Source organism: Polyodon spathula, chromosome 2, assembly GCF_017654505.1.
Source record: "Polyodon spathula isolate WHYD16114869_AA chromosome 2, ASM1765450v1, whole genome shotgun sequence".
NCBI lineage: Eukaryota > Metazoa > Chordata > Actinopteri > Acipenseriformes > Polyodontidae > Polyodon > Polyodon spathula.
The window spans coordinates 78,921,177-79,043,072 of record NC_054535.1 but is presented as its reverse complement, the minus strand read 5'-3'; the positions used below and the strand labels follow the sequence as shown (position 1 = coordinate 79,043,072).

General features: G+C 37.7%; 3 protein-coding genes and 1 long non-coding RNA gene across 7 annotated transcripts; 2 read left to right on the top strand and 2 right to left on the bottom strand.

Annotated features, from left to right (window-relative positions):
- Nucleotides 1–448: 448 nt before the first annotated feature.
- On the top strand, nucleotides 449–35,192 carry LOC121326998 (tyrosine-protein phosphatase non-receptor type 13-like). Its single transcript, XM_041270722.1, has 5 exons — nucleotides 449–814; nucleotides 32,647–32,841; nucleotides 33,747–33,916; nucleotides 34,633–34,698; nucleotides 35,010–35,192. The coding sequence occupies exons 2-5, from the start codon at nucleotides 32,652–32,654 to the stop codon at nucleotides 35,190–35,192; spliced, it is 609 nt and encodes a 202-aa protein (XP_041126656.1). The 5' UTR covers nucleotides 449–814; nucleotides 32,647–32,651.
- A 954-nt stretch (nucleotides 35,193–36,146) lies between these two features.
- Nucleotides 36,147–88,161, top strand: LOC121301543 (tyrosine-protein phosphatase non-receptor type 13-like). 4 transcript variants are annotated; one of them, XM_041231059.1, is made up of 44 exons: nucleotides 36,147–36,285; nucleotides 38,262–38,804; nucleotides 45,041–45,136; nucleotides 49,774–49,870; nucleotides 50,777–50,996; nucleotides 51,594–51,668; nucleotides 52,264–52,438; nucleotides 52,872–53,022; nucleotides 53,409–53,547; nucleotides 53,762–53,914; nucleotides 54,727–54,909; nucleotides 56,035–56,197; nucleotides 56,618–57,053; nucleotides 58,004–58,101; nucleotides 58,604–58,660; nucleotides 60,375–60,464; nucleotides 61,279–61,386; nucleotides 61,793–61,924; nucleotides 62,480–62,652; nucleotides 63,926–64,057; nucleotides 64,968–65,061; nucleotides 65,182–65,267; nucleotides 65,567–65,729; nucleotides 67,008–67,222; nucleotides 67,872–67,970; nucleotides 68,174–68,568; nucleotides 69,046–69,244; nucleotides 69,867–70,025; nucleotides 70,560–70,734; nucleotides 71,208–71,418; nucleotides 71,936–72,027; nucleotides 72,411–72,445; nucleotides 72,806–72,961; nucleotides 75,849–76,005; nucleotides 77,134–77,259; nucleotides 77,385–77,488; nucleotides 78,336–78,391; nucleotides 81,171–81,280; nucleotides 84,584–84,732; nucleotides 85,084–85,174; nucleotides 86,214–86,551; nucleotides 87,015–87,230; nucleotides 87,630–87,692; nucleotides 88,023–88,161. In XM_041231059.1, the coding sequence occupies exons 1-44, from the start codon at nucleotides 36,156–36,158 to the stop codon at nucleotides 88,098–88,100; spliced, it is 6,918 nt and encodes a 2,305-aa protein (XP_041086993.1). In that variant the 5' UTR covers nucleotides 36,147–36,155; the 3' UTR covers nucleotides 88,101–88,161. The 4 variants fall into 4 exon arrangements, with proteins under 4 accessions (XP_041086993.1, XP_041086968.1, XP_041086975.1 ...); XM_041231034.1 differs by having other exon boundaries at nucleotides 62,480–62,928; nucleotides 63,926–64,042; XM_041231049.1 differs by lacking the exon at nucleotides 36,147–36,285 and adding an exon at nucleotides 36,720–36,964 and having other exon boundaries at nucleotides 62,480–62,928.
- Nucleotides 88,162–97,439: 9,278 nt separating this feature from the next.
- LOC121301534 (solute carrier family 10 member 6-like) lies at nucleotides 97,440–103,465 on the bottom strand. Its single transcript, XM_041231024.1, has 6 exons — nucleotides 102,828–103,465; nucleotides 102,199–102,317; nucleotides 101,226–101,314; nucleotides 100,094–100,269; nucleotides 99,319–99,476; nucleotides 97,440–98,269 (listed from the first exon to the last, which is right to left on the bottom strand). The coding sequence occupies exons 1-6, from the start codon at nucleotides 103,199–103,201 to the stop codon at nucleotides 98,058–98,060; spliced, it is 1,128 nt and encodes a 375-aa protein (XP_041086958.1). The 5' UTR covers nucleotides 103,202–103,465; the 3' UTR covers nucleotides 97,440–98,057.
- A 1,358-nt stretch (nucleotides 103,466–104,823) lies between these two features.
- Nucleotides 104,824–107,258, bottom strand: LOC121328370. The gene is made up of 3 exons (XR_005951674.1): nucleotides 107,145–107,258; nucleotides 106,681–106,841; nucleotides 104,824–105,072 (listed from the first exon to the last, which is right to left on the bottom strand). It is a non-coding gene; the product is annotated as an uncharacterized LOC121328370 (long non-coding RNA).
- Between the last annotated feature and the right edge of the window lie 14,638 nt (nucleotides 107,259–121,896).

Below are 121,896 nucleotides of genomic sequence, written 5' to 3'. Positions count from 1 at the left end.
CTATATGTTTTTTTAAGGAAACACGCACTGGTACATGGATCGTATTGTCAACATGGTCAAGTAAAAATTTTTATGTTGAACATTGTTAGGCTTATAATTTAAATGCAATGCAATTAAGCACATAGTGGTACGATACTGGTACAGGTATTAACAATACCCTGTCACTTAAATACATACTTGGGAATTATGTAGGCAAACGTAAAGAACGATTTGACTGTTTTGAACATTAGCCTACTCAGTTGTTCTTTCGTTTTCCACCATAATTCATTTAATTTACAAGCCACGCCAAAGGCGTTACTTGAGTATCATCAAGATAAGAAGCTCATCCCACAAAACTTTTACTCCTATTTTTCTTACAGACGAGGGTTTCTATAGAAACGCCTCTTACGCTGTGTTCCTGCTTACCGCGTTGAGCCAATCAACTGCTGTAGTGCGGTGTCTAGTTACACTCCCAGCCGGGCCCAAGCCAGAGAAGAACAACGCTTCATGTAACAATGGTTACAATCTAACAACCTCGAAGCACATAGACAGTTGTATCTAATAAGAATAAAATAGCAGCACAATTCGTAACCTTTCGGATAAAGGTGGCTTCGGTATATATTTAATTCTTACAAGGACAATTTTTGACTGTTTGTGGGATACGGTTACGGGGGTGAGTTTCGATCTTCTGAAAGAAACCTGTTGCTGATTTCACAACACTGCTCGCCCCCTTTTTTAGAAGTGATGCTGTGTCTCATCGCTCTGCGCTGCCACGGTAGCAGACAGTGCAGCCGTTTTTAGTTTGATTGTGGATGATATAACACTCGAAAATAAGGTAAGTTTGAGTTTAGTATGTTGTGTGTGTGTTTGTTTGTTTGTTTGTTTGTTTGTTTGTTTGTTTGTTTATTTATTTATTTATTTATTTATTTATTTATTTGTGTATGTATGTATGTATTTATTTATTTTTGACGTGAGACAAACAAACTGCTTAAAACAGAATGCTTGAAACTAAGTCCGGTAAGATGTGAATGGTATTTGTTATTGTTTAAAAGAGAAACTTCAAACTTAAATTTTAACAGATACACAGCAGTGACGACATATATCTGTATTTTGTTAATCCGCATTAACTGCAATGGAAGTGTTTTTTTTTTTATTTTGTCTTCCTCGTTTTATTTTATTTTTAAGCTTTGATAAGTGTACTGTGGTATTGAAATTGTGGCTGTGTGTGATATAACGCTTTGAAAACATTGGTCGCTATATAATCATGATTGTCTTAGCCTGGAGCCTGGTTGTTTTGTAAACTTAGTACCTTTAAGCTTATGGCTGAACTGGACCACTGCAGATCGAGACATGTATTTAGTACACAATGTACTTTTACCAAAGTAGTCATTCATAATAGTTATCTTCGGTTTCTGTGACGTCTGTGTTTCTCAAACCAGTGGCTATAAGTGCTTAAATATAAATGTAACCTATAACTGCCCCTGAAAGTGTGTTTTATTTCCCACATGTCTCCATGTGTACAGCAGGTCATGCAATTACACAGTCTGCAGTCTTGTCATGTTATCACCTGTAGAAACACATACCTGGAAAGTGATTAACTTCGATATTTTAGGTGTAGTGGGTTGAGTATTCTTAGTGGTCTCCCTTTGTTACTCCACAAACAAACAAGAAAACAATCGTGAATGTTAATGACCATCTATCTGTGTCCTGTGTTGCAGGTCTGCTAAAAAAAAATGTGACATGTTTATCTAAACTGTTGCTTGTACTCAAAGAAACATCGGATTAACCAGGCAATAGAAACATATGACCCCAGTTTATTCAACAAAGTACTGGTTAGTTTTCATAATAGCGCAATGTTTGATTTAAAAAAAAAAAAAAAAAAAAAAAAAAGAAACATTATTTTAACATTTATTTGCCTGATAACCAAAAAAGTTTGATTTAAATAGAGCATGTTGCTTTAAGGGCCTTAAAAGCTGTTAAGTAACAAAGCCAGCCAGCCAGCAGAATAATACCAAACTTTTGGCAGTAGATTTGTTGTGATTCATTTTAGTGGAAATCTTTAGCGCAGCAGTTCACAAAACAAAGCCATGCCTTTTTTTCTGTTTAACACACATCCAGTGGAATGTTGCACATTAGGGCAACTTCTTTAGAACGATTGAAGTTTAAAATTATACATATGAAAGAAATAAACCATGCAAATGTTTGTTTAGCAGAGGGCTGCACTGTATTTGAAAACTGCCAGACCCTTTTTAGAGCAGAACATTAATAAGAATACACCTATACGGACAGAAGTGTATACTGTTTTTTTTTTCAGTAGCCAGTTCATTTGATTGGTTTTTAATATAAACCCCCGCAAGCATGGTAGTTCATTGTCAGTGTCTATGATTACACAGTGGTTTAATCTCAGTGTGTGGACACCATTCGCATTCAGTACATCTAATTTCTAAACTGTTCTGGACTTTATGTAATCTGCAGTCATGTGTGTTAAATGTACTTTTCCAGACATTTGTGATTGGACCATTAATGTCTGCTTTATTTAAATGGGCATGTGTAATTGTATCCTTCACCAATAAAGGTTTTCACTTTAATCTATCCACGTTTTTATTGTTTGTACACAATGCATGGCCATAGAAGATACTTTGTTTTTATTTAGTTTTAATAAAATTAAAAAAATATTTGATACAACTAGCAATTACTATGTTCATCTTTAAGTGTTGTGTGCACTCTTAACTAGGGATGTAATATGTTAAACGGTTATCTATCAAACTAGTCTCAAGCTGTCGATTTCCGGTGTTCGTAAGTGGAGCACAGCAGCTGGCGTCAAAATAGAAAAGGGAGGAGTGTAAAGATGGAGCGGTCAAAACAAAGTTATGTGTTGAATACCTGCGAAATAAAAACATTTTAGTTTAAGAAGCAGGTATGCTAATTTATTATTGTTATTGCCTCTTTTTAATCAATTGTACTCCCAATGAGTCCCTCGCCTGTGTATGAACTGGTTACCTAGCAACCAACTTGCCATGTTAGCCGGATGCACTTCTGTAGTCTCGGTGATTTTTGTTGTGAAGGGAGTTCAAAAAGTTGCTTTATAAATGTCAACCAATTGATTGGTTTCTGAAGTAAAATGTTGGAAACAGGAGTAATGAAGGGGAATCGAGTGGCACTGCAGCAAAAGAAGTGACGTCAACAATTACCCGATCAGCTGTAAAAATAAATAAATAAATAAATAAATAAATAAATAAATAAATAAAGCATGTTAAATGGATTGCTTTGCATGGTTTCGTGGCAGATACTTTTTTATTGTTTAAATATTCTTAACAGATCACTCCAAGAACGAGATGCATGTTGTCTTTTCTCGCACTGACAAAATCAAAAGCTGGATCAAGAAGATGTCTTTGTGGTACGATCGCGTAAACCGTGGCAGCCTAAGCGTTTATAATTAATTCATTTTTTTTATTTATTTATTTTTTTAAACTTTTTTTTTATTACTGTTGGCTGTAAAAACAAACAAAAAAAAAATATTGCGTAATCATTTTGTTGAACTAGGGAGACACAGTACATCGAAGTTTGAGAACCGCTTCTCTTATAACAGATGACATTTTCGTTCATCTTTTGAGTACAGTGGTTTAAATTATTATTAATTTTAACCAGTATGTATTAGTTCATTAGTTGTGGGCAGTTGGTTAAAGTTGCAGTTTATCTGTGGTCATTTCAACCAAGGAAAAAAATGTATTTTACGTACTTGCTTTTAAAATGGATTCATAGCATTATTATAAGAATCTTGAAAAATGAATTGTCGGTTGCTACGCTACGTTTGTGGGAGGGTAACGTGTTGTTGTTGTTTTTGTTTGTTTGTTTGTTTGTTTGTTTTTAAATGGTGTTTTATTTTATGTGAAACCAGTGTCACCTGCAGTGGATCGAGATTAACTATGAACGAGATACTTGAAACTTAGAAAGGTGTACCGGTACACACATTGTTAATGTGATACAATCGTGGTGCCATTAAGAGGATTTGTGCTCTAAACTGGCTCTTTATGTTTGGTAAACAAATGTCAATACATGACAAAGACTAAATATATGTGGAAAGGGTATTTAGTGTGACGGTGTACCTACAGTTAAATGGTTAACCGATCAAAATCAAATACTGGAAATTGATTTTTTTTTAACGATATTGACATCCCTACTGTTAACCGTTTAACAGTATCTTGCACTCAATATTAAGTTCTACCTATTTGAAATGCTCCAAATTTAACATTAAGCAAGTTATCTGACGTTTGTTGACATTTAGAGTGGAGCTTCAGCTTCCTCGTATGAAGGCGGTTTCACAAGGGGTTAATGGACCTTTGGACACCACCCTTAATTGGCCCAGAACTAGATACATCAATGTATGTCAGCTGTTGCCTAGGTGTTTCTTGTTAGAACACAGCCTCTGAGGGAGTTTTTTCAAAGGTATCCTGAGATGGATCCAACCTGTCTTTTAGTGTTCGCAAACCTACAGATCTCATGGGCAGCTAAGTACGACAGCTGTTTCGCCTACTGTCAGCACCTGGAGTTCCCTGGTTCCTTGGTCTCCCGTCTATATAATCAAAACCCATCAACCACCCATCAAAATGAGTGCTGCATTTGAAATAAACAGTAAACAGGTAGCCTAGTTGGTAATAACAAATTCAATTAAATTAGGAAGTGTGTGACCGAGTGTAAAAGCCTTTAGGTTAGCCATCTTAAACTATCCGGAAGCAAATAATGAACGTGTGTATGTGGCTTGCTTATTTCAAGCCATTCTCCTTGCACACCCAACATAAAAAATGATGATTTACAGCATGACTAATTTACCAACAATCTTTCATATCTCCCTCCAAGGCAGCTTCGGGTGTGTGATTCTGATTGGGAACAGTGAGAGTAATCAGTGAGTGGGTTGTTTAGCAATTCCTAGCAATACATGTCACGGCCCCCTTAGAAACATCCTTATTAGCACAAATGGGTGGCAGAGAGTGAGGACAGTGAAGGTGGATATGTCTTTATATTATTCAGCATAATATAAATATGTTTCAACACACCTAGAGAAATAAGTGTGAAATTGTTTCTTTCTTAAATATTTTCTGTTTTAAATATGTGTTGGATCATTTTTATTTTATTTTAGAATTTACACACACCAGGAAAACCTTATTAGGTTGGCACAGCCAGTTTGTTTCAAGAGGGAGCCAACCGCTAGTATGCTGAATGTTACACACATACACACATGTATATAGCGTTGTAGTCGAAAGTTTACGTACCCCAATGGAAATTTATAATTTCTAGAAATTTCTCAGACAAATAATTATAGGAAAAATCTTTTTAAGCAAGGTTTTGCTTTTGTGGATGAGGAAAAAGTTTCAAGAAATAGATGTCTTTTAGTGTTCGCAAACCTACAGATCTCATGGGCAGCTAAGTACGACAGCTGTTTCGCCTACTGTCAGCACCTGGAGTTCCCTGGTTCCTTGGTCTCCCGTCTAGATATTCAAAACCCATCAACCACCCATCAAAATGAGTGCTGCATTTGAAACAGGTAGCCTAGTTGGTGATAACAAATTCAATTAAATTAGGAAGTGTGTGTAAAAGCCTTTAGGTTAGCCATCTTAAACTATCCGGAAGCAAATAATGAACGTGTGTATGTGGCTTGCTTATTTCAAGCCATTCTCCTTGCACACCCAACATAAAAATGTCTATAATTTATTTCAGCAATTCTTTTGCAAAACTCAAAAAATGCCAATTCAAAAGTATTCATACACTGACAAGGAAAATGAAATTAATAGCTAGTTGAGGCACCTTTAGCAATAATAACTTCTTAAACGATTAGGATATTTGTCAATTCTTCAATGCAAAATTATACAATTTCATTCAAATTCAGAGGATTTCTCTTGTGCACAGCCTTCTTTAAAACGTACAAAAGATTCTCAATCGGATTTAGATTGGGACTTTGACTAGGTCATCACAGAACCTTGATTTTATTCTTCTTTAACCATTCTGAAGTAGATTTTGATGTGTGCTTTGGACCGTTGTCGTGTTGGAACATCCAGTTGCGCTTTAAACCAAATTTTGTAGCGGAGGGTTTTAGGTGATTGGCCAATATCTTTTGGTATGCTATGGAATCAATTTTACCATGTATTGGAACTAAATTTCCTGTGTCATTGGAGGAAAAACAAACCAGTAGAAGGATATTACCACCTCCATGCTTGACAGTAAGTATGGTATTCTTGTTTTTGTATACCTCGCCAGAGTTTCTCCAAATGTAACAACTATCAGCGTGACCAAATAGCTTGATTTTTGTTTCATCACTCCATAAAACCTTAGACCAGAACTCATATCCATTCAAATGCAGTTTTGCAAACTTGCGGCGTTTTCCTAAGAGTGGCTTTTTCCATGGGCTGCGACCATTGAGACCTTGATACAATACTCAACCTGTGGTTGAAATGGAAACCCCAGTCCCACTTGCAGCCAGTTCACTTTGAATATCTTTGGCAGCCAATCCTCAGATTGTTATTAACCTTCCTCACAATACTTCTACTTGTTCTTGGTGAAAGAACCTTCTTTCTGCCAGACTGAGGGACCGTTGTGACAGTACCATCTTGCACTTCTTGATAATAGAAACAACAGTTGAAATTGGGATATTCAAATGCTTGGAACTCTTCTTGTGTCCGTCTTCAGATAGCTCTTCTCTTTTTTCAGTATTGACTTCTTGGTAATGACAGGAATCGTCCAATGCCTAACCCTTTTATACTCTCTAAGAATGTTCACCTACAATCCAGTATTTTCTAGACTTTTCTAGAATGAGGTTTTGCATCATCATACTGAAGCCTCTAGCACCTTGTTGACAATACTATCATAGCATAAAATGGTATGAATAATTTTGAATTAGCATTTTTTGAGTTTTGCAAAAAAATTGCTAAAATAATTGTAGACATCTGTTTCTTGTAACTTTTATTCCTTATCCAGAAAAGCAAAATTTTTGCTAAAAAAGATTTTTCATAAATTTCCTTTGTTTGACACATTTCTACAAATTATAAATTACAATTGAGGTATGTAAACTGATTGAGGTATGCTTCATGCATTTAAATGAGGTTTTTTTTCCCCCACTTATCTAAACACCGTACTCCACACTGTTAAGGGGAATTTTTTTTTTATTGATAACTATGAAAACTACAAAACTGAAAGATCATAATTGGGTAAGTCTCCACCCCCCTGAGTTAATAATTTGTGGAAGCACCTTTGGCAGCAATTACAGCTGGGAGTCTGTTGGGATAGGTCTCTACCAACTTTGCACACCTAGATTTGGCAATATCTGACCATTCTTCTTTCAGACTGTTCAAGCTCTGTCAAGTTCTGTTGATGGACAGCATGCCACAAATTTTCGATTGGATTTAGGGCGGGGCTCTGACTGGGCCACTCAAGGACATTTACCTTTTTGTTCCTTAGCCACTCCAGTGTAGCTGTGGCTGTGTGCTTTGGGTTGTTGTCATGCTGAAAGGTGAACTTCCATCCCAGTTTCAGCTTTCTTGCAGAGGGCAGCAGATTTTCCTTAAGGACTTCTCTATACTTTGCTCCATCCATTTTCCCTTCTATCCTGACAGGTGCCCCAGTCCCTGCCGCTGAGAAACATCCCCATAACATGATGCTGCCACCACCATGCTTCACAGTAGGCATGGTGTTTGAAGTAACTTACAAAAAAAAAAATGATGGTGATTAAGTAGATTCAAGAAAATGCACAGAGTCCTTTTCTTCAATCAGTTGCCAGGTTTATTGAAATATGCAGGGAGTCTGGTCCCAGGTACAGGACAAACACAATACTCAACATTACAATGTTTGCATGACATTAAATACCCTTCTGTATAGATGGTCCACCTCCCCTTTCTCTGACACTTAACCAATGGTCAAGGTAATTTAATTTATTGTGTGAGTGTTAATGTGTGTGTGTCTGTGTGTGTAGTCTAGTGGGACAACCTCTGAACTCAGTGCATTCTTCACACTCCTGGAAAGAAAAGGTCCATACATGTGCCTTTTGTTATCTCCTTGCGACCCCCTTTGATGCCAGTGGGATTATCTCTTTTGATCTCTGTGAAGTCTTTAGAGCCTGTTCCCTTCTAGTCCACAGCATTGTTATCTCGTTAGCTTGCAGTCATTGTTGGGCAAGAGTTTGTAGACGCAACGTCTCTATCAATGGTTAGCAGTACATGCAATTTGAACCAAACAGTCTGCTATCTGCAATATTAGTCTCTTTTCAGAAAAGAACACCAGTATAGCTCTGCCAGTCCACATGCGTAGCAAAACCCCTAATCAATTCTCTATCCATGTTTTCCAACATACCCTACTTTTAAAATATAAGATGGAGGGGGGTGACCCGCTACAACCAAGTTGCTCACGTGATCCCGAGCCCTCTGATGTCCTCTTCGCTGGTTCTGAGTAGTCACATCAAGTAACGTGTTTGTATAATATATTATAGTGAAGCATGTTCCTTCATTCTAAGTCTCTCCATTATGTGTAGGTATCTACCTTGCTTTCTCTGTTTCTATGTGTAAGTGTGCTATAAGCAAAAACAAAACAAAGATACATACAAATAATACAAAAAATGAAAAATAAACATAGAAAAATACATTAAATACAGTTAATATCACTGTACACAGGTGTCATTTCTTATTCATGGTGGCTCCCAGTAAGTTTACAGTTTCCCATCTGTCAATGGTCCTTTCTAACTGTCGCTGTTCTTTTTTCCACCAAAAACACTGAATGCTATTCCACAGGATCAATACTATTACTAATAACAGTATTATTAAAACAATATAATCCCAAAAAGTGTTCCCTAAGGCCTGCCCTAACCATCCGTATTGTTTCAATACAGTGGCTTTTAATTGTGCCAAATCAACTTTGACCTTAGCTTTGAGCAGCTTCTCTTCCGCTCTTTGTAGGGCTATTTTAACCAATTTGTGCATTTGAGAAAAAATGACCGAATATGAATCTAGATATGTGTCATCCCACCAAGCTGTAATTTGGAACTCCTCTGCTTCAGTTTCAGGTATATATAGATCTCCAATCTGAACTGCATGTGTTGGAGTAAAACAAAATCCTGGAGAAGTCTGACAAGTTAAATCTCCATACTTAAAATTGGTATGGTTACTCAACACACACCATTGATATTTCCCAGCCTGCACTGCTTTTTTCCACCCCTCTAGTGGATGTACCTCTAATTCACTGTTTATTTTTATTGATTCCATTGATTGCAGGACACCGGCAAACTACATGACTATTTGTTTCATAACAGCATGCTTTATGCACCACACCACTCCAGTTCCCTCGTTGAACTTTCCACGTAGCCTTTTCCCAAACTATCACTGTCTCATTGTGTAGTACTCCTATCGGTCTAATCTTCAAACTGTCTTTATACTGGTTATTAGGATCCATGTATGGTATTGAGAGATAGAACCCTATGTGACCAGGTGGTTCCTTGCCATTCTCCTTTGGCCACACTAAACTAGCTCCCAGGAGGTCAGTCTGATCAGGATGGAACATTGCCAACCTCAACCTGAGTTCCTCCTGTGCATGTCTAGGTACCACTCCTAGCCTAATGTCCATTATTTCTTCCTTCATTGTTTTTAAAAGGTCACCCGCAAATATTCTACAATCTATTGCTTTGGTCAAATTGCGCAAGGCTCCCTCTGTTCCATCCATTAGCTCATATATGGCTGTACCCTGGAGTCCAATCCCTTGATTTACATACATTTGTCCATTCCCCAATCTTTCCATTCCTTCTCCAACAGTACTTGCTATCCAAGTTTGCCCTCTTGACATTTGATAAATATCCCAGCTGTTTGCAACAGAATTTCCTGCACCAAACCAGCCTGCTATTTCATCAAAAAGCCCCCTCTTCCTACGTTTCTCATTACCTTCATACATTCGTTCGGCTATTCGCTCTTTGTAATCTTTTATTGTACTACCTATTTCCCTTTGAAGCCAAATCTGGATATTGGTATGTTGCTTGCAATGCTGTTCAAACATAACAGTTAGATTCGTGAAATTATACATCACATATGATAATACTATATTCACATTATCCAAAACAGTTTTTCGTTCTGGTCCGAGAATGATACCTTCCTGAGGTAGGGGGTGCAAAGGGGGACATACTTTGGGTTTGTCCTCCTTGCATGATAATGTTATATTTTTGAGTGATTTGTATGAACAGTTATGACTATGAACTGAAATATTACTAATTTGATTTGGATATTGATACTGATATATTGTGTCAACATCCTGTATGTCTGATTTTTTAAAATACCTTTTTGGGTGTCCAGCCATTAATTGTCCGTCTTCCTAACTATCTGGGTTTTCCCGTTCTTGTGGAGGTTCACATATAATAGATTCATACCGTCCCTTGTGGTTCTTAGACCACAGAAACCTTTGGACATCATTATCAGACCAGGTTTTTACTTTATATCTGCAAACCCTATCACGTGGTGCATCACCCGCTACAAAGATAACTTTAAATTCCCAGACACCTCCCTTTGAATCATCATAGTTCGTAATCGAGTAGGTGCATTTCTCTGGGTTTGTCGTGACCTTTGTTAATGTCCATTTCTCATTATTATACTGGCATAATGAAATATCTCCAAATCTGTCCCCTGGACATTGTAGTATTATGTCCCCTCCTTTTTGGACATATCTGGGCTGATTATTACCAGATATTTTCCATACTTTGTCAAGACCAAACATTTTACCGTCCTTTTTCCATGCCTGGAGCCCCAGGCTATCTTGAAATTGTAACTGCACATACTGTCCTTTCTTTATACACTGTGTCTCTGTTACCAATGTCGTTGGTGGGTCCCATCGTGCTTCAGCAAGCAGAGTGAATATGCCAATCAAGGTTGTTAGTTGGTATTTCATAATTCACCTGTGGGGACACAAAAGACCAGGTTTAGTGTATATTCTTATGCAGTTTGTGTAGGCTCAATGACCTTTTTCTGATATGGCTTACACTGGTCACCGTGGAACCAAAAATATTGTATTGGACTGCCACGTTTCTGTATTGCCAATTTCAGGTTGGTTTCACCCAACTTATCCATAACCTGATATGGACCTTCCCAATTAGCTTCCCAGGCCCCGCCTTTTAAAAAGTTTTTTAGCATGACCTGGTCTCCAATTTGAAAGGAGATCCTATATGGGGGTTGAGAGGACTGAACTGTGTATTGATGTGCTGCCCCCATCCGGTTAGCAGCATCCAGAAGTTTGTTTTGGAGAGCTAATTGTACCTGTTGAAGGAATTGGTCATTAGTAACCTTGCTCGTAATAGGGATTGGGACCCCTGTGGGGTGTGCCACCCGCATTGTCCTTCCTGTCATTAGCTCAAATGGGGTATATCCTGTTGTTCGCACTGAAGTTGCTGTAATTACCATTAGCACTCCGGGCAAAGCTGCAACCCAGTCAGGTGTAGATCTACCTAGATCAGTAGTTGCTTTTAATACAGCCTTCTTGAGACCATCTTTCAATGTGCGATTCATCCGTTCAACCATACCACTAGCCTCCGGGTGGTAAGGAATGTGGAAGTGTTGTTCTACACCTAACATTTTACATAGGCAGGCCATTACCTTGGACGTAAATGCGGTTCCACGATCACTTTCCAGTCTCTTAGGGAAGCCCCATCTAGTGAAGACCTGTTCCCATAGAATCCTGGCTGTCGTAAGAGCATCGCATCGACGTGCAGGAAATGCCTCCACCCAGTGTGTAAACATGTCAACTACCACTAGGTTATATCTATATCCTCCTTTGGCTGTAGGTAATGGATCTGTGTGATCAATTTGAATAGATTCCCAGGGCCCATCATTCCAATGTGAGGTACCCACTGGGACCTTGCCACGTGCGGGAGCTGGATTCATTTGTGCGCATATTAAGCACAGCGTAAGGTGATGATCTATATCTGCTTTCATGCCTGGCCACCAGTAGCATCCCTGTAAGAGGTCTAACACTTTTTGTGATGCTGCATGACCACTCACTTGGTGCATGTAGATGACTAGATCCTTGCGTAAACAGTGAGGTGTCACCCAGGCAAGCTGGGGTGTGGTATGATACAATGTTCCTTCGAATACCAACAATGTGTCCTTGTATTTACGGTAAGGCTGCGGAAGTGTCTGCTGTGCGGTAATGGCGTCCATGACCTCAACCAGTTTAGAATCGAGTGCCTGTGCCTTTTTCAAATCTAACATGGTAGGTGTGGCCGTGGTGACAGGTGATACATGAACAGGATCAGTTGAGGAATCCCATGGGATCCCATCAATGGCTGCCTTCTTGGCTAGCATGTCTACAGTATTGTTTGGATCTCCCTGTACCGTTCTGCCTTCTGGTTGATGTGATTTGACTTTACAAATGGCTAGTGTGCCTGGTGTACGCTCATAGGCCAGATCCCAGATCTGCAAGAGCTGTGCGTAATGTGTTAGTGGTTTACCGTCGGCTGTACAAAAACCCTGTTTCTGCCACACCGGCAAGTACTCTGTAAGGGAATTGCAAACAAATGCGCTATCTGAATAGATAGTAAGCCTTCCTGTGAACTCCCTTAGTGCTGCTAGTACAGCTATCACTTCTGCTTTTTGTGCAGAGTCTGTGGGTTTACACTTTATCAGTACCTCCTTTCCAATAGCTGGAGCCCAACATGCTGCACCTGTGTGATACAGGCCATTGTCGTAAAAGCGAGAGCCATCGACATATACAGACAAAGAGTCAGCAAGCGGGACTGTCGCAAAAGGACCAGCCTTTGCCTCCAACTGTCGTGTCGTACATTCATGAGCCTCCCCTTCATAGGTGAGCATGTTAGCAAGTGTGTAGGATGCAGAGTGTTTAACTGTGATGTTTTTAGATGCATGTTCAGTAACCCATCTGCCCCATCGTTGGGCTGACACTCCCTTCACCTGCCCTCTAATGAGCAGAGCGACTGGGGTGTGTGGTGTATGTACTATTATTTTCCCAAACTGACAAATGTATTCAGTGTGCGTCACAATCCAATGTACTGCCAAAATTTGTTTTGTACATTGATCATACGATCTTTCTACCGGTGTAAGCATACGTGAGAAGTACCCCACAGGTATACACTTACCATGCACTTCCTGCATGAGTACTGCTGACAAACGAGTGTCTGATGCGGCTGCCTCAATGATGAAGGGAAGTGTGGTGTCTGGACTACGCAGAGCTGGTGCCTGTGTTAGTGACGTCTTGAGTGTCATGAAAGCGTTCTGTGATGAACTGTTCCAGGTAAGTGTGTCTTCCTTACCTGGGTTTCCCTTTAGATGTTCATATAGAGGTGCAGCTTTCTCACTGTAACCCTCTATAAAGTCCCTACAGAAGCCTATTATACCTAAAAGTGATCGCAAGGCTGTAACTGTGTGTGGGCGGGGCAGATTTTGAATCAACTTAATCTTTTCTGGGTCAGGTATACGTCCTCCAGCTTCCACCTGTACTCCTAAGAAACAAACAGATGATTTCATTAGTGCTGCCTTTTTCGGGTTCAGCTTCATGTCGGCCTCCTCCAACAAAGTGAGAACCTCATCAAGGAGCCCATAATGCTCCTCCCTGGTATCCATTTGTAGAAGTATGTCATCCACATACTGGATGATGTTATCTGTTTGAGAACAACTTTGCAAAATGTTAGCCATGCACTGATGAAACAGCGTTGGACTATTATTATATCCTTGCGGTAACACAGCCCGTAACACATGCGTAGCAAAACCCCTAATCAATTCTCGATCCATGTTTTCCAACAGTGTTCTTTGGGTGATGTGCTGTGTTGGGTTTGCACCAAACATAACGCTCTGCATTTAGGCCAAAAAGTTCAATTTTAGTTTCGTCAGACCACAAAACCTTTTGCTACAGAATCCCCTGAGTGTTTTTTTGCATACGTCAACGGGATTCAAGGTGGGCTTTTTTGAGTAATGGCTTCCTTCTTGTCACCCTACCATGCAAGCCAGATTTGTGGGGTGCTTGGGATATTGTTGTCACATGCACTCTTTGACCAGTTTTGGCCATAAAAGCCTGTAGCTCTTGCAAAGTTGCCATTGGCCTCTTGGTAGCCTCTCTGAACAGGCTCCTTCTTACTCGTTCATCCATTTTGGAGGGATGGCCTGATCTAGGCAGGGTCTTGGTGGTGCATTACACCTTCCACTTCTTAATAATCGTCTTGACCGTGCTCCAAAGGATATTCAAGGCCTTTGATATTTTTTTTTTATACCCATCCCCTGATCTGTTCCTTTCAACAGTTTTGTCCCGGAGTTCTTTTGAAAGCGCCTTGGAGCTCGTGGTTGAGTCTTTGCTTGAAATGCACTACCCAGCAGAGAGAACCTACAGGAACTGCTGTATTTATCCTGAAATCATGTGAATCACTACAATTTAACACAGGTGGAGGCCACTTAACTTGGTGTGAGATTTTGAAGACGATTGGTTACACCTGAGCTAATTTAGGATTGCTATTACAAGGGGGTTGGACACTTATCCAACCAAGCTATTTCAGTTTTTATTTTTAATTAATTTTCTACAAATTTCTAGAATATCTTTTTTCACTTGGAAGTTATGGGGTAGGATGTGTAGATAAATGGAAAAAAAAAAAATAATGCATTTTAATTCCAGGCTATAAGGCAACAAAAGGTGAACATTTTAAAAGGGGGTGTAGACTTTCTATAGGCACGGTATATGGTTGTTGCACCATTAAAAGATGTAACTTACACTTGAGCACACATCTGCTTTCAAGAATAAGTGGAAAACCTGTTTGTCACTCTTGTTCCATAGTTAAGGACTATACAACATAAACGTTTTTTCCACTTCTCTCAAGTAAAACTGGACATGTACTGTGTCCCACATTTTATATTTTAAAACCTGCATACTATATGAAAATCTATATATGGGAAACTGAAGTCATACAAAAGGATTATTGTGAAACACTGGATTTTTTTCTAAAGACCTTGAAATAAAAAAAGATTGAATAGCTCAAAATTGTTTGGAATACACATTACGGTTCTTCGTCTGAACGGTTTATTTATTTAATCTAGTTTGTTGTGCTACGTCACCACAAGTGAAACGTTTTCCCTTGTGGATCAGCTATTTTTCCCGAATCAACATGTGCTGGTAGATGAATCAATACAGACTGTTTAGTTTGATTTAATTTTGCTCAGTGAAAGCTCTTTAGCTTGATCACGTAATATGCATGCCAAAATCATTGTGTTTGGCGGAAGGACAGAGGCTCTAATTAGAAAGTCAGCGAACGGCGCTGCTTGTGAAAAACAAACAACCCCCCCACCCCCCAAAAAAACAAAACAAAAAAAAACCTGTGCATCCAAACAGAAAAAAATGTTATGGTCATGGTTTCAAACATACCCTCTGGTCCCATAAGAACCTTTTCACAGACGGCAGGCCGGAAACACGCGGCTTCAAGATCACAGCTAAGTTGTTTTTGTTGTGTTTTTTTTTGTTACCCCCCCCCCCCCCCCCCCCCACCACACATTGTTTGCTATCTCTATAAAATGTGTTGTGATATATTTGGAAATAGTAATATAGTGGATTCGAAAGAGGAATAATTTAATAAAATAATAAACACATTTATTATTTTTAAAAGGATCTGTCTCACTGGGATTTGCTGAGTTTTAATGTCAGAATCGGTGCAGTATTACTATCAGTAGCCACAGGTGAAAGAACACGGTAAAAAAAAAAAGGTTTTTTTTAAACACAGTAGTAGCTGTACAATCCTACTACTATTAATCACACTAGTACAATCTTGTGTAATTACAGCTACGGTTGGTCAGGGAGGCATTCATATTAGCATACACTAAAAGCACTGTCTACTGGCACAATTTTGCTTTACCATTCGGTAGTGGAAAGAAAACCACGTCAGTCAAAATAATGTAAAGGATTATGCAATACATGAATATCTCTGCAAACCTATTAAGACTTTAATAAATCTGTAATGACGTTTTTTCACGTGGGACTAAGTTTTGTATTTATTTAAATGGGAATCAGAGTTATAGTGCAATATAAATATAATATTTATGTGTATTGTAAATGGTAGGGTCTGACATTTAAATATACATGATTTCAAATAAAATACACCTCTTTTTGCCTCGCTAAAACATTCTTTATAATCTGCTAATAGTATTGTTAAGTGGCTAAAGTTTTTCCAGTGTGACTAAAAAATGTTAAGTTACTTTAGCCACAGTGGCTAACTAAATGAAAGTCTTAGAGGGAACGTAGTTCTGGTATAATAATAAATGGTTGTTAGAGCTGTTTGTCAGGGGTGCACCCATGATCTAGTCTCATCTGTCAATGGAGGAATGTTAATGGTTCAGTGAAGTTCAATCTTGTCTCTGTGTCGCATACATTATACACACCAAACTAAAGAACATGCTGTCACAACCAACCCGTTGAAGAGTTTGAGAGCTGAAACAAGTATTTTAAGCAAACCAATTTCTCACATAAAGGAATAATCAACGATATTTTTGGGCCGTTGCGCAACTGAAAACGCAGCGTAGCAGGCTGATTACAGCGTCATTTCTCCAGGTAACAATGTACCGGCCTGTTACACTCAACAGCACTTGCAAGAACCCTGAGATTGTGTGTGTGTGTGTGTGTGTGTGTGTGTGTGTGTGTGTGTGTGTGTGTGTGTGTGTGTGTGTGTGTGTGTGTGTGTGTGTGTGTGTGTGTGTGTGTGTGTGTGTGTGTGTGTGTGTGTGTGTGTGTGTGTGTGTGTGTGTGTGTGTGTGTGTGTGTGTGTGTGTGTAACCCAAATCAATGCAAGTAACATAATATGTATGCTGATATTTCTTTCCAGCATCAGGTTTTCTTTTTACTACCAAGGTAGCTTTTTTATCACACTTTGAGAAATCATGCTTAACTTTCAGATTCAGAATTTAACATTTAATAGTTTTTACAACATCTTTTTACATATTAAACCTCCCCATATCTATGCAATGTTTCTGAATTGCAGGGGCAGTAAATTGGTTTCTGCATGCTTTCTGTGTCATTGTTTTGAAATGGTTCCTTCAGAAGTAAGCTGCTGTGCTTTTTGTAGTGCGCTCTACACCCGTCTTTCCTTTCCAAGATGAGTTCTGTTGAAATATTAAAATTAGGCTAAGGGGGTCAGGTGGATGTTGTTTTGTAGTGGTACATAGAATGTAATTAATAAATAATTTTATTGTAATCTTATTATAGAATACTTTCACATTTCAAATATTCCAATTAGTTATCAAGAATACCAGTGGCCAATTTAGGTCAATTGGACAGATTCCAAAATGAGGAAAATTTAAAGTTTGATTTTAAAGTAAAATCCCTATGGGCAATGTTAAAGGTACTCTACACTAAAGAAAGTAGATGAGGTAAAGCTTTTTTCAATGTGCCTCAGGGTATTAGTTTACAGTACCAGAGGATTTTTACAAACATACAAAGGCTAAAGTTCTTCAAAGCACCATTTTGGAATTACATACTGTACATGCATAGTGAGGTGTTAAGTTTGTCAGTCTGTTAGAGCTGGACGGACTGATTATTTGGATTGAACTCTGTTCAGAAACCAGGCGCTGATGATCATTGTGTTGATTGGGCTAATTTACACAGCTGCTTAGATTTGTGTGGGTTGCAGTTTTCGTAAATGTTGGGCTGATGTTGACTGCACCCCAGATGCATTGCTGCACTTGTACATTCAGCAGAAAGATGTATATTTGTCTGCTTTAAATTACTGTACTGCTGTAGGAATATGTAACTTATTTAACAACAGAGCTGAATCTGAATTAATTTGTTTCCAAAATAAAAAAAGTCATTTGTAAATGACAATTCCAGTCATGGTCTGCAAGGTACACTATGAAGTGTAAATCTTTATTACCGCACCTCTGTATGATCATTTGATACTTTTATGGGTAAAGAAACTGATACGTTTCTTTTGCAACACATTGGTTTTGTGTATTCTAAGCTCTCTTGTTCTCCCAGGAAAGCCAAAAAGAGTCTGACTCTACATTTTAATTGAAATCAGACACACAGTAGTATTCTGATAGCTATTATTTTGCTTGGTCAACTTTAATCCCCTCTAAATCCTGTGCTTCTTAAACTGGGTTTCCGTGAGCCATCACAGATTTTGTACATTACATGTTTGAGGCAGTGCAGGGCTGCTAATTGCTATTTTGGTATTATCCAGCCAAACACTGGATTAGGTCTTTGAGGAAGATTAAATTAATAGTATCATTATTTTATTTACGTAGAAATCATGTGAATTGGGATAAAGCGGGCAAAAAAACATTCTACAGCCCATCCAGATAATCTAGCCCCATCCTCTTGATGGTCCTCTTGCATTCAGTTGAATAGGAAAAAAAAAGGGACTGCACTGTTAATATACTGTCATGTTGTTTTTCAGGTTCGTTATAACAAGTTCAAGTCAACCGTTGAAAAACCCTGAAAATGTAGGAACAAATGTAAAGATGCTCTTCTAAAAGCATTATAAAACTCCCAAGAGGGTTATAACTACAACCAAACCCCCGTGTGAGCAAACTGACATCCTTATATTTGAATTGGAAGTTAGGTATGTTTGACCCCTTTGGGATCAGCACTTTTAATTTGCATGACAGCGAGTCTTTTATTCACTTAAAAGTTCAGGGCTGCACAATGTTAATACTTGTATTCAGGTTAAACAAAATTAATATATTTCGGGTTATAGTTGTTCTGTGGATTGCAGACCCCAGTGTGAGAACCACAGATGCTCTTTCAAACTGAATGTATTTCCACAATCAGAATTTTAAAGAACATTTTGTGATTTAAACTAATTTCTTTCTTTATAGTTTACTGTAAGCATTGATAATCTCATAAACGCTGTAGAGGGTTTAATCAGTTATCCGCCAAGTATTTAAAATCTGAAGAGTGGATAATCCAGGATTTGGTCTGCATGCTGCCTGCCAAATGACAATTGACAGTGCTGGATTATAAATTAAGTGTTTTCTAGGTATGCTTCTGTGTTGTAATTGTTAAACCACATCTGTGAGTCTGGTGTACAGCCAAGTTCTCAAAAGGACTACAGCAAGGCATACAGATCTATGAGAAGGAAAAACAAGTAGTCATAGATCTATTTTATAAAAAAAAAAAAAAAGCCCTTCCAGGAGTTAAACTTCAAAGTTATTCCAGATGAAATGCAAAAAAAGTGCAAAATTAGTAACCTGTTGGATTTGGTGCAGACCAATGAACTTCTTCAGGATTGAGTTTAGCCAAGGGTAAACTGCTGTGGGAATCATGTAGGCTCACTGGTGTGTGTTGTGTTATGTAGCTTTGATTCACTTTGATTTGCTCTCTGGGATCTTAAAGCTGCAGCATCAATTTCATGAATCCCATTTGTGATAATTACCAAGTTACTATGTTTGTGACCAGTTTTGGGAAATGGTTGTATATGGTATATAAGTTTGCTGTTTACTTGAAACCTATCGCTTCCTTTAAAGTTCATTGGTCTCAGCCTAACTCTGCTGTACCATACGAGTGAGCCTGATACAGGAAACTATCATTATAAGTTATCAGCATAGTGTAGTACTAAATGAATAAAGAAATAAGCATATCCTCAGTTACAATTTAAACAAAGTAAAAAGCCACAGCTGCTTATCACCAGGGATCCTAGGAATGCTGCGGAAAAACACAGATTTTTCTATGCTGTCGGAGAATTTTTAGTTTTACACTTGGGGCGGTGAAAAAAAAAACATGCAAGGCTTTTTTTTGTTTGTTTGATAACCAAATTAGGGCTTCTGATTTTCAGTGCTTTACCCTGACTTTTCTGCTCTCCTTTAAGAATTCAGTTGATACCTGTTAAGCCATTTGTGTATCTCAATCACAACTGAGAAACAGGTTAATAGTAAAATTGATTTACAGAGGTTTGTTTTTTTGTTTTGTTTTTTCATGTGAAACGACTAAATTCACTTTTAAATTGGCTAAGCCTTAATTTTTGATTAATAATCAGAACGTACAAACGAGATCACAACCTGTTAAAGCAACTAATCTTTATTAAAGCTGTAATGAAAAATAAAGTGTTTTATGCTGGACACACTTTATTACAATAATTCTGCATGGAGTCACTGCTGCATTCAATTGAAAAAGTAAGACTTATGATTTAAAAGCCCTGTGGCAGGCTGGCGAGTGGATAGAGGCCCAGAGACAGACTGCAGTTCAAAAAAAAATAACTATTTTATTATAAATAAACACAAAATGAAAGGGCACAAGGGCCAAAACAAAGCAATTTAAACACAAAAAAGATAAAAAGCAAAACTTACAAAAATAACAGTTTCCAGGCTGGGCAATGCCTTCACTGGATTCAAACTTTCTACACAACCAAAAAAAACCAACCTACTTCCTCAGCTCCCTCTCCCCCAAATGAGAAGCAGAGGCCTCCTTTTATATCAGGTGGCTGGGTGCTGATTGATCGTTAATCAACCTAATCAACTAATCAACCCCAGCCACCTGAACATAATAAACCCAGGCAGGTAGGGGAAGTTAACCCCATCCCTGCCAATTTAAAAGGGCAGAGCTTTGCTCTTCCACAAGCCCATTTAGTAGTTTCTTAGAAAAACCCTGTAAATTAAAGCAATTTTACTGTTAACACATTTCTCAGTTGTGATTTATACATGAAAGTCTTAAGAGTAAAGCTGAGGCAATGGATCGATTTATCGATGTATTGTTTGACAGCTATCGATAGTCAAGCCTGTGCATCATTTTTGTGTAAAGGGTTTAAGCAAAGGAAAGCTTTTATTTTTTGTTAAATTTGGTATCTGCCATTATTTTTGCATTAAGCTGCAGAGGTTCTCTGCTCCCCTCAGGTCTGACTCTGCATGAATCTGCATGCTGTGAGTGTTTACTGATGGGATTGGATCTGTGCAAAAGTTAAGAGCGTTGTGCTAGAATTACAAATACTGTATCGGCCGAGCTACAATGCCTTTCGATGTTTGACAATTATTTTCTAAAGTAAGACGGCAAGAAAGAAAAGTAAAGAAAGCAATTTTTGTTAAACTCCGGTAACACAACTAATTATCTTGACCATTTAATGAGATGCAGAAGTTGCGCTAGCCTTTTGCAAAATTGCAAAAATGTGCAATTGTAAAAAGCATACCATCTCAAAATCTACGTTTTCAACCATAAGATCTGCGTTTTTACATATTGCATTAACATAGTTATTATTTTCCAGTGTAACCATTTCAGATTAATGAAGTTAACATGCAAAACAGTGCACAGTATACATAATGGTAGTAGAAATAGAAAATGCTTTTGAACATCCGCCGTTCACAACATAAAAATCTGAGTTGTAGAACATGTACCATGCCTTTGCGGGTAGCTGTCAACATCATCGCTGTTTACATACAGTGTTGCTGTTTAAAGGTTCTTTGCATTGTCCTTCTAGCACCCAAGTCCAAAATGACTCGTGCTCTTTGCAAGTCTCTTTGCCATAAGTTTCTGATGATCCTCAAGTAAATGAGAGCGTTTGCAGGTCTGCACTCTGTTCTGGCACCTAAAACCCTGTTCTGCTGGTTCACAAAATACAGGTTTCGTAATTCCAATTGCTGCAAGTCTTGCATAACCCTGCAGGCCTCATCCATGCTCTAAAACCATGATTTTTGAGCAAGTGTTGAGCAAGTTTTACTTGTTGCGTTGCATAAAACTACTTTGCAATATAAACAAAGTGATCGGATAGGGGATGAAAAGGGGAAATGTTATCTTTTACATCTGCGTTTTAGAAATGCACTGCTGTTATTGTTTTGTGTTTTATTAAAATATCCTGTGTAAAAAAACACAGAATTCTGCATAAAAGCGACATCTGGTGAGGGCGCCTTACAGAACTTCAAACTGTAAATCTGCATTTATTCAATCTTAGCCTTTTATTTTAATTGCGGAATAATGCAGATTTTTATTCGGATAATTTTTTTTATTGCAGAAAACTAGGATCCCTGCTTATCAAACACCTGTAAATTAATTTACTTTTAATCTAATCTGCAAACTATGTAATCTGACCATCTGAAGCAAGTGGATGACAAGATCAGAGCAGTTTACAGTAGGGGGTGTAGCGTTCTGTGGCCTGTGGTCCGGACTACTGAGTGCTGCGACGTCACAGTGGCCTGGATCACTCCATGGGACCACTCGACGCTGCAATGTCACAGTGGTCCCGATCACTCACTGGTCGCTGTTATATTCTGATTTCACAGTTGTATTGTTCATTTTCTGTGCGGCTAATTTATTGTTTAATTTTCTCATACTTACTTTACAGTGATATAATAAATGCCAGTGTTTATATCTAATAATAACGGGCTTCGGACAACTCAAGCTGTTCTCATTCATTGTTTTGTGTTAGGCACAGTGCTTCCCGCTCGGGGCTGTCGTGTTTGGAGAACTGATTTTTGTTTTTCTGTTAGAAATTATTTTTTTGAAACCTAACTTGCTGGTTATAAAAAGGTTGTATTTCTGTTAAGGTTCATGTGTAAAATCAGTAACTCTGTAGATTAACCGTTATATGTGTACATTTACCACCTCAGCAGTCAATTTATAAAGTAACTGGTATACGTGCAGATTTACCAGCTCAGCGGTCAGAATGACTTGGCACATTATCTATGAGTCAGAAATGCAAAACATGCATGCACTTCGATTATGCTTTTTTCTAAATGAATTCAGCTTAATAATACTAAATCATACTCGGTAGAGGCATAAATTTTGCTGAAAAGATGTCATTATTACCATGCCTAATGCTTTCCCTATGGTAAATTTTGATTTAAAAGTAAAATACACAAAGGGATAAAATCGTTAGAAATAAAACCAGAAAAATCTGTCTCTGATCGTGTCTGTATATAGGACAAAACATTAAATACATGGACTCTGCTAAACTTATTATTATTATTATTATTATTGCATGAAGGGATGCAGTGAAGTTTAGAAAGATTAATCCATTAAGCTCTCTGATGTTACTTTATTTCAGAATTTACCACAAATGCTGTATGTATCATTAACTACCATTTCCTTAGTTATTTTATTGATTGACTGCTGAGCTGGTAAATGTACACACATAATGGTTAATCTGTAGATTTACTGATTTTACACATGAACCGTAACAGAAATACAACCCTTTTTTAACCAGCAAGTTAGGTTAAAAAAAAAAAAAAAAAAAAAAAGGAAAAAGTTACCCAATAGAAAAAAAATATTTCTGACAGTACAACTGAAAAAACAGTTCTCCAAACACAACAGCCCCGAGGTGGGGACCACTGCGCAGTACACAGGATATTGATTGTCAACTACTGAAATGGTGCCTATTCTTCTTCTTCTTCTTCTTCTTCTTCTTCTTCTTCTTATTATATAAACACTTGTATTAATTATATTACTGTACATTAAGTATGAGACAATGCAACAATGATTAGCCTAAAGAAAATTAATAATAGTACTGTGACATCACAGCGCTGAGTGGTCCGGACAACAGGCCACAGGCAACAGAATGCTACAACCCCTTCTCACAGTTCATGCATAGGTAGAAAACAACACAAATGGTAAGATGTTACACAAATGATAGAATTTCTAAATTATCACAAAAATGTACATGGCATGTCTTATATACATACATGCATGTGTCTTCAAATTATATATATATATATATATATATATATATATATATATACACATATATATATATAGTATAATATATAGAATATATATATATACACTATATATTATATATATATATATAATATATATATTATATATATATATATATATATAAAATAAAAATACACATACACCAAACCTCTTAAGCTGAACTTGGTAGACTTTTGGATGTTTTGTAGTGATTATTGCATGGCTGTTTTGAAGGAGCATGGTGTAATTTAAACTGCTTGCTACCCTGGCAGCATGACAAGCCAGTACTTTATAATCAAGGTTCTTTTAATTGTAGCTTTCTCTGAAACCTTTTACATTGTATGTCATTATTTTAGGCAGACAGGAAGGGAATGTTTTTTGACCAATTAAACTTGTGTAATGCTGAGCAAGCTTTTATTTTTTTGCCAATTAAACCTTTTTTTTCTCGTTTTTAAATAACCTAATGGGAGTCTTAAAAAATTCTAACTTTGTTTTTCTTTTACTGGCTGTTAATTTGGTTTTAAATAAAAGGCTGTAATCCAAGTACTAAAACCATAACATGTTTCAGCCATTAGCTTTTTAATGGACATCAAACAGCACAAGACAGACTGTATGCCTGTTGTGTCTATTATATACAGGTACCTAACGCATTATATGTAGCTAAACTAAGTAACATTTGTTTAAACATTGGTTGCATACTACTTCTGTTGATTAAGTGCATGTTAGTTTAATATTTCTTCAGTGATTTTAGTTTAGTTTTTTTATGCTTGTTTTTTCTTTCATCAGCTAAATTGCTTGAATTAAAATAACTGCTTGGAAGTAGATGACTGGCCAGATACTATTGGGGTTTTGTTAGGTTTCTGTTGGTTGTGTGTGTCAGAGGTCACGCTAGTGTTTCTGTTCATGTGTTCCTGAAATGAACATGCCCCAAATTTTGCGTCCCATCCATAAACTATACATTTTAACACAAAGGCTAATAAACTCCAGGGATGGGCATTTTGATACATTTTTTTATGAATGTTTAAACTCTATGGCATATAGTAGTTTAAAAAAATCTCTGTCTGTGTATAGATATATTAACAGTAGACCGTTCGCATGACAGACAGGATTCTAAGCACTGTTTGTTGCCTTGATCTGCATTGTGTTTTAGTATTTTTCTGCATTCCAAAAACAGCATCACCGTGTCTTAAGCGAATATTATTGAAAAACTGTATATCTGTACGTATGATTTTTCTTTTCTTTTTTTTTTTTGCCCAGCAGCTCTTTCACATACAGTAAATCTTAGTCTTGATAAACAAGCCACGGCTCTCCCATTCAAAATTATAAGAACGTATTTTGCTTTTGCATTTTTGTGCATTACTACTGCTTGCAACTGCTTTGGTCACTGTAGTACTCGTAATCAGAAGTAGATGGCTGAGATGCAGATGGGTGATTTTCATGAGAATCCCCTGAAGATGCTGACTGCTTGGCAAAAAAACCTTCCAATTGACCACTGACTTGCTGTCAGTGTACACTCTGCACTAGGTATTAATCGTTATTCTGTAAGGGTATCTCTGTTAAACTAGTGCGGACAATAACAAAAACACAACATTAAATTAGGAAACTGCAAAAATGAAATATGATTTAAAAGCAGGATCGGGGATGAACAATTCACGTAGTTTGTCAGCTCTGTTGGAAATAAAATTAAAGAGACCAGAATTAGGCTCAGGCAAGATATGAAGGTAAAAGTAAAGATTGTTTTGTGATTAACAGCTTTTTCTGAGTTTAATTATGAAACAAAATCCGCTACATTTGTCACCTGATTTAAAAAGTAAAACCTGAAAACTTCAAGCCATACTTGTGTGTGGTCGCATTTACTTTTTTTCCCAAAATAGTTGTTTTATTTCTTATATCAATATGGACCTCTGTTAATATGTATGTGGCGCCATTTACAGTCAATAGTTTTTTTTACAAACTCTCTAAAATTACATCATTGTCACTAGGGGGCGCCACTATGGTTTTTACCACGTATTTCCGTACATTACTGTGGGTATAAATAGTCCTGTCCCTCACAAGGCGGCTCAATCAAGCAGCTTGAAGCTGACAAGCGTGCAGGGAATACCGTAGAGTGCATAACATCCGTAACGGATCATATTTAAGAGATGCTGTTCAAGTTAATAAAAAAATAAATAAAAAAGGTTTCAATGTCCCTTTAATCAGAAGCTTGGATATCCTGGGAGACAGCCCCCTTATGAGACTGTAGAGAGTACAGCAACTCATTTCTATATACTGGTGAAACATGGTGACCTATTCTTTTCAAGTGGAGAATTTTTTTTGTGTTGATGTACTGTGCATTACAAACCTGTTTATTACAGTTTTTTTAAACAGTAGCTCAATAAAATTCATACATTTCATTAAATGATTGGAGCACCACCTGAAGAATGATTACTACCAGTGTTCAGGTTGTTTTTTTTCTACTGTTTGATGTTGGATTACATTAAGAGAAAATAATTTACAAAAGTTAGTCATAAAAAGACATTAGCTTAAAATATCCAATAGGCTCACCATTACAGTACCAGTACAAAATGTACTGCAGTCTTAAATGGCTTGCAGTAGTACTGAATTAACGTGAATAATTTACATTTATTATAAAATGGGTATTTTAAATCCTGATTCGTCCAAACAGGTCACATGGGGGTTGGCACCTCTTTTCAGAAAGGGGCAAATCATTGGTAGATATCCACACGCCACTAGAATTAAAAAAAGGCAGCCATTTTATCGCAGTAAAGATAAATAACCAGTTTTATGTAAATGTCGACCTTTTGGGAAACCGAAGCTTCACCTCGTGACTTGTAGCTCACTGGGGCATGGTGATGTTAGAGTATAAAACACATCCTGTCGTGCCTTATTGCTTGCTTGTGTTATTGTTTTGTAAGGATAATATGCCCCGTGTCTTATGAGATTAAGTCTTTGGTAGAAAAGGAAAGTTGAGATAAGAACTATTTGGTGAATATGAAAAATACAAAAATGCATTCCTGGCAAAATCAACCACAGTCCCCACCTGACTGCTTCTGATTTTCAACCAAACTCATTTCAGTGATGGTGGCATGTGTGTTAGGCACATTGCCCAACCTAATGCAATTTGTGATACATGTTTAAGCACAGAGAACACATACAGCGCTCTCCAAGTCATAATTATGAGGCTGTGCTCTTTGTTCTGACCTTACAACAAGAATGGAAGTGCTAGTCTAATGGCATTATGGAGCAAATGGGAGCCGAGACCATTCAGTGTTATAACCTTGTAATGGTATATAAGGCTACCTTGGATTTAAGCAATCATCTAGAGCCATAAAACTGTTTTAGTACAACATGATTTAGATTGCGTTACATTTTTGTTATTTAACTTAAAACTATCTAAAGCAAATACAAAAATGAATGTGTACATGGTTTTTATAATTGTTTATTTATGACAAAAGCAGGGTGTGGTACAGTATGTTACCGATAAACTTGATTATGTGAAGAAGACATTCAAAGTTTCATACTGAATAACCAAATTGCATGCTGTTGAAGTGACATGCATGTTTTCGAAGCCATTGTCACGCTGACCTTTTTCATTTTGGCACAGTTGTGCTTAGACTTGTGAGCCACATTTGAATGGTTTGTAGAACAGAACATACTGTTTTCTGAACCAGAAAAAAAAAGAAAAAAAAAATCACATTTGATCACGGGGGACTTTTTAACTAAATAGTCTGTCCAAAATGCAAAGCAGACAATGTGTTCAGTGCAGGATATATCCTTGACATCCTCAAAATACATGTTCTGTGATAGAGTAACATTTAAACGCAAAGAGTTTGCAAGAATCCAGTGACCGCCAGTGAAACTATTAAAGGAATAGGTTTACATTTTGAAAATCTCCTGAGGCAGTGCTCCAGCAATAGCTGAAGATGTTGATACTTGACACATTGTTTTTATTTCAGTTGCTGGATCAAACCTATTTTTAACTGGTGTGGCATCTTACAAGTTAAACAAACCACTGTTTTGTAGTTTGGATACAAGAGCTTGAAACGTAGTGTTGACTTGGTTACATTTTGGAAACTCTCACATTTCATCGTGGATTTAAAAATTAGATCATGCTGAATTTATGTTCTGGTTAAGTTACAAATATTTTTTGTATTAAACCATTGCAAATAAGGAAACTATTTTAATTGCAGATTAGCATTGGGTTTAGACACCTACTTTACCATAAGTTATAAACAATGTAACTAATTTATATTTCCCACAAAGCAAGTGTTTTATGCTTGGTGATGTTTTTGTGAGATGTTTCCTCCTGATTAGGAGGAGACAAAAATGTAATTTTGCAAACCAGCAAAAATGTCTGTGTGCTTTGGTCAGCAGTAAATGGGATTGTCTGTCTTTTTGCCATCTCTTTAATGTTTTCAAGTAAAACCTCTAATTTTATGTTACTTCTTTTATAAGGTCCTGGTCTTTAGCATAATGACATGTTAAAATGACACATTACAGGACTATATTTAAAAGCAAATGTATGTATATACTAAATTATACAATAGTTTTAAACATGTGGTGCTGATCTCAAAGCTTTACTTTTAGAGGCCATTTATAATATAAATGAGTAAATGACCTCCATGTAGAAAATCTTGCCTAGATGGCAAAATTACAATTCTCTCTGCTAAGAACGTCACATACATTTTGTTGAGCTTGACGTCTTCCAGGAACATATGGATGTGATTTACAGATATTTTTGTAAGTAGTCTCATTGCACTTTTCATCAGCATTTCAGTTGAAACTACATGCACTGTATTTATTTAGTTTATTACCTAAACTCTTGAACATGTGTGGCGGTGCTGAGCTCTTTATCATGCGCAGATCTTGTGTGCTTAAGATCCCAGAGGACCTGTCAAACACCATTAGGGGTATTATTGACCCCGGTGACCAACCCCCACCCCCCCAGCAGGGGTCCACTGTTGAAAATGAACTTTTATGATCAGTACAGATACATTGTATTTAAGTAATTCTATTTTCTTAATGTTGGGAGGGTTAAGTCTATTAAAAAAAATCAATTTATGCTTGGCAGTATGTGCATAACAAATATTGAACAGTAACTGAATAAATTAGTTTCTCCTGATTCCTGCTGGAAAAAAGCTAGATAAGCATCTGCACAAAAGGGAACCTACCCATACACACTTCTGTCAAGCTGATTCCATCAATCAGTATTTGGAGTTGAGGCTTTTCAATATAGTAAGCTACGCAAAAGAGCTTGCACAAACAAGTGAATACGTAAATTGTCTTTTACGCTGTATTCATTTTTTGGTTAAGACAGTTATGGTACTAGAATGTAACAACTTATGTTGTATAAGGAACACTTTAGATATATATGTATATATTGGTTCCAACACGAACATAAATAATGATTTACAATTATATATATATATATATATATATATATATATATATATATATATATATATATATATATATATATATATATATATATATATATATATATATATATAATAAATATAATTGTAAATCATTATTTATGTTCGTGTTGGAACCAAAAGGGAACAAACTTTAAAATGACTTTAAAAGTCCCTCTCCAGGCAAAATGTTTCCCCTTAAAGACCCCATAACAAAGGGGGACTCCTAACACCAGCAGACTCAAAAATGTTTCAAAGGAAAGAAAACTGATTGGATATTAAAATTAACATATTTAACGTTCCAATAGCTAAACAACCTTTCTGTTTAACTTTCTGTTAAGTGCTTGATCTTTTCCAAAAGACTTGGATAAGTCTTTTTACAAACTAACCATGAATTTGTTCTGCTTTTACCATAAAGTGTAAAATCCCCCTCAATTTTCTAACCCTCTACACCATTTATTACGCATTAACTATTAGGAATAGAATGTAACATGCTCATTGTAGACATTTGGCTACATGATGATGTGAAATATTTTAGCCAACAGTGACCAAATCACAAAGGGGTGGTTTCACAGACCCCTATTAGCACTAATCTTGGACTGCCTTACATATAAGGTAATATTGGGGTCTGTGAAACCTTAGGAAAATGTTTGCTGGTAATAAGAAAATCTGTCAACAGAAGCATATTGCTGTTAACATGGAAATTCCCAGAGCGACATTTTGCCTAGTCAATGGTATGTATCGCCAAGCAGTGATGTAGGATTTACTTCTCCAGATTAAGGCATATTCTGCAGGCCTACACTTGAATGTTGGCTTTATGTATTGTCCTAAAAGGCGTACTGTACGTGGGTAACTGACACTCCTAAGACCGTGGGTGTTTATGCACAAGGTGGAGAAAACAAAGCAGCTTCGATTCTGTTGTTGTTGCTGAACTTGGAGTTTTCACTTGTAATTGTGAGTAAGGCATGTTGGGGCCTTGGTCTCAAATGTGAGGGTTGTAGTGTGTTGAACTGTAGCTCACCTACAGGAAATCGCACTAATTAGCAAGGTACTTACTGCCTGTCAAAAGTCACTACCCGCTGTAACGCAAACTACTGTACCACTCCCACAGAATGAATTCAATTGCCACACAATGGCACAAATAGATGTACTTGTTGGTTAGTAACTTTTGAAATAAAAAAAAAAACAAAAAAAAAACCTGTAAACCAAAGGTTAAGTTTTCAGTAACTTTTGCATGACCCCTGTGTAACTTTTACAGCCTATATTGAGGTCTGCCTTTTTAGCTAAACTGACTTGTTTAGATAAAGGAAAGCCAAGTTAAATGTTGTTTTTAAAAAACGAGCCTTCTAATTAAAAGCAAAAAATGCAAACTTAAGTCTGTGGTCTTCAGGCTTTTGTTTGACTTCAGGATATTACTTGGATACTTCTTAAGTAGTTAGTGTTTGTCAAGTAACCCAGTAGTCTACCCATTAACCCAGAGGGGGCTGTCACTGGTACTGTGGGGGTGGGGGTGGGGGGGAGTGGTTATCACACAGCTTTTTATTGCCCTGCAAAGACGCTGTCTGCAGGCTTAGATGGGGGATGGTGTGTCTTTTAGGGTCATGTGGAAGGCTGTGAGTTTTGACCATGAGTAATTGTTGCCCAACCCCAGCATGCTAGTAGCTGTGATATTTTAAGGCATAAGGTTTTGTAATTTAGGCCACATCGCCCCTACCTGTGTGAAACATTCACTAACAGTGCATGTGCTTTAACTTCCAATTGACCTTGTTAAGAAGTTTATATATATATACTTCCAACAGCAAGTGTTTTTTATGAGCAGATGCACCTCTGTATACTTAGCATACAGTGCCTATAGAAAGTCTACACCCCCTTGAACTTTTTTCACATTTTGTTGTGTCAGTGCCTCAGAGTTTCATGCATTTAAATGAGGTTTTTTTCCCCACTTATCTACGCACCATACTCCACACTGTTAAGGGGGAAAAAGGCTTTTATTGAGAAAAATTCTGTATTAAAAATACAAAACAGAAAGATCATAATTCCACCCCCCTGAGTTGATACTTAGTGGAAGCATCTTTGGCAGCAAATACAGCTGTGAGTCTGTTGGGATAGGTATCTACCAATTTTGCACACCTAGATTTGGCAATATTTGACCATTCTTCTTTACAGAACTGTTCAAGCTCTGTCAAGTTCCTTGGGGAGCGTTGATGGACAGCAATCTTCAAGTCATGCCACAAATGTTCTATTGGATTTAGGTCAGGGCTCTGACCGGGCCACTCAAGGACATTTACCTTTTTGTTCCATAGCCACTCCAGTGTAGCTTTGTCTGTGTGCTTTGGGTCGTTGTCATGCTGAAAGGTGACCTTCCGTCCCAGTTACAGCTTTCTTGCAGAGGGCAGCAGGTTTTCCTCAAAGACTTCTCTGTACTTTGCTCCATTCATTTTCCCTACTATCCTCACAAGTGCCCCAGTCCCCGCCGATGAGAAACATCCCCATAACATGATGTTGCCACCACCATGCTTCACAGTAGGCATGGTGTTCTTTGGGTGATGCGCTGTGTTGGATTTGTGCCAAACATAATGCTTTGCATTTAGGCCAAAAAGTTCTATTTTAGTTTTGTCAGACCACTCCAGTCTCCTGAGTTTTTTTGCATACTTCAAAACATGATTCAAGGTTGGCTTTCATGAGTATTGGCTTCCTTCTTGCCACACTACCATACAGGCCAGATTTGTGGAGTGCTTGGGATGTTGTTATCACATGCACACTTTGACCAGTCTTGGCTATAAAAGCCTTTAGCGCATGCAAAGTTGCCATTGGCCTCTTGGTAGCCTCTCTGATCAGTCTTCTTTCTCGGTCATCCATTTTGTAGGGTAGGCTTGATCTAGGCAGGGTCTTGGTGGTGCCATACACCTTCCATGTCTTAATAATCGTCTTGACCGTGCTCCAAGGGATATTCAAGGCCTTTGATATTTTTTTTTTATACCCATCCCCTGATCTGTGCCTTTCAACAACTTTGTCCCGGAGTTCTTTTGAAAGCGCCTTGGAGCTCGTGGTTGAGTCTTTGCTTTGAAATGCACTACCCAGCAGAACCTACAGGAACTGCTGTATTTATCCTGAAATCATGTGAATCACTACAAATTAACACAGGTGGAGGCTTGGTGCGTGATTTTGAAGGCTATTGGTTACACCTGAGCTCATTTAGGATTGCTATTACAAGTGAGTGGACACTTATCCAACCAAACTATTTCAGTACTTTATTTTTAATTAATTTTCTACACATTTCTAGAATATTTTTTTCACTTGGAAGTTGTGGGGTAGAATGTGTAGATAAATGAAAAAAAAAATCCAGGCTATAAGGCAACAAAAGGTGAAAATTTTGAAAGGGGGAAGTAGACTTTCTATAGGCACTGTATGTTTTAAATTGGTTATCTCGGAGCCAGGGGTGCACAGATTCTCCAATTTTATAGGTATCAATAAATGAACTAAGTAAGACATGCAAGGAAGTTAAGTTGGTTCAGTGTCAATTTAGGGTATGGAACAAAGAGTCATAAAATAATAACTAAACTTCATTAAACACCCAATCAACCGCTGTAACTGCAATCAGCTGTTTATTTCCTGTTTGCTTGTTTTCCCCTTTTTTTTTCTTCAGGGAAGATGCACGTGTCTCTGGCGGAGGCCTTGGAGGTGCGGGGAGGGCCCCTGCAGGAAGATGAGATCTGGGCCATCCTGAGTCAGAGTGTAGAGAGCCTCCAGGAGCTCCTTCGCAAAGGTAACACAACTAGGACCTCTTGTGTTGAAGATACCCGATGCAATGCCTCTGCATGTGGACCAATGTGGATCTCACGTGGGTACACTGGTGGGTTATACCTAATATTCAGCTGGAAAGTGAAACTGCTGAAATTCATACTAACACAAAAGGGCTAGATTTACAAAGTTCACCCAATTTTTTTTTTTTTTTGTAAGTCAGTAAAAAGATATTTATGTTTCAAAACTAGAAATAGACGTCTCCTGAGCGGTTCTATCTACGTAGTTTCTTGTATTTGAAAAAAGTCTTTGCTAACCATCTACTGGTATATCCAGGATAAAAAAAAAAAAAAAGCTTATAACCTTGATGCATTTTAAACAACATTTCAAAGTCAGGATGCTTTATATTTCCATACATCAATAAGAAATACAGTGTTATGTTTGTTTTTTTTGCATTTAGTGCAGTATTGGTACAATTTTAAAAAATTATTATTTTTAAATAATTTTCAAAATTACTCCATGACCCAAAACCTTATCTGGAGCACTGGTGCCCCTTCTGAAGTCAGCTTTCCCATGGTGGTTGATGAATAGTTGCACACAACTATGTACAGTGATTTTGGATACACATTCGTATTTGAAATCATGGCTGTAGCATGTCAGTGACTTATCAGACTGTCATTCAACAGTAAAACACATTCATGGGATACTGATTTATAAACAGACAGTGTATTTGTCAAATGACTGCCACTCTTTGTCTACAAATGTGTATGCTGACACTTCCACTGGTGCTACACCTTACACTTGCTGTATTTGGCCGTGCCAGTTAAATCAGTGTGAATTTGTATTTGGACAACCAATGAAACAATTTTTTTCGTTCTGTTTCTTTAGATCATGACTTATATGCAGTATTTGCACCAGCAAGCCATTGAGCTTAGTGCATAAAGCCAATACAACTGGTCCATTTTAAAGTGTAACATGTTGAATTTCCACTTTAATTCATTCCAGCTGACCTTGCTGCTCTGGGTTTCATCATCTCCCCCTGGTCTCTGCTGCTACTCCCGTCTGGTAATGTCTCCTTTACTGACGAGAACATTGCACACCAGGACATCCGAGCTTTCACGGCACCCGAAATTCTCCAGGGACAGTCCTTGTCTTCACTATCTGATATAGAAAAGGTGACCTTTCTACCTCAAGGAAGCTTATTGTACAGCTAGGGCACAATGTTTTGCATCACCCTATAGAATTAACTTTTTTTTGCTTCATAAAGTCAAATTAAACCTGCTGAATAATCATACATTAACATATTGAATTACATACCACTTAGTAATTGAAAAATATGATATTTAAAAATCGAACATGAAATATTGTACTACTATGGCTTCCAGCAGACTTTTGCAGTATCATTTTGTAGTTTCTTTGATTACATGATGTTAAATAAAAGATCTAAATTCAATCCATTCCAAAGATTCTAGGTAATGCAAAACTTGTGGCCATATCTGTACAGTAATAAGACCAATGTACTTGTTAAAATGAAAAACACAAATAAACTACACTGTGCCATGGGGCGGATTTTGTTTCTGTTCAAGTCTCATTTCAGGAATGTCCAGGGGCATTTTATGTTAGATGGTAAAGTTGTATTACAATTGTATTATTCCTACTTTTTGTATACAAAGAAATTATATAGTGTACACAGTGCCGATTCCCATAACATGTGATATGCATTCTGAAAGCAGCGTTGGTCACATTCAGATATAAGAGAATTATGGTGAGACTGCATGACCCCAGGATTAAGCTAGGGGGTTTAGATACAGCACTGCACCTTTGTAATGATGGTTAATTACAAACCGTTTTGTAATTATCTCAAGATCTTGAACTGCTTGGTCTTTTTCAGATTCACATTTACTCCCTTGGGATGACTTTGTTCTGGGGAGCTGACTATGAAGTACCTCAGAGCCAGGTAAGTTCATTCAAATGACTCGAGTTTAACTAGTTAGTCTTAAAGCAGTTTTTTTTCAACTTTGCACTAAAGCACTTTTGCAGTGTTGATAAATAGAATAAGCAGGAATTTGTCAGGAACATGTAGTTCTATATTTTGGTATTTTTAGCATATTTAAAAAAAAATGGCAAACAAGAGTAAACTATGGTAAATAGAGTATAACCATGGGGAAAGCATGGTACAATTGCAAAAATACCATGCAAAATATTGCTGTAAACTTTTATAAGGGTATCCCAGTGAGCAAAAATGTTAGAACCATCTGCTGCTTTCAGCCAATGAAGCTTGGGGAGCATCTCAACAGCATGTTGCTGAACATGTGTGAGGATCCTGTTTACACCAGAGTGTCTGTGCGGACGGTTCTGGATGCTTGCAGTGCTCATATCAGGAACACCAATTGTGAGCCCTCCGGAAACGATACGACTCGTTATACGGGTCCTTGGGCACCCGTCGCCTGATCTAGGGTAAGTAGTGTCCTGATCACAGTATGCAAAGTTTATGGACTTTTATTTATTTATTTATTTTTAATTTTTTTTTTTTTTTTAAGTTAAGTAGATAACAAACACGTGCAACCTTTGGAAATATTTTTCTCTGGCAGATTTTTTTTTTGTTTTTAGATTTTTACCTAAAAATGTGTAATATATATTTGAACATACTGAGAAATAAGCGAAACATTAAACTAGAATAATAAAGTGAACTGAGAGACAAGCAATCCATTTATAAGGCCTTTACAAACACTTTAATAAAAGAGTTTGTGTTAACAAGTTTGTCAGAGCTCTGTGCTTTAGTTGGTAAACTTATGGAACGCATTAATGGAAATGTCCAGTGTGATTTTTGATGCATCCCCCGATGGCTTCCACCACCCAGTTCTGTCAATTTTCTTTTCTTTTTATGATTTCAAGGTGAATAGACCTGGCTTGTTTTGTGCTGATGTCATGTTCATACCTTCTATACTATTTCCATCAGCACAGCGCTTGCCCAAATGTACACAAAGTACCAGCTAACTTGGGAAAATGTGGCCTTGACCTGCAGGTTCTGCTTCATCACACCCATGCCAGGGACATTAAACTTGATCAGAAATCAGATCTGCTACGTGTTATATTCCACGTGTAATGTGTGTATACGCCGATTCCCCCCCCCCCCCCAATTTTTACTGCTGTTTCAATTAACAATTTTTTAAAGATTTATTTATTTGTTTATTTTTTTATTTATTTTTTAATCCCTATTTTAATATATGTAAAATAAACCAAAAAAATTCCTGGGACATTTTTTTAAAGATAAAAAACGAAAATGCAGAACGCTAATTCTAGGTTATTTACAGGTGTGTGAAACTGGTGCAAAGGCAAGTGTGCTGGTTTTTATAATCTCAGGATCCCAATTTAAAAACCCATGTGCCTAAAGTTGCACACCTTAAGAACAGCATGATCATGGCTGACTGTTTCTCTTCTATTGCACAGCTGGATGGCCTGTTATCAATCGGTGACAAAGAGGCCCTGCCAGACCGGAGCAGAGAGATTCGAGATCGTTTGAGAGGAAAAGGACTGCCTTCAGGTAACTTGGATTATTGATTTATTTATTTTAAAAGAACATCCCTTGTAAGACCGTACTTTGATTTAGTACAGTAGCAGTAGTAAGCAGCAAAGTGTATTTAAAACTTCAATTTTGGCAGCCTGCAAATTGAGTTTGTGATTTCCCTTGTAATTGGCAGAGAAGGGCGTGTCTGCTCTTCCAAAATTGTAAACATCTGTTGTTTAAAGTAATAGAGTCTTTTTTCACCTTGTGTGTGTGTTTTTTTTAAACCTGAAAGTTGAGTATTTCCATTAGTGCTGCCAAAATATTTTAAACCTTTTCATTAGACACCAGTTTCTATATTTCTTAGGAAATGCTGTTTTTTGTATTTCTGTTTTTTTTTTTTTTTTTTTTTTTGATGGTAGCAGAAATGCAGTGTGCTGTGATTTCATTCAGATGAGTCATCTCTCATGAAGCTAAACTGAAATAGGAAATGAATCCGCCTCTGTCTGAGTCGCAGGTGTTGACATGCTTGTGCACGCTAAACTGGGTGACCGTCGGCCAAAAGAAATCCAGGAGAACATCCCAGAGGCCGTCCTTAAGTGTGTTTGCAAAATGAAAATGGACTCCTCTGGCACTGGAGTGGGAAGGCACAAGAATCAACCTGTCTGTTTAGTCTGCATTGAATGAAACCACCATGGTAGCTCCATGTCTTGGCCATGTGAGCTCACAAAATCAAAGCAATTTTAAAACATTCACAACACATGTTATCCTTGAACATACAACCATAATGGATAATATGGCCTGGTTTCCTTCTTTAGATTCACTTTGCTGCATTCTCTGTTTCACTGGCTCAACAGGAAATAATCCTCCTATTAGATCACTTCGCTCAAAACAAATGATCTGAACAATTGGTTACAATATTGGGCTAAAAAAAGGTTTTTGCGGGGGGGGGGGGTGGCAGGCGGTGGGTTAGAGAATATTCACAAGCTTCTTTTAGTATCCTAACATGACAAAAAAGTAGGCGGTGCACCATTATGTAAATGAAATAACTACTGCTGATAACCCATAATTTATTCTGCAATTGCAGCATCTGGATAAAAGAAGCTCAAAGAATGGCTTGTGGTTGTTCTTTTCTGTTTTGCAACTTCAACAATGCAGGCTTGTTCACAGCTCTGGGAAAGGTTAGCTTCATTCAAAACTATAGACAGCCAGTAAAAGGCTTTGTATATGGGCTGAAACTATGTGTTTGCTAAACCGTGCACACAGGTCTGGACATTCACATTGTTGAGTCTTGTTTAGGTCTGGTAAAAAAAAAAAAAAAAATCCTCTGGTCATATTAATGATACAGACCATGTGTTTTCAGACAGTGTCTTTGCCGTTGGTACACTGCTGTATTCTATGATCCTCTCAATAAAGTTCCAGTACAAGTGGTGTCCAATTAACATTAATGGTCACTGCTAAATTGTTTTGTTTGAATTTAGTTTAATTTGAATTTGTTTTAACCTCTGGACATATTGATGTTACAGATCCATTTCAGTCCGATATAACATTCCCCTTTGATTACACCCTGTAGGAATCTTTGTGTTAGTTAATGACCTTCCATGTCTAGTTGTATTGTGATTTTGTCAGCGTTTTTTATAGTCACTGAAATGTTCTGAAAGGGGGAACTGGATAAATCTGTCCTGAGCTGAACAATTTATTTTCCTTCACGGTTTACCTGCTGTGCCCACAATGAATAGCTAGGAATAGATTACAAGAGTAACAGCACAGATACATTGGTGCGTGTCTGTGTGTGTTGGACATGGTATTGTCCGTACAGTATAAAGGAAAGGTCAGCATGCTGGAAGCAGTTTTAAGAATTTTGAAGTCATTGTATTGAAATTGGGAATATTGAATGGACACATTGGTAAAATAATCCAGAATTGTGTATATAAAAGAACCCAAATTCTGTTCTTGATTGTGATTGTTCCCCATTTCCCAATTTTATTATTTTTTGTGTATTTTTGAATATGCAGGAAGAAGCACAACCCCGAATGCAGTGAAAAAGCACAAAGCTCGGTTTGATGAGCAGGCCTCCCTGAACCGAGGTCTCAGTAAATCCATGGGGTTCCTGGCTATCAGCAACAAACCGACTGAGGAGGAAGACTGTCCTCCTTGCACATCCTCGGATTATAATTCCGGGCACGAGGACGTGGTGGACGAGAGTCACCAGCAGGGAGGTAAGATGGGCAGAATGGACAAGAGGCCACTTTACCACAATGAGGATTATGGATACAGTAAAAAAAACTGGGCCTCCTCCATGGCCTTGGATTACCCTGACCCAGAGGTCGTCAGACATGCCGGGATGGATGACAGAGTCACAGTCAGGCCCAAGTCTGCCTCCAGAGCCAAGGAGGCCAGGCATTCAGATTATGGAGGAGTTACTGGCACCCTGGGCCCTTGGAAAGCCCATCACCTGTCAGAACTGTCAGTCTGCTCCGCTCTGTCAAACGCATATGACAGGATTAAAGACCGGCAAAAAAAGCTACATGTACTCAGAGAAGCCATGGATGTCGATGGTGAGTTTGTTTATTACCTCAGATGTATTCATTTTTCCATGAGAAATAATCTCATGTTCAGATGTAGATAAATGGAATACAGTTGGGGGTGGGGTTTTTAGAACTTTGCAGAACTGCCTGCTGGACTAATCCAGGAAACATCTGGGGCAAGAAATGACATATTTTTCTGCAAAACCTCTTGTTTTAAACTAATAGTTTTAGAATTACTTTAAATATAATTTATAGGTCAGTAGTCATATAACATACAGTGCCACCTGATGACTTTTTGTTACTGGAGCATAACGGATACTGAGAAACCACTGCTAATGAGAAGTTTGCTGCTGTTTCCTGTGTAAACCAGAACAAACCGGGTGCTGGTCATTGTAAGATTAGAAACCCAGAAGTATACTTGCATTTCAATCATTGCTGAGAGAGTGCTTTGTACGGCAGAGGTTTGTGACGACCAGTAATTGGAGTCATGTGTGGAGGATAATGGAATTCCAAACATTGCTTGGCTTACCAGTGCTTGGCATACTGTCATGTAGCTTCAGGTGGTGGTACAGATGAAGTGTGTTCTTGGTGGGGGAGCTCAGAGGAGAAGTTGTATTGTACACATAGTGTGTCTGGGTTTTCATGATAAAGCTACAATAAACATTGTAGCATGTGTTGTGGGGTTAAGTAATTTGATGTGTCTCTATCTCAGAAAGGTTTAAACAAGTTGTGTTTTTTTTTTGTTTTTTTTAATCTAATTGATCACCCGTCCTATTAGTACTGTTACACAAAACTAGACAGATGTCATATGACAGCTATAACAACATTTTTGTTGGGTTTCTGGCCACTCCAAGTCAAAATGTATGTCATTATTTTATATTTACCAGTATTTTAAAAGAAAAACAATACAATGTATACAGTATGAAAACAATGTGAAGACAATAATGGCAAGCAGAATAATACAGTTACCTGCAACAAACGGCCACTGTCTCGCTGAATCTGACCTAGACAAACTGAGTTAATTAGATCTGTTTTTTTAAATAAAGCACTATTAGATATTGTCCTTTCCTGACTGTCCATCATATATTACTCTACCGTACTGGGGGGAAAAAAAGGATGTTACTACCACAGGCACCTGATTTGTGGGCCTCCCATTATAGATGCAGTGGCCATTTTCAAATCAAGGTACAAATGTATCAGTCATCATTTAAATTGCTTTCACAGGGAAAGTGGAACTAGCTTATAGCTCTAATGGTGTGGTTTATTAGTCAGTTCTGGACCTTGTAGTGTACTTATTACCCCAACTCAAACCAGCCGGAACTTCACAGATTCATTCATCTCCATGTTTTCAGCAGAAAATAGGCTTGTCTGTCTATTTATTTTACTCTCTTGTTTCTGTAGTGGCCATATCTGATCAATTCCATATCTGCGAAGTTGCAGTGGAAAGTCATTTCCATTTAGACACTGTTTGCATTCCATGGAATTTATTTTGAAGGAAACCATTATGGATTTATTCTCTTTTTAGATGGTGTTCCTCTTTATTCAAACATTTAGTTTATATATATATATATATATATATATATATATATATATATATATATATATATATATATATATATATATATATATATATATATGTGCATTGTCTGAAATACTAATATGCACCCTCATGTGGTGTAGACCAGACCCACAACTTACTTCCAAGAAGTAATACCACAGGGTTAATAATACACCTTCAAAAGTTACTTAGAACCTGTCATATCTGGTTTAATTGGTTCGAGATGTTCAATGAATTGCAGTTGTTTTATCAATGTCGGGGCATTATAAATTAATATTGTCAAGGACATCACGGTGTCTAAAACACCAAAGTACGGTACTGAAAGTATACTATACAAAGAAAATTAATGTAAATGAGTGCAAAACAAAAGACTGTATACAGTGTTTGGAAATTTACATCAGCATTCCGAAAACAGTTATCGTGCTTTTTCTGTCTCTCAGTCCATGCCAAAATAATCCAAGGTTTGTTTGCACCATAAGTGCTTGTTAACGTGAGACCAGAAAGGAGCTTAAAAAAACAATAACAGTAAGAAGTAAGCTGTATCTTTTTAGTTGAATTGTAAACTCAAACTCAGTACCTCTGAAAAACGAAGCACAAGTGAGGAGGCAGTGCATAATGTTTCTGCTGGGTAGGCCTTCCTCAGGAAATACCTGTGGAGAAATCTGAAATATTTCTTCTCCACAGGGATTTCCTGAAAGGCAGAAATGTCTGCAGAAATCCTTATTTCCTTAGCTTTTGCCCCCCAGTAGTTTTTTATTTTGCATACCAACACACGGGCACCCTTTGTTTGTTTTTATATGTGGATCAAGGATCAATACTTGTCGATTTCCTCCAATGGTTTGTGCATTCTTGTATTTATTTTGGTTGTATTCATAAAATAACAAGCCTTCAAATAATTAATAACATAGATGAGCTCCAATTGTAAGATGGAGGTTAGTAGATTTAAGACTGCATCCTATCTGAAGAGAGCATCCAGTTTTGAAAGTGCGGAGTTATATAAGGCTATCACAATATATAAAATATACTTCTACACTTTATATATACTGTAGTGTATGCACAAGTTAGGAAGACAGAAAGGCTCTCAAGGGTTAACATGTTGGCCTGGTCCTCTATGAAGTGTAAGTTCAGATGAGACTGCAAACATAACCTGTTTTCTTTGCTTGCAGATGAAAGCCTAGTGCTGCTAATGCAATTTTACCTGTATTAACATTATCGTAATGTAAAATTAATGCATGACCATGCATTCTGTGTCATTGAAAAGTATTTTAAAATGAAGCACTGTACATTTGAATCAATCATCAAAGCAGTTGCAACAGTTGCCTAAAAAATATAAATGAGACAAAGCACAAGAATATGATGCAACTTGTCAGCAGCTCAGCTTTTTAGAGAAACAGGGCTGGGCAGATCTTTTCTATCATGATGATTTAAAGATGTTCTCCATCTCGGGAGAGGATACAACCAAAGAAAATAATAATAACACCAAGACTGTGTTCTTTTCAAGCTTTTCTTTCATAACCAGAGTAGAACACTCCAGATCCTAGGTGATCGAGGAAACTGTAGTGCTTCTGAACAACATTTAAGCTGCACTTAGAGAGAGGTTCTGCAGTGAATCTTTCCATTAATTGGTTGTAGGCAATATCAGATTTTTTATTTCCTTTTCATGCAAAAGAATAGCTTGGTCCTTTTTAATTTGGGTTTACTTCACCTATAAGATTCCTTTTCAGATGCATTCGGAAGGAGCGTTCAGCAGGAAGAATGTAAACATGTTACCAATTTGTTATGGATTAAATCCATTTGTTTGTGTTATTGGTAACCATTTGTTAATATATATATATATATATATTGATATATTATATATAGATATATATATATATCATATATCGTATATATTATATAATCATGTCTTGAAGTTGTCTTGAAGTCCTGTTGCTATTGAACAAGAACAGTATTAAAATAGTTTGACGATAAAACAGTTTGAACATAAATGTAGACCCAGAGGTTCAAAATCAGCAGTTTGCTGGATCATACCTGAATGCCACCCAAAAGGTCTGTATTGGCTAGTTTTGAGAACATTCATGAAAATTGAAAGTACTGCGGTATTCCTCATAACCGGCTGGACTGACATTTAGAAAAAAGGCTGAATATAAAGGAGACTTCATACATATCATTCTGTTCAATTACATTTAATACTGGCTAGTTTTAAACTAAACATTACAAGCACTTCCTCCATATTATTACAGACATTATTATTGCAGGATCATGCCAGAATTGTAATTGATGCTTTGAGTACACTACTGTGAGCAGCGCAGCAGAGCCGGGAGACTAGAGTATGATTCACACAGGACTAAAAATCAGATGTCCTCAGAGTTGGTCAAAAGCAGAGAACACCTAGTAACCTCCCAGGTGTCGATTAGTTTTCATCATAAAACGTCGGTAAATTCAAAATGAAATGCAATGTGTTGGCCGGAGAAGGCCCTTTCCATACATGCCTTCAAATGCACCGTTCGAAGCATCCAATTTTTTTTTTTAAAGAGTCGCCAATTTATGTACCCAATTTGGTTATGCCCAATCGTTGCATTTTTACTGAACTGTGGAATCTCAATTTTAATATTGTGTTATGGTTTGTTGTAAAAGCTGGTATTGCTTGAGTGAATACCCTGGAAATGCTTTATCAGTCCTAACATAACACTGACTTGATAAATTCGCACAGGAGTAAAAAAAAACACAGGACTCCTGAGTTTGAAATTAAATAAAAAGAAATGGAGGGTTGACATTTGACATTTCACAGATGTCAGTAAAAATTCAGAAACCACCTGTTTTATGTGGTGATTTTTAGTCTGTTGCGAATTATGCTTATGACAGCCATCAGAAAGCTGCTTCAGCACTGTGGCTCAGGCTAACCTCAACGGAAGTTTAAAAGGTGCCTGTCACAAGGACAGTAGAGTGGTGACGTCAGAACAAGGAAGTAATACAGAGATGACTGATGAAAAGATATGATGAATGCGCTTGCTTGCGCTGGTTCATTTCAAATAAAAAGGTTGGAAAAAACAGAAAACACTGACTGAACAAACAAAACGGCACGTTGGCCAAAGTAAATAGACAGACAAACAAAGTGGACAAACAGAAAAACCATGAAGTACCATGCTGGAGCTTCCAGCACGAAAATAGCAATTGTTATATTAATTTATTACTCTCCTTCTCTCTCATCCGTTCTCCACTCACGAACACACAACCCCGAGTGAGTGAAAACATGCTGCTTTTATGCAGCTGTACAGAGACTTGATTGCTAGTCAATCATTCAGTTGGAGTCTCGGTACAACTGCTCGTGAATTAATTTAGGGCAATTTCCCGTGCTCACATATTACATTTTACCTGCACATGAAGTTCTGTGCAGTCCTCGTGCCTAAATACAAATATACATTTTAAGTCACTTGTGTTACACAGACCCATTTATGCCCTATGTACCAATGACTATAGTATACACTAACATTAACACATAACATGCAAAATAAACATAAATATGCACAGGGGCGAGCACAGTGCCTAATGGAAATCTTTATGCTTCTGTACTGTATGGGTCAATTGAAATTATTTTAATTAATTCTTGCTAATGCAACACATTAAAAAAATCACAACAAAAGTGTTTCCGCACATATATATGTTCAGTCAAGCACTTCAGTTTAAAGATGTTTTATGATTAATTATTATGTACTTGTTCATTGGCAGTTTCTGTTTTCCGTCTGATTCTGTGATTAACTTCCTAGCGATTTCTATTGGAGTAGTTTTTAAAACATGCACTAAATTAGTATGTGGTACTGTATGTACGTATAAATTGTTTCCCCACTACTGAACTCATACATTGCAACTCTTTGTTGCGCCACTGCTGGCGGAGGTGGGGAGGTGGGGGGGTGTACCTCTAGGGGCTGTATTGCTTCAGTAAAATATGTACTGAATACCTAGTGTACAAGACAGTGTAAGAGAAGTGCTATGGTAGAATACATATTTTCCAAAGGCAAACCTTTAATTTCTTCATTCACCATCTCCACAGCAAAGCATTGTATAGCGTAAGCTATATTGAAAGAAATGTCTCGAAACCCCTCTCCTTTAAGGACACTCTGCTCCGAATGGTTCTCCTAAAGTAATTTTATTATGTATGTCCTTAAAGTACCTTAGTGCTGTCCTTGAGAGAATTATTTGTTGTTGTTGTTGCTTGGCTTTCTTAACAGTGACAGCACTGAAGCACTCTTGGTTGTAATTGCACATCTGAGGCTCTGCATTGTATTCTGAGAAGCCTTTCAAATAAAGCTAAACATTTGGCCTACTCCTGATATGTCTGTGTCAGGAATGATTAGTGGAACATAGAATTTTTGATGACCCAGGTGGGGAGGACCATCCCGGTATCAAAAGATGTTTTGCCTAACAGCACCACCCAGCATAGGATTGCCCTACTGTGTTTATTACATCTCTCAAGCCTCTTTAGATTTATCATCTAATTTACTAGTTTCTCGTGGCTGCTGCAGCAGTGGCACACAATAAAATATTTGACAATGGTAACAGTGGAAAAGCGAGATACTACACATCCTAGTCACTGCATCACAGGGTTCTCGTGACAAATTGTTGCTATTACAGTGACACAGCTGGCAAAATGTGTCCCTTTTGGTTTGTTTTAAATGTATATAAATAACTGTTATAATTGTTTATTTTTCAGATCCTCTAAAAGTTCATCGACGGTACCATAGTGATGCGTACAGCACATCCAGTGAAAGCCCATCTGTAATTTCTTCTGACCCAGATTACAGACAAGGTAGTACTTGTTTATGTTTCAATCAATGCCAGTGCTGTGATTAAAAGCTTTTGCTGACTGGGGTCCCCGAGTGGCTCACAGGGTGGGTCATACAGCACAGGTTCATGTCCTGGCTGTGCGAAGTAGGCCGGTCTTCACTGGCGACAGCAGAGAGCGTTGCATTGGCTCTATCGCTCCCGTGGGTTAGGATGGCAAAACTGCCAGGGACTGTTTCTCCTCATCACGTTATAGTGAACCCTGCTGGCCAAGCACCCAGTGAGCTCAGAGGTCGGTATCGTGCTTACATCCATTCTCAAGTTCCTTGGTGAAAAAAAGAATGCTGGCTTGGTCATGGAATCGGAGGGCGCCCACTGAACCCTCGGGCCTGAGCTCGTGGTGAATTGCTGCGGGGAGAGGAAAAACGATTTGGCATTCTAAATTGGGAGAAGTGTTTAATGAAGCCCAGCAGTATGTGTTTCACAGGAACTTGTATGTGTGGGCAGGAATCAATTGCATCACTACAGTACCAGCAATAATAAAAGTGTATTGGATACTTGATGGAAATCTGTGGATTAGAAAGGAGTGTTGCCCAAAGGTCAGTTTTGACACTAAAAACTGGTTACAATATAGCAAACCGGTTGCACTCTGCTGCATGGAACCCTGTAGAGCAAATTGAGATTGGAAATGGTTATATTCACGGATTGCAAATTGTTCTATCAATTGCTGTTCTTTTTGAAGCCACGGTGCACAGTAATTGTAACCATCGATTAGTGAAATGCTGCACCGCATTTAAAAGAAAAAGGATTTCTATTGGTTTGGGGCTTTACTGAATTGTGTTTTGATTGGTGTGTCATCCCTGAAGTTTCTCTGCACTTTATATTTTATTCATCTCTTTTTAGGTTTATGAACATTTTGAGAGATTTAGTAGGATTTCAGGTAAACTCTGCTAAAAAATACATAACTGCATTTTGGTTGATTGTCTTAAGACTGACTAAGGCTTTTATGCTAATTTTTGTCACCGCATTGTATGCAATTACATCGTCAATCTACTGTAGTGGGCTGTCTGCAAAGGGTTAAGAGCTGTTTGCAATGTTGATTAGTGAGACTGGAGTAGATCTGGTGTCAAAATGCTCACAATGCCGCAAGGCTCTGTGCTTCGACCCCTGTTTTCAAATTTTCAAATGGCCACCCAGGAAATCTAAAACGGTTTTAGACCGCTGTGACAAAGTGCCCGCACCTGTGTGTATTTTCTGTTATATGTTGCGTGTGGTGTGTTAAATGTTGGTGTGTAGTCATTGGTACACAGGATATAAACGGGTCTGTGTAACACAAGTGTTTAAAATGTATATTTGTATTTAGGCACAAGGATTGCACAGCACTTCACTTGCAAGTAAAATGTAATATGTGAGCACGGGGAATTGCACTTTATTAATTCACGTGCAGTTGTACTGAGACTCCAGTTGAATGATTGATTAGCAATCGAGTCTTGGTACGGCTGCATAAAAGCAGCATGTTTTCACTCACTCGGGGTTGTGTGTTCGGTGAGTGGAGAACGGGATTGGAGACGGAGAAAAAGAGAATAAAACTAATAACGTAAAGTAAAAGAAGCACACCTAGTCCGTTTTGTTTTCTATTTATTTTGGCGAATGTGCCATGTCCTGTTTTTGTATTGTTACAACCGTTTATTTTTGTTTGTTTATTTATTAAATGCTGAGCGAAAGCATTCGCTCAGCTCCACCAAACTCCACCTCTCTGTTGCTTATTTCCTGGCTCTGGTCTGACACCACCCACTCCGGCCGTCTTTGTGACACCGCATACAACCTTAACCAAATACATTAAGTGCAGTACAGAAACCAGGACCAGAGGCCACAGTTGGAAATGAAGTGAAGATAGACTTCGGACAGAGTGATGGAGTGGGCTGCCTTGTCATGTTGTTGAGGAAGAATCATACCTCTCGTTCTAATGTTCTTACCTAACCATAATTGCGTTGTGCAAATCCTAGTGGCCACTGATTTGTTAGTTTCACTAATATACTGAGCTGTGAATTTCTAAATAATGTAAACAGTTTGTGGTTTGGCAGTCCAACTGAAATGTGAATTAAATCATGTGGTTTTACTTTGAAAAGCTGCTGAGTCTCACTTGATTTTATATTTCACCAGTGGCTATGTAGCAGTGTGTTTTTTCTTGTTTCCTGGTATAGTAGTCTTGTATGGGATAGCAGTATTTCCCATTACTTTCTGTGCTGGTTTTGAGTTATGGTTGTTTTTATAACTGTCCTTTTATAGTGATTATTTTTTGCACCATCTCTACCCATTCTAAATCTTTGTGAGAAAAGTATGAAGTATTCTTCACCCTTATACTCGGACAGCTTTGTAATTCTGATACAATATCTTTATTGCTTGCTAATAGCTGCTCTACTCAGTTTTACCCACACACACTACCCCTGATATTTCCATCCAAATACACATTTCAAGTTAATTTAAAAAATGTTCATGTGGCAGAGCTGAGCTCTGCCCTATATAGATTGGCAGGGATGGGGTTAAATTCCCCTACCTGCCTGGGTTTATTGTGTTCAGGTGGCTGGGGTTGATTGGAGTAATTAGCGATCAATCAGCACCCAGCCACCTGACATAAAAGGAGACCTCAGCTTCCCATTAGGGAGAGAAGGGAGCTGAGGAAGCAAGCAGATGGTTGTGCTTGCTGTTTTTGGTTTTGTGGTTTTTTGAATTTTCTAATCCAATGAAGGCATCGCCCAGCCTGGAAACCTTTATTTTTGTAGTTTTGCTTTTGTGTTTTGATATCTTTGTTTTCATCCTTGTGCTCTTTTATTTTGTGTTTATTTATAATAAAAGTACTATTTATTTTGAATTGCAGTCTGTCACTGGGCCTCTATCCACTTGCCAGCCTGTCACAGTTCATTAAAACCCAATTACTTGAACCAAAGTGTTGGGGCTATCCTATGAAAATAACAGTTTTGCATGTTCCTAAAGCAGCTTGTAATTCCATATTAATAGCCTATAAAAATTGTAATAGCCATGAATCAACTAGAAATAAATAAATGGTGAATTGGAGTTGGTGGGTTTAGCAGGTGTGAATTGTTAGACACAAGCAACACATCACACACTTTGTCTGACTAAGATATTGGGAGAGACGGTTCTAACCTAAAACTTTACAGGAATCCTTGCCATTGAAGCGGGAAGAACCACAACTCACCTCAGTCATGGGGTCAGAATTGTATTGATAAACGGTTTGCATGCTCTGTTATTGTACAGTAGCACAGTATAGTAGAATGCCACATTGCCACAAATGTCACCAGCTATTCAAACACTCTCTTATGAACTATCGCATCAAGGAATTTTATTCTGAAGCTTGGTTCGTGCGGTAAAGCAGATTGTACTATTGCCTGCTTGAGCCTCAGATTAACCCGGAGGGGGAGGGGAGCAGGTTACTCTTCAGCTGTGACACCTGGTCTGAGTTCATATTTTCTAAGCAAATCAATACTAAATTGTTCATTCTGCTTGTCATCCTCCAGCCAATTTGTCATCCTCTCTTTCTCAAGATAGCCAAACTCTTCAATTTAAAAAAGTTTCCGTTTCAAAAACTCCCGTCCTGACACTTTTTTTTTTTTTTTTTTTTTTTTTACATCTTTGTGGTGACAAAGTACATAACAAATAGTACAGATCAGCATTGGCAACTTGCAGTTTTTGGTTTTAAAATCAGACTGCACTACTGTTTTAAAGTAAAATGCCATATGTTGCAGTTTCTGTCCTGTTACTAAATCCATCCTTGGAATAGTTCATAGAAATGCCCTACTGTATCTTGGTAACTCGTTACAAAATTGCAGAAGCAAGTGGTTTGTTCCCTCTCAGTTACATTTATGACCTATGACAACCATGAGCTGCTAAAAGCTGAATTTGCAGGATCTTTTGCTGACATTAGGAGTCATCATATTGGCTGTTTTATATTACATTTTTTGTCAAAAGCTGCTATAGCTTGCCACCAGTTTAATATCAGACTTCATTAAGGGAGGGGGACGACGACACTAAATTAGCAATACATTTTAATACTTTGCTTTAAAACAGACTGCCTGATTATACTGCTTTAAATTATTTGGGCAATAAAGTACATGCAGGGAATTTGTCAAACATTTTGTGTAAATGCTTGTTAACTGTTCAAACTGTTTCAGCTGTGTGATTGTTTGTTTTTTTAATGTTCAATGAACATTTGTAGGAGAATAATATATTATGAGAAAAAAAAAGTTTACCATTTACAATGACTTATACTGATACGTTATACTGTTCACACCAGCAAAATATTTGATCTGAAGTGAATAATCTTTCAGAAATGATCTGATCTCATTAATCAGTTATGCTGTGTAAAAGCTGTTCTGTTACACCTTTTAAGCTAAAGGTTCAAACAAGATTTTGTATGGAACGTAAAACCATGTCATACCACTAGGCTTGTGCTATTTTAGACTAAAGCTTTTTTTTTTTTTTTTTTTTTTTTAAATCTTATATCTGAATGTATTTTGTGTGCTAGATTATTGCAGGTTAGTAGATGACTTGTGATCATGCATGCATGTTGTAGATCTGTGAGCTCTTGAAGAGCAGCCTGAGTGCGGTGTTTTCAGCCGGATGTGATTTTGCTTGCTTTGACAGTGAGGAGACTTGAAGATAATCGAAGGTATAGTACTCAGGCAGTCCTTGCTGATCATGATGTCGTATCCCTGGCCAGTCATGTAAATCTCAGACACAGGTAGGAAGGCATCATTTTGGTGGTGGCGGCTGCAGTAGTTTTATTATTTGGATCTACCTGTCTCATCTAGACTGTTTTGGAACAGATACCCCCCCCCCCCCCCCCCCCCCCCCCCCCCCCCCCCCAACTGCTGACAGATGCTAAAAAGATTTAGGTTTTGCAGTCTGATCAGTATATTTGTATGGATTCAGAGGAGCACTATTAACTAACACTTTTATTCTGGGATTTCCACATGCACTCTCTCTCTTTAAGTCCTAACTGTAGCGTGAAACATCTGTTATCATTGGACTAATGTACCAAAGTCATCTTTTAGCTGAGCATAGTTTAATTCAAAGGACGATGCAATTGACAAATTGCATACATATATACCATACAAAAAAACTATACCATATACCACCCATGGTCCTTTTGACTTGTAATAACAGTATGACTGGATTTCTGCATTTGATTTAGTCTGCTTGCTCCATCTGCTGGGTGAACAGAGTATTGCATTTCATTTATTATTATGTTAAGTATCAATTTGTCTCCCCTGTTTTGTAAGTGGCCCCTCTCAAATTAATATGTTGTCCAGACAATGTGGCCATAAGTTGTGATAGTATGACAGCAGAAATTTGGCACAAGGTTTCTAACATATGAAATGGACATGATTGGGCTATATTACTGTTTTGGTATAAAGGAGTTAGGAAGCATGAACAGACAGAACTGTAACCAAGCAATGAGCAAAGTCATATGGTAATGATATGCTGTGTCTTTGTTTAACATTAATAAAATAATTTAGCACAAAGAGAGGCAAATGTTTTGTCCAATTTTATAGCCCAACTGTCCTCCTACTGTAGTTCCCCTCTTGCGGAGTACAGGGAGGTGAAGCGACTTACCCTAGGCCACTCTCTTCCTCAATATGAATAGGCAGTATGAACTTCCCCCCGAAGAGAACCTGGTGAGTCAGGAGATGATGCTGAAGCGGCAGGAGCAGGAGATGCAGAGGCTGCAGGCTCAGATGGCTCACAGACAGTTCAAACTCGGCCTGTACCCAGGAGACCTGCCCAGGGCGTCCATGTTGGACGTCACCAGAGACCCACTGCGTGACATTGCGCTGGAGACCACTCTAACTCAGAGGAAGCTGAAGGTAATGGTTGTGCTGCATATCAACCCTAAAGCAAAAAAAGTTTAAAACTTGCCAAAGAGTTTTATTGGACTGGAGCAACTGATTAGATTAATCACTATAAGAATTACCAGAAGCAGAAATAACTCAGTTAAGGTGCTTTTTTGGCCTCAACCAGGCCAGTATTTCATTCTTTTAATCTGATGACCCTGTCCTCCTCCTGCTCCTCCTCTTCTTCTTCTTCTTCTTCTTCTTCTTCTTCTTCTTCTTCTTCAAAAAGCTAAATTAGTTTCTTTTTTTATTATTATTTTATACATTTACCCAGGGTTGCCCAACTGAGATGAAAGATCATGTTCCCTGTTGGGTTCTCTTTTATAAGGCTGGGTGGAACCGGACAAAGAGGCTTCCCAACAGTGTATGAGATGCCCAGTTGGGATTCTATATATCTGATCCTATTCCTTGTGTATAACCAAGACTAAACTACCCCTAGTTTAGATTGTATTGGCAGTGCATACGAGCTTGCACGTTCTACAGTTTAAGGTCTTGATGCATAAACAGCTTTGTCTACCAGTTTTTAATGCCAAAATCATGATTCCATTCAATTGCCTTGAATTTTTTCAGAATTTCTTTGGGCCTGAATTTGTGAAAATGACCAGTGAGCCGTCTGTTACATTGGATGTCCCCACTTCAATTCTGGTAAGGACTGAAAAAAAAAAAGTATCATAAATGAGTGGGAGTTTTCATGCATGTCATTGTATCCTGTGTTAGCAATACACATGACATGCAAATATTTCATATTCTTTGAGAGAGAGAGCGTAAGGTTATTCCTAAAGAGTCTCTAATAAAGCAATACAGGATGCAGCTTTCCTTGTGGGTAGAACAAGGGCATTAGATTCAAGCAGATCACATCACTGCAGCGGGAGCACAAATCTCTGTTGAACTCAATCTCAGACCCTGACGAGTCACTAACCATGCTATTCACGCTTTTAGATGAAAGTTGAGGAAATTGACATTGAGGTGTAAAACGCATTGGATAAGCTCTGAAAGCTGATTGGAGTCCTACATGGATGGTACACAAACATCAGGAAACTTATAATATGCCATTTTAAACAGGAAGGAAAGAAATAATAATCCATAGTATCTAAGTGGAAGGAGCTTGCATTATCTTTCCTTAAAATGTTTAATGTATTAGTAACAAAAGGCCTAGTTACGTTGCATTTTCCAGTTCATTATCCATAATTTTATTTTGTTCCTAACCAAATACAATGTGTTTTGTCTTTATTGTCGACAGACTAAGAAAGGAAAGGGGGAAGATCTTCGACGGAAAGTGAATATTCTGCTGTTGAGTGGACAGAAGCTGGAGCTAACATGTGACACCAAGTCTATCTGCAAAGATGTGTTTGACATGGTTGTTGCCCAGATTGGTCTGGTGGAGCATCATTTGTTTGGCTTAGCATATCTGAAAGGTAGCCTGTTCATTGAACTACTTTCCATTTCTGATGGTTTTTAGCTTTGACCAACCCTAATATGCAATTAGTTTGAGTCAGGAAGGGTCACGTATAATTTGTTTATTTTTTCCTTCTGGTGGGTGAAGTGTTTCTTATTAACCCTACCAGTATATGTGTTCATGGTAACACTCCATTAAAGCAAAGCTGATTTGTGTAGTTCAGCCTGTGACTATGTATGAATGTTGTCCTAAAGACCTTATTATAAGTAAAGACACTGGGCAGGATTAGGTTTGCATTGTAAATCCAAGTTAAAGTGGTGCCAACTCTGCAAGAATTAGTGTGAAAAAGTCTTATTGGTTTTGGGGGATTTATTTAGGTGAAGAGTTTGTGGGGAGTTGGATGTAATTTTTACTAGCTTGTAGAACTAAATTTGATCCATTTGTTATTGCAGAAAATGAGTTTTTCTTTGTCAACCCGGATCTAAAGCTTTCTAAAGTGGCACCAGAGGGTTGGAAAGATGATCCCAAAAAAAAGAAAACGGTCGTCAACTTTAACCTTTTCTTCCGCATTAAGTTTTTTGTTGATGATGTCAACCTGATACAGTAAGATATATAGATATATGTTTTTGTTTGTTTATTATAGAAACCTATAGAAATGGGTTTCTGTTAAAAGTTACGTCATATAAAAGTTCCTTTTATTAAGTGTTTTTATTTTAATATGTACATGTTTTGTTAGGAAGATACTTCAGGACAGTGAATTGTGGGCAGGTTCCTAAAGTCTTCGCTGAATTATCTGAAACGCTTGTCTGTGTGACTTAAGTTTTACATCAGAATTTGTGATTGACAGTTGGAATTTATGGATGATAAACACTACCCTCCAAAATAATTGGGATATTTGTTTTGTTCGAGGGCAGTGTGCAGCGTACTGTATAAATATATGAACTGCACTTTTACTGAATGTGTTTATGTCTATGTTTCTGTTCTCCCAGGCACACACTCACTAAACACCAGTACTACTTGCAGCTCCGCAGGGATATCTTGGAAGAGAGGATGCGATGTGATGAGGAGACCACATTGCTGCTGGCGTCACTAGCACTGCAGGCAGAGTTTGGCGATTACCAGCCAGAGGTGTGATTCTCACAGTGCTTATGTACTTTAAAGTCTGGTTTATATTGCCTGTATATACCCAGTGGTAGTGATCTGTAGGTACAAAGGAAAAATGACTGCCAACATTCATTAAAATTTTTGTTTTCGCATTGTTAAAGTATACTTTCTGTAAAACCAAACTGTTGGGTGGTTTCGCATTTTCTTCAATCTTCAAATTTTGGACCTTATGTTCCAGGTTCATGGGAAAACCTACTTTAAACTTGAGCATTATTTAGCAACCACAGTTCTTGAGAAGGTGGACCAGTCTTACATCAAGGAAGAACTTCCAAAACTGCACAGCACCTACTTTGGAGCTTCAGAGAAGGAAACCGAATTTGAGTTTCTGAAGGTATAACGTGTTTTGTCAAATTAACTACAAGCTAGCGGTAGTTATATCACTTCTTTAAGAATTTGCTGTACATGTATTATGTCCTGGCAATTGTAGAAAGAAAAAAAGAAACTAACTTGTTCACTAAGCTTATCAGGATATTAAGCATTAATGTGATTTAGCAGCTCCTCATTGTGATATGCAGCCACAAAGGTAATGCTGCACCCCTGTGAGTTACAGTACATTTATATAATCATAGTTGATTGATTTACTGGTATATAGAAGAGTTTTAAATGTAACGCCATTTCTTATTGTTATATTATAAATCATACTTGTCGTGCATCATTACTTTTTTTTTTTTTAACACTTTTTTATTATTTTTCATAATTTTGCACAGATTACATTAAACGAGCAACCTGTAAACTATTAATACAAAGACTGGGGGATGAACTGTCAAAAAATATGAATTATAAAAAAGGATTTACAAAAAATATTAAAAAAATGTTGATCACAGCTGTGATAAATACAGGCCACAATGCCACTGCCTTTGTACTAGTGCAGCCTGCCCATTGATTATAGATATGATCTACAGATTTTCATCATCTTACAGTTCACTGTATAGAATAGCAAAGTAAAAACAAGCAACGGCTGCCAAATGACTTGTTTTGCAAATAAACACAGAATTGTGTGTGTGTGTGTGTTTGTGAGTGAGAACCAAGCCCAGCACAAACTGACTGAAAAATAAAAAAAAAAACTGAAAAATATGCTAGAATCTAATAAACGAGGTTTCAAACTGCAGCATCACAACGGTATTTTTTTGTTGTTTCCCTCAGGTGTGCCAAAAACTGCCAGAGTATGGGGTTCACTTTCACCGGGTGCTGCCAGAGAAGAAATCTCAGACTGGGATAATGATAGGGGTCTGCTCCAAAGGTGTCCTTATCTTTGAAATGCACAATGGAGCTCGCACTCCAGTCCTCCGGTTTCCCTGGAGGGAAACAAAGAAGATCTCTTTCACCGTAAGACCACTGTGGTTTCTGTGAATCTGCCTGAAAGAAAACAGGGCTAATAATAGATTTGGACGTGTTTGTTCAATATTGACAGACCTCATTATGTCCTGGAAATGTTTCCTTTCTGCTTTTGGTTCATGCATAGTGGAAACTGTACAATTAAAGTACAAGTTTTTAATTTAATTAATGTGTACTGTTTTAGCTGGGCCCAGATATGTACTTCTTAAAAGCTTCAGAAATTTAGAGTAAGTAGTTGAAAAATAAAATTAAGCACCGCCTATAGCCCAGTTACCTTCTCAGAACTTGAGTTCGATCAGGTTGGTAGGTTTTAAAGGGATGCGTAAAAAATGGTGTTCTTTTATTTACAGAACTAAGTTCATAAGTAATGTGGTAATGAAAAAAGACTGTATTGCTTTTGTACACTTTACAGTACATTTGCTTTTGAATATTGCACTGTAATAAGGAAATGGTGGAAGGGCCGAGATAGGTCCAGCTTCTATTTCAACTCCGCTCAAACAACCTGAATTTGACACAATATCATGCCCAGCTTCTCTGAATGAATAGCCCTTACTGTTTTTCTTCAGTAGCTTCAGAACTCAGAGCTGCTGTGTTGAACAAGCACAGCACTGTTAACTGACCATTGTTAAGTAATTGCTTGTATGGTTCCTTTGCTTCGAGAGGCTACATTAATTAGGGCATGAGCTGTGGTAGGCTGCTTTGCTTCAACTGGCTTTTCATGCTAATTAAAACATGTACACACATTTAAAAAACTTTACAGATTCGAAATTGATTTAATCAATCGTATTAAATATTTAATTCTGTTTTTTTAATTTTTATACTTTGGGAAGTAACGATTCAACAAACGTAATTCAACCTTTAAATTATTCCTGTGCATGCACCATAAAGCACAGTGTCAACGTTTGGCAGAGGACTTGTGGACTAGCAGGCAAAGATAAGCCCTGGAATTAAATGGTACTCTTCAATACTTGCGTTTTATATATATATATAATATAAAATACAGACACACACACTATTAGATAAATAAAAAAATGTTGATTAAGGTTATTGTGTAACCACACAGGAAACAAACCTTCATTTGATTTAAGAGGTGACACTGTTTATAATCTTCCACAGAAAAAGAAGATCAGCCTGCAGAACACGTCCGATGAGATAAAGCACTTGTTCCAGACAGACAGCAGCAAGACCTGCCAGTACCTCCTCCACCTCAGCTCTGCTCAGCACAAGTTCTACCTGCAGATGAAAACCAGGCAGAACAACCAGGAGCTCCAGGACATTGGTAAGACAGGGCTGCTGCTGCTCTTCACTGATCCTACGCCCCAACCTGCCAAGGAAATACAGCTTGGCACAGTGGGTGTAGGTGTGGTTAAAGCACTGGTTTACATAGCTAGTTATATTTAGCTCTTGGAGAACACAACGCCATAACCATACAATTTTGTATGATTGGAAGAGATTCATCTAAGATTGAATGGCCACAGTGGTGGTTCTGTATTTTCACTTTTACATGTGTATAACAACAGTGATTGCTGTGATTTGAACATTTACAACACAGTTACACCTAGCGGCCAAGTTTAAAGGGAAAGTCAAACACATACTACACTACTCAGTTTAATGTATCACAACTCACATATGATTGTTTCTTTTATTTCAAAATAGAAATGTAATGTTTTTTTGTTGGTTTTTTTTTTCCCTTCTCCAGAAAGTTCATCACAGAACCACCTGAATTATCACAGTGACTCAGCTGGAGTATTGCCCGTGGGACGAGCTGTGAGTACGGTTAGCCTGGCAACAAGCAATATCAGCAGGCCTTTCGACCAGCTGCATCCAACACAAGCAGAGAGCCTCAAGAGAACATACTGCTCTGAACTTTCACTGAACAAGCTGCTGCCAGGGAGGCCACAGTCAACAGTGGAGCCCACCACCACCTCCAGAGTGATGATGAGCAAGTCCTACCACAACCTTAGCCAGGTGCCGGAATCTCCCGAGGGACGGGCCCCCCCCTACAATAGCCAGTCGCAGAGTAGCCTGAACAGAATTCATCTAGCAGCCAGCATGGAGGGGTTCAGGACACTGCCTTCCCATCATAGGGCACGCTCTGACACCGAGTCCATCACAGTGGCAGGAAAGCCCAATAAGTGAGTAGTACAGTATACACGTCAATTTAATATACAGTAAATCTGTCGCTTGCTGTCAATCCAATCAGATGTTGGCATGGTGAACCTTGGAGGTGAGGCAAAGTCTGTCTCGACCAGTTCCTGAAATCCAGAAATTTTCTTATGATGCTGGTAAAATAGAATTTTTGTAAATAAATTGTGTAATTTAAAAATTGATACTGGACATTTGCAATATGCAGTTGCAGCTGGTGGTCAAAAAAATGGGGAGGCAGAAAAAAAGCAATCTGAAAAAAATCATATCTGTGACGGGGTATACCCTGCCCCTGGGTGTATTTGGTTTATTTTGTATAGTTTGGGTTATGTAGCATGGGTGAGTTAAAATGTATATTTTTGTCTGGGCATGGGGAATGCACAAATTAGTTCACGTGCGGACTGTGCCAGGGCCAGATTGAATGGATTAGCAATTGAGTCCTGGCACAGCTATATAAAGAGTCACAGTTTTCTCACTTCGGGGTTGGGTGTTCAGTGAGGAAGAATGAGACTTGAGTGAAAGACAAGCTAAAAAGAAATATAAACTGCAATTGCTACTCATTGTGGATTTTTTGACCCAGATAGAATAGAATATTTTGTTGTGCTTTTGTTCGTAAACAGTAGTGTTGAGTGTTTTATAGGAGTTGTCAAAGGGTGTTAAAGGCCCTGTCCACACTACATAACCGATCTCAAGAACCGTACTCAAAGCCGCTCTAATTAATCAAACTCCAAGCGTCCACGTTTGTTGTTCTTTGTACGTGATCTAGACTCCAAAGTCCTTTTGTTGCGTAGATGTGTTTGTATTTAGTCCTGTTCATCTGAGACTGTGTGATGCTTGAACTAATCCAATATACAAAATATGTGTATATCATGTATTTATTCTGCACTGCTGGCTGTGATAATTGCATTTTCTCTTTTTTCCATTCCATTAATGTTTTCAGTTCCAAAACCTTGGCAGGCTCGAGACAGAGCCCCGGCAAACGACAGCTGGAGTGTGACTCATCCTCCTTTGAAGACACAGGACAGGCTTATGTCATAGGTAAGGATTGGACTCTGTTTTACCGTGTTAGCAATCTGTCACATTCCTTGTTCATTTCAAAGTGGCATGTACTGTAAATTAAACGAGCTGCTCTGCTTTTTTTCTGGTGAGGTAAAATTTCAGCATGGGCCTTTTCAGTGTTGTTGCTTGCTTATAGGCAAGGCATTATCTATGCTTGAGCTTGGAAAACCTGTTTTTCCTTCTTTTTTTAATTTTTTGCCTTATCACATTGGCAGAAAAACTAAACAGACCCAATTTGTAATTAAAAATATAAAATTTTTCATACTAGCAACTAACAACAAATGTACATTTTTAGAATAATTTCTTGATAGTTTTGAAATATTTGTAACTTTGGATGAGCTGGAGAAGCACTGTTTGCCAGTGTCACCACCCAGGCACAAAAATTGCATAAGCATGGTCACGCATAACTGTAGCAGAAGCATTGGGAGCTTTTTGTTGATTCAACTGAAATCACAATTTTTACTTTTCTTTTTTTCCCCAGGGGTAAGCATGCACAGCTCAGGCATGCCCTCAACTCCTGGTCCATTAAATGCCAATGGTAGGTTTAAAAATAACTGAGGGTTACTTCTTTCCTTTCTACTTTGCACTGAATACAATCTGCTATACTGTGTTCTGTCACTCTCTTACTCTTTGTTTCTCTGCCATCCTTGCAGACATCTGCTTCAGGTAATAGTGTGATTCTTTAATATTCTTCCAGCTTGCATTGTTAACAAGGTCATTACTGGCCTCCTTCTCACTGTTTTCACAAAGCATAAATTGTAGCTTGAAGAAAAAAAGGGTGGTGAATAGACAAAGCTAAGAAACATTTTTAAAGGTACTATTATCCCCCTTTAATTATAATGTACTAACACAAGGCTTGCTAGTTAATGATGATTTAGAAACCTTACTGTTCTTGGGCAATCCAGTTGGGGGTAGGGTTGGGCAAAAAATAAACGCTTGCTCTTTGTAGCACAGATTTAGTTAAATGGCATGCCTCTCATGAATGAATGTTACCTACAATGTATTCTCTAATATATAAAAGCTGCATCTCCCTAATTCACTTACGATGGGCATGATGACATTGATAGAGGCCTGATAATGGATGCTCCCTTATTATAAAATAATGTACAAAGTACTGATATTTTAAAAGAGAGGTTAAAATGATGACCCCATTGGCCATAGGCCAAGTTTCTCTAATATAGTCATAATATAAACTACTAGCTTTAAAGAGTAAGTAGCGGGGTTCCAGAAAAATAGTGTTGCTACAACTGTTTCAATAGCAGACCTGTAACTTCTCTTATCATTGCTAACATACTGACAACTGTTTACACTTGTATAACTTTAGTGTCTTTTTCAAAGATCTTTTCAAAATGTGCACGGATATTGTAAGGATTATTGCCCACGTTGTTAACACAACAATAATGACCTATAATGTAGTACAGAACAGAAAAGCCATATGTTTGTGTTTTGGTTTTTTTTGTTTGTTTTTGTTTTGTTTTTTTTAATCGCTCTTCCTGCAGTGATTTAGAGGACAGATCTGAAAACCAAGGGCACCAGAGTGGCCATTTTTAAAATTATGAGTGTAAAAAGTAGTCAGAATGTTAACAATGAAAAGAAAAATGGCAGGTCTGTTATTTAAACAGCAGCACGTGGGGAAGTGCAATGCTATATTTTTCGAACCCCACTACTTACTCTTTGTCTGCTGATAAGAATTTTGGTGATCATTTGGTGTTTTGGTTTCACAAAATATAAAGCATACTGAATTATGTCACTGGCTTAGATGCCATAATCCAACACAGCCAGACAAATTTAAAGGTATAATTTCTGCTGTAAATGTGTCTCCTCTTGACACTTTGCTAAGAATAGGCACTGAAGTGTACATTCTGATGTTACTCTTTGCGTACCAGTGAGAAGGCTAAGAATATCAGTTTCACATATTTGTTTTTCCATTATGAGCTTATGTCTAAAAAGTTTCTTATTCATTTGAAGTTTTCTGCATGGCTTCAGTTGCCTGATCAAACTGTGCTGCTACTACTACAACCTACTGCTGCTAACTTTATTGGAACAAGACCTAAATGATTTCTGTACAAGCATTACTGCTGTTCACTTCTAACGCTAGATGACCAACCCTTGTGCGTTCACATTCAAATTAAATGCAAGCTAAAGCCATAAATATCTCTCGCATCCTTGACCTATTTAACAAACATTTTATTTCCCCCTCTGGACGTAGCTTAGGGTGTCTAATATGTTTTACGTTTCTGGCATTTGAATAGAAACCCTGAAACAGAAACTCAATGCCTTGCCTTCTGCTGAGAGGGAGATTACACGGGTAAATCTGAAGAAGGATGTGAAATACAGCCTGGGTAAGTTAATTATTCCTTGTTTTGACGCTAGGCAGCGTGCCTAAATCATTGGACTACAAAGGCGCCTGCACATCTGGGAAGCCTGATAACTGTTAAAGCGAAGAGCTTATCTGTAGTGGTCCAGATGATCAGGTCAGAGCTGGAACACAGTGGTACTGTTTGGTATTCTTCTGCTGCCAATTCGATTTGAGTACAGTGGCAAGCTTCCAAACTAAGAGTCCTGTCTTAGCAGAGAATCGCCACTTTGTTTAGCAGTGTAATAATGTCACAATACTATTTGTGTCACAATACATGTGATGATGCTGATGGGCTACCTGTATGATGCATAGTACGATTAAATGATAATTTAATGAAAAACTGTTTTGTTAAAAGATAAGTAAATTAATTTGGGAGAGACATGTGTTTATTCATTCCATAAAACACAATTTTTCTTCATTGAAGAACCCCTTAGTAAACTATAGAGAGCTATGATGTCTTTTTGGTCTTGTATCACAATACAAATAATGCATACCTCTATTACGGAAACAATATATTATTTAAAGAAAGTGTCATGAATCATTACACGTCTACTCTCAACCTAGTAGTTGTGCTCCCTGTTTAGACAATAGCAGTGGTTGGCAGGTGTGGCTAATGGCAGTATTTTGAGGTGTGTGTGTATATAGTACTTTAAATCTAGTCAGCCACACCCAACAGGGGAACTGGGGAAGCTGCTGGTTGGGTACTCTGCTTCCCAGAGGTGGAGTCTAGGGTGAACTTTAGCATAAAAAAATACATTCATAGTCATTACAGTGCTGTGTTTGCATCACTGTCCCAGGGTTTCAAATAGCTGGTGGAGAGAACACTGGCAGAATGGACCTGGGCACCCTCATCAGTTCAATTACCCCGGGTGGCCCGGCTGACCTGGATGGACACTTGAAACCAGGTACCCTCATTTAGGAGTTCAGTTCAGGGACATTTTTCAGGTGTCCTATTTATTTGGAAATTTTGGATTCCATTGTGATGGAGGGGGGAACACTGTTCAATTTGTGGCCAGTTAATTTTAATTACAAAAACTTCAATTTCCATATTTTTATATTCATAAATAAATAAAAAAATTAAGTTCCCATTACCAGTATTTGTTCAAGCAGTTTAATTAAAGCACCAAAAGCAGACTTGATTGTGACAAATAACAATACTTGTGTACTTGACAATGTGTCCTAGTTTAGCCTCAGAATTCATGACTGTTTAATGGCTACAGTATTGCAAGACTCGCCCAACAATACTTGCATTACCTCTCTGGGGTGATGTTCATTTGTATTGTACATACAGTATGTTTGTGGTTTCTGCAGGAGACCGCTTGCTATCAGTAAATAACGTGAGCCTGGAGGGTGTTGCCCACGATGCAGCCGTGGAGATACTACAGAATGCCCCAGATGATGTCACACTGGTTGTCTCTCAACCAAAGGAGAGGCTTTATCAAGGTAAAATATTTAACAAGTCAGTGAGTTCTTGCTGTGTGCAGCCCTGCAGAACTGAAGTGTCTGAATGGGGAATATAAATGAGATGAGTTACAAAAAATTTGCATCACTTGCTTTTGTGAGATTAATTAGTTATCATTAATTAGTATCAAGCTGTAAAAACACCCTGCAGTAATGCGCATTATTATTTAAGACCATTTTTAAAAAATCAGAATTATGCCTAGTTATGAGTGATCCCTCAGGTCAGTATTCAAGAACATTTATATACAGCATTTCGGGATTTGAAAAAAGGGAGGATTGCTTAAATGTGACTTAAGTACTCAGCAGGTCCCCTCCCATTCTACGTTCATGTTTTTTCTTAGTTTTAAATTGAGACTGCTTTTTAAACATCATGGAATGGACAGTTTCTTACTGTGCATGGTAAATCCGAGAGCCTGTCTGGTTTGTGTACACTAGAGATTTTGAAAAAGGACCACATTGTAAATAACTATTTGGTGTTAAAAGGCCTATCCCTTATAAACACATTCAAACTAACATGTATCTTAACTGTCTCTTAAGAACCTTCTTCAGCCACTTCACATCACAAGACCAGGGGTCACACAAGGTCACCTGGCAAAAGACAGGAACATGAAGAGGAATCTTCATCGGAAGAACACACGAGGCTCCAGGGCCACCAAAGAGCTACATCTGGTGCATCTTCTGCAGTTTCACTGAGCAGGAGGAAAGGCAGCGTAAGCTCACAGGATTCTAGAACTGAAAGCGCAAGCCTTCCTCAAAGCCATAGCAATGGTTTTAATAGGAACCAGGTTGCTGATGGATTTATGCCACCACCTCCACCTTACCATTCTGAAAGAAAAGTTCAAGCAGAAATATTGTTACCAAGTGGAAGCAAAAGCAGAAAAGTAAGAAGTCATGAAAGCAGCAAAGATCTAGATTATTCAGATAGAGGGGACTCGGACATGGATGAGGACACATACTCAAGTAGTCAGGAGCAGCAAGTGTTAAAGGTAAAATGTGCAGGTCTGACAGTCACACAAATCTGTTCTCCTCCAGTGATGTTCACACATATTTGTAGTGATTTTAACTGGAAGAATTTTTAACTGGTAAAATATGTCTCCGATTTTTCATATAGAAAGACAAGGTTGTTAACAGATGCCGTTGTAAAACTCCCTTGTGTAATAATCTCTAGCTTTTCTATGAGTAACATGTATGTCAGTAACATTCTTCCTCACCACTACTGTAAATACAACATTAGTTATGGTATCATGAAACAGTAGAGCTCCATGACCTACATCCACAGCAAGTGCTTTAGAATTACCCTCCAGAGTTTCGACACAATTAGCCGTTCTGTAGAGAAACTCTTTAGTGTGATGTACTTGGGTACAGGCACTGCAGCTATAACAGTCATCAAGGACCAGTAGGAAACTGCTGTAATTGAGCTAGTTAAGCACATAGTAAATAACAAAACAGGAGTATATTACCCAGACATGGGCAGAAATCCCCACGCAACCAAAAATAAGATATAAGTGTTTTTGCCATAAGATAGATTTATTGTGGTTTATATTTTCTTAGAATGTGAAATGTATATGTGTATGTTGAGACGTAAAAGCATTTTCCATGTGTGTGTTTCATTTCTAGATCTCGGTCATTAAAATTAATTGAAATAATAATTGCACCACATTTAATTGTAACCACTTCTATTTTCTTAGACCCTTTCTCAGCCTCCTAGACTAATTAGTACAATCCCGTTTTAAAACTGGTTCACCATCGCAAATGAGATTAGTCTGCATAAAATGTTTTACTGCCTACGGTTGGCAGACAGTCATATAAATTAAATAGAGGTATTGTACTCGTTCTTAAAAATGGATTATTAAAATAGCTTTTACAAGTATTTTGGGACACTACCCAAAACTTAATTTTATTTATCGTTCAGTATGTTGTTAATATAAAACTGTCTTGTTACAAGATTGTTTTCAAACACTATTCACTGTTGTCTGTTTACAGGAGAGCACCATGGGCAAAATTAGTGGCAATGCCCACCCTGTTAATGATCTCAAACCAGGAGATCTATTTGAAGTAGAATTGCCCAAAAAGGACAACAGCCTGGGCATAAGTGTCACGGTACTGTTCGGCAAGGTTTTCAGAGTTCCTCTTTCTTCTCTGTTCTTTTTGTCTGTGTGTGTTTTTCTGTGCTGCATGTAAAGAACTTTGCTTGCTTGCTTGCTTAATAACAATTGTCACTTTGTGTGCTAACAATAGAAATCAACAGAATTTTTTTCAGGTCGAAGCACATTGAATCATAATAATAGTAAAAAATCTGGGGGGTTTTTGTTTGTTTTTTGTTTTTTTTTTACACTGCATGCTGAGTTACATTTCACATAAGGAGAAGTGAAATCTGCAGGCTTTTCATTTGCCTCATAATAGATTGGGATGTCATTTAAACTTTAAATTGAATTTTTTTTTTTTTTTTTTTTTTTAAGTTGTTTAAAAAATAAAAATTAATGTAACATTTTATATATAATATATATATATATATAATATATAATATATATATATAAATATAATATATATATATATATATATATATATAAAAATGGGGAGTACCCCTTACCCTGAAGTTATTGGAAGTTTTTCCATGTTTCAATCCCATTTATTTTGGTTCCTTGTCCACGTCTTCTACTGTTTGGAACCAGCTCATTGAAACCTGAATGCCTGTAGGTACTTAAATAGAAATAAGGCATACTTAATAGTGTCATACATTCAGAAACTCTTCAAAGACAATAATTAAGTGGCATGAAAAGTGTATTGAAGCTCATAAAGTGAATGGAAATGGACTTTAAAGCCTTAGACGCTGCACCTTTTAATATTCAAGACTGACCAGAATAACAATGTGCCAGTTCACCTTTTCTGTTGCTTTTCACGTTTTGGATTTAGCACATTGATAAGGGGTAATGGTTTTCACTTTCTATAAAAGCTTGTACTGTAGTAGAATTAGGTCTATGGGCTTAATTTAAGTGGTAAATATCACTCTTGTTTTCCCTTTTAGGGTGGGGTGAATACAAGCGTAAGACACGGTGGGATTTATGTGAAGGCTATAATTCCTAAAGGAGCAGCTGAGCTTGATGCAAGAATTAAGAAAGGTATGTACAGTAGTTGTACAAATAGAGTTGTGTGGCTTTGCCAAAAGCATCAGCTGTGATATTGCTGCCTTCGTGTATATTAACTTTGCCTAACATTCAGACGTGCTTTACTATTGTCAGGTGACAGAGTGCTTTCAGTTGATGGAAAACGTCTGGATGGTGCAACTCACAAGCAAGCAGTGGAGACTTTGAGAGAAACAGGCCAGGTGAGAGAGAAGTTATCATCTAATTGTTGATCGAAAAATGCTTTTAAGAAATGAAGACATTTGCTATGTCATTGTAATTTCCATTGGTCTGGTGTTCGAACTCCATGATAAATGGTGTCATAAGTAGCCATAAGTAGTATTTTTGTTATGATGATTATTATCATTATTATGCACTACATTATATCCTGTAAATACCCCATTTAACAAAATGCTGTAATGTTATGTGTTTGTGCCACTGCCCTAAATGTAGGTTGTGTTTGTAAACCAGTGCACTTCACCACGTGTAACGTTTGTTTCAGGTGGTTCACTTACTGTTGGAAAGAGGCCAGCTTCCTGCCACCAGTGTACATGCTCCTGTGACCCCACAGTGCACCCCTCCTTGCAAGACGGATGGGCAGGCTGAACCAGGGGTGAAAAAGGAAACCGTTACAATGACCAAAGATTACAGCTTTGTTGCCGAGGGTGAGTACGTGTCGGTGAACAGTGATTGTGAAAAAAAACACCTCTGTGTTCTAGGTCAGTCACACCTGTGATGTCATCACTGTGTAATTCCTTAGCAGATAATACAAAAAAATGACATCTTCATATTAAAAAAAAAAAAAAGTATTTTGTGTATGTATAAATGTAGATGTTGTAACTTAAAAGCAATGTATGTATTGCACTAAACCATTTTTAACAAAAGATTGTTCTTGTAATTGTTACTTTTGCAGGTTAGTATATTATCAACACCTGGTATTCAGTAAGAATGTTGTTTGGCTTGTCTAGAGAGTTGTTGTGACAGCTTAACAGTGGGTTTGCTATACCTGACAGTTTGTGGATAGATTCATTTGTAACAAACACCTGATACAGCAGAAGCTCATACTTCAGTAGACTAGAAATCTGGAAATGTCACACACACCATAGATGTCATTTATGCCTCTGGCATGCTGATTTTCTGTGGTAAGTGCAGTGTACTAAAATGATAATTTCAGTCTGTCCATCGCAATTCATTTCTCACAAAGTACAATAAGTAATGGATGTTGTTGTCACACATGTAAACTAGGATGGTACTGAGGAAACCTTTGACTTTTTTGGCCCGTTTTTGATGTTCTAACCATAATAGAAAAAGTTATCGAAACTTAGTTTTCGATGTCTTCAGTTTTTAGAGTTTTGACAGCCATAAAACATATTGTTATCCTCTGTTTTTGTCTTTCTCAAAGTAGTTACATAGGTCATTTTATTTCTGTGTACACACAGGTTATTTTATATATTTTTATTTTTTTTAATTTAATTTTTTTTTTAAATAAAACTATAAAAGTTTGTGCCTACCACCTTCACAAGAAACAGGACAGATAATATGATTGTGTGTAAATTATTAGCTGCTGAAATCAAAGTACAATTGAATTTAAAATGGAATAGATTCATTACTTTTCACCTGGGATTCCACCTTTTAATAACAATATGTATTTTTATACAGCACCTTTCATAGTGGACCACCATCACAAAGCGCTTTACAGAGGTAGGCTGTGAGCCGTGCATTATATGCAGTCACTTACAATAGGACATTGATTTAACATCTCATCTGCAGAATGGAGCACAAGTCACTTGCTCACGGTCACAGAGTGAGAGAGTCAGTCAGTGGCAGAGGTGGGATTTGAACCAGTGACTCTTCTGGTTATAAGCCCTTGGACTTTAACCACTGGACCACACTGCCTCCTCCTCAATTACATTTTATGATTTGTATTTGTTTCCCTTCCACAGATAATGTGTTTGAGGTAAAGCTGTTGAAAAACACCTCAGGTTTGGGGTTCAGTTTTTGCAGAGAGGAGAACCTACCCCAGGAGCCTGTAAACCCTAGCGTGGTGAGGGTGAAGAAGCTGTTTCCAGGGCAACCAGCTGCAGAGAGTGGCCGGATTGAAGTGGGTGACGTCATCCTGCGTGTCAACAACACAACCTTGAAGGGCTTATCACAACATGTAAGTGAACATGTTCAAACTGCTTTCTGAAAGCCACTGTACACAGAGAAACCTTGCAGTCTGCTGGTTCTTTCGTTTGTCGTATTAAAAATATTTTCAAACTTCGAAGAATTCTCTGCCTTTTACAGTAGCATGATTAATAGAATTGTAGGGTGTGAAACGTCACATAAGCAAAGATGCTTATTAGATTTAGACACTTAAACCCAAGGTTTGTTTGGCTAAAACATCATTCCAAAGACAGATTTTCAACAGCATTGGCAAAATATCCACACATATACAGACAAGGTTAATTTTAAGATTTGAAAACAATTTGAGTGTCAAGGATTAGATCAAATACCACCCTTCTCAACTGTCCCGAACTATGGTTGGAATTTAAGAGAGCTTGACAAAGTATGCAGTCATACTTTGTACACAGCTATATTCTATGTTTTTTCTTACTCAAGTTTGATCTAGTTTGTACTAGAAATATTAACCTAATATGGCTGCCATATTGAGGTGCCACATTGTTTTAACCTAATGGATTTATCAATGATACAGATATTTTTCACACATCCATTTTGCTTCTTGTTTACTAGCCATTCAATCTGATACGACATTCCCCTTTGTTTCCATTGTTTTTACATTTCTATATGATATTCATTTTTTGTAGGAAGTCGTATCAGCTCTCAGGGGGACTGCCCAGGAGGTTACTCTACTTCTGTGCAGACCTAAACCCGGAACCCTACCAAACATCGACCCTTCATTGCTGGTAATAAAAAATACATTTTAAAAATAAAAAGAACTAGGTACATACATTAGACTCTTTGGGAAGTGAAACACTCCCACTTTAACTAGAACTTATTATTATTATTATTATTTATTATTATTATTATTATTATTATTATTATTATTATAATAATAATAATAATAATAATATCATTAATATTATCACTACCATTATCATTATTACAGACTCCTCTAGCCTCCCCCAGAAAAGATCCTCAAGGTAAGTCCGACTCAAGCCTCAGCAGGAATGTCCTACCACAAGCAGACCTCAGTGACAGCTCGACTGAGGAGGAGGTGAATGATGAGGTCGATAATGGGGAGTTCCAGAGGCTCCAGCTGAAGTCTCCCTCCAGGCGAGACAGTTACAGTGACAGTACAGACAATGACGAAGTGGGCAAGGCCTTCAGCCCACCCAAAGAGAAGAGCAGTGAGGCCCAGTATCCCAGCGTCTACCAGACCCCAGGCAATGCCCTGGTCTTCCCAGGCTCTCGATATGAAACCCCATGCACCCTGGAAGACACAATGCGCACGGTTTACTACACCCCACAGCTGACATCCAGCAAGCCAGTGTTTAACCACAGGTTGGAATTCCTACATTCTTCTTTCTGTAAAACAGCATGCCATTTTTTGTTTCCGAGAACATAGTTGCTTTCAAGTAAAGTTATTTGAAGCAGTGAATTTAAGTTCTATATTTCTTTTAATCATAGGTTAAAATCACGACCCTTTTACTTCTAAATTTTCTATTTAAAACCGCTATCGTGGATGTATGCCGGTCGTCATTAGTCGGTACAAAAGTTGCTGTAAAAATGCAAGAGACTTTGCAAATAGATGCTATTTTGTTGTTGCTTGGTACTGGGCAGACCTATTCCCGATAATAACTGCTTGTCTGTAAAGACATTTACATAGGTTATTGTGAGCATCAGAATACTGTGGATGTAGGTTGGTGATACACTGTGTCATAATACTCCTAGCTCTAATGTTCTGTTTACAGCTGTTGAATGGGAAATGAGTGTTATTGGCATCATTTCAATTGTCAATTGTCTCGCTGTGTCACACAGCAACCCCCCATCCCCAGTACCTCCAGATCAACCAGAGCCTGAGGTTCCCTCTCCCACCCCTCTCGATGATAACTACATCAGCTCCAGTTCAGGCTCACAGAGCCCAGCGTCACTGCCACACCAGGATGAGGGGGAAGTGACATCACCCCTTCAGCACCAGTACTTCAACAATGTGGAAGAGATTGGGGAATTTGAACCTGTAAGGGTTGCTACAGCTAGAGCACCAAAGCTATTTCTGTGTAATTCTTAACAGTAGGAAAATTAATTAAGTCTTACATTTACTGTGGTCCTCGTGTTTTTAAAGATATTTGTCTTTGGTCAATCCAGAGCTAATGTTAAAGTCTGGAGTCTGTTTTAATGATCTAAACAGCGGTGGATCTAACTATCGCCATCTTTTAACTCTTTAATAACCCTTCTGGTACTTCCCCCGAGGGGTGATTTAGTGACCATCTTATTAATGAGTGGATATTGAGGGCTCAGTATGCAGCGTTTTTTAACTGCAGTCTCAGTTTAAATTATTTGCAGCAATTCTCTTGAGGTTTGAAGAAGTTTCAAGCTTACTCATTATAAGGTTACAGTCATTGCAGCCAGGAAAAATCAAGTGAAACTGCTTAGCACTGGGTGTGCTTTTCTCTTCTACATTTAAGATAGAATTGTATATTCATGCTTGAAAACAGTTTAAGTAGATAGTGTTATGGATGTAGTTACATATTCATAGGACATGTAGAGTAAATTGCCCTCTGCTCTGCAGTATATCTGCCATCCCCACCAACAAAAATAAAACAAATATATAATTTAATTAATTGCCTATCTTTCCACAGGAAGTTGAGCTTCATGTCTCATTAGTTAAATCGGAAAAGGGAAGCCTGGGCTTCACCGTGACGAAAGGAAGTGATGATATCAGCTGCTATATTCATGACATCATACAGGACCCCGCAAAGAGTGATGGGAGGCTCAGGCCTGGAGACAGGCTGATAATGGTAGGTCTGCCAGCCAGTTTGGTGTGCTTCTTCACGTTTGCCTCCAAGATTGTGACAAATTTTAACATACTGTATGTAAATCCTGGTATTTAAACCTAGCTACAGTATCATACCTGATGTGTGAAGATTTTCTATGTTTTGCAAAGTGTGGAACATTTTTAAAGGATATGCACTAATGAAAATAAAGATTTAATAATCTGCAAACAATAAACATACAGAATATAAGAACATGGGGAGTAAGGCTAAATAAATATTTGAAGGAAAGTATCTGGTTATAAATGCATTATATTAATTCAGTTTATCGTTTAACTAATGATATTGTCATCTTGCAAGCATTATCTTGGTAACAGTTCTGTTTATAGAAAGGAGTGAAAGTGTGAGCGCAAAGATCTTGAAAATGTTGAGTTTGAATGACACAAAAAGCATTTAAATTTGTGATTATGTAGCTTGTCCAATATTTGAATATACTTTTGGATATGATGTGTGTTACAGACCTTTTTTTTTTCTTTTTCTTTTTTTATATATATATAAAAGGTTAATAACACCGATGTCACCAACATGAGTCATACCGAAGCTGTGAATTTTCTTAGAACTACGTCAAAAGTAGTTGATTTAGTCTTGGGGCGTGTCCTGGAAATCCCAAAGCCTCCAATAGAGCTCCATATGCTACCAGATATTACACTGCAGTGCCAAGGAGGAGAAGAGCTCGGTAATGTTTTTTTTTTCTCCTGCTCCTAACGTTGAACACACAGTTGCATTTTTTGAGTTTTGGGCCAAGGACTGTAAGTCAGGGTTGATTGTTGTTCTCAAAGACGTTGACTCACTTTGCATTGATCTAAAATTAATTGTAATGCATTCCTTATTCCAGCACCAAAAAATGAAATCAATACTCTACATCAAATTACATATTAGCCCATATATGTCTATACATATTAGGAAACTGTAGTGTCTGGATGTGGAACTTATAATTCACTATGTATTAGTCAGTTTGAATGTTATTCTATTGAGTTATTGGTAATTTTCATAAACTGTCATTCTCAATGTTGCCTGCAAATGCTGTGTTGTGAAAGTAAGTATTGTATCCATTGTATGTTACGTCATATCTGTGTCTGTTTACTGATAATATTATTTAAATATGATTGTCGTGTAGAGTACTAATTTTCTCTTCATCTCATTTTGTAGGGTTGATGCTGGGGGGAGGCAGTGACAGTGCATATCAGGTTATCTATGTTGCAGATATTGTGCCGGGTTCCTTTACTTCAATGGAAGGAAGCCTGAGACAACTCGACCTCATTCATTACATTAATGGTGTTTCTACTCAAGAGCTGTCTCTCCGCGAGTCAGAGAGGCTGCTGGAATTACCACTTCCCACCGTTGTGCTGAAAGCCACAAGGTAACACAGTCAAATAAATGCATAGTCTAGTCTTTGAGGAAACAAGTGATACAACTTAGTGATAAGCCTTATATATAACATATGTTGTATAATCTTTATTCATATCCGTTTTGTGTGAAAATGGCTTGTGTGCATTCAAATAAGTGAATTATTTCCCCATAATAATTTAGAACAAATGTTCACACGTTGTTTTGTTTTTTTTCTCTCTGTATTTTGACAAAGATTCTAAAAATAAATAAATGCAGTAATCCTTGAGACAATTTTTCAGGGACGCGAAGTGCTGTATTTCACAAGTAATGCATATATTTGCCTCAAATGGTGTTATTGTCAGCGTCAAGTTTTAATCAGTCTGAATGTTCAGTGCTCTTTACAAGCTTGATACTGTAATAACTGCCTTTCATTTCAGTTTAACAACAGGGAAGAACCCTGGCCTGCCTTTATAGTTAATAATTAATTAGTAACTGAGACACAGTTATAATTATGGTAATTTTTTTTTTGTTTATTTGTTTTTTTACAGAGATGGGCAGCCACTGATCCCAGCTGCAAAAAAGTTTTTGTCTTTGAACAATAATCTTAGTCCAAAAATAAATGGCTCCACTAATGTGAATGGTAAGTGTTGAGAAGCTGTTTCCCGTTGCAATAAAAGCTGCAGACAATAGGGTGTTGTTCTCTGGATAGATCTGGGATATTGTTAGCAAACACCCTATAGAAAGAACGTCAGACTAGCACATCCAGATACCCCTTTCTTTCTTTGTTTAACCTATCATTGAATTTTTCATCTGCACTATGCAGTTTTGGATATTATCCAAATGCTTAGGTTTGTTGCACTGTAGGTTTGGCTGCAAGTATACCAGGAACCACATATATCAAGTCAAGCATGTAGGGTATGAATGAAATGTGGGCTATAATGGGTGGGTCCTCAGCCTTGGAGAACAAGAAATACATTAGACATACAGTGAGACTTAACACTGTGGTTTGTTTTCTCTTCTCAGGATATCCACATGGAGAAGACAGCAGCAAGTCTGAGGTAAGTACAGTTGTAACACCATTAAAACGCTAAATGTACTTTTGTAGTGTATGTCTCATACAAATTCTTTGTAAGTTTGGATGGTTTCCAGTGGGCAATATGCTGTGGGTACTAAAAAATTGTAGTGAATATATACACCTGGAGACTTCAATTTAAAACCGAATTTTCCAGAAATATCTGTACTTCAGATAATAAACTAAAGAGTGGATAAGTGAGGGTATCCCACCAATTGGCCTTCTGACCACAAGTCTGTTCAACATACATCATGGAACTTTAATTAATAAACCTAAGTGTGTGATGAGTCCTTGCTGTAGATTGGCAGTGGTTGCTAATGCTCTTCTGCTGTTCTCTCCATTTAAGGGCGGTGTTATTCATCTTGAACTCAATAAACCAGCCACGGGAGGACTAGGATTTTCTGTGGTGGGCGGAGAAAAGGGTTTTTTTGTGAAGTCGATCACTCCAGGAGGTGTAGCTGACACGACAGGAGATTTACAAGTTGGAGACAAATTGCTACAGGTAACTTAATGACCCATTTCATACAAATTATTCCACGTAAAACCTGGTAGCAGTTTGCATTTTTTTAATTTATAAAGTGTGCTTTATTAATCGTTTAAAGTTCCTTTCACAGTCTGTTTTTGGGTGCCTTTATTTTGTCTACAGTCTTCTCTGAATGAATTTCCTCACAGGGAGTAGGAAAGTAGGTGCTTGGCATTTTTTCATTGCACCAATACATGATGTGCTTAAACTAAAACTAAAATGTCAAACAAAGTGGATTCTGAGCAGCCATGTCATGTATAACCTTTTGATTTGAACTTGCACTTACGTTCAGCAGAACACACTGTACTTATGAGAGAGAGAATATGTTTCATTAGTGGCATACTGTAGTTTTTGACCTCATTTGTTGTTTTATTTTAGTGTTGTCAATTAATCGCAGTTATCTTCTACTATTTGAACGAGTCAATTTCTTTGGAGATTATTTTTTTTAACGTGCGTTAATCGCACTCCTGTCTTGGCCCTCTTTTAGCAGACCGTATTTCATTCCCTACGTCATCATTAATATACTCAAGCGCATGCAATGAGAAAGTTAGTCATATAACTGCATTGTGGTGCAAAGTACTAAAAGTGAAGAACTTGTGAATGGGAAGTTTATTTAAAAAAAAAAAAAAAAAAAAAAAAACATTCTGTCGTATCCACTATCAGATTGAGTTTCGGTATCGCAAACATAGGCTACATCTAGTCTGAAGTACAACCTGCATGCTTTGAAACTGATAATAAAAATATACAGTATAATGTGAAATGCATTAAGATGAGTAATAAACTGGCTCCATTATGATTTAGTGCTGGAGTTGTTCTGTATAATTTTGTGTAAATAAGTACAATAATTATAAAGAAGGGGCAACAATATGAATCCAGAAATCGGACAACAGTTTTTTTTTTTTTAATGCTGGGTTGTTTTTTGGAGATGATGATGATGATACAACGACAATACAATACAGATATCACTTTTATAAAGCGTTCTTCACGCAAACATTGCAGGGCGCTTTACAAAAGGAATGTAAAAAAGCCTGTGTCTAATAGTGCTGAGAAAATATCCGAATCAAAATTTTTTTACATGTATCCGAACACAAAAATAAAATTAGAAACTACAGTTGATATAAATGAGAAATGCGTATCACAATGAGTTTGGCATAGCACCAATACGCTGGCCACCTTGACAGAATTTACACAACCGTTACTAAACTAGCAAAGTAGTACTGCTTCATCTGTGTAATATTGCTTCATCTGTGGAATTGAAGATAAAAATTAAATGTTAGTCTCTGCTAGAAGTGACATCATTGAAAGAAAACAGAAATCCGCATCACAACATGTTTGCTCTTGCGCATGCTCAGGAATTGCCAGGAGTTGCTTGACAGCTTCAGTAATGGCAAGTGGAGAAAGGACTCAGACAGATGTCAGGTCTCAGGGGCTGTTTTGGATTTGGGAAGCAACACAGAATCAAGATCGGTTTCTGTCTGCGATACCGATACACTGACCACAGCAGTTTGTTTGGGAACGAAGATGAGGATCCGGTCTCCATGGACTACTGATCAGAATGCAATTTGTTTTTTGCAAGAACCCAAACTATCCATCACAGAAGACGTGCTCTTATGGTGGAAGCAGCATGCCTTGCGTTTTCCAACACTGTCCCAACTTGCAAAGGAAATGTTATGTATACCGGCAACATCAACTCCGGCAGAGAGGATATTTTCAGCAGCCAGTTACATAGTTGGGGTGGGGGGGGACTGAAATAATTTTTTTTTTTTATGAACCAAGTACATGTTTTTTAAATTAAATTTGACTTTTGCTGTTCAGTTACCTTCAACAGCTACAAAAGTTCTAAAGTACTTCAGCAATGTTAATAATTAGTTAAAATATACCTTTGGCCACTTTGTTCGGCTGTTGAGAAAACACAACAATTGCGTATATGTATATATGAAAATGTGTTATCTCCTTTACTTTTCAGGAATAAACAAAATAGTGTTTACTAACTGCTATGTCATCCTTTATGTTTTAGTAAACTAAATGTCCCACAAAACTTATTCATACTCCTTGAATATTTTTCTACTTTAGTTAACGTGTTAAATTAATGGCTTTTATTACCTTTTGCAAACTAACGAATATCCAAAGGAATATCTAAATCTTGGTACAACATCCAAACATAAATACCATGTTCATCCAAGCACTAGTGTCTAATATATAATCAAGCTACAAATAAACAGAATTTAAAAGATTCAGTTGTGCTAGCATTCCTGATATGAACCTGGAGCAGGTTCCAAAGACGATGGGCATGAAAACGAAATGGCCTAGCTCTGACAGAGTTCAAACTAATTTTTGGACTGTCAAAAGGTTAGCATTTTCCGACCTCAGGGAACGACCAGGGACATATGAGGTCAGCAGATCTGGAAGATAAGAAGGTCCAAGACCATGTAAGGCCTTATAGGTAATAAGAACAACCTTTATTATTATTATTATTATTATTGTTAGAAGAAGAAGAAGAGCATCAGTAATAAAACAAACTTGAATGAGATGGATGCAGTAATTGTACCAATTAAATATGCAATTAAAACAAAGGTTAAGATAAAAAATTTCAATCAGTTTTTTAATTTCTTGACAGCCCTGTTTTATTTATGTATTTATTTTACACAATTATTATTTTTTTTTTTTTTGGTTTCAGGAATGGAAAATGTAACTGTAAAATTGTGTCCTTGATTTTTGCAGTTGTAATAACATGACTTTGTATTACAGTCGGAATGGAAATAAGACTCCCATTGCATTTGATCCAAGACCTGGAATAGATGAAACTGCTATGCATTAGGAGTCTTGCTTCTATCCCTAAACAGTACACTGTTTTGTCTGCCAACAGGTGAATGGTGAATCAATGATTGGTGTCTCCCACACCAAGGCTGTAACAACAATCCGCAAAGCTAAAGGGCTTGTGCAGCTGTCAGTGTCCAGAGCTCCTCCCCAGAGTGAGAATCCATATCTACTGATGAACGCTGTCAAATACAATGGCAATCCAGGTAGGAGTCTTGGGGACGCTGATGAACACTGTCAAATACAATGGCAATCCAGGTAGGAGTCTTGGGGACGCTGATGAACGCTGTCAAATACAATGGCAATCCAGGTAGGAGTCTTGGGGACGCTGATGAACGCTGTCAAATACAATGGCAATCCAGGTAGGAGTCTTGGGGACGCTGATGAACGCTGTCAAATACAATGGCAATCCAGGTAGGAGTCTTGGGGACGCTGATGAACGCTGTCAAATACAATGGCAATCCAGGTGGGAGTCTTGGGGACGCTGATGAACGCTTTCAAATACAGTGGCAGTCCAGGTAGGAGTCTTGGATGTGCAGCAAGTGTTAAGACTGCTTACTGTTTTATTTTTTAGACCTCTAGTGTAAGTGAATACATTTGCTTTTGATTGAAGTATTTCTTATGTTTTCAGCACTAAAATTCTCAGAGATGTCAGAAACATGATTGTGCCCCAGATCCTCAGTTTTTTAAAAACATTTCCTCGGCTATAGAGTATGTTTATTATATTTGCTAAAGGCTTAGAACTGATGGTAAAAAAAAAAAAAAAAAAAACACACACTTTTTCTTCCTAGTGTAATTGTTGACTTTTTCTTCTGTAGTTGTTTTAAAGTCACAATAGGTGCATCTTGTTTTCAGAAGTCAACAGTAAAGTTGAAACTTTCATTAGTCACATGAAAAATGACATGGATGAAGTGGAGAAAGAGGATCCAGAAGAGCAACTTAATTTGGAATAGTTTGTCTTTCTGCCATTTGTCTTGGGTTTTCATGTGTTGAACTGACATTCCACCAGCAATGAATTGTCAACTTAAAACAAGCTGTTTGCCCTTTTTAAATCATAAGTGTAAAAAGAATCATTATAGACAGATGAGGCAAAAAAAAGGCTAAATGCTCATGTGTTAAACGACCTAACACTTATAATAAAGATATACTGTAAATGTCTATTAACAAAATAGAATCTGGTCCCTAAATTGTTTTGTTATTTTTGTTATGGTAAGATATGTCATTTCCTGTATAACATTTACTGAAACCATTTTAAATTTTACGGGCATCTAAAGCAGGTTTCAGTCGCAAATGCGTCAACTTGGACCGACATGTTTTGTTTTGCTCTGTTTCAGATGTTGGCATTGATATTGACATGGAAGGTAGTGTAGTGCAGTTCTTACTGAAAGACGTCCAGCGTGGGGTTCAGAAACGTCAGACACAGAACACAGAGAACTCCTCCCCAGATATTTTCACTGCAGGTATGTGGGAGAACAGAATGAAATGTGGGCCAAAGACCTGCCTTATAAGAAGCTAATACATTTCTTATTTTAATGCAAACCCAACCAAAACAATGACAAGACTAAAGTTCCGCCTGTCCTTGCAGACTATGCTTCCCAGCTGCCTGAGGTGATGAAGAGTGAAGAGGAGGCTCTTCAGTCTGAGGACACAGACTGCGATGGTTTGTCTTTGCCAGAGGACTCTCCTGAGGTGACGCAAGTTGATTGTTCACTCGCTTGCTGACTTGCTTTTTGTACGCAGTGGTAAACCATTGCTAAAGGGGACTGTGGATATCCACAGTCCTGCTGGTACTGATTTCCAGTAGCTTTTGAAAAATATGGATTAGCTCCCCCAGTGTGTACCAGGGTAGTTGAAAATGCAGACCCTTGACGATTTTCCTAGTTAAATTTGTTTTTCCATACTAAATAATACAGAGATGGAAGGGGACTGGCTTATGGATGCTGAAGTTACTGTATTATGTAACCAATACTGTTTTTACAGATCCAATCAATGATAACGCTAAAGAAAAACATACAGCTTTGGCCAAAAGTTTTGCATCACCCTGTAGAGTTAACTAATTTTGCTTCATAAAGACTAAATGAAACCTGCTAAATAATGTTACATTAACATATTGAATTACATACCTCTGTAGTTTTCCATGTACTTAATGAAAAACTGACCAAAACTGACATTTCAAAATCTAGCATGAAATACTGTACTACTATTATGACTTCCAGTAAACTTTTGCAATATCATTTTGTAGTTTTCTTTGATGTTAAATCTAAATCAAATTCAAGGAAGAATACAACGACAGAAGACCAAGCTGAATCATTAGTAAAAGTCTGCTCGACTGGTACCGCAAACTTTCATGGGTATTTTCTGATCTAGGAGGTCAAATAAAAGATCTAAATGTTTTCATATAGATTATTATTATATTATTATTATTATTATTATTATTATTATTATTTCTCAATCCTACATTTCTAGGTAATGCAAAACTTTTGGCCATAGCATGGTACATATTAATTAATTAATTTTTTTATATATTTTTTTTTAGATGTCAAGAAGGAATGGCTGTAGAAAAGATGTTATTGAGGTCCCAGCCCCAAACAGGTAACTCACAGGCAAAAACAGTGTACAGGCTGAACAGGATTGTAGATGTGTCATTGGGGGTTATTTTAAATTGAGCTCTTATGTAAAAAATACAAAACAATTGTGGGACTGTCCACAAGTTTTTAAAGCACAAAGCCAGCAATGTGTCACGTACGGAAGTAAAGGGTTTTGTAGAGTGTATTTGTATTAAAGAAAAATTAATTTGGTATGCAATGGAAATATATAATGATAAGAAACACCCACCTCTTTTGTTAGCATACAGTGGCTTGCAAAAGTATAGACCCCCCCCTTGGCATTTTTCCTATTTTGTTGCCTTACAACCTGGAATTAAAATGGATTTTTTGGGGGTTTGTATCATTTGATTTACACAACGTGCCTACTACTTTGAAGATGCAAAATATTTTTTATTGTGAAACAAACAAGAAATAAGACAAAAAAACAGACAACTTGAGTGTGCATAAGTATTCACCCCCAAAGTCAATACTTTGTAGAGCCACCTTTTGCAGCAATTACAGCTGCAAGTCTCTTGGGGTATGTATCTATAAGCTTGGCACATCTAGCCACTGGGATTTTTGCCCATTCTTCAAGACAAAACTGCTCCAGTCATTGTCCTGCTGGAAGGTGAACCTCCATCCCAGTCTCAAATCTCTGGAAGACTGAAACAGGTTTCCCTCAAGAATTTCCCTGTATTTAGCGCCATCCATCATTCCTTCAATACTGACCAGTTTCCCAGTCCCTGCCGATGAAAAACATCCCCACAGCACAATGCTGCCACCACTATGCTTCACTGTGGGGATGGTGTTCTTGGGGTGATGAGAGGTGTTGGGTTTGCGCCAGACATAGCGTTTTTCTTGATGACCAAAAAGCTCAATTTTAGTCTCATCTGACCAGAGTACCTTCTTCCATTTGTTTGGGGAGTCTCCCACATGCCTTTTGGCGAACACCAAACGTGTTTGCTTATTTTTTTCTTTAAGCAATGGCTTTTTTCTGGCCACTCTTCCGTAAAGCCCAGCTCTGTGGAGTGTACGGCTTAAAGTGGTCCTATGGACAGATAGTCCAATCTCCGCTGTGGAGCTTTGCAGCTCCTTCAGGGTTATCTTTGGTCTCTTTGTTCCCTCTATGATTAATGCCATCCTTGCCTGTTTTGGTGGGCGGCTCTCTCTTGCCAGGTTTGTTGTGGTGCCATATTCTTTCCATTTTTTAATAATGGCTTTAATGGTGCTCTGTGGGATGTTCAAAGTTTCGGATATTTTTTTATAACCCAACCCTGATCTGTACTTCTCCACAACTTTGTCCCTGACCTGTTTGGAGAGCTCCTTGGTCTTCATGGTGCCGCTTGCTTGGTGGTGCCCCTTGCTTAGTGGTGTTGCAGACTCTGGGGCCTTTCAGAACAGGTGTATATATACTGAGATCATGTGACAGATCATGTGACACTTAGATTGCACACAGGTGGACTTTATTTAACTAATTATGTGACTTCTGAAGGTAATTGGTTGCACCAGATCTTATTTAGAGGCTTAATAGCAAAGGGGGTGAATACATATGCACGCGCCACTTTTCCGTTATTTATTTTTTAGAATTTTTTGAAACAAGTAATTTTTTTCATTTCACTTCACTAATTTGGACTATTTTGTGTATGTCCATTACATGAAATCCAAATAAAAATCAATTTTAATTCCAGGTTGTAAGGCAACAAAATAGGAAAAATGCCAAGGGGGGTCAATACTTTCGCAAGCCACTGTACCTGTTTTAAATTAGTTTAAGTAGGTACATACCCACAATTCGTGGATATAGTTGGAACAGATATCCACTACTTTGCGTCATATGGCTTTGTGGCAAAGTGGTTTGTAGTGCACAGGTGTAGAGGTGGTGCAGTGCTCAGTAACAACAATCCAGCACTTCAATGGTGAAAAATGAGCCTTTATTATTTGCTTTTAAATAATAATACTGACTATACACAGCAATTTTTGTGTAAAGTCAGTAAAACCACGGGGTTCAATTCCGAAATAATTCTAACACAGTATACACAGACACAGTGATGAATCCCAACAGTGAGTGCTCCTTGTGTAAGTGGTGAATTATACAGTAACAGTAGTGCAGTGTGTTCCGGGGGTGGTGCTGGCTGAATAGCGACAGCTCCCGGATAGTTTAGCCGTCTAACAGTGACAAATACAATTATTAATAGACCGACAAAAACTCTCACGGTTTAAATCACATAATGTTTTTGACAGGTCTTTTCCGTAACCGTAAAAAAGGAACAGATCTCTCGGCCACATCCCCTGATATACCTTCAGTCCCGCCCCCTTCAGTTGAGAGTGCAATCACGTATCTTCCAATCAATGACTGAGACCTCGCCTACCGCATTAGGCTCCGCCCCCTTCCTGGGTGGCTGACTTCTGACTGACCCTGGAATGAACTGTCAAACCATCCAGTCCAGGGAACAGTGTTCCTATTGTACCGTGCCCTCACAGGTCAGGAGGGAGATTGTTGACTCTGCTTTGTTCGCTCTCTGTCACAGGTTTATTCATAACCCATAGCACTCGACTGACAGGATAGGTAGGAAAGAAATATTGATAAATATTGCAGCGTGATGGCGGGTTACATTTTTATTGGTAAGCATTTCTGCAATAAAGAAAGCTAGGAGGAGGGTTTTTTGTTGTTACTGATTAAGGATTGAAATCTCATGCAAAGTTTTTCCAGGAACAGCAAGGCATTTGGATGAATTTTGCATACTTGAGTAAAGATATTGAGGTGCTTAATTAATTTTCAACTCTTTCAGTTCTGACAAGCCTCCTCAACAGGCGCCCATGGGGAACCCAGATGAGGATGAAATCACCTGGGGGAGCGATGAGCTTCCCATTGAGTCTCTACAGCAGGACCCAACCGAAGGTAGGTTAAGTATAATAAACCATTTGTCATAGAAGGCTAAGCAGATATATTTTTTAGCAATTTCTCTAAAGTAATATGTAGTTTTGATGTGATAAGCCTTTGTTGTCTACCAGTACCTTTGTTTAACCAGGATAAAAAAAAAAAGAATAGAGTTATTGAAGAGGCAAATAATTTATTAAATACTTGTTATATAGCCAGGAGATGAACTCCGGTAGAAAATGTCTCATCGCACAACTTTCACAAGCCTGAGAGCCAGTATAGCAGTTTCACCATGAAATAACAGCTGTCACTGTGGCTGCTATCTAGAAATTTAAATGTTCTAAAGCTAAAGCAGAGGTTACATTTGTTTGTTGTAGTATACAAAGTCTTTTAACTTTTTGGGGATTTTTGAACAGGGGTGAAAAGTAACGAAATAGAAATATTTCATTACACTAAAGTATTTGTTTTTGGGATCTGTACTTTATTTAAGTAATTTATTTTTGTAAATATTGTACATTTTACTCCACTACATTTCCCAGAAGGATGTCGTTACTTGTTCTTTCAGCACAGTGACTATTGTGCTGGCCAGAATTCTAATTGGGTAAAGCACAGCCGCATGTGCAGTATCTGCTTGCTTTGATGATGACATAGTGTGTTGAGACCGTTTTGATTTTTAAAATAACCAATCAACAAACACAACATTGAGCTGTGGAGGATGCATTAGTAGTTTAACTTTAGAAGAGTAACAGGAATCTACAAGCAGTTTCAAAAGAGGATTTCACATTTTTAACATTTAATCCTAGAATTGTTTCATGAATTGTGTTTTATTTATGGATAAAGGTTGTGACTAAAATTTTTAATTCCTGATTTGAGATTTAAATTAAACATTTGAGCCTGAAGGAGCGCGCTTAATCGTGTGGTAATGACCGCTACGAAGGCGAGAAGGCTATTAGAATATGGATACGTTAAACAAAATTAAATTACATTTTCTAATAGTTTTATCCTGATTTTATGAATAACTAGTTTTTGTTGCTAAGCATTTACCTCAATATTCCAGTAAGGACAGCTAGGAAGTAGACATTGACAGACTGCGCTCAGAGTGTGTGTACAGTAAGAACAAAGATTTTCTTCCATCTAGCAGGAAAAGGTTAATAATATCAGAAGTGAATACATACTGTAGGTCTGCAGGACAGTGTTTGTTTGTTTTTTTTCCAGGCAGATTTCTATGGGTAGAATATTTTTTAAAAAGTAATGCTCATCCCGTATTTTCAACATGCTTTCTGAATTGTCCAAAAAATATATACGGCATGTTTTTGGAGCCCTTTAATTAATATGGAACCATTGTAACTCGAAAATGTTTTTTTTTTTTTTTAATCTTAAAATGTCTCCTTGTAATGATTGTGCAAAACAGGGCAGTTAGAATAAACAATGAAAATCAAGAATTCTGATTTGTATTGCTCTGGGTCCCAGTACATTTTAATGTTTATGCTTGTGTTGCTGTCACTTGCTACTGCAAATATCTAAGTCATATGTTCCAGCACACTGGAAACTTTAAGAGTCAACAAGGGTGAAAGGGCCTATAGTTATAAAGTCTGAAGTTATGGACTGCCTTTCAAAACAGGGTTTAATGAATGCCCTGTTTCCACTGCCTGCTGCTCCTGGCTGTGGCTGCCCTCTGCAACTAAACAGGCTGTTTCCACTACTCAACCAATCGGCATCATGTGGCTATCTGGTCAGGGTTTCTACAGTCTCTCATACTCAATGTAACAAAACTGGATACAAAGGTGTGTTATCATGTAGCAAGGAGGTGGGAGTAGAGAAGAAACATACAGGGAAATCTCTACCATTGTGGCAGATTCTCTTTCATATAGGTAAAACACGCATATGACATTTTCTTTGTTTTTCTTTAGGCTTTCTTGTTTTCACCCAAAGCAAAGAACTTTGTTTAAATTGAACAGTTAGGGGCTCCCGAGGTGGCGCATCCAGTAGCCCTATAGCCTGGATGTCTCCGGTTCGAGTCCAGGCTATTCCGCTGCCGACCATGGACGGGAGTTCCCAGGGGGCAGCGAACAATTGGCTGAGCACCGCCCAACAGGGGGTAGGGGTTAGGTCGGCCAGGGTGTCCACAGCTCACTGCACACCAGCGACCCCTGTAGTCAATTTTCACTTTCCAGTACATCGAGTACATCAAAAAGACATAAAGCACGGGTCTCTAGTCTGTTTTTTCTCCGGAAATAGCTGAGAAAACCATTCAATGGCCAAGTGAGACCGATAGGAGCCAAATGAAACCGAAAAAAAGGGCGTATCTCGTAGCCCCATCCACTACAGAGATAACATAGACATAACAAAGGATGTAGCTGCTTCTGCATCCAGTGCTCAGAGAATATCACGGATATTTGCAGAGCTTTTTGAGATGTCATAGTAATAAAATAATGACTTGGATCGCATTATTGAGAGTTTTGATATTAATTGAGTTTGGTGATAAAACGAGTGATCAGGAGAGCATTTATCAGTATCCAGCTTGGCTGAAGATGCAGTACTGATGTTTTGCAATGCTTTTTAAATCTGTTGAAAAAAAATAATATTTTAAACGGGGCGTGTAAAGTAAACTGCGCGTGTGAAAATAAATTGGACCTGACGTGCCTGACAAGCTCTGAACCTGCAAAGGGTTAAATAATAATTGGATATTCTAAATTGGGGAAAAAAAGAATTAATTAATTGGCAACTACTAAATTAAAAAAAAATAATAGTGTACAGTTAGTTCTGCTTTGGCACACAAGACAAAAGTTTCAAGTTGCATTGATTTTGTTTTTGTTTTGTTTTTTGTTTTGTTTTTTAAACTTGTATTCATGATAAACAGTGACAAAACTTGGCTATTTGTTTGGCTGTGCTCTCTTTCTTAACCAGATTCATTTTATTTGTAATGAGCCTATGGTTAAATGTGTTTGTTAGTTTCTTTAAAACAAAACCTCCTAGTGGAGGTAATTAGAATGGACAATATGGGTAAATTATTGTATTTGTATCCCTATTATAATTCCAGAGCCAAGATGTCCATTACAGGGGATACTACAGTCAGACAGCAACAAGCAGACACAAATAATTAAAAGTAAAATCAAACATCTTAAACACAGTGCAGAGAAGTAGATTAAGTCATCTTTTAAATTGTCTAGAAATTTTCCACGTGCATTGAGACAGATCAAGGTTATTCTAGCCGTTGCAGCACAGCAAGATGACATACGACATATAGAATACAGTTAAGCTCTGTTGATGTACAATACAGTGTACTGCTCCACTGGTATAAAATACAGTGTACTGCTTTAACAGATGGTCCTATCATTACTGAAGAGGAGCTCACCTCCCTGCCTCTTGTCAGAGTCGTTCCTGAGGGCCGCTTTGCAGGCTCCAAGCTGAAGGGTGTCATTCGGATGCTGCGGGGCCTCTTGGATCAGAAAGTTCCCCTGGAAGAGTTTGAGGTACCGTTCAAGCGCTTTTACTAATGACTCAGCTTGGTCTTTAGTGGATGTATTCTATGGATGACACATTGTTCCTTGAATTTGATTTACGTTTTTGTAAAAAAAAAAATAATAATGTAAAGCATTTATAGTACTGTATGTTGCAGGAATCACACTATGGAGAAAATGCAGTGTGTGTATAGCTCTCCATTTTTTAGTTTAATTATTTCACCTAGGCAGCAGAGTATGTTGGCTTCCAATATACAGATAGCGTGCAGTAAATGTACTGATTTTGTGAAGAACATTTAACTGAGTTAAGTCTGAGTTAACTGATCCATCCATCTACATTGGTTTATTTATTTATTTTGACAGAATCTTCAGAATTTGCACCCATTAGATGAGTGTTTAATTGGTCAGACAAAGGAGAACAGAAAGAAGAACAGATACAAAAACATTCTACCATGTAAGTACAACTGAATTTAATGGTTAGGAAGAATGATATAGCTGTCATCTTACTGAGACTCCCAGTAGAAACCTTGAGGGTATTGGGTCCTGTTTGTTTGTCTTATGTTCTGTTTCGGAAGTTAATGGCAACTTTAAAGAATGGGTAAAAGCATTTTATCCAGAGAAGAGGAAGTATAGCTCAGATGTATTAGGCAATGCCACAAAGTCATGTACAGCAAAGTGAGTGTGGCTTCAGGTGTCATTTTAAATACCTGCTGCACAGGGAGTGAATATACAGTAAAATCTTGGACTTACGAACAACTTGGGAGTGGAGGTTGTTGGGAGTCTGAAATGTCCACCTCCTGAAAATGAGTTTTCAATGGTTTTAATAAATGCGTACACCTCTTATCTACACCCTCAATCTGGAGGCTATTACAAGGATGCAGCACAGTAATTCAATACTGGTATTGTTATTGTTCTAAAGTCTTAGAACAGTGCTATAAATAGAAAAAGTATTTTAATTACCATTGAAGTCTTAACTATAGCAAAAACACAGATTTAAACGTCTCGCGAAACCTGGGTTAATGTTGTGCTTGGAAACCAAAAGCATTTTTAAACACAACAGTTTACTTGGTCTTTCAGCCTCCTTTTGGTTTGAAAAAAAAAATAAAAAATTGCTTTATTTAACTAAAATATTCCAAGTAAAATTTCCCATACTTGCTTTGAAATCCTCCTCGCATTTCTGAATATATTTATTGGAACAGTAATTTTGCCTTCTCCAGGATCAGCAAGCCACTTATAGGTGTGCCAATCTGATTGCATTGCATGCATGGTTGAGTGATTCCATACTTCTGGTCGAAAGTGGGGTGTTCGGAACTCTTGAATTTGTGCTGTATCTTGTGGCTACAAGATGAATTCCCTTCACAAATTGAAAACCTAAAATTCTAAGAGACTTAAAAGAAAATTGAAAATCACATTCAAATAGCCAGAAACAGACTACATGTTCAGGGATGTTCAAATTCATATTTCATACAGATCTCTCTCCTTTTTTTTCCCAGATGATGCCACTAGAGTCTGTTTAGGAAACCATGGAGGCTACATCAATGCCAGTTTTATTAAAATGCTGGTGAAAGATGAAGAATTTGTTTATATTGCTTGTCAAGGACCCCTCCCTAACACACTGGCAGACTTCTGGCAAATGGTTTGGGAGCAAAAGTCGAATGTTATTGCCATGATAACCCAGGAAGTGGAAGGGGGAAAGGTGAAATGTCAGCGTTACTGGCCTGACACACCCAGCACTCCAGCTATGGTGGACGACAGGCTTCAGCTAACACTGCTTAAGCACCAGCATCTGGACAATTTTATTCTACGGCTCATTGAGGTGAAAGATATGCAGGTATGTTTGCTAGCATCTTTTAGCTAATTACCTCTGGAGTTGTGTATTTCTCACAACTGAAGTGTGTTCCCCCACATACCAGTGACCTATAAAGACATACAAATAATTAATGTTCTTTAGTACTTCTGTTTTGTTTTTTTTAATTTAATAGCAGTCCATAGTGGTGGTGTAAAGTTCTTTGTATTGAGGTATTGAACCTTATTACAACTAGATATATGGTTATTGTGCATTAAAGAGATCAAAGTCTAAGACGAGAGGCAGTGTTTTATCACAACTGATTAATACAGCAGTACAGTAGTACAGCAGAAAACTCACACCATTTCTGATCTGTACAGTGGATGATTTTTTAATTTGTAAATCATGTGTTACTTCACCTTTTCAGACTTACAGCACCATTTAAGTATACAGCTCCTCTGTTTGTGTGGCTGCATGTAATAACCTGTTTTATTTCCTATAATTCCAGACTGGTGAAATCCAACATGTAACTCATCTGAACTTTACTGGCTGGCCAGATCATGGAACCCCATCGCAACCTGAACAATTACTCACCTTTATCTCCTACATGAGGCACATTCACCAATCAGGGCCAATAATCACTCATTGCAGCGCAGGGATTGGACGATCAGGAACTCTCATTTGCATAGACGTGATCCTGGGCTTAATCAGCAAAGATGTTGATGTGAGTACTGCCGGCTGTCAGTATTTAACACCAGGAAAATAGAGTTGTCATTCATAGAACTTTTCTTACCTCACATGTAAAGCTTTGTATCAACAACAAGCTTGCTTCACTGCAAATTCAACATGAACAGCCAATCTCCATGTTCAGCTGTGTTGTGTTGTTTTTTTATTGTCAAGAATGGGTCAGCATTCATATATTACAACCATGAGCAGAAGGTACCATGCTTCCATGGGCGGTATCTCAGAAAGAATTCAAGATATCTGCATGACTTTTAGCTTGGTTCATTGTTAATGTACTGTATTGAATGAATGGAGTCTAAGGAGGTCCAGGTGAAAGGTTTTCAGGTTGACATGAAATTACCTGTTGCATACGTGACTTTTTCTCCTATTTATTTTAAAGTTTGACATTTCGGACGTGGTACGGACAATGAGACTGCAGCGACATGGGATGATCCAGACAGAGGTAATGTTTCTTAAATATAAGGACACAAAAGTGGCCTTTAATCAGGTAGATTTACATCTGTTTAAAAATGATGAATGCAGTAACTGCTGCAGCTGTCTTAGTCATAGCATTTGAGAGCTTGACCATCCCTTGAAGAATATGCTTGTCGTTTTGAAGATGTTTTGTTTTGTGTTGTGCAGGTATCAGTTGGGTTCCAGTTCCACCCATTAGTCAGTTTTATTACAGCTCTGTGAATGCAAAGTGCTAATTGGAAAGCAACATGTCAAGGGCATTAATAAGCTGTACAGAAAATGCTATTTCATAACACATGCTTTTTTTTTCTCTCAACAGGAGCAGTATGTTTTCTGCTATCAAGTTATCTTATATGTGCTCAGATGCCTTCAAGCTGAAGAGAAAATCTCAGGATAGCCAATAAAGACTTGAAAATGTGCTTTACTATAAAGTCACCAAGATTTATTTTTATATAAAATAGTTTTATATAAAATTCAATATATATATATATATATATATATATATATATATATATATATATATGCAATTAAAAAAGATAATTGCAATTAATCTTGGTTTTAATTGATACAATTACTGCATACATCTCATAAGTTTGTTTTATTACTGATGCTGTTATTGTCATCATAAGTCAACCCAGCATAAAAACCTTGTTTTCCTATTTCTGGGTCCTTTTTGTTGGTCCCTCTTTATAGTACCTTACTGCATTTAAAATGATCAGTTTCCTTTACAGTATCCTTTACTCATAAACTGATGTTTTTCACTGCCGTTTTAAAAAAAAAAAAAAAAAAATAAAATTCTCTTTTATTAATAACTTGAAATTGCCTAAATAAAACAAAACATTCACTGAGTAATGGTTATATCCTCCATAATTGTAAATAATATTGTTTAAAATAAATGTGGTGATTGAAATAGGACAAAGCAATGTTACCGGGGCTGCAGTTGGTAGCTATTCAGGAGCAGTGCTTATAGTATTGTACTGAGCATGATTCATGGGTTTGCAACAAGCCTCAATTTCTAAAAGAATACTGTCGAAACTGACTGGTTTCATTTGTTGTTGTCTGTAACAGAACAACTACTAGAAAGTGTATTGTGAGAAGTGAGAGCATGTTTCGCACGCAGGCGGTACAGCAGACTAGATGCGCTTCTGTGATACTGGAACTCACTTTGACAGTAGATACAAGTAACCCTCTTTCTATCCAGTGAACCATCAAAGTTTTTTAAAAATAAACTTCCCATTCAAAAGTCTTTTAGTTTGTGTGCTTTGCTACATAATGCGGTTCTGTGACTAATTTTATATTCAAACGATGACTACACTCATTCAATCCTGGCATGCACTTGAGTGTATTAAAATGGTACCACAGGAAATTGATTATGTTTTGCTAAAGCCTGGGACAGACAGGCGCGGCATGGCACGCAAGGCATTTTGCCGCTTGTATCGCTGGCATTGCTTTCGTATGGGGCGATACCGCTAGTCCCGCGGTGCTGCTCAAATCGCTTTTGTAGTTTTCCAAAAACTGAAAAATGTGACATTTCGTTTGAAATACTGTACTACTATTGTAGACTTTTGAGATGCCATTTTGTAGTTTCTTAGATTACATGATGTTAAATAAAACATGGGAATTATGTTCATATAGTGTTTTGTTTTTTTAAATTATGTCTGCAACCTAATGTTCTACTAGGTGATGAATAACTTTTAGCCATATATAAAAATTATATTCAAGGGCATTATGGTGGGGTACTGACAACTACTGTACCGCGTAGTACATACCACTCCTCTGTGTCCAGGTGCAGACTAGCAGTACCGCACTGTGAAAATGCCCAGCAGTGCCGCACCTGTCTGTCTGTCTCAGGCTTAAGAGGGACAAGACAGAAGTTAACTGTGATTGACAGCCTTTAGCTAGATAGATAGATAGAACCTTTACAAAAATAAAATAAAATAAACTGCAGTCCTTAAACTACATAAGTCTTAGCATGCTGCTACTCGTAATTAAAAGTGTAGATTTCATGCAAGATGTAATCACAAGTAAAAGTTATATCTTAGAAGAATCTGTGGCAAAATTGAAAAGGACAGAAGATAAATGTAAGATTTCATTAATCTGGAATAAAATGCACATCATTATGTATGTAAACCTGTTAATAAAAATGCATCAATATGATCTTGTTAAGATGAAGCTATTTGAAAGCAGGATTTACATTGTAAGTTTGTTAACTGCTTCCTGTGATCACCAATGAAAGGAAGAGGTTGTCATTTAAAGTTACATGTAAATATTTATTTAAAAAAAAAAAAGTGTATATGTTTTATCATGTCATTTACTGAACATTTGCATTGTAAATAAAAGACTACACTAGTTCAGTACTGCATACAATATACAGTAAATGTGTGTGATTCATTGCTTTCATTTTGGGGGAAATGATCTAAAACAAAAAGAAATGTACAGTAGGCATCCAATGATAGTAGTGTTGTTATACCTGAAACAGTCATTCACTTCACCCTTCTGTATTCTTAAGCCGACATGGGTTAACCACCAACATGGGTGTTGTTTTCTGGTAATTAAGGATGCTGATATTCTAGTATTGTGGACATCGTAAGAACTGTGCTGTGAAATAAACAAGCACCACTTTGAAAAGGGTGTTTACAATGACTCTGTAGGATTCTAGAATTTATATAACAGAGTCATGGCTCTGGCCTACGCCCTCCAGGCTTATCCTGAGCAAGTTTACACACCAAAGACGACTCACTGCTCCTTATTTTAGCAGAAAGTAGTTTGATTTATTTACAAAATACACACATACATTTATTCAATTGATTTAATATTTTTAACAGATGTCTGTTAAGTCAGCTCTGGCTGTGTATGTAAAAACTCTGGTTGTTCAGGATATCTTTGAAAGAGCAAGAAGTGTAACTCCGATGATTACAGCCACAAGTACAACAGAAAGATTAAGAATTATATTTCCCCTATAAAACAAAAAGAAAACACATTGTAATGAATTAAACCAGTTTCCCTAATTACAAGGCACATTAAATAACAATCAGATCAAGAGCTCCAGTACATAGTGTTTGATAGATGGTTAAACAAATCATTACAGGTTATGGTAGCATGAAATGTTTTTTTGTTTGTTTTTTTCTTTTTTGGGGGGGAGGGGGTTAAAGGTTAATTTTATTGATGTATCTGTGATGCAGTAAAGACTGGATAATTAGCGGAGGCATCAAAGAAACTCTAATATATTTGAAGTAAAATACACTCCACATTATCGAAATTAAGGCTGGGTCCTGTAGTAATGACACAAGCAAGGTTGTCATTCTCAATCTGTGTGCTTTACACAGTATACAAAAACAATACAGTTCCAGTTGCATTTTTCCGAACCTCAGGTACACTTCCTCGCACTTTTATTAAATGTGTGGTATTAAGCTGTTTGTTCAATAAAAATAAGTTATTTTAGTGTATTTGTGGATTATCACCACTTTCTAAAATGGTTAGAGCCATAGGTACGTACTACTGTGGCAAGGTCATGAACCAGGCACTGCCGGATGAGGACCACAGAGCTCCTGAAAAGAAAGCTAGAAACAAAATAGAGAAGCATCAGACGAATAATGGCTGTAGGTTACTAGTTTTATGTATTTGGGGAGGGTGGGGGAGTGAGTATAGAAGATAAACTCCACTTTTTAATTGTTGCTATTGTGGTTAAATATTAGTTTGTTTTTCATTCAGGTATTTTGTGTATTTGTAAGGGGGTGTAATTTATTAAATAATTGCTTGATTAACGACGAGAGCTTTAATTTATCCCTTTTTTGTTTAATGAAACACCAAAAAGGCACAATGTACTACTGGTCAATCATGCCAACTTATGAAATGTGCCCATACAAGCTCATATAGTAACGATACAACTGCAATGCACCTGCAGCGCTATAACAGTGGCATTTATATTCCTGGAATTCTAGAAGTTAAGAAACCATCAGTATTCCTAGACTGGTTGTGTTTGTTTGTTTGTTTTAAACAATCATCAGTAGCTGAGGTCTCATCAAGAGATACTGCAGCTCCCCCTATCAAATTCCAAGTCATTATCAAATTCCAAGTCATTACTATCAAAGATTTCAACGTTTTCATTTCCAAGCCCCAAGCTACAATTCTGTGACTAGGCCTTTGCCGGTACAGGTGGCTCAATTCAAAAGCATAGGTTATATGAATTGCAGCTTTCTATGAAGTGATAAAAAAGTGCTAGAGTATCAAGGCCTTAGCACATGATTCAAACCTATCAGGTAGTATTGCCCTTGTTTAAATGCTTGGTCTGTTCCTCATCAGTAAACAGTAGATGATGAGAGAGGCAGTACTAAAGGAAAACATATAATCCAGATCTGAAGATAACAAGCAGGTAAGAATATATTTAATAATAATTAGCATCCGTCACATGCATGACACATGAATGGGGGCCTTGACTATTGTGTTCCCCACAGATTATACTTCAGGCTAAGGAATCTTTTTTGAGAAATATTTATTGATTATCCTTTTGGAAAATGTTGCTTATGTACAGTAGGATAGTAAAATATGTGGTATGCTAGCAGCATAAGCAGCTCTCCAATTCTTCCTGGATTTTTAGAACCCTCCATTTGTGTAAAAAAAAATCCAGTGCTTGTCAGTGCCCACTTTGGGATGGTGGTAGATGGCGCAGCAAGTTTATTGTTGTTTTTTATTTTTATGTAGCAGCTTTCTATCTCATACTCAGTTGTGGGTGAACACAAAATGCAAGACAGGTTATTTTTAGTTAGGCTTGCTACTCTCTACCTGCCTTTAAAGCCCTAATTAACTTTGTTAAACCATCACGATTTCTTAATTACATCACAGATATCTGACGATGAAACAAACTGAAACATGTTTCTAGCTATACATTCCTTGAACAAAACTGATCACTTCACACTCTCTGTAAGGAAGGTGTAGTCACCACACTACACACTGCTTGTTTCATAAAATACATACATTCTGCCTCGAAAAGCACATAAATGCAGAATTAGCAAGAAACAATAGGGGATTCATTATGTCGTTGAATTAAAATGGGCATAATATAAATTTGGTGGTATGGAGCAATGAATCTGCTACCAGGGGTCTCCGATCCTGGTCCTGGAGGGCCGATGTCCCTCCTGGTTTTTGTTCTAGCTGTACCTTAAATTCCTTAATTGGACCAATTAAGTGCTTATTGGAAGGAACCAACAGCCCTCCAGGATCAGGACTGGAGACCCCTGATCAAGACAGTTATTAGATGGCACAGGTTGATACATTTAGCCCAGGGGTCTCCAACCCTGATGCTAGAGAGTTACTGTGGCTACTGGTTTTCATTTCAACTAATCGCTGAGTTACTTAATTGAATTATTGGCTTAATTAGTCAAGGTTAACAGGTGTTCCAGATCTGATTTAAAGACACTAGAAAACTTGCTGGATAGGGGCCCTCCAGGACCAGGGTTGGAGACGGGAAGGACTATACAGTAAATGGCTGAGGGGCACATTTTTACATGTTACTTGTACTTTGCACAAGAATGTCTATAATCTCTCACTGGATGTAATTATTATTATTGTACAATGTATTGATTTCCATTACATGAGAGTAGATGTTAAAACTTGATGTTGATTTGAACTCAGCTCTTACCAAGATAAGCACCAACTAAGATGTAGCTTTACAGTAAACTAATGTGATCCATCTGCATCTCCATCCATTTTTGTGTTTCTTTCCATCTGTTGATGTAGATATCATTCTGCCTGGTGTTGATGGCTGAAGTGTAATGCTGGCTCCAGGGATCAGCTCATTTTGCATCCCCAGCGCATCAGCACACACAACGGCTGCGATTCTGGCTCCGGTGATCAGCCACAGTGCGGCCTCCCCAGCGTATCAGCATGACAACCATTTGGATTGAGCTAAGTAGGGTACATGTCTGTACAATAGTAGGGCAGGGTAAAAGAAAAACTACTACAATAATTTATTTTCATTTTCGACTCCCAGTTCCCTTTCCCTCACTTTATGATTTTATTCTGTGATTATTTAGTTATTGTAAAAAATAAACAGCTTGAGCCTTCACGGTTGCAGGCTCATTTCTGTTCCAAAAAGAACCCGAAATGTTATAATATGCTGATGGACATTACATAAGAAAATTAGTGTTTTAACCAGGTTTTAATATGAACCTTTATGTGGCAGGGTGGAAAAGCCTTGCACGTGATTAGAGGGGGCGGGGCAAAGCCCTGCTTGTAAATGTATTGTTTTGGTGTTAGAATGGGTGAATTTGTGTATGCATTGTGATGGCGGATTGCCGTGGTTGCAGCAGGAAGAAAGAGATACTGCAACAGGATTTCTTTGGTGCTAAATGGGCCATTTATTGCTCCAGCTGTGGGTAGGGTGGCGCTTAAAAGTGATGTTGGTTTTTGAAAGGAAGGTAACAAATGGACAACTTGACTAGCAACCTGTTCCCTCAACTTGACTCTCGGATCTCTGGATCGATGCAGTGTCCTTTTGGATTTTTTAATTAAGGAAACCTACAACTGGTTTGCACATTCAGCAAAGCGGCAAACATAATACAGAGATCTGTATAGAACATTTGAAAATAGTGGCAGTCTGCTAAAGCTGCTTTCTCCAAGCTCTACAAGTTGGTTAGTAGTTGCCGACTGCTTGGAAAGAATGGTTGATCAATATGCATTGAAGCTGCACTTCAGCCTCACATCAAGTGCTGAACACTGTTATTCTGCTAGACTGCTTAAACAGATGTACATCGACAAGGCAAAAAAGCTCCTAAATTTAGATTTGAAATCTTCAAGCATTTACCTGTCTCCAAATGACGTGGATCTTGGAATTACATTCCAGCAGAAAATGAAAGTCAGCAAACTGGCACCAGCTCACAAAAATGAAATAACAGCAAGGTGCATTGAGTTCACCAAACAACTACTGACCCAGTATCAATTACGACTGCCCGAATCGATGGATATGCTCAGGAAAATAGAACAGTTTAGAATCAAAACAGTCATGTCTAATGAGAAACCATGGGTGAGTAAACTGCCAATTCAGTTTTTCACAAGTCCAGTCAATGTTATTGAAATACAATGGAGAAGTATTGCTTCCACTAACATAACAGAGAAGTGCGCTTTGGAAGAAATTTGGCTCAAAGTGAATGAATATACAGATGCAGGTAGAAATCACGGCTTCAGAAAACTGGCTTTCGTGGCCATAAAGCTACCTGCTAATATGTAATGCACATGTGCAGAGAGCTTTCTCTCCAGTGGCTCTTCTCAAGGACGATACCCGAAACAGAATGGGATTGGCACTGCTTTCAAGCATCATGTTCCTACGGTCAGGATTGACCAAGAATGAATGGACTTCTTTTAGTCCTCCCAGGGAACTGCTGACTAGTTTTGATTCCAGCATGTACAGAAACTAGCTGATACTGCTGGAAAACTGGTGAGACTTTTTTGTGACAAAGTGGGTTGTACATAGTTTAAGTTTTCAGGTTCTCAAGTCCTTGTTTCTGGAATGGAACGCTGATTGCCAGTGCTATAAGAACCAGTGCAGTAGGTAAGTGTAAATATTTAATGTATTTCTTTAATTGCTGATTGCTGTTAGCAGTAGTATTGGCTGTGGCTGTGTAAAAGCAATGCAACTAAGAAGGTCACTACCCACGTCACTACCCGTCTAAACCAACCCAACCTCGTCCGTCTGTCCGTCTGTGATTGCGCTACTTTTGGGAGGTTTGGGTGTGATTTTAGCTGTGATTGGGCTACCAAATCTGGCAATGCTGAAAACATCCCATTCATAAGTCATGCAGGACCCAACGCTACTGTATTTTTAATTAATGGCTGTGGTGTATTGTATTATTACTTAAAACAAATGTATTTTCTGGTGGGTTCATTGTAATAAAAAAAAAAAAAACATTTAAATGTTATTTCTGTTTCTTTAAAAAATTCTGGGGAAAGTCAAAATATACATTAACATTTGATTCATGTGCTAAGGGTTACTCTTAAATGAATTCGCAGTTCAGTTCTAGTGTACGTTTTTTATGGTAAACTGAGCACGACCTAGAAACTGGATTGTCCTCTGTAAGAGCAGAACATCTCAAAACTGGGCTGAATTAGGAACAGCAGAGTGGCCCAGAATTTGGGACTTAGATTGAGAACAACAGGGCAGTCTATATGTAAAACTGTGATTACATTAGAGAAAAAATAATGTATCCTGTAACAAAACTCTAATAGTGGGCTGGATATGTACTTGCAATTAAAATAAATCATGTATACGATTATAGATACAGGCTATTTGAAAGGAAAAAGTACATCACCACAGAAAGCCAATTCTTACATTTGTGCATAACATGAGAATTTATAATAAGTAATAGTCACCCATAATTTGTTATATTAGTACAGCAAAATACCATATTATATTTTAATTAAAAGGTTCTGGAAAGCAGATTCTCTCTCTCTCTCTCTCTCTCTCTCTCTCTCTCTCTGATCACAATGTTAAAAATGCCTCCAAGCTTTCCCACTCGTTTGAAGTCATACCTATGTCATACCTTGTTTAATTTATATTGTTAGACATGTTTCTGTTTAGGTATAATGGTAGTGTTTCTATAAATCGTTAGGAAAGTCAATATGGATACAAAAAAGGTTGTTTCTGTGGCTGTTATATTACCATGGCCATTGTCCTTTAGGCTATGCTGGCTGTAGCAAAAACACTATTCCCGGTTATGGCAAAGTGGGTTGCAGGGTGCAGGTGTAGAGATGATGCAGTGTTCCAAACAAAGACAAACACAGTTTTGATGAAGTGATGATTGTTTTTTTTTTTATAATCCAGGGGTTGAAACTGACCAACAGAAATAATAATGAGATACAGAGCCATACATAACTGTATATTTCATTCACAGGGCTGTCCCAAACAATGTACATGGTATTCAAAACACATACACGGTCACCAGTCCTCAGTGAGTGCAGTAGTGCTCGTGCTGTAAATGTGCTTTACAGATGTACGCTGTGAACTGTACATTACCATGCAGAGGACAATGATTCAACATCTCATCTGCAGGATGGAGCACAAGGAGGTTAAGTGACTTGCTCATGGTCACACAGTGAGAGAGTCAGTCAGTGGCAGAGGTAGAATTTGAACCGGTGACCTTCTGGTTATAAGCCCTGGACTTTAACAACTGGACCGCACTGCCTCCTGATCCAATTTATGCAGTCTTGTTCCAGGCAAGTCTAATAATAACAAGTAACAATTAGACAAGACAAATTAAACGCTCACGATGCAGTACAATACGGGTCCATCCAGGTTCAAAACTTTAACCAAACAAAGGAACAGGTTGCTAAGCCACATCCCCTTTTATACCACCAGTATTGCTCCCTTTGGTAGCGAGTGCAATCGCTTTTCCTCCAATCTGCAATTGACACATCGGCGATTATTTGGGGATGACTTGCAGCAGGATTGCCAGATTACTGCAGAGTTTATAGCGCAAAGTCACTTCAAAAATAGCCCAATGATTTGTTTTAACTGAAAGCAAGCTTATTATTAACATGGAGCCCTTTGCATAAAAAAAAAAAACTACAAGCCCCAGTACAGCTCATCCACACGTCACTACCAACAAATTTGTACGGAAGCTCTGAAGGGACAAATCAACATTCATACCTGACCAGCAACCGAATTACAGCATGATCCCTTTATTGAAGTATTAATGCTGGTACTGTATCCTTAACAATATTGCAAACATCCAAACAATACCACTAATCTAATTACATTATCAACCCACGACTCCTTAATATTTCCAGCGGTTGTGTTTTGAAGTAGCCCAATTCCGAGGGAAAATCGCGAACCTGGCAACACTGACTTGCAGTATTGTGGCCCCGCCCCCTTTCTAAGATGGCTGACTTCCAACCCTGGAATAAATTGTCTGGCCATCTGAGTCCAGGGCACTCGGCACCCTTACACAGCTTCCTCACAGGTCGGGAGGGAGATTTGCCACCAAGAATCACTGAATTTCTGTCACACCGGTATGTTACTTTCTATAACAACATTACAAAACCAATGGCAAAAAAGAAACAAACCATTCAAACATGACACAAACAGTTAAAACAATCATAAAAACGGTAACACAGTACAAAATAAAAACATACAAAAATCAAACAATGCTCAGTTGTGATACTAGTACAGCCATAGTGCCCAGTATAATTTTGTCAACACATAGGGTGTCTCCTCTGACCCACTGCAGTAGAGTTTACAGAGCTACAGACCAATATTGGCCTCTTTTACTGCAGTAAGTGATACTGTACATACACAATCAACAGCATTAAGATGTTGAAGGGGGGCCGCTGGGGAGCTATTGTAAAACAATACCTGTCCATTTTACACTTTAGTGTTTTCCAGTGTTTTTTCTTCTCCTGTTTGGTTGCGTTCTGATTCTTGATTTGAGTTGTTGCGGGCAGCCTGTTCATTCTCAAATGCTATGTTCAGTTCTCCATGTAGACCATTCACACTTGACTCTTTCATAACAGCAGCTTCCGGCGTGAGCTTATCTGCAGAGTTATTCTGGAATATTCTTTTGTATATCTGATACACTGCAACCAAAATAAGAATAATATGGTTAAAGGCTGTAGATTGTATCAAGTTTTGAGAACTGGTTATGCATAACTACTGCGGGAGCCCATCAGCATCTTTTTTTGAAACTCTTAAATCACTTTGTTTCATGACATTTCAAAAGGCTGGGCGCTCAGAAGTTGACCTTTGTGCTCCCTTATGGGTTGGGATCACTTAGTTTGTTAACGTCTCTTCTGCTAAGTCTTGTGTGGAAGGGTGGTGGGTAATTCACTGACACAGGAGACAGACAGGTGGACTTGACAACACCGCACTGGTGCCCAGTTTTATTTCGGGGGTGCTTTTGTTTCTTTTAGCCCGCAGAGGGCGCTGTTGGTCCGTGGTCTGCTTACCAACTATGGTAAACAGAACCACGGGAATATCAAGCGATGGTAAACAGTACCAGTGCACTCGCAGGTGTTTCAGAACAATAATTCAAAAATAGAAGGCACAAAGAAACAGAGAAAATAAAACAGTAACAAAACTACAAAGAAAAGGTGCTGCACTTGACAGCTATATCCCAGTCGCGGCTACCCGTGCGACCCGGATCACCGACCTACACTGCCGGCTAACTAGCCTGCTCAGTTACACTTTTCCGGGGTCTGCCCAAGGGCTCCCCGCCCTCACTGTCTCACTGTGAAATGTTTTGTTTTCTTTCTCTCCCAACTGGCTCTCGGTCCCGGACCAGCGATTCCGCACTCTTGTCGCGTCTAAAAGGGTAGACCTGAGGAAACAGCAGCGCATTAACTTATAGGGCTAACAATCTCCCCAAGACTCGCCTCCCAGCCATTCAGAGAGGGGGAAGTCCACACACCCCCTTTCCCACCTCCCTGTGTCACTGCCATGACTCACAGGCGGTTGTTGGATGACTGCTGCCCTCGTCCTGCAGCACTGTGAACACGCCAGCAGAGTCAGCACAGATCTCCCCCTGCTACATCTTGATACCAAGAAAAACAGGTCTTTTTTCCTTTTTCATAATAAAGTGCAGACTGTGACATGAACTGCTGATTTGAATCCCTTGTACAACACCTACCTGCAACAATCACCAGTCCGTCCAAAAGCTGAAACGACCCGTAGATGATTGGGAATGTGAACATGAGAACAAGCTGCTTTGGCGGAAAAGAAAGCTGAAGCACCGTGGAACAGATTTGTACATTCTGAGCTCCTGTTTCCATAGCGATGGTCCGGCACCTGTGAAAACAAAAGCCAGCACTAGACCCTCCTGCCTTGAGGAGTTGGAAAGTTTAGCAACAACACTGCTAGCGAACCAGACATTGCATACACATCATCCAACAAGTATTGGGACACTGGTTTGAACAAGCTTCTTGTTTGTATTGTATGAATTGGACCAATGCATATATAAAAAAAAAAAAAAAAAAAAAACACGACTGTGTCGTGGTGTTCTGGATAATAATGGTGTTAATAACGTATTCCAGCATGATAATGCTCCTGCTCACACTGCATGCTAATCAAATATTTCTGACCCCTGGTTGACAAGGTTAGAGTAATACAGTACATGCTGATCAGTACTGTATACCATAGGGCCAGGCAGAGGGCAGCTGAATCAGTAACACATTATTTTAAATTATTAATTACATACAGTACAGCAATATAGTGTTGTAGTGAATTTACATTGTAGTTAATATTTACTTAAAACTGTTATCCATTTAAACTTGGAAAAGATTTTGCACCCTAATCGGTTTAGAAATACCTAAAGAAACACTGGACTATAAGTTTCATGTACTGTTTTAGTGTGTACAGCAGTACCACTGTGGAGTGTTTTATAGTTGTGGGTGTACTTCCCTTACCTTTGCCAGGGTTGTCTCACACTAACCGCCAAAAGAAATCCAGACATGTACCCGATCATAGGGTAGATAATCCCTATAATCAGAACTGGTGTGTCAGTGTTCCACGAGCCTTTATAGAGCACAGCACTAGCAGTGCCAACAACAATGATTAGCAAGCAGCCAGCTACAGAGCCCACCTAGAGACAGTAGAGGAAAATACAGATTTACTCTAGTCAAGTGAAACGTATGTGAAACACTTGTATGACAATAAGCTGACCAAAAATGTATTAAAGAAATATTATCTAGTCATATTTTCAAAGCGTTTACTCTTTAACTCCTGCTTTTTTAAAAGAGGTAAAATGCCTGTTAACCAAACAACTAAGTGATATAATTCAAGTTCTGTTAAGAATTCAGAGGGTGTTTGTTTCTCATTTTGTAACATTTGCATGATTTTTTCCTTAATTAAGAGCGGAGGAAATGGTTTTGAAAGTATGGCCCTATAGATCTAAAAGAGAAATCATTCAGTTTGAGAGCTTAAATTACAGGAACTCGAAAGTTATTGAAAAAAGCAACAACTTTGCAAGTCTGACCTAAAAGATCAAATAGCGGGTTTCAGTGATAATATGTTCCAATAACAGATTTTTTTGCAACAAAATAGTTTCTACATTACGTGTGCACATAAATCCATAGCACAAACAAAATAGAATAAATGCAATTGTCTAAGTTGTTTTACATTATTGCTATTACCTTATATGTTACATTGTTATTGTCTTAAAAGTGCAAAATGCATCACCCTGTAGAATTAACTCAATTCTCTTCATAAAGTCGAATGAAACCTGCTGAATAATGTTACGTTAACATATGCATTACATACCACTTTGTAGTTTCCCATATACTTAATGAAAAACAAACAAAATTGAAAAATGTGACATTTTGAAATCATGAAATATTGTACTACTACTATGCCTTCCAATAGACTTTTGCAATATCATTTTGTAGTTTCTTTGATTACATGAGTTTAAATAAAATATCTAAATTATGTTCCTGTAGTTATTTTTTTTAAATTAATTTAGTTGTTGGTCATATCTGTAAGCAGAGAGAAAGGAAATTTTGAAAGTTTGTGACAAACAAGGGCAAACATTTATTGTAGTACCTTTAGGATTATTTTTGCCAGCCTCGGCCACTTGTAATTTACAAACACGCCACAGCTCACAGGCGCAATCAAGGTAACCAATGTGAAACCTGAGAGATGAAAGCAAATTGAATTGAGATCTGCTAAACTAGGACTGCAGAGTCAAATATACATGCATTATACTGCGCAGTACATCATGCATTAATAGAGTGCAATTACTTTTCACAAAAATATCCGTTCATCCAATACACTACAATAATAATTCACATGTGAGTCATCAAAACTGTTCCACAGAAGAATAAAGTCCACCCAGCTGTGCACAATAAGGCTCTAATTCTATCAAGGAGTTCTGGTGACATGTAAATCACAAGAACGCTAGCTCTGTATAATAAGACTAGAACACAGAAGTCTATAGGATAAGTATCGTTCGTCATGTACTCTACACCCATACAGTTTTTTGTGCAATGAATGAAAACAAATTAAGAAACAGGCATCTGATTATACAGCTTTGTGTAGTTATTGTTCTATTAAAATACATTAAGTCTTGTGCTTGCTGTCCTGTACAGGACCACAACATACAACATGAGGCATGTTAAACTGAAGGCAGGTTACTGTCGTTGTGTTACCACAAATACACTTTGAACAATAAATATACCCTTGTAAATCCATAATCTGTGCGGGATATTGTGTGTCTGTGTAGACTAGTCTGTATTAATACAACTGGAACAACTGGTCCTTTTAAGTTTAATGGCATGCCTTTCTGCTACTACTTCATGACACATGCTGTACATTTTAACACAAAAACAGTATTGGTTAGGGAACAGCCTTATACTGAGCCAACAAAATAACTGTACCTTTATATTTACAATGGTGGATCTGCCACTGTACCAAGATAATATATATTTTTTAAATCCTCGGACACACAATCACATATTTAGCTATAGCAAATACCTTCTATAATTTAATAAAAAAGAACCCAAGACCTCTTCTTTACCTATGTTCAGGTATGGTATTTTAATGCTGCCTGTCTGGACCCAGGACTGTGTGTAGATGTAGAGACACAATGGCATCATCCCCATTCCCAGCACCGTCGAACAACTTGTCATGGCAATGCTGAAATAAGCAAGTCAAACAAATCACACAGAGAAGCCATTACAGGTATGCCCCCAACAGCCAATTCAACGTGTGTCTTTTAAAACTCAGCACTTTTCTGTTACATATTGAACCTGGTAGAATTAAGATTCCCATGTTTTAAAAAACAGTATGCAAAAAATAACATCAGATGTGTCATCCATTATTAAGGAAATAATGCTTGCATTTCAGTTAAATTATTGTGTTCATCTGCAGTAAAAAGTAAATACAAAATGCACAAATGTAGTTTTTGTCCACATTTTAACTAATATATAAAAATGTCCCCCGTTATGAAAGTTTACCAAAAGTAAAAGCATAGCAAAGTGTAATAAAGCACAGTGAAACCATGGTTAAGCATAGGTAAGCATTGTAAAGAATAATGGGCTAAGGTAAAACATATTCATTAACACGGCAAACCAGGGTAAACTATGGTAAATGAATAGTATAACCATGGGAAAAACGAGGTAAGACTGCAAAAATAAGGGCCTTTACCTGAGGTCCATGTCTCCATCAGTCCAGTAGGTGATCATGTTTGAGGTGATTCCCCCGGGACAACATCCCATGATGAGAACAGCAACAGCCTGCGCCGGCTTCACAGAGAAGCCCACAGACAGGAGATATGCAATGAGGGGCATCAGCCCAAACTGGCACACAATCCCCACAATGATGCCCCAGGGTCGCCGAAGGTGAAACCACAGCTTGCCCACTTCCAGCGTGCACCCCAAGGAAAACACCACCAGAGCCAGCATGACGGTCAGTACAACGCTGAAAGCAAAGCTTAATCTGTCATCAGACGATTCGTACTCTGCTGTCTCATTGCCTGTCACATTGCCCTGGCAGTCCGTGTCGATACTGCAGTTCAGCATTCTGTTCTCGAGGGTGCAGCTTTGCTGAACTACAGTTGGTAACTGTGCTTGGGAAAGGCAGGTCGCAGCCTTTTTTTCTTTTTTTCTGTGTTTAACCAAGTATGAATGGAATGCCTGTTACTAACTGGATACCGGAGAGTAATCGGATTAATTCTGCTGGATTCTGAAGTCAATGGAAACCTTATTGTAAGGACCACACCCCTAACAGCCTGCATATCTATACTTGGCCAGTGTGCTAATGAATATTTAATTCCTGGAAAAAAAATCTGTTCAGTGGGATTTAGTAACATACTGTATTTAACCTGCATCAATCCATGAACCCCAGGTGCAAAGGTCATTCATACTACACTGCACAGTACTTAAATCCACAAGATCAATACAACAGAAGTGTTCAACCTGATCATACTTGCTCAACACAAACCCCTGGACTTTTAACGGGATCTAATAGAGTCATAGATTAATGTTTTCAAATCCATTTTCTTATTGCTTATAAGCACTAGGAATATTATGGCTCCAATCCACCTCCTTCTTGTGTTGAATATCTTTAGGTTCTTTGTTTTTTGGGTTTGTTTTAGAATTTCATCTGGGACAATAGGCAGACAACACTATGGATGATGTTGCTGCTGCTAGTTTAAACTCACTCCAGTGGTCTGCATGGAATCATACCATGTGACCTACAGCATTGGAGTGATATATTAGGATTTAGCGGGGGGTGTTTTTAGCTTTTTGCATGCATGGCCTAAGGGCAAAACATGTTATAACCACAAATGTATTGAAGTGCTAATGCTATTATACCTTTGAAAGCACTGGGATTTGAAGTAGTCTGTCAACTACTGGATCCATTATTAAGCATTTAATAAACCGAACGGGTACTAATACTACTTTGATTAGTTAAAACTTCAAATCGAACAAGTCTTTGTGATTGTTTAAAAGTCATCTGGATGCGTTGCAAGCCCAGTCAATCCACTTACAGGAGTCCGAAACATCGCTATGTCCTCATTAAACGTCTCCCCTGAGTTTAAGGGTGTGCTTAGAGTATATCTATCTATCTATCTATCTATCTATCTATCTATATATATATATATATATATATATATATATATATATATATATATATATATATATATGAGTATGTGCAAATCTGACACCATTCACCACCTTTATTTTGGCCCTTGTGCCGTATAGGTTTGTTTGTTTTGTCCCTCTGTGAGTTTAATAAGCGTGCGCTCTAGTGCTTAAATTGCAGCATTCCTGCTTCTAATGTCTCCTTCATGCCGATAACAGCTTGGGTCGTGACGCTATCCTGCTACAGTGCCCATATTCACAATACACAATAGTGAGGCATTTTCTGTAGAAGAAGCCTTGGCATAGAAGCTATAGGTTCAGCAATTATTTTATTCATATACAGCAGTTATAATTAACCAGGGCCAGTATTTACAACTGCCTGACTGATTTCTAACGCACTGGTAAGCGCCAGCTAAGCAAACCCCAGCTCCTCAAAACAACATTTCTGAATTTATGCTCAGCAGTGCAGGTTGAGGGGCAAAGTCTAACCTATTCAGCAAAATGCCAAAATAAACACATTAAACCTAGGCTGATGTAAGAATGCAGGCACTGTATTATTCATTTATTAGCAGATGATAGCAATTTAATGTTTTCTGTTAATTCGAAGGTAAGCCACCCACAAAGACAACATCAGATAGCTGGGTATCATAGAGCCATTAAAAGATAACTTCCAGTTTGAACTGCACACAAAACCTGGAAACCTTGAGAAACCATATTTGTCTTGTGGGTGTGATTTGAATTCCCATTTGTTTTGCTGGACAGTTGTCTTAGTCTGGCATCTTCAAAGAGTTTCTCTTCTTCTGTAGCTGAATAGGGGAAAAAAGGTAGCATGTCAAGTCTTAAGCAGAGGTTAAACTGTAAGTGGGTCATTCCAGGTAAAGTGGACCAAGGGGAGGTGCTCGGCCTCTTACATCACTGACTTGTACAGAACGTGGTCTCAAGCTGGATTGGCAATTCATATATAGGAGCTGGGAGGCAGCTCCAGGGTTAGCAGTAGTTAGTTAATTGTTCAGTTTTTTATTAAGTGTTCATGGAAACCGCTTAAATCTCCTGACTCCTGCCTCCGCTAATCCAAATGCTGCCACCAAGTGTGGAAGGGGAGTATTGCGGCCATGGCTGGCTGGCAGCGAGAATGGAAGAGGCAAAAGTCAGGAGATTGCAGTTAATTTGTTAATTGTCAATCCAGCTTGACCACATCCTGCGCATATTTTTTGGCTCAACTGGAGGTGGGTATACAAAGTAATTATATAGTAGAGATGGGTTTCCAACCGCAATCTACCAAAACAGACAATATTCACAATAGTTTTGAATCTCTCCTGCCACTGGGCTTTTATTTTGTAAATTGTATACATTCTCACCTTCTCACCATGTGGGACATGGTTTACTCTTATGAGAATATAGGATCTATAATCCATATTATAGGGGGTTGGGCACATTTGTCACTCATAGGGAATATTTTGTCTGTTTTGCAGAGCAAGGCATTTACTTGTACATCACAGGATAGTAAGTTAATGATTCTGGGCATATTGTCAAAGAGGGGCTATTTTATCATCGTCACCATGAAGAACCTGCAAGCGAGAGGCCTAGTTTGGACAATGGCGGTGTATCTGTTAAGAAACCCCTGTTTGCTGTGGGTATATAAGGACAATGTTTTGGTATATAAGGACAATGTTTTGGTATATAAGGACTATGTTTTGGTTTATAAGGACAATGTTTTGGTATATAAGGACTATGTTTTGGTATATAAGGACTATGTTTTGGTATATAAGGACAATGTTTTGGTATATAAGGACAATGTTTTGGTATATAAGGACAATGTTTTGGTATATAAGGACAATGTTTTGGTATATAAGGACAATGTTTTGGTATATAAGGACAATGTTTTGGTATATAAGGACTATGTTTTGGTATATAAGGACTATGTTTTGGTATATAAGGACAATGTTTTGGTAGATAAGGACAATGTTTTGGTAGATAAGGACTATGTTTTGTTAGAAAAGAACCGTTAGTTTGATCCTGCTAAGGTCCAGAGTGCTACCCTGTAATGTTATATCCTAATCTGCTTCAATAAGGAACACGTTATTTCAACGATGTGTTCTGGTGTGAATGACTCCTTACACTCTCTTATGCAGGCAGACAACATCTACCCTGGAACCCTTTTCTCCATTACAGGAGATCTATACATCATCAAGCACTTACACCATAGTGGAAAGGTATATGTAAATTGGGCTAATGACATAGATCTGTTTCAGTATTCTGTGATAATGGGAATAACAGTGATTGAAAAAAATTGAAAAAATGAGTTCCAGTTTTGGAACCAAATCGGCTTGTTAGTGTATGCTTTACTTCAACGGTGACCTACAGTAATTGGGTCAACAACTATATTTAATACAGGCAGTTTCTGAATCTCTTACCTTGTACAGGTGGAGTTCTGCACTTCTTTATGGATTTAACATGTCTCAGAGAAGACCTATTAAACAGTTCCACCTGAAGGAATAAAGGAGACCTGCTTTCCTTGATTCTCACCCCAGTCATGAAGGGCTTTCTGATCAGGGAAAGTTCTCAAGGATTATGTCTAAGAAAACACCATGTAAAGAATGTTAGCTGCCATGTCTTACAACAATAATAATAACAACAACAGCAATACCATATTTACAGCTGCCCATAGTTGATTATCTGTGTGGTATTCACAAATAGGCTTAACAGCGCCTATATGGGCATTTTTGTTACATCGTCATGTTCCCCATGCCTGTGCCAGGACAAAACATTCAGCAATCTGGATGAGCTACAGTTAATAAGCCACATCATGTGTGGATATTTCCTGAGCCAAGGGACTTCATGTCAGGCTGTACCACCTACAGTGTTGACCAATGCTTACATTTATGAAATTTGGCAGTGGGTCAATACTCTTCTTGGGACAGTGTGCATCTTGGACTCCATGGTGTTAATATTTAATAGCATGGCAGTTACTTATCCACATTGACCGTTGTTGGGTTCCACTTGAAATAAGAGTACGTCATACAATGGATCTTCAAAAGACAAAAAAAAAAAAAAAAAAAAAAAAAAATATATATATATATATATATATATATATATATATATATATATATATCTTATTAATATATATAATATATGGGTTGTTAATTGATATCATATATTACTTCATTCATAGAAATATATATATCTGGTAACTTAATTCATACAAATTTCTATATTAATACACAACAATAACACAGCCTCTGCTTGCAAAATAGGTATGTTAAACATATCCAGACATGACCGTAAACCAAAAAAAGTATCAACTTGACCATGTCCACAGCATGTACAGGTGCATGTCTACTGAGATCCAACCTAAAATTATCCTGTGGGTCAGCTGGGAGTTGGTAAGGGTGTGGGAGAGTTGGGAAGGGTGTGGGGAGAGTTGGGAAGGGTGTGGGAGAGTTGGAAAGGGTGTTGGGAGAGTTGAAAGGGTGGTGGGAGAGTTGGAGAGAGTGTTGGGAGAGTTGGAAAGGGTCTGGGGGAGAGTTGGTAAGGGTGTGGGAGAGTTGAAAAGGGTCTGGGGGAGAGTTGGAGAGAGTGTTGGGAGAGTTGTAAAGGGTGTGGGGAGAGTTGTAAAGGGTCTGGGGGAGAGTTGGAGAAAGTGTTGGGAGAGTTGGAAAGGGTGTTAGGAATAGAAAGAGTGCTGGAGGATGCATCCAGGCTGGAAGAGGGCTGGGCATGAAAGAAGCAGAAGAGGAGGTGTTTCAAGCAGAAGGATTGAGCAAGTAGAATCACAAGGAAGAAATCTGACAAGCACCTAGGAAAGGAAATTAGATATAGTAGAGAAAAACACCTGGGAGAGTGGGGCTGCTGCCTCTTCTTCCTTTGTATCATGAGCTGGAGTACTGTGTTTCGTTCCATATAAAAAGACACTACAGTATTAGAATCTTCTTTTTTTTGCTTCCTGGGGGATAACAGAGGTCTACTGATAGCTAGTGTAATGGCATGCATATTTTCCCAGCAGCTAAAACTAAGTATAGGTCATATAAACAAAGACCACTATAATAGACTATTATTAAAGCAGAGCACATAGAAGGATAATCTATGAAAGCAATTCTATTCAGTTCTAATCTATTCAGTGCAGATCTGATAGTACATTAGAAACATTGGGGCAATGACAGTCTTTTCACAACAGATTCACATGACATACTGGTATTTCATACAAACAAGAGAAGTATGCCATCACCATAAATGTAAAAATCCCCCAGTTCAGGTAATAATATGAAATTGGTACCCCTTGAGTGTACCTACATAACTCAGTTGTCTGAACAGTTAACATGACGTGTATAAAACGTGTTATAATCAATATGACCTCACAGAAGCCATGTCACTAAAAAGTTGTTTTGTTTAATTTATTTTTTATTTTTACTTTTTATGTCACACTATTACTGCAGTAGGCTGCAGAAATATTCTTAACATATCCTCCTAATTTAACAGCTGGTAAAAAAAAAAATGCAGACCTATAATTTCTCATTTCCAAACAGAAATTATTTTGCTTACATAAATGTGACTTTTAAAGTGGGCTCTGTGATTTCGGTTTGTTCCCAAACTACATTAGGCTACAATGAATATGTTTTAAACTGCCTCAGTTGTGAGCAAGTCGGGTAAAACGTATTTTTCTTGTCTCTCTAGAACAGCACAAACGTGATTTGGGCTATTAATTATTATTTAAATAAGATCACCAACCTTAAAAAGTCGCACGTAAACCGGAATATGAATGGATAATTACTGCGGTTCTCTTGGTGAGAGTGGTTCAGTAGTTACGTCTACTGTGAGAGGTGTTTTGAAGAGGAAGGAATGGTATGCCGCAGAGCAGGACTGCTCAGCGCACAAACTAAGGGCAAAGGCATAGCCTACGTCTATGCTGAAGCACAAAGGTGTGCACATCACAGGAGTGACTTAATAAAGTCAGCATTAATATGTGTATTGTTTTTTTTTTTGTTTTTTTTTAATACTCAATACATACCTTTGTAATTATATTACGTGTGTGTGTGTACTGTATGGTTATATCAATACATGTATTGTAGAGTTGCTGGGTTCTACAATGAATGAAATCAGACAAGGTAGGTAGTTTGGCTTGAGCCCATATTTATTTAAACAACACAATATATACAGCATAAGCAAGGGTGCTGGGCGCAAACACAAAAATATAGTGGCGATTTTAGCATGGCACTTCTGCCGTTCGCGTCAAGAACGGGGGTCGAAGGCAAAGTAATGCTTTCAACTTAATATACTCTAGTGTGTTTTGATCATAAGAGTGTTTTGAAAGTACGTAGTGTGTTGTTCCCTTTCAATACGAAGACGACCGCCAATTATACTGTAATGTGCACTGGGATGTTTGTCAGGTGTTCGCTGCGCATTTTATATCAAATATGCCCCTCAGCAGAGTGACGTTCTCGAACCCGCCTCACTGAGGTAGTAAATCACTGCGCGGAGATGTCTTTTGTCTTTCACAGACAGTAAAGTAAAGTGAGTATAACTCAAACCGTTTTCCAGTTGTGATGGGACTCTTTAGAGCTCCTTCTATCAAGTTTTGCTGCTGTTCCCTTGCAATTATTTGCAGGAAGTAGGCTTGCCACTTCCCCAGAATCAGAAACTTGGCAACTGAATGCTGAGCTAACGCTACGCAACTGCGTTTTGTTTAAAAAACAAAATGAAAAACCTTGGCTTTCAACAGCCTACATCGCGTAGCGATTGTGGTCTGTAATCTGCTTACTAACCTCTGCAACGTGTTGCATGTTCTTTCTATAACTGCCCTCTGCTTTTTTTCAATTGTAAAAAAAAAGAGAGAGCGAAGGGAAAAAAAACGACACTCCAGCGAGTCCGGTGCGCAGCCTAGTGCCCCCACAGACGGTCAGTTAGTATTGTTTTTTGATTACTGCTGTCAGTAAAAATACATTTTTAAAAATCCTCACACTCCAGTTTACCTTCGAGTGTTGTGTGTACAGCTGCCTTGCAGTTAAATAAATAAATAAATATAACAACCATGTGCTTCCTCCATTAGGCCTGATGGTCACTCCACAGAGGGGCCTATCAGCAGCTTTGATATAAAATGCTCAGGGAATCCCTGACAGGCAGGTATATGCTAAAAGTATCATTGGCGGTCATCTTCTCGTTTAGGGAACCGGGGTTACATCTGTAACCTATTGTTTTGACCGTGATCTGAGTGTTTTGAAAGTACACTAAAAACACGCTGAGTGTTTTTAACATAAGTTGAAAACACTCCCCCGAGAGTTTTTTTTGCGTGAGTGTCTTGAGCATACTACACTTGACTACACTGGGCAGCTAAAGCATGCTGCTTTACCAGCTAGTGGTACACTTACAGCTGAGCAGCGTAGTGCTACTCAGACTGACAAATAAGAAAGTCCAAAGCTCATTGTTTTGGCCGTTTGCTACAGCCAACTACGTGCAGTCTCTGGTTCCTTTTTGCTGTAGTCCTGCTTCTCTTCTGCTTTCCTTGGCCGCCTTCTGTGTTCATCTCTGTTTCTCTATTCTTACTCCAGCCTCAGCAGCAGCAGCCCGCTATATATCCACGCGTCCAGGGCACACCCCCAGTGCATCGGCCACCAATCCCAAGCAGACACGGCTTCCCGATCTGGATCCCATGATGGTTGCAACACTCCTACCTTGGTTTTATCAACAGGGTTTGGTGTTGCAACTGAGTACTCAGGCAAGCTGAGCCCTGGTGGCGGCAATTCTCCCGTCTCTGGCCTCTCCGAACACCTGCTACATTGAACTGTTGACCCTGAGTCACAGAACCTTCCCTAAGGCAATTACAGCAGACCCAGTTGCACAACACTGTCACTTTGTTTTCAGGCATTTGATTGAGATATTTTGCTAAGATGAAAAGTGGCAGCGACTCATTGCTGCTACACTGAACGATAAGGAACAATAACTCAGGCAGACAAACAATCTGTAGACAAGGAATATATTTTATGACAACACCAGATGAAGAGATAAAAACAGGGTCAGATTGATTTAAAATAAACAAAAATAACAAACACACATACTTCTCTTTGGAGTGGTATTTATTCAGACATCCTTCCATAGTGCACATATTTGAGAGTTAATCGTGTTCGCAAACTGATTTCTGTGATTGGATGTGTGCGATTCAATTTTAGAGAGTAACAGGTTACTTTCAGACAGTGTAGATTTGATGGTTCTATGTTTCATACCTTTTTTCATTGTTAGTTGGGGAATTTCTAGCATCATGGTTGGTGCAGTCCAGTAGTTCTAATAAATATGGACATAATGCATTTTATAAGGTCACATAGTCCGGTAGTACGCTATGGTAAAGTAAATTCTGTTTAAAAGCTGTGCTTTTTAACTGTTGCACTTTGTGGGTCATTTCACCTGGGATATTGAAATTGTCCTGTCTGTTTAGTGGCTTTCGTCAATAACCAATCATTCTTTTACCCAGAAGACACTGCTTAGATAAAATAACCCATAGAGTTCAAGTGCAAACATATAACCCAAGAATAAGGAATAGAAACTGTTAGTTTCCTTCTATAGTACAAGATATCATGTGGGCTGTAACCAGTGGGGTAGCTAGGGAGTTGTTTTAGGGATTTGTATATTTTTTTTTTTTGGTGGCTTCTACAAAAAGTTTCATCCTTGTAGAATGAGGCGCAGAAAAATTGAGAGCCCTCTGCTCTTTAACAAGACCCCACTCCCACTCCCAGCACATGTCCTCGACATAGAGAGTCTCATATCCAAAGGCTTTGAATTTGCCCAGAGTTTCGTTGAAATCCACTGTCTTCAGTCGAAGCACAGCAGAATCAAAAGCCTTGCCAGCCTCCCTTTCTGATTTCTGCACTTGAGTAAGCAGTATCCATGATGATAGACCATATAATCCACCAGTACTTTTGAGTTAATAAAAGCTGCAAGCAGGTCTGCTGAGTTAAAGGATTCCCACTGGTAATCTCCTGTGTCTTCTCGGTATAACCCTAAAAACAAAGGTCCTGTGCTGTGACATGTAACTCTGGGGTTACTTGGATTGTACTGCTGAATGAAAAAAAAAACAAGGACAAAAATGTTGTCAACACAGGACTGAACTGACTCAATGAAGTTTAGATTTTTGTTAGGTACCCTTTATAAATGCAGTACTGTACAGTACTCTCTCAATATACCACCCTGTTCTGTTTCTAAATAAAATGGGCATTACAGAAAGGTGTTTATGACATCAGCACATACAGTATAGATTGCAAGATATTAGAGACTGTAATATAGCACAATGTATCAATTTAAGACCACTGACAGAGTCTTTTGTGACCATAATAGAGATAGTACAGTACCAGCACTTTACTACACTTTGAGACTTACTTTACTGGCACAAATAATGTCAGGGTGTTTTTGAGAACAGTTTGCAGGCCTGTCAGTGAATAGTTTCTTCATCAAGTTACAAGACTCGGTATGAAGTCTGCTCTGCGACACTTCACTGCTTCTTTGTCAGGTGCATTATTGTTGGGGTCCAATTTAAAAACAGGGCAAGTGTTAAACTGGGCTTCATTCCTGGTTCCTGTTCTGTCCAATACAACTTTATTCTGTTAAACACATATGCATATATGTTAGTATGAAAGAGTTAATTTGTTTTTTTTTTCTATTTTTTAAATGTTCTCTTATCAACTTTAAATACCAGACTTGCATGTCATGTCACTGTTGCAACCTACTAACTGACTGAAATTCAATAGATTGCTGCTGTCTAGCTAATGACCTGTTTTCACTCTGCGAAGCTAAACAGTGCATACTGATCCCTGGAGGTGAAAACACAGCACACGGCCTTGTCTGGTGTCTGACCAGGGGTCGCTGTGGCACCGCAAGGCAAACCAACCCTTTATAAACCAGGAGAGTCAATCTTCAATTTTAAGTACATCGTTGTTTTTTTTTTGCTTGACTCACATTGTATAATGCACTACAGAAATTACTCAAACTTGTCCAAAAGCAGGTGGTTCAAGTCACTTAACTGGGAGGAAATACTTTAAGTAGCTGGTGGAACATCTTTCTTTACATCATTTAATTAAAGACATAAACCAACAATATGTTTACCACACTTTGTTCAAAATCCTTATGAACTTGCATAGGGATCACAATCATATCTTCAATTAACCATACCTAGATCTGAAAAAAATATATACATACAGTTAGTTATTAACAATTTGGATTATTCCATAATTATTTGAAATGTATCATTGCTGTATTTTCCACAGATTGGATTGATGAAAAGCAAATAACCTCCAATAGCAAATATTTTGCTTCGGTTTTGTTTTGTTCTCAGTACTGCCACCTTCTGGTGCACTTTTGTAATACAGTGGTTTCTTTTTTACTGTTTACAGGTTTTAATGGATTATTTCAGCAAAAACCACAAAACCTGTGCACAAGAACAACAGTTCAGCAACCTTAAAATCCACACTTTTTGTGGTAATACTTGTCATATTTTATTTATTTATTTATTTATTTATTTGCTATAACCAAGTAAAATCCAAGTCAAATCAGTTCTAACCTAGATTTACTTGGTACACGTGAATCTGTATTACTGTAACCTGCAGTCAAAAAACTATTTTAGCAAGTTATTATTTTCGTTATTATGGATGTTATTTGTTTGTATATTGTTTAGTTCATAGTGGAAAGGGGTGGAAATGTAGAAAACTGATTTAAAATAAAAGCAGAAAAACAGTATAATATGTTTAGCTGCTGTCCTGTAATTTAGCATTTAAAATCTTTAAAATACTGCAGACCATGTCGCCAGGGTCTTTAATAATGTATAGAATTGACTGCTCAGCAAGAAATAATAATGGCTTTATTGATTCAAGTAAAAAAAAAAAAAATCATAATTTAATACCACATTTAAGTACAGTTGGCCTATCGCATAGTTAGTGTAGCTTCCTATACGCCTATGCTGTTGCACCTGACCGCGGGCATTCTATGTTACAATTCCCCTCCTCTGCTTCAACTTTTGTCAACCGCAAACAATATATAATTATGCGAGACAAGTTTTTATTATTTTTTTTTTTTTTTGTCTGATTTCCAAACAGAGGAACTGAAACTCCTAGTCCATCCTCTTGCACTGTAACCTGTGTTTTGTTATTTTTCTTCTAGGTAATCAATTATTTATTAATTAAATATAATTTTAAATATGTAAATTGGTTTTCAAGTATAAAATATGAACATTTTTCAACAAATATATGTTCGGTATTTGTGAGTAAAACCTATAATCAAGAAAACATACCTTATTACCTTATTTATTTTTTAAATAAGATTTAAAAAACAAGCTTGGTTTAAAAAAAATAGAAACACAGAAAAGGCTGTTTTATATATTTGTTTTATCCGTTAATAATGTACTACCACCTGTCCCTTTTTTTTTTTAATAGATGTTTTTGTACAGGACAATATCTGTGCTAAAATTCAGAGCTGTATGTTGGATTTGACAAACGTAGTGGAACATCGGTTTGTGGTGTCCTACCTCCAGAAAAATCATAATTTTGGCTTGAACCACAGTATAAAGCTGTACAGGTGAATTACCAATTTCTCATCAAAGCACAAATTGTTACACTCAATCACAGATTGTCATGTGCTGTGTCGATGTGCACGTGGTTGATCATTGGATTTTCAAGGTGTATTCTCCTATTGCTGCAGTTACTCTTATAAAAGTGTAATAAAGTATAGTAAAAAAAAAAAAAAAATACATGGAAACCTATTGCAATGTAGGTAATGTATTTGGTAAACTTATAAAGTAAAGTTTTAACAGACACAGAGCTATCTCAGCACATAACAGGCAGAAGAAGTGATAATGAGGAGCAAGGCTGGGCAACTGGGCAAGCAAAATAGAGTAATAGGTGCAGCTGATTCAAAGAGAATTAACATAGTAACTACTGCCCTATAACAACAATACAAGATACAGGGATTGTATGCAAACATACATCAAAGTGCCCTGTGATCTTAGAAATGTCGTTATGATGGGTTGGGATTTTTCTACTTTAAAAAAAGAATAAAAATCCACTGCAGTCCCTACACTGTGCTGGCCTACGTTTTTGGCTCACAGAGTTCGTCAATTTCCGTAAACTATCGGCTCCTCTTCGGGTATTTCCCAGGTTGAGTGCAGCCAGCAGGCGGAGTGAGAGAGCAGCTGACTGTGGTATCTGTAAATGGAGGAGTGAGTTGGATAGTAAATGAATCTGTTTGAGTCGGTGAATGCTCTCGTGTACACATCGAAATTTGCTTGACTGTAACAGTGCCCATATTCAGTAAGAATAAAAATGAAGCGCGCTTGCTGGTAAGTTTTAAACCGTAACATTTTGGAAAAAAAAGTATTGTCGTGAAATTTTAAAAATAAGTGAAGGAAAGTATTTGGTCTGGGTAGGTTAAGGATATTTTTAAATGCTGTATTCATCACTGTTGATATGACAAAACATTTCTCGTGGGATACGATTGTATTGTTTTTTTGTTTGTTTGTTTTTTAAATAACAGCACACTTGCTCCTTGTATGTATTTATTGTTTAATGTACTATACAAAGTACTTTTAAGATGCTTCATTTTATGTATGGTTAAAACAAACGTCTGTACAGTACAAACCAGTTCACATTTGCGTAGCAAACGTTCACTGCAAAATGCAGTGTTTAAAATGAACACAGTACAGTAATTGCTTGATTAATTACACCTGTTTGTAGAATATAACAATAACACAAACTGTGTGACCTTAATCAAACAGTGCATTAGTGTGTTTAACGCGATTTTCTTGTGCTAGAAGTATTCTACCAACAAGCGTACCTGTTAAAATACCTTATAAATGCTAATGTGGCAGTGAACCGTTGTAAAACATCCATCACTCACTCCACCATTGTTCATATCCCCAACTCTCTCTCTCCCTCTTCCCTTTATTTAAGTACTATCTCTTAACCCATCTCTCTCTCTCTCTCTCTTCATTAAAGTACTATCTCTTAACCCATCTCTCTTTCGCTGTCTCTCTCTCTCTCATATATAGATATAGAATCATTCCACTAATTAACTAAGATCTTTTAGACCGTGATATGTGATCCAGACATCTAAAGTGTCATTTATAAATAGACCCTGATATTTATATTATACATGCATCTTTGTAACTTGTATCAGATGAAATTAGCTACATTGATTAATTGTGTTTGTATATATATATATATATATATATATATATATATATATATATATATATATATATATATATATAATATAATATTAATAAATTTTGCTTCATAATGTCAAATGAAACCTGAATAATGTAACATTAACATTGAATTACATACTACTTTGTAGTTTTCCATATACTTAATGAAAAACATTTGTGATAATTTAGTAGTTTCTTTGATTACATGATGTTAAATAAAATATGTAAATTATGTTTATTTTATTTTTTTTTAATGTCTCAATCCTAAAATTATCGGAGATGCAAAACATTTGGCCTTAACTCTCACCCACCATAAGTTCATGGAGTGGATTGGGTTTTATAGGACAGCACTCTATACAGTATTCTACATATATAATTCAAAAGTTTACTTGTTTGTCAATATGTGAAGTATGTCGTATGTTTTATCTGTCAATTTGCTGTACTGATAACCTCAGAAGAAACACATGCAAGTGCCAAATAAACTAATGCAACAGCGCTCTTAATTGTGTTAAAAATACAAATAAATCGACTTGTAGCAAAAGCATTGGCAAAGGTTGTGGTTGGGTAATCAACAAAGGTTGTGGTTTGGGGGTGGGGTGGTGGTACAGAGTAAGAATCAAAACAGTTGTTTATCAGTCCCAGCATTCTTCTAATTGAGTGGCATTATGCTAACGACTACCTGCAGCAGGAAGCTTGGCAAATAGATCTACTGTGAAATTACTCAAGCAGGTAAGATTGTCATCTCAGAAACATGTGAGCGCTCAGTAAAATGAAATGCAATACAGACACAATTGCATTGGGATGTGAAGAAGAGAACTTTGTGGTGTGGCATCCATTTGTGTTGTGTGGAGACAAAGCATTGGTATCAAACAACACCTACTGTACGTCTGACACACATTACTGTACATCAGATCCAATATTCATTCATGAGACAGGCAGTACCTGCTACCACTAGTTACTGGCACAATAATGGTTATGGTTACAAATATTTAGCAAATATAAAGCATCAGTGTTCAAAATACTGCACCGTGTCATTTCTTTTAGGACACTTCTTAACCCTCCTATTAGGTTTTGTGTCTGTTTGACCCGACTCTAGTTTCCAATTAGCTTAAATGCAATTTCTTTTCATTTTAAGCAAATAATATATTGACCATTTCAGAGCTGTGACAACTAGAACAAAACAGTCTGAATATTAATTTCTTTGCTTAGCTGCTGTTTTATTGTATCAAAATATGTTTAGAAAAATTTAGATCATTCCACTTCAAGTGCCTGTATAAATTGTTCTTGTTGTTATGCAATCCCCCAGAATACAGGTAGTTTCACATTTGAAGACTATTACTTGCGTTGTCCTTGATCCAGCTAGAACACGTTATCTTTTATATGGTAATTTTTTTTCTTTGGCAGAATATATTTATAACCTTTTGTTGAAAGACAAAAAGTGTCTCACAATTTTAATACAGTAACTATCCTAAACTCTGTAATCCGTATATGCGTTATTTTATATCTTGTAGAGAAAATGTGTGCAGGAGAATTTCCCGGTTTTGTTTTTTGTTTTTTTGGGGGGGTAATATGCACTTTGTGAAGAACTTGAAGAATAGTGAAGGCTTTGTGACTAAAAAATTGTTTTAGGGAGGGAATTGCTTTTGGTTGTTATTACAAAATAGAGAGCAGTCACTTCCAGAAAACACCAAGGCCTCCGGGGGGGAAGATGTGAAAGAGATCTTGCGTGTCCAACCCAATAAGTAATATGGTGTTTTTAATGCCCATTAAGACATTGCGTGAGGTTTTAAGAACTCTAGAATTGTAACAGCAACAAAAAAAAAATGATGAGTGCTGCGTTTTGTTTCTGTCTGTCTTCAACATGACCAGTAACATATTCACTTTAGTCAATAGTTAAAGTTTTTTCTTTCTGCGCTTTTATCTCCTGGCTAGCCTACAAATGGACGAATCACCTTATCTACTAGTTGAGCGTCTACAGTAATGCTGAGATAAGAAATAGGATGGCCACTGCATTGCATTTTGGTCCTTTCCAAGGTTTACTGTGGACGTAATTATTCACAATTGAGCAAATATACTGTAGTGATCTTAGAAATACTAGAAGAGATGTATTAAATTAAATGACAAATGTTTAGACTAGAAGTCTTTTAGTATTTCTAAATTTAACCCTATTGAGTGTTTAATAGTTATGGATCCAGTACAGTATAACAAGCTCCAGTGTGTTTAATGAAGTTCATAGTAAAACTAGTCACTTTTGCAGTGGGGTCCTTCCATCTCTGATATGAATAGCTTGCAATATGAACTATTGCTTATATTTGGGCAAATGTTGTTTTCTCTTTAAATGGGACACTTAATAAATACACTCCAGGGGAATTTGCTGGGTGACCTTGACCTCCTTTTAGTGAATTAGTGATTTATTTTTTCAGATGTTATTGAGTACTGACTTTGTTCTTTTGTCTTTCTCTACATTTATGTGACATTGTGTTCTTGCAGTTGTGTGCTTTGCAGTAGTTCCTGAAGGGATGAGCTGTTGAAGAGTATACCTTTTAGTAAGTGCTCGATCTTTAGACTCTGTGCATGAGCATTTTTATATTTGTATTCCATATGACACTTTTAATGGATTTGTTAATATTAGGAGTAGACAAACTCATTCCCTTTGTATTGCAGATTTCATACTGCATGTGTAATTCAATGATTAAGTAATTTAGGACCTGGTCAGGGTTACATTTGTTCAATTCAGTAATTAAGGACATGGCTGCTACTAAAGATCTGGAATGGATTACTGATGTTGCCTACCTGTTGTGTTTTTTTTTTTGCTTGTTTTATGATGGTGACGGTTTTATTTTCTTGACCATTATTGTGAAAATTGCTCACTTGTGTGAAAAAACAACACATTTTTTAGTAGTTTCCAATTATTGGTAACACTTTACAATACTGTAGTTGAAGTTCATAGAGACTAAAAACATGGGGACGGGCATGTAGATAACTGGTGTTGAGTGACAGTGACAGTGATGTCAAATTACGCTGCAGAAAAATGCTGCTTAGACTGATGGACCCTACTTGTGCTGCCACCTGCAGTGCATTGCAATCTGTTATGCGCAAGACAGATACAGTTTATGATTAATCTTGTTTAAAACTACTAGGGCAGGAATTCAATCTATTGAATTAAATCAAATTAAGTTTTAGTTTATGGTGCCGCTATACTAAGAAAAGATGACCAATAAATATATATATATATATATATATATATATATATATATATATATATATATATATATGAGAGAGAGAGAGAGAGAGAGAGAGAGAGAGAGAGAGAGAACCTAGGTGATAGAGATTTAGTGGGAGTGCTGCATGTACAGTAAATGTATATATAAGTGCTGATGCAATTAGGATGAACAACACTTACGTCTCAAGGCATGTGCAAAACTGTAGTTTTTTCAAGACTATGTGAACTGTTATACTCCTGGTTGTAATTTGGAGATACAGCAGGGGATTCGGAGGAGGACGTCGCATTGCAATTTTTAAGCTCTCCGTATGAAATTCAGCATCCAGTGTGCTGATGGACACTCTGCCCTTTTCGGATTGGAGATTTTACTAACAGTTGATCTACAGTGTGTTTTGCTTGACTAGTCATTATCATTGCACCGAATGGAAACAGCTATCAATTGAGCTGGCAGTTTTATAAGTGTCAGACAGCGTCCGCCAAAAGATTGAGAAATCTGTTCTGTTTAGGCAGCCTTTTGAGTTAAATGAAAGAGAACCCAACTGGAAAATTGGTCCAGAAAACATTGGGTAAATGAAACTGAAAGAGGGAAGGGTCTTGCTCGATATAGTAATTTAAAAAAGGGTTATCTGTTCAAAATAGCCACCTGTTTCTCTGTAAACCTTACTTTGTGTGTATATATATATATATATATATATATATATAGATATCTATATATATATATATTATATATATATGCGCAGTGCTTTCAGTAGTTATATATATATATAATATAACTACTGCAAAGCACAGAACTGCAAGAACACAATGTCATATAAATGTAAAGAAAGACAAAAGAACAAAGTCAGTACTCAAAGTTTTGCTTTTGTGGAATTTTTGAGGAAAAAAAGTTCTTGGTCAATTTACAAGAAATAGATTAATTATTTAGTTCAGCAATTTTTTTGCAAAACTCAAAAAATGCAAATTCAAAAGTGTTCATATCATTTGAAGCTATGATAGTATTGTCTAAAAGGTGATAGAAATTTCAATATGATAATGCAGCACCTAATCCTAGAAAAGTCTACAAAATGCTGGATTGCATGTGAACATTCTTAGAGTATAAAAGGGTTAGGCGTAGGATGAGTGCTGTCAATATGGGAAAACGTAAAGAGCTATCAGAAGGCAGAAAATATTTATTGTCATAAAGCTGGAGAAGAAAATTTCCGAGCATTTGAGTATCCCAGTTTCAACTATTGTTGAGTCAGTCTGGAAGAAAGAAAGTTCTTTCACCAGGAAGTAGAAGAATTGTGAGGAAGGTTAATAACAATCTGAGATTGACTGCCAAAGATATTCAAAGTGAACTGGCTGCAGGTGGGACTGGGGTTTCCATTTCAATCACAGGTCGAGTATTGCATGGCGAAGGTCTCAGTAGTCGCAGGCCAAGGAAAAAGCCATTCTTAGGAAAACATCACAAGGACAAAATCACTTAAAGTTTGCAAAACAGCATTTGAATGATGCATATGAGTTCTGGTCAAAGGTTTTGTGGAGTAATAAAATAAAAATTGAGCTACTTGGGCACACTGATAGTCATTACATTTAGAGAAAGTCTGGTTAGGTATACAAAGAAAAGAACACCATACTTACTGTCAAGCATGGAAGTGGTAATATCCTTCTATGGGGCTGTTTTTCCTCTAATGGCACAGGAAATTTAGTTCCAGCGCATGGCAAAATGGATTCCATAGCATACCAAAAGATATTGGTCAACCATCTGAAAACCTCCACTACAAAACTTGGATGTTCCAATATGACAACGATCCAAAGCACACGTCAAAATCTACTTCAGAATGGTTAAAGAAGAATAAAATCAAGGTCCCAATCTAAATCCGATTGAGAATTTTAGGTATGAGTTGAAGAAGACTGTGTACAAGAGAAGTCCTCAAAATTTGAATGAACTGAAACAATTTTGCATTGAAGAATGGTCAAGAATCATGAATCAGACAAATATCACAATAATTTAAAAGAGGTTATTGCTAGATACTAATTTTCGTTTTCCTTGTCAAGGTACGAATACTTTTAAATTAGCAAACAAAGAAACAAACATGTTTCAGCAGGTACGGATTTGCTGAAGCGTGTTGTTTGTTAAGAATTTTGAAGATGAACTGAATTTTGAAGATAACGGGTCATGTCCGTCTTTTAAATGACATTGTGAGCGTGCGTCCGATAATGCACGTTTTTGGTACGATACTATTGTGTTGC

What these genes read in the sequence shown, in the direction of transcription:
- LOC121326998 (XM_041270722.1), top strand. Translation starts at nt 32,652, where the DNA reads ATGCACGTGTCTCTGGCGGAGGCCTTGGAGGTGCGGGGAGGGCCCCTG. An exon ending in TGGACCAATGTGGATCTCAC is followed by an intron (nt 32,842 to 33,746) that starts GTGGGTACACTG and finishes AATTCATTCCAG; the next exon opens with CTGACCTTGCTGCTCTGGGT. An exon ending in ATGAAGTACCTCAGAGCCAG is followed by an intron (nt 34,699 to 35,009) that starts GTAAGTTCATTC and finishes TGCTGCTTTCAG; the next exon opens with CCAATGAAGCTTGGGGAGCA.
- LOC121301543 (XM_041231034.1), top strand. Translation starts at nt 36,156, where the DNA reads ATGATCATGGCTGACTGTTTCTCTTCTATTGCACAGCTGGATGGCCTG. An exon ending in CTTTGAGAGAAACAGGCCAG is followed by an intron (nt 65,268 to 65,566) that starts GTGAGAGAGAAG and finishes CGTTTGTTTCAG; the next exon opens with GTGGTTCACTTACTGTTGGA. An exon ending in GTTGTGCTGAAAGCCACAAG is followed by an intron (nt 71,419 to 71,935) that starts GTAACACAGTCA and finishes GTTTTTTTACAG; the next exon opens with AGATGGGCAGCCACTGATCC.
- LOC121301534 (XM_041231024.1), bottom strand. Translation starts at nt 103,201, where the DNA reads ATGCTGAACTGCAGTATCGACACGGACTGCCAGGGCAATGTGACAGGC. An exon ending in AATACCATACCTGAACATAG is followed by an intron (nt 101,315 to 102,198) that starts GTAAAGAAGAGG and finishes TTCATCTCTCAG; the next exon opens with GTTTCACATTGGTTACCTTG. An exon ending in CGGACTGGTGATTGTTGCAG is followed by an intron (nt 98,270 to 99,318) that starts GTAGGTGTTGTA and finishes TTTTGGTTGCAG; the next exon opens with TGTATCAGATATACAAAAGA.